The 144,179-nt window shown below is 46.9% G+C and overlaps 1 protein-coding gene and 1 pseudogene across 1 annotated transcript; both read left to right on the forward strand.

The window, feature by feature from the left end:
* Window positions 1-20,053: 20,053 nt before the first annotated feature.
* On the forward strand, window positions 20,054-21,286 carry LOC144930006 (up-regulator of cell proliferation-like). Its single transcript, XM_078851043.1, is given in 3 exon segments — window positions 20,054-20,105; window positions 20,108-20,406; window positions 20,408-21,286. Coding segments are annotated over 3 exon segments (1,230 nt in total).
* A 999-nt stretch (window positions 21,287-22,285) lies between these two features.
* Window positions 22,286-84,881, forward strand: LOC140904513 (interferon-induced very large GTPase 1-like; annotated as a pseudogene).
* The last annotated feature ends 59,298 nt before the right edge of the window (window positions 84,882-144,179 follow it).

The following is a 144,179-nucleotide window of genomic DNA, read 5'->3' on the forward strand; positions in this document are numbered from 1 at the left end:
CAGGTTTGTTGTAAAAAAGGACTTTTATACAAGCAAACTCTTTCTGGTGGATACGAGGAAAACTGGCATCCTCAGAGACAGTTGGTAGTTCCAACTAAGTACCGGGTAATGCTATTAAGCTTAGCCCATGATCATCCTAGAGGCCATGCTGGGGTGAACAGAACCAAAAACCATTTGGGAAAGTCGTTCCACTGGGAGGGAATGGGCAAGAATGTTTCTACCTATGTCCGGTCTTGTGAGGTGTGCCACAGAGTGGGAAAACCCCAAGACCAGGTCAAAGCCCCTCTCCAGCCACTCCCCATCATTGAGGTTCCATTTCAGCAAGTAGCTGTAAATATTCTGGCTCCTTTTCCAAAAAAGACAGCCAGAGGAAAGCAGTACATACTGACTTTCATGGATTTTGCCACCCGATGGCCAGAAGCAGTAGCTGTAAGCAACACCAGGGCTAAAAGTGTGTGCCAGGCACTAGCAGACATTTTTGCCAGGGTAAGTTGGCCCTCCGACATCCTTACAGATGCAGGAACTAATTTCTTGGCAGGAACTATGGAATGCCTTTGGGAAGCTCATGGGGTGAACCACTTGGTTGCCACTCCTTACCACCATCAAACAAATGGCCTGGTGGAGAAGTTTAATGAAACTTTGGGGGCCATAATATGTAAATTTGTAAATAAGCACTCCAATAATTGGGACCTAGTGTTGCAGCAGTTGCTTTTTGACTACAAAGCTGTACCACATCCCAGTTTAGGGTTTTCACTATTTGAACTTGTATATGGCCACAAGGTTAAGGGGCCATTACAGTTGGTAAAGCAGCAATGGGAGGGGTTTACACCTTCTCCAGGAACTAACATTCTGAACTTTGTAACTAACCTGCAAAACACCTGCCAAACCTCTTTAGCCCTTGCCAAAGAAAATCTACAGGATGCTCAAAAAGAGCCAAAAGCCTGGTATGATAAACATGCCAGAAAGCATTCCTTCAGTGTAGGGGACCAGGTCATGGTCTTGAAGGCACTCTAGGCCCACAGAATAAAAGTGTTGTGGGAAGGGCCATTAATGGTCCAAGAGCTCCTGGGAGCTGTTAATTTTCTCATAGCATTCCCCGCCTCCAACTGAAAGCCTAAGGTGTACCATATTAATTCTCTAAAGCCCTTTTATTCCAAAGAATTAAAGATTTGTCAGTTTACAGCCCAGGGAGGAGATAACGCTGAGTGGCCTAAAGGTGTCTACTACAAAGGAAAAAGTGCTGGTGGTGTGGAAAAGGTAAACCTCTCCATGACCCTTGGGCATATGCAGCGACAGCAAATCAAGGAGCTGTGCACTAGCTACACGCCGACATTCTCAGCCACCCAGGACTGACTGAACGGGCATACCACTCCATTGACACAGGTAATGCTCACCCAATTAGAGCCCGACCTTACCGGGTGTCTCCTCAAGCTAAAACTGCTATAGAATGGAAGATCCAGGATATGCTACAAATGGGTGTAATCTGCCCCTCTGGCAGTGCATGGGCATCTCCAGTGGTTCTAGTTCCCAACCCAAATGGGGAAATACGTTTTTGCATGGACTACCATAAGCTGAATGCTGTAACGCTCCCAAACAACTATCCAATGCCACGAACAAATAAACTAGTGAAGAAACTGGGACGGGCCCAGTTCATCCCTATCTTGGACTTAACCCAGGGGTACTGGCAGGTACCGCTAAATAAATCCGCCAAGAAAAGGTCCGCCTTCATCACACATGTCGGGCTGTATGAATTTAATGTGCTCTCTTTCAGGCTGCAGAATGCACCCGCCACCTTCCAAAAACTTGTAGATGGTCTCCTAGCGGAATTGGAAAAATGTGCAGTCACAGACCTTGATGATGTGGCCATATTTTTGGAATCCTGGGCAAAACACCTGGAACACCTACAAAAAGTCTTCAAGCGCATAAGGGAGGCAAAACTAACTGTTAAGACTAAAAAGTGTCAAATAGGCCTAAACAGAGTAGCTGACCTTGAACATCAGGAGGGTCAACAACTATCAACCCCCTACAGGCCAAAGTGAATGCTATCCAAAAGTGGCCTGTCCCAAAGTAAAAAAAAAAAAAAAAAAACTGGTCCAATCCTTCTTAGGCTTGGCCAGATATTACAGGCCATTTGTTGCGCAATACAGCCAAATCGCCAATTTCAAGTTACACCTAAAACTTACAAAGTAAAATTTCAAACCCTTAAAAAAGGCCTGAACTAATGTGGCTTATGTAAACCAAATAACAAATCTGTTTCATAAATGGCTCAACAAACGGGCTGTTACTAACTTTGAAGGAAATGTATATTCCTGTTTTTGTGTCTTTTTGTAACTTAAGGTTTTGCCTCAAGAAATTCTCTGTTTTAAATCTAATTACCCTGTAAGGTATTTACCATCCTAACTTTATATAGGTGATTCTTTTCTCTTTTCTTTAATTAAAATTCGTCTTTTAAACACCTAATTAATTTTTCATTGTTCTTAAAATCCAAGGCTTTGGGTCTGTGTTCACCTTTACCAATTGGTAAAAATTATTATGAAGCCTTCCCCAGGAAAGGGGGTGTAGGGCTGGGGGAAATATTTTGGGGGAAAACGTCTCCAAGTGGTCTCTTTCCCTGTTCTTTGTTTAAAATGCTTCGTGGTGGCAGCAGACTGTTCAAGGACAAGGCAAAGTTTATACCTTGGGAAAGTTTTTTTAACCTAAGCTGGTAAAAATAAGCTTAGGGGTCTTTCATGCAGGTCCCTACCTCTGTACCGTAAAGTTCAGAGTAGGGAAGAAACCTTGACAGGGTGTTACTAGTCCCCCGCTGCCCCTGTCCTCCCCCGTGTCCCGTGGGTCTCCCCTCACCTGCACAGAGGGAGCCTTCAGCCTCAGGGCTCTCAGACCCCACGGAGGGGCTGCTGGCCCCTCGGGAGAAGGAGGAGCTGCTGGTCCCCGTGCCAGAGTCGCCCAGCTCCTGCTCTGGGCTGGCTGGGGGCTCCTCGGTGGCCAGGCTGGTGGATGGCTCCGGTTGGGCACTGGGGTGCGGCTCCTGGCTCCTCCGCTTCCTGTGAAGGAAGCTGCAGAGCCACCTTCCTAGGCTCCCACCCTCTCCTGGGTCCCTCCTACATAGCATCACCCTGGGCCACCTCCATTTGGGACCAGAAGGGGCCTCAGGGCATGCTAAGGGAGCTGGTGTCTTCCTCCTCCTCCAGAAAGCCAGGGAGCTCCTCCTCCTCGCCTGGCCACTGGCCTCTTCCCCGCCCGCGGGGACAGAGGGGCCGCTCTCCTCCTGGGAAAGCCGGCCGCTGCTCCCTACCGGCTCCGGAGCCACCAGCCCGGCCTTCCTCCTCAGCATCCGCCTCAGCCGCTGCATCCTGGGAATGAGTGGGGAGCAGCCATGAGTCTGGGTTCAAGGCAGCCTCTCATTAATGTGCCTGCCTGTTCCTCCATCCACCTCCCCTCCGCTGAGGCAATTTCTCCTCACCACACACCCCACCCCAGAGCATGGGGGCTGCCGTCCACACCCACTGGCAGCAGCTCACAGCACAGGCTGCTCCCAACGTTCCCCCTCACCCCTGGGGCCCTGTGACACCAGGGGAGTCTCGTCCTTTCAGAGCAGTGGGGCTCTCTGTTAGTTTGGACAAGCAGCTCCCTCCACCCCAGAAGATCCCGCTCCCTCCCAGGCCAGGGAAAGAGCAGCACCCGGACAGTCCCCAGCGAAAGTTCACAAGGTGCCAATGCTGGGAGGGAGGAGTCGCCCTCAGTTCCCACTGATTTCACTGATTGCGGTTGTGGGTGTTCAGCACCTGGCAGGTTCTGCCCTCCCCAAAGACTGTCGACATGGGGAACAATCCCCTGCAAGGGAAGGGCTGGGAGCCCTCTTGCTGGCCCATTCCCACCACACTGGGGATGGCTCTGGAGAACTCCACTCACTTGCTCTAGATGGGAAAGCGCTGGGTGGCAGATACTCACGGAGGCCTAGTCTCTTGCCCTCCTCCTTGATCTCCTGCACCCAGGTGGGCTGGAAAGGGTGCTGCCCAATGCCCTGCCAGCAGAGCAGGGAGTAGAAGCCTGCAGATCGAAAGTGGCTGTGAAAACAAGATGACGTTTTATTGTCAGAGGATGGATAAACTCAGCCTAGCAACCGGGGGTTTACAACATTGACCTATGGCCAGCAGCACACCTCCCATCTCCAGGTCTCCTCGTACCTCAAGCACATTCCTGAAGCGTGATGACCCAAGGGCTGTAGGGGAGTGTCCCCAGCCCCAGTGAGGGAAACAGAGGCCTGGGCAGGAGAAGCCACTGCCTCAGGGTCGTTGAGGGAGTCAGGGATAGAGCCGGGGATGGAGCCTTTGTCCAGGCTCCCGCACTAACCACTAGAGGAACAGTCCCTTCCAGAGCTGGGAAGTGCCAGCGGGACTCGATTCCCAGTCTCCCTGGCTCTGAGTGTGACTTGTTGTTGTGACTGAGGCAGGGGGGTGGGAATCTGGACTCCTGGCTTTCACTGGTGATTTTCTTCTATTCCCAGTCTCCCTGGCCCTGAGTGTGACCTATGGAGGTGGTGGAATCTTCATCTTTACAGATTTGTAAGGCCCAGCTTGACCAAAAAAATCATCTATTTTAAATTAAGGGAAAAATTTATGAAAATCTCTTCAATAATTTAAAGAGAAGAGGAAAAAATAACATGAAATCGAACATGTTCACTGCCAAGTTTTTGAGAGAGTCACACCACTGACATGATAGCTAAAGCCCTGGAAGCAAAGTTAGCTGAAATGCTAAGCCAGCTTTGGACAGCAATAGCTTCCTTGGAAGGTGCAGAAACTATTGTCTTCTTTTCAGTTTATTCAAAGAGTTCAGTTCAATGACTCGTTCGTTGAAATTCAAGAAAGCCATTGAGAGTTCACAAAACAGGCAACTTCTTTTCCTCCCTCAATCTATGGATAAAAACTAGATGTGAGGGGATGGATATACTAGTTCATAAATCTAGAAACACGTGAAAACCAGAACGTATCATTTTAGTTCACTAACCACACTTCAAATTTCCTTTGTTTAAGAAATCAGTTTTAAATGCAAAACATTTTCATACAACGTTTTTCTTATGCTTCTCTTTCTAGCTCCAGCATGACCATGGTTTGTGACCAAAGAGAGGTCACTTCTTTTCTCTTTCCCTCTCTATCATGGAGATGGAGAAAATTCTCTAAGTCCTAGCAGGCAAGAGATTTGAGCACATCAGGCGTGTGAGAGCCCTTGTGCTCTAAAGGACAATGGGTGATTGTTGTTTGGGGCAAGAACCCCAACAGATTTGATACTTGTCCCCCATCCAAAGCCAATAACACATCTCTGTATTTTCAATCATGAGTTAGACATTCTCAGCACTCCTCTATCTCCCGCAGCCCTCAGGTGTTCCTTGGATTATGGAGGCTTGGTTGCAAAGAGGACTGGAATTTTTTTACTGGCTTCCTGGGTGTCCCTAGCCAATGAGGGTCTCAGTCTGGCCTCCGAGGCCCACACCCCCCAGACACTGAAGATCAGGATGGATAGATTTCAATTCACATTTTTTGTCTTTGTATTTTTGAATTATTTTCCTAATGAAAGATTGATTCTCATGAAATTCACAGAGCTGGCAGATGACAGAACAAGGAGCAATGATCTCAAGTTGCAGTGTGGAAGGCTTGGATATTAGGAAAAACTTTTTCACTGGGAGGGTGGGGATGCCTTTGAATCTGCTAGGATAGGGTCCCCCATCTTCTACTTAGAGCCTATATTTTTTCTTACCTTCTACACAGATGACGATTTCTTTCCACACAATCAAGACAGTCATAAAAATAATCCCGAGAATCTCCTCCACACCAACCGTCTCTTGGTCCCCACTGAGAGACCGCGAGATGGAGGCTTGCTGCAGCAAGGCTACAGGGGTCTCCGAGGTTCCCCCTGCCCCGCACCCCTGTCCTGCCGGGCTGTTGTCAAGGGAGCTCTGTGGGGTCACACCCGCCTCATCATCTTTGCCCAATAGGCTGAGTTCCTGCCAAAGGCCTTTGTGAAGTCACTGCCACACTCACCTTTCCCTTGCAGGCCTGATGTCTGCCCCTGGCCAGCCCGGCTGGATGTTTGAGCTGCACCCTGGATCACCCCACTTGCTCATTATTGATTCTGGGGAGCGAGCAGGCCACCCAGTAAAACAGCAGAGTCTATGCCTCACCCCACACTGAGTTTTTCATAGAGGCATCGGTTGTGAAACTATTTGATCTCCTAATCCGGCCTCTATTTCACTGGCTATGACATTTCACACGCTTACCACCATATTAAGCCCAATTGCTTGTCATTCACAAAAAGGTGCCATGGCACCTTCCAGAATGATAACCAGTTGTGATGGGAGGATACCAGGAAACAGAGAATCCACCTCTTCCCCAGGCCCTACGCTACCAGCACTCCCAGCTATCTTCGAGACACCACCGACATCCTGGGGAAACTACAATCCATCGGTGATCTTCAAGAAAAGGCCATCCTGGCCACCATGGATGTAGAAGCCCTCTACACCAACATTCCACACAAAGATGGACTACAAGCCATCAGGAACAGTATCACCGATAATGTCATGGCAAACCTGGTGGCTGAACTTTGTGACTTTGTCCTCACCTATAACTATTTCACATTTGGGACAATGTATACCTTCAAATCAGCGGCACTGCCATGGGTATCCGCATGGCCTGACAGTATGCCAACATTTTTATGGCTGACTTAGAACAATGCTTCCTCAGCTCTCGTCCCCTAATGCCCCTACTCTACTTGCGCTACATTGATGACATCTTCAACATCTGGACCCATGGAAAAGAAGCCCTTGAGGAATTCCACCATGATTTCAACAATTTCCATCCCACCATCAACCTCAGCCTGGACCAGTCCGCACAATGGATCTACTTCCTGGACACTACGGTGCTAAGAAGGGATGGTCACATAAACACCACCCTATACCGGAAACCTACTGACCGCTATTCCTACCTACATGCCTCCAGCTTTCATCCAGACCACACCACACAATCCATTGTCTACAGCCAAGCTCTACGATATAACTGCATTTGCTCCAACCCCTCACAGAGAGACAAACACCTACAATATCTCTATCAAGCATTCTTACAACTACAATACCAACCTGCTGAAGTGAAGAAACAGATTGACAGAGCCAGAAGAGTACCCAGAAGTTACCTACTACAGGACAGGCCCAACAAAGAAAATAATAATAATAATAATCTCCCCAATGTATTTTCCACTGCATGCATCTGATGAAGTGAGCTGTAGTTCACAAATGCTTATGCTCAAATAAATGTGTTAGTCTCTAAGGTGCCACAAGTCCTCCTTTTCTGTTTGTTTCAGTGGTTAGTCTCCCTCACTGTCAAAAATGTGTGCCTTACTTCTCATCTGAATTTCTCTGGCTTCAACTGACAGCTGTTGGTTCTTGTTTTGCCTTTCTTGGCAAGATCGAATTAGCCCTGCCCCATGAAATCCGATCTCCCTGTCCTGCTGGGATCCCTCCAGCCAGGAGAACCCAGTAGGGGCCTCCTAGCTGTTTGTCTGCTGGGCTGGGGATATCAGATGCACCAGAGGCATGCAGAAGTGAGTGCACTGCATCAGCCCGGCATTGGGCTCAGGGGTTTGGCCTTGGCAACTTCTGCTCCAGCCACGTCTCTGGGTGTCTGGGCTAGGGGCTTCTGACCCCCGTGGCTGCAGCCAAGGCTGGGGTGCTGAGCTCAGGACTTTCATGCCCCTCCCCACTGCTCTCAGCACTCTGGGTGTCTGCCCGGCATCTGCAGCTGGGGCTCAGGGCATCCCTTGCAGTTCCTTCTGGGGCTCAGGGGTCCATTTTTAAGGATGTCCCCAAATTGGTCCTTGCATTAATTTGCCAGGGGACTAGTAGGTAGGAGCCCCCAGCTGAGGTGCTCTCAGCAGCAGGGACCCATCCGCACATCTTAGAACCTCCTCTCACTTCAGAAACATTCTTGGCTGCTGCCCTCAGAGCCCAGGTCTGAAGGCAGCACGGAAGTGAGCGTGGCAATGCTGTAACCCCCCTACAACAACCTCTGAACTCCCCCACGATCCCATTTTGGTTGGGACTCCCAGCAAACGAAATATCATTGAGATGGACATGTTCCAACGAGACAATTCAATTAAGAGTAGGATACCAGAGGAGGAAAAATCACTTTTGTCGTGGCAATGAGGGTGGCCCATTTCAAACAGTTGACCAGAAGGTGTCAGTAAGAATAGGGGGAAATTAGTATGGGGGAAGTTAGGACTTTTGGCTGCAGAATTTTATTTCAGTTTTTATGAGATTGTGTCTTTTAGGTTTTCTGGCACACAAGTAGAGAAGTTAGAGAAAAACATAAATGATTCTTGCTGGAAGTTTGCAATGTCTCACTAATTTGTTTCTTAAGACCAGATCAAAAACACATAAGAACCCCAAAATCAGAAGGAGAGAATGTAAGCTTCTGCCTATAACAGAGAGGCACAATTTACTGGGTACCTGCTGACTGACTGCTGCTACACCCCCACTGAGCTGCTTAGCATGCAAGTAGGTCCAGGAACTGTGCCCAAAATTTAAAGTCTCAGTATTCAATTTTAACACAACCACAAATACACCAGAGCATCCAAATTTTCTGTTTTACAAGGTCTCTCCTTGTTTTGGAACACTGGTTTCTAAACATGCCATCGGGACTTTGAATCAAATTTCAGCTACTAATGAGCATGTGTGTGGAACAATCACTAATGTGCATTCGGTGTTATGTTGTAGGTTTCTTTAGGAAATCTGGGGAAACGGGAGCACTGGGAAAGCCTATTTCCCCCCACACACACACACAGTGCACATTTGCTGCCCACTGGTGCTGCCTGAGCAGTAGCATTGTGACATCAGAGATAATCCACCACTCAGCGCTCCCTGCCTCCAGCTCCTTGTCACACCTGGGGAGAATGACTAGCCCCTGGCTGCCATGGCAACAGCTACCTGTGACAACTGCTTGCCCCCTTCTTACCAGAACATCATCACAGAAAGGAAGTTTGTAATGAAACAGGACCAGATTTGGATAAGCAGGACAGTCTCCTGCTGGGCTCATTTGGGTTTGTACTGTGGTACTGTACAGTGTTTCTTTTCAAAGAGCAATTGTTTGCTACTTTCCTTTGTAAAGGCTCAGTGAAAATAAGAGGCAAAATTCCTGCTCTTTTACTTGGATATTGTTTATCTGCTTCTTACAAATTGAGGATTAGAGCTTAGAACTTTCACTGATACTGAAGTTGCAGAAAATGAGTTTTATTTTAATACAGTTTAATTTCATTACTTTCTATACTCTGATCAACACAGCACTGAGTGGTGAAAAGGGACTTTCACAAAGATAAGAATGGCAATAAAATATATACTGAAAACAACAGATGAGTAAGAGCTTTATTGCTTAAACCGCACATATATAACAGATGTTATTTCTATTCAAAAACAAAGGAAATTAAGAAACCAAAAACCCTTTATTTAACACTTCTTAGGTTAGCTTTCATCAATAAATTAAACCATCAAATAATTAGGAAATACAAAGTCAAGGTTTTAAAAAGGATTAAAAGGTTACAAAGTTTAGCATTTTTAGGTTAGCAAATGTCCAAATAAGTGTTGCCGTGGTACCCTTAATTCAGTCCTTTTGTGCCTTTGCCCCATGATGGAGACGTTAATTACATGATCCCATGTTATTTTTTTCCCTCGCGACTCCTGCCTTATTCAGTGCACAGAATTCTCTGCTCTGGGGCTGTGTATTGAAGGAGTCTGTTGTCTGCAGGATCCCTGCCTCATTTATTGCAGAGTTAATGTTTCATGGGCAATACTCATTCTGGTATTTCCTAACTTGAGAGTACTTGACTTCGTAGCCTTTGTTCTAATTTTTATGGCTTACTTTACTGAGGAGACCAACCTTTATGACAAAGGTGGGTTTTCTTTTGTTTTTTGTTTGTTTTTTGGTGATGTATCCGTTATTTATCTCTTCAGTACCAATCGTGTGTGCTTAACAAAATAGAAAAAGTAAGGACACTCCCTAAAACTGTTACGAATTATACCTGATAGGACACGCACACAACTGCTGCGAATTATACCTGGTAGGACACGCACACAAATGCTACGAATTACACCTGGTACGACACGCACACAAATGCTGTTATGAATTATACCTGATAGGTCACACACAGTTCGAATCTAGGCTGAGGCACATAAACAAAGTCCACAACTGCAGAGTTCCCACAAAACACCAAGTTTATTGCGCTCGAGCGTGGTGCCTCCCTGCTAGCCAGGAGGGGACCCCGAATACAGATTATACAAAGATTATATACTTTTTAGAAAAGCATATTGCCCTCCTGCATTGGAAACCTTAGCCAATAAACAAACCCTTTTCTTATCTACCACCTATCCCTGCTTGGTGCATTCCTCGTGCTAAACCAGTATGTTAATTACACAGCATGGTCCGAAAGCCATGCATCAGGAACTTTTATCATCAGGATGGGAGGCCTCACATCACAGGCCAGGAGATAGGGAGTTAGAGACTGACAAAAACCAGATACTGGGAGTCAAGGCAGGCTGGAGACAAGGAGGAGGATTTTCACAGGGATGCAGTGTCTAAGGAACACTTCTCCTGGTGCATGATGTGCTTGCTTTTAGACAATGATGGGCCCCAAACCAAAATGGAGTCACATGTGCTAACTTTTCCTTAACAATACAAAGACTTTATGATCTAAAGAAGATGGACACATACAAAGAAAGCAGGATATGTAAGGACTACTAATTTCTTTCTTTCTTTCTTTCGATGAATAGTTGTCACAAATATAAAGGGAAGGGTAAACCCCTTTAAAATCCCTCCTGGCCAGAGGAATAATCCTCTCACCTGTAAAGGGTGAAGAAGCTAAAGGTAACCTTGCTGGCACCTGACCAAAATGACCAATGAGGAGACAAGATACTTTCAAAAGCTGGGAGGAGGGAGAACAACAAAGGGTCTGTGTCTGTCTGTATGATGCTTTTGCCGGGGACAGAACAGGAATGGAGTCTTAGAACTTAGTAAGTAATCTAGCTAGGGATGTGTTAGATTATGATTTCTTGAAATGGCTGAGAAAAGAGCTGTGCTGAATAGAATGACTATTCCTGTCTGTGTGTCTTTTTTGTAACTTAAGGTTTTGCCTGGAGGGATTTTTCTCTATGTTTTGAATCTAATTACCCTGCAAGGTTTCTATCATCCTGATTTTACAGAGGTGATTCCTTTACTTCTATTAAAAGTCTTCTTGTAAGGAAAATGAATGCTTTTTTATTCTTCTAAGATCCAAGGGTTTGGGTCTGCGGTCACCTATGCACATGGGTGAGGATTTTTACCAAACCTTCCCCAGGAAGTGGGGTGCAAGGGTTGGCAGGATTTTGGGGGGAAAGACGTGTCCAAACTCCATTTTTTCAGAAACCCAGATAAAGTTTGGTGGTGGCAGTGGAAATCCAAGGGTAAAATAATTTTGTACCTTGGGGAAGTTTTAACCTAAGCTGGTAAAAGTAAGCTTAGGAGGTTTTCATGCAGGTCCCCACATCTGTACCCTAGAGTTCAGAGTGGGAAAGGAACCTTGACAAGTGGAAATCCAAGGGTAAAATAATTTTGTACATTGGGGAAGTTTTAACCTAAGCTGGTAAAAGTAAGCTTCAGAAATTTTCAATTTCAGTAATTTCAGATTTACTGCACACTGGAAAGGCCATGACCACATTATAGAGGAAGAATAACGTATTTAAAATAGGGTTCAGAGTAGCAACCGTGTTAGTCTGTATTCGCAAAAAGAAAAGGAGTCCTTCTGGCACCTTGGAGACTAACCAATTTATTTGAGCATATAAATAAATTTGTTAGTCTCTAAGGTGCCACAAGTATTTAAAATACTTAATTTTAGAACAATGTTTAATTTTTAATGCTGAACTCATCAATTTCATTTAAGGTCAGGTAGGATGGGTATCTGAGGTGGACACACATTGAGTATATATCCCAAACAATTCAGAAAAGCCAATTTTGGGAAAAAGCAATCCAAAATATTTCTGTGTCCAGTGTATCCATAAGCATTTTTTTCAAGAAATAATGTATTGAGGTTGAGCTGCTAAAAGCACGTTCTCTACCTGTTGATTTGAACCCATCACTTTTCTCTTTGAATCCCTCTGCTCACTCCTAATCTGATATTCAATCAGACTTAAATTATTGGTCACCTTTTCAAGGAAACTCTGTCTCCTACCTAGATGAGCTTTACCCTTGTAAAGAATTCCATTTCATTGTGGCAGACAAGAGTAAATGTTGACCACAGTCTTTGTCCTGTAGCGTTAGTTGATTTTTTAGATACACTAGGCCAAGGCCATTGAACACCTTGAAGATAAAGACCAAGATTTTGAACTTGAATGCTACTGCATTTCAACCTTGGAGGGTTCACCTGGTGCATAGGGAATGGGATTTTTTTAATCATGAGGCATTTGTGTTTCATCAAAGAAGAAAATCTTCTACAAAGGACCAGCTGTTGTGAAATCAGGTTTTCTCCAAATATTACTCCTGGAGGAATTCTGTACTACTGTAGGCATGCATAATTAATGAGCCATGCAGATCTTTAATTTTTTGTGTAGAAAAAAAAGCTTCTGCCAAAATGTTGCTGCATTCCACCTTTTGCCCACCAGAGGGCACTGTGTCACAAGAACAGCAGCAGATACCCGCAGAAAATAATAATTACCAGTGGGCAGGGGAGGGGGGAGCACGGGAAAAAACTTTTTGTAGTGATAAGCAAGGTGGGCCATTTCCAGCAGTTATCAAGAAAGGTTTTCTCCCCCCCCCCCTCCGCCCTGACTCTCCTGCTGGTAATAGCTCATCTTAAGTGAGTGTGTATGATAACACCCATTTTTTCATGTTCTGTGTGTACATAAATCTCCTCACTGTATTTTCCACTGAATGCATCCAATGAAGTGAGCTGTAGCTCACGAAAGCTTACGCTCAAATAAATTGGTTAGTCTCTAAGGTGCCAGAAGGACTCCTTTTCTTTTTGCAAATACAGACTAACACGGCTGCTACTCTGAAACCTGTCAATATTCCTAGAGATTATTCTCAGATTTCTGACAAGCATAGGGTTGTCTGCAGTGTAGTTGTAGCTGGGTAGATCCCAGGATATTAGAAAGCCAATGTGGGTGAGGAAATATCTTTTCTTAGACCAACTTCTGTTGGTGAGAGTGACAAGCTTTTGAGCCACAAAGAGCTCTTCTTCGGGTCTGGGAACATTACTCCCAATGTCAGAGCAAAATGCAAGATGGAACAGATTGTTTAGCATAAGTAGTTAGCACATATTGTAAGGGACCATTCAAAGTAGAGTGGGCCATTAGCACCTCTGCAAACATAGGAAAAAAAGAGGGCGTTAGTGGATTACAGATTGTTTTAATAAACCATAAATCTAGTGTCTCTGTTCAATCCATGATGTCCATGATCCACGATTTGGTGTCCAGCAGAGTAATGAATGTAAGCTCCCTGGTTCTTCTTTTGACAATGCTGGGCAAGTTTCCTTTGAGGATTGGGACTGATAGGTCAGATATAGAGTGATTACTTTAAGAAAAGTGTTCACCCACAGGTGATAGGGTGTTTTTGTCTTTTATCATTTTCCTGTGTATATTCATTTGAGTTTATACTGCTTATCTGTTTCATCCATATAATCATTATTCGGGCATTTAGTGCACTGGATGAAGTGTGCTTCATGTGATAGGCATGTATAAGATCCTGGAATCTTGAAAGGTGTTTTGTGTGGAGTGTTGATCATGATAATAATGGAGATATGTCTGCAAGTTTTGCATCTATTGTTCTGGCAGAGTCTGGTGCTGCTTTGAGTGGGTGTGTCCTGGTCTGTGGGGAGCTTCCTCTTGATGAGGAGTGTTACCTGGGGTTTTCAGAACCCACAACAGGGGCAACTTAACTATTTCACTCCATGCAGTGTCAGGAATCAATCAATAGGAACACAGCAGTTCTGTCTGATCAAGGATTAAATGCAACTAAGTATGCTCTTATCTAACACTGCAGTTTATTAGATTTAAGCATACAGAGACATAAGCAATAGGTTTAGAACATCCCAGATATTTTTCCTAACATCTGGAATGGTATTGAGTAATTAACATCAGGTTTGTAGTGGCCAGTTGCTCACCCACCAGGGAGAAAGGGTGTCAGAAAAAAGTGTCTCAAGATGGCTTCAGAGGACTGCTCCACAATATACTCTATTAGCTAATCTTTTATAACTAACTTCTACAAAACACATAGGTCATAATGACCCCAACTGGATCATCTCTTTTCTAACTTTCAGTCAACTTTTCATATCAGAGGTGCCTAGATTCAAAGTTTTCCAACCACCAAGGTTTTCAGTCTCAGTTGTTTACTTGTCTGTCCCCTCCTCCCATTCTGATTAGCAAAAACTATCAGCTAGATATGACCTCGCTTCTAAAAGCCTGTCTCCAAATTAACCCTTAACTATGTGGTGTTCTATTTCATAAATTCCTATTGGCAGAATGCACATAATATGGTTGCAATTAGTTTGATCACATAATGGGGTATACACATCCCTCAAACCAGGGCAACAATGAGTTTGAAGAGATTGTTCGAAGACCAAAAGAGGTGATTCTTGAAATATTTCTTTCATGATGGGGTACCCGTCGAGTATGGGGTGTAGTTGTTTACACCCATTGGTGGTTACACTAGCTTTAGTGTATGGGTTCCAGTGTGGGGTGGTAGGTGACAAATAGGGGTATGCAGTCAGAAGGGGGTGTATTTCTGTATTGAAGCAGGTTCTCCTGGGGTATTTGGGTGGCCTGTTGCATGAAAAAAATCAAGTTGCAGTGGGGAAGGTTTAGATTGGATATTAGGAAAAACTTTTTCACTAAGAGGGTGGTGAAACACTGGAATGCGTTACCTAGGGCGGTGGTAGAATCTCCTTCCTTAGAGGTTTTTAAGGTCAGGCCTGACAAAGCCCTGGCTGGGATGATTTAACTGGGAATTGGTCCTGCTTCGAGCAGGGGGTTGGACTAGATGACCTTCTGGGGTCCCTTCCAACCCTGATATTCTATGATTCTATGATGCAATCTACTTCTCTGATGGAGTGTCCTTGTTTGGTGAAGGTGGTTTTAAGTGAACATAAGAACGGCCATACTGGGTCAGACCAAAGTCCATCTAGCTCAGTATTCTGTCTTCTGACAGAGGCCAATGCCGGGTGCTTCGGAGGGAATGAATCAAAAAGGTAATCATCAAGTGATCCATCCCCTGTCACCCATTCCCAACTTCTGGCAAAGAGAGGCTAGGGACACCATCCCTGCCCATCCTGGCTAATAGCCATTGATGGACCTATCTTCCATCAATTTATCTAGGTCTTTTTTGACCACTGTTATAGTCTTGGCCTTCACAATATCGACAACAAGTGTGTTAAGCCAGGGATAGTCAATAGGCGGACCATGGGCCAAATCCGGACTGCGAGATGCTTTTGAATGGACCCCACAATGTTTTTATTTGTTTATTATCATTATGGGTTTCTCAATTTTTTTTTCTTGGAGTCTGGACCTTGACTATACCTTGACCAAGAAATTTGGACCTTGACAAAAAATAGGCTATCCCTTCATTAAGGTATATATCACTTACTTTCTCCTCAGAGCACATTCTGTGGTATCTGAGTGGCTTTCAATAACATATTTCTTGGTATGGTTGGGGTGGTTACTAGATCTATGAAGGTAGGTGTGGTGATCCATGGGTTTCTTGTATATGGTTGTCTGTAGGGTTCCATTGTTGAAGCTGATTGTGGTGTCCAGAAGTTGATGCTAGTGTGGGAAAGCTCCAGAGAGAGTTTAATGGATGGGTGGTGGTTGTTGAAGTTGTGGTGGAAGTCTGAGGGAGTTTAAGCTGTCTTCCCATAGGATGAAAATTTCTCAGGTATATCACTGGTTTCATGATGCACTTCTCCAGAAATTCTTCTTCAGGATGACCCATGAAGAGGTTAGCATATTGGGGAGCCATCCTAGTACCCCTGGCTGTTCTCATGCTTTGGACAAAATGTTTATTGTTGAAGGTAAATCTATGACAGGCGAGGATGAACTGGATGAGTTTGGCTATGTGTTTGGGATGGATAATTGATGGTTGTCCACTGTCTTTTAAATATTTGGGGCAGGCAGCTATCCTGTCATTGTGAGGGATATTGGTGTATAGGAAAGTGACATTCATCGTGGCAAGGATGGTATTCTGAGGAAGGTTGTTAATACTGTGGAGTAGAGTAGGGCTCAAATGTACTTGAGCCATCCAGCTACTGTGAGAGTGGACTGTCTGGAAAGACTCTTGCCTAGGCTCACAGCACATGCACGTTTCAATCTCTTTGGCTCATGAGTGTTTGCATGCAGTCTTCTAGAAAGCCAAAGGTTTCCTTTAATAGATGTTTTCAGTATTGCTTCCTCAAACGGGCAGTGAGTGCCACACACTGGCTGAAATAAATGCTGAGTGACTGAGATCAAGTAGGGGATGTTGAGCTCTGTGGTGCACAATCCCCTCCATTATAAGACTGCTGATTTTGCAAAATGCTGTGTTTTTGACGAGCTGTGTCTGGGGAACTTCTTGCTCAAATGACCCCAAAATTTGGGTCACTAACCCTATCCTGTTCCCCCAGGAGACAACAAATTTCAAGTCAGTCCAAGTAAGCATGGAGATCTTACAGCACTTAGAAGAATTAACATTTAAGTAGAAAGGGCTTCTCAACCTAAACTAAAGCAGAGCTGGTGCTTCATTACAGAATCATAGGACTGGAAGGGACCTCGAGAGGTCATCAAGTCCAGTCCCCTGCACTCATGGCAGGACCAAGCACCATCTAGACCACCCCAGACAGGTGTTTGTCTAACCTGCTCTTAAAAATCTCCAATGATGGAGATTCCACAACCTCCCTAGGCAATTTATTCCAGTGCTTAACCACCCTGACAGTTCGGACATTAGGAAAAATTTCCTCTCAAAACTTCCCTTGCTGCAATTTAAGCCAATTGCTTCTTGTCCAATCATCAGAGGATAGGAAAATAATTTTTCTTCCTCCTCCTTATAACAACCTTTTAGGTACTTGAAAACTGTTATCATGTCCCTTCTCAGTCTTTTTTTTTTCCAGACTAAACAAACCCAATTTTTTCAATCTTCCCTCATAGGTCATGTTTTCTAGATCTTTAATTATTTTTGTTGCTCTTCTCTGGACTTTTTCCAATTTGTCCACATCTTTACTGAAATGTGGCACCCAGAACTGGACACAATACTCCAGCTGAGGCATAATCAACGTGGACTGGAGCATAAGAATTACTTTTCATGTCTTGCTTACAACACTGCTGCTAATATATCCCAGAATGATGTTTGCTTTTTTTGCAACAGTCTTACACGGTTCACTCATATTTAGCTTGTGGTCCACTCTGACCTCTAGATCCCTTTTTGCGGTAATCCTTCCCAGGCAGTCATTTTCCATTTTGTACATGTCCAACTGATTGTTCCTTCCTAAGTGGAATATTTTGCATTTGTTCTTATTGAATTTCATCCTAGTTACCTCAGACCATTTCTCCAGTTTGTCCAGATCATTTTCAATTATAATCCTATCCTCCAAAGCACTTGCAACTCCTCCCACCTTGGTATTGTCTGCAAATTGTATAAGTGTACTCTCTATGCCATTATCTAAATCATTGATGAATATATTGAACAGAACTAGACCCAGAACTGATCCTTGCAGAACACCACTCGTTATGCCCTTCCAGCATGACTGTGAGCCATTGATAACTACTCTGGGAATGGTTATCCAACCAGTTATGCACCAACCTTATAATAGCTCCATCTCAGTTGTATTTCCCTAGCTTTTTAATGAGAAGGTCATTTGAGACTATATCAGATGCCTTACTAAAGTCTCGATATACCACATCTACCGCTTCCCCCTATCCACAAGGCCATCACCCTGTCAAAGAAAACTATCGTGTCGGTTTCATATGATTTGTTCTTGACAAATCCATGCTGACTATTACATATTGCCTTATTATCTTCTAGATGTTTGCAAATTGATTCCTTCATTATTTGCTCCATTATCTTTCCGGGTACAGAAGTTAAGCTGACTGGTCTGTAATTCCCTGGGTTGTTCTTATTTCCCTTTTTATAGATAGGCACTATATGTGCCCTTTTCCAGTCTTCTGGAATATCACCCATCTTCCATGACTTTTCAAAGATAAGAGCTAATGGCTCAGATATCTCCTCAGTCAACTCCTTGTGTATTCTAGGATGCACTTCATTGGGCTCTATTGACTTGAAGACATCTCACTTGTCTAAGTAATTTTCAACTTGCTCTTTCCCTATTTTGAACCTACCCCATTTTCACTGGTGTTCACTATGTTAGGCATCCAATTGCCACCAACCTTCTTGGTGAAAACCAAAACAAAGCAGTCATTAAGCACGTCTGCCATTTCCACATTTTCTGTTATTGCTTTTTTGTCTTCATTGAGTAATGGGCCTACTCTGTCCTTGGTCTTCCTCTTGCTTCTAATGTATTTGTGGAATGTTTTCTTGTTACCCTTTATGTCTCTAGCTTGTTTGATTTCCTTTTGTGCCTTGGCCTTTCTAATTTTGCCCCTACATACTTGTGTTGTTTGTTTGTATTCATCCTTTGTAATCTGACCTAGTTTCCACTTTTTGTAGGACTCTTTTTTTTATTTTTAGATCATGGAACATCTCCTGGTTAAGCCAGGATGGTCTCTTGCCACTCTTCCTATCTTTCCTGTGCAGTGGAATAGTTTGCTCTTGTGACCTTAATAATGTCTCTATAACACATAATAAATGGGTTAATTTTTTATCAGGTCCAAATACCCTAACACTGCACTGGAGACATTACCATACCAGGACTGGCCTGGAGGTGTCTTCGCATTAGCTCCCCATGTTGCAATGTGGGTAAATTTGCTTTGTAAGTAATGACAGTACTCACAGCTCCCCAAAAGGACAGAGGAAGTAGCGTGAGTGAAGGGACTGATTTGGTCGCTGGGAAGTAAGCAAAGCCACAGTGCTGTTAGCTACACCTGTGAAAGACATGTCCCAGCAAAGAGATGGAGGAAGATATGAAGAAAATCAAAAATAAGTCTTCCCAGAAGGTGTAATCTGCACTGACTGCTGAAAGGGAAATAAAGGGTCAGATCCTCCGGATGAGCCATTGATGCCCAGCACAGCTCAGGGTGAGGGGTGAAGGCTACCATCACAGCCGCCTGATTCTCAGACTGCCAGGCACCAGTCTGATCCTGAGCAGCAGCTTAGAGCAGCCAAGGGATCATTCCAGCTTCTGGGATCACCACAGAGACAGGGTCCTGAGTCTATGCCCCCTCCTCCAGTAGCTGTGAGCTGGGATGTCATAGAGCTGGTTATACTGGAAGATTTTCGAGGAAATTTTCAGTTGGCCACTTAAGCCATTTTAAAGTGGACTTTGCACTGCACTGAGGATAAGGATTGGGATCAAAAAATGCAAACCAACCTCGCATTAGCGGAGTTCAAAGTGGGCCAGAACTATGTTTTATTTGTATAGAAGTAATCCCATTGGCTTCATTTTTGTTATATCAATATAAGTAAGAGAAGAATTGAACCCAGGATGTATAAGTCATCTGTTACTTACTGGGTACTGCTTTTCTTTAAATTACAAACATCAGGCTGTCTATGGAATGAGTAAACTGTATATAAAGTCACCATATTCTACTCTGAAATTTTGGTTTGTTTTACCTTCCTTCTGCAGAAAGAAGTAAAGCATTTCAAGATGTTCTGTCCAGATTAAACCTGGAGAAGCACAGAAGCATCAAGATCAGGCTGAGGGATGTCCTGGAGATCTGCCCAGAAAGCATCAAGAACAAGATTCCAGAGGCATTAGGTGATTTACCTTGGCATTTCCTGAGGAAGGTCATGGCTCTGAATGGGACGGCCAGAAATACAAGCATTGGGCACAAGGCTCCTGCAGAAGAAATGGTGATTATGAGGAGAAGCTGCATATTGATGGCACTTTCTGTTTTAGTGACACTGAGATGAAAATTTCTCTGCAACCTCTTGATGTTCTCTGTGCTGTTCTGCTTTGCTCAGTTTCCTACAGCAGGAGATCCTGTCCAAAATGTCCATGTGCCAGTTTGCCCTTCCTCTGCTGCTACTCACCCTTGACACCCCCAAGTGCACCCTAATACTGTGGGCCATGAGGGACATTGTGCGGAAGTGGAGGCCGCACTCCCTGGCAGAGAGCAGAGGGTTCAGAGAGGAGAGCTTGATGCTCACGTCAATGCCAACCATTTCTTTTGTGTGGATGGGGAGCTACAGCTTATCCAAGTCCCAACTCCTCAATGAGGTTCTCAGCCCCTACCAGCAGCATCACGATTTCTTTATCAGTGCGGGACATGGAGTCTGGGAACATCCTTCAGAAAATCGCAGATGGGCTGGTTGAGATTTCCTGGTATTTCCCTGGGGGGACGGAAAATTCTGATCTTTTCCCAGAACCCATTGCAGTTACAAATCTGCGTGGAGACATTGAGTCCCACTGGCTACAGTTTAGCTTTTCAACAGAGGTCTCCTTCGCAGTGTTCATAGTTACCGAGAGCATCGGTGAGAGAGAATAGGCACTGATATCATCTCGGAAAGAATCCAGCTCTAAATATTACTTCATCCTCAACTGCAAGAATAAGAAACCCAAAGAAACTCTGGGATTCCTTAATAAGCTGTCCTCAGTGTTGAAGCTGAGCAAATCACAGCTACTGGTGAAAGATCATACCATGAATAATGCAGGATTTGTGAAAAAGGTGCAGTCCACCATAGGAACCATAGTGAATTCATCTCCGAAGACAGTGAGTTTGGAAGCCATGGCTGTGACAGCACATGACCTAGGAATCCTGTTGGATGAGGACTGTCAGGCGTGTCAATGTGCGAGCAAATATACTGAAGAAATCACTTCAGAAATAAGAGATGGGGCAAAATTCAAAAGGGAAATGCTGAGCCTGCAAGGAGACCCATGGAAAAACTTGGCTCAATTGGAAAAAGAGATGTGCCAAATGAAAAGGCAAGGGGACATGGCCACTGAAGACTATAAATCTGCGCTGAAACAGAAATGGTTAGAGATACGTAGACAGCGGAATCAGTGTGACCGTACTAATGGTTTGACTAAGTTTATCAATGGAATAGTACCGTTAAATCCAGTGGAGAAACCTTACTTTCTGAAATGGATGAAATTTAGCCTGGATAATATCAACATGACAATGAGCTGGCCACCCTGGTGATTAGACTGAGTGACATCACCATCGTTAACACGGCCATGGAGAATGCCACAGAAATGAAGGATGTTCTGCAAATTGTGGTCCATGCATTTCTCAGAATGGAGGAAATAGGAAAACAGCCAAACTGCCAGTTTGTGCACCAGAATGTCAGTGATGTGTCTGCTCATGATCAAAACATGAGGGACAGGAAACACCTCCTGGAGCAGCTGAATGAAATGACCAAAGCTGCAGCAAGGATGGAAAAGCAAAGCAGGGAAATGGCATTTTCTGATATTATGGAGTATGACCCAGAAAAACACAATTGGTACATGCCTGGCTTGTGGCATGGAGTCCCTCCCATGGCTCCCGTAAACACTGGATACAGTGAGAGTGTGTGTGAGCTAAAGAAATACCTGTTTGAATTCATAGAGAACTGTTCACGGAAAAGAGCTGGAAAGGATATTCCTGATTTTATTGTATGGTTGAAGAGCCTGTGGAAGTCAGTGAAACATAAGAACTTCATCTTTAGGCTTCAGCTACAAGGCTGTTTCTAAAGCTATCACCAGCTGTCTGTGAAGTATTCTGAATGGGAATGGGGTTTCCGCAAGGAGATGTATCTCTGGATATCTGAAAAAGAAACTTTTATCCAGAATCAGCTGCCAGATACAGTAGAGGGTGATCTCTTTCACACTTTAAAAATGGAACCACAAGGGAAGCTACAGCAGGGAGAACAGAAGCTCTTGAATAACTTAGAACAGTATTTTAAAAGTGAAGCTCCAAATTTGAACCTGATAGAAAAGTACAGAGAAAATTTCAAAAGGAGCGCAAATAGCCTCAAAAGAGAACTTGAAAACCAGTAACTGTAAGGAAGCAATTCGAATACGAAGAGGACAGCACAAGATAGACAATATCCAATCTGAGTACAAGCAGAAAATTGAAGGGGAAGTTGACAAACTCTTGTCTGAATACCGAAACAGAGAAGATAAATTAGAGCATGAGAAACTGAAAAAAGAATTTGAAACGATGTGGCGAGAAACCTTGTCAGAGTTAACGCTCTGTACTTTACAGAAACGTCAAGTTGTTCAAGATATGGATCTCCAGCTGAGAAAGGATCTGAAGCACAGAGGGGGTGCTGTCAGACAGATACTGCAACATGCAAAAAGCCTGCTGGATTATAGAATGAAGTCTTTCCCAATGAAGAAGGAATACTTAAACCTAAAATGGACCAGAGCAGTTGTAGAATACTTCTCACAGGAATGTTACTGTAAAACTGAAGAGCTTGCTCTATCTTTAATGACTGAATGCAAGAAATACATTGAAGAAAAAGTTAAATCCAAAACAGACTATGATGAAACCTATTGCAGAGAACTGCTGCATATGGTTAATGAGAGGTTAAAAGAGGAGGATATTGAGCAACTTCACACTTCTCCTTTGTTTGAAGTTGACCTGAAGCGTCACGTTTTGGTGGAAGCGGCTTGGGCATTTCAGAAGATGCATGAAGATTTTATCAAAGAAAACGATCCTCAGCAACGTCTGGAGAAGCTGAAACCTCATTATTTCTCCATATTTACTGATCTCTATTTGGAAAAGAAGGAAAGCCAAACGAGGGCGAGGAATTTCTGTGATCAGTGTCTCAAACCTGCCCTGGTGGGTTACGTCAACAAAAGGCTCGGACTAGAAATAGTTGACAATATTCTCAGCAGTGAACAGGCCCTTGAATACGCCAGCCAAAGCTTCTTTCAGTTCTTTTTGCTAAAGAAGCTGCTGGAAGAGATGAACTTTGACAACTATGTGAAATACATAAGTAACTATGAAGAGTTTGTCAAATCCTGGATACAGAGATGTCTGATAGACCACTATGGAGGGAAGGCAAGTTTGAGAGATTTGGAGAAAGGGATTCTATCCAGAATAATAAATAAAATCAAGGGAGTTCTGAAAAACTCCATAAATAAAAACAATAACACAGTTTCTGCCATTTTAGACAGCTTTTGCAAATTGCTGCAGCAGGACCTGGCCATTTCCAGCAATAGCTTAGTTGGAGTACAGTTTAAAACCACAGCAAAAATTGAGCAGCTTTCTGGTAACATTGAAATCTTCCTTCTGGAGCTGGAACAACAAATCTTAACCCAGTTTAATCATTTGGAACTTGAGACCAAACTCTCCAGCCTGTCAGTGAAACCCCAGGATGAGATCTTCAAGCGAGTGTTTGGCTGTGGGAAGCAGTGTCCGTTCTGTGAAGCCCCCTGTGAAGCAGGAGGCACTGACCATAAAGAGCATTTTGTATCAGTCCATCGACCCAAAGTGTTAGGGAACTTCAGGGATTGTGATTCACAAAAGCTTGAGCATTCCATATGCTCCTCTGATGTGGTTTCCAATCGTGAATTCCGAACTGCAGCCGCAGATGGGAAATTTCATCCCTACAAAGATTACCGCCATTACTACCCAGACTGGCACATTCAGCCTGATCCCAGTATTGATGCTTCTGATTTCTGGAAATTTGTTTTCAAATCATTCAATGACCAGTTAGCTAGAGCGTATGGTGCTAAAGCAGCAGAACTTCCAGGAGACTGGAAAAATATAACTAAAGAGCAGGCACTGAAGAGCCTAAAGGAAGCGTTTTACATGAAATAATAGACATGCCAAGAGTGTCTTTAAATAGGATACACTTCAACAAAACAAAACCCTTAATTTTAAAAAACGGAATATGAACAAATCTGACAGCCTGTACCGTTTTTTAAAATTGAAAACTAAAAAAAAATCAATTGCAGGTCACATCTTCCAGTTAGTGCAAGGCTGCTGCACAGGAACAGCCATACCAAAGCAAACTGATAGTCCGTGTATCCCTGTGTCCTTGCTGAACCAGAATAACAGCCCATCTAGCCTGGTAACCCCACCTCTCTGCAGTACTGGATCAGACCAATCACCCATATAGCCTAGTATCCCACATCCTTGCTGTATTGGATCAGACCTAAAGGCCATCTAGCTCTGTATCTCATCTCCCTGCTGTACTGGATCAAACCAGTGATCCATCCTGTCTCTGACAGTGGCTATTACAAGATGTCTCAGTGGGAGGTGCAAGAAACCATCTCATGGAAATTGTAGAGAAACATGTTTAGAGGAGAAGCTTCTTCCTAACATAACTATGTAAACAGGGTCCGAATGAGTTCTCCCATGACAGCTAGCTGGGAGCGGGAGAGACTTTAGGAGCAAATTGTATTTACATGAACTCACCTACTCTGCCTAGATATCCATCAGATATAGAGGTGTTGCTCAAAGTGATCAATATTGACTTGTGTTGGGTTACAGATCACTTTAGTACTGAATGAAGGGGTAGTGAAATGTTGTTGTCAGTGTTGTTGCATTTATTGTATAAGTAAAGGGGAGCAGAATTGTGCTTAACCTGTCTCAAATGAGGGGTCACCCTCAGGTGAAAGGACTCATTAAGCCAGGTGCTCGAATGCCTGACTCCTGTGAAAGTAAGAGGGGTGAGGAGAGGTATCTCTGCCAGGAGGAGTGAACTCTCCCTAAGGGTCCCTGGTCTGGTTTAACCTGTTTCTCCCCACTGTTCAAAAGATAGGGCCTTTTGTTATTTTAAGTGCTCAAAAGAGCTGACAATTACTTGTGGCAGGACAGCATTTCTGCCCAGCCTAATAGCTGAAAATCACTAAGGACTTGGCTACACTTGTGAGTTACAGTGCATTAAAGCAGCCCCGGGCACCCTAACTCACGACCCATCCACACTGGCAAGGCACATAGAGCGCCCGGACTCTGCAGCGGGAGTGCCCCTGCTAATCCACCTCCACCAGAAGCATAACGCTTGGTGCGTCTCGGCTGAAACGCCCCAGCGTCAGTGTGAACGAGGTGTTGCATTACTGCGCTCTGATCGGCCACCGGAAACGTCCCCTAATCCACTTAAGTCAAGTGGCCACTCTTGTCATTGTTTGGAATCGGCTGTAGGAATGCGGATATGTCCTTTCCAAGCTCCGTTTCTGACAGCTGGCATGCTTATCTGCTCTGGGACAAAGCAAACCATTACTGTGGAATGCTGCTTGAGAGGCAGGAGGAGGGGAGTCTGCTGCTGTCTGAACTTACAAGACAGCATGCTGACATGCTCTCAGCCCCCCCAAAACCCACTCTCTCTCCGCCCACATACACACAACACACTCCCTGTCACACTGCACCCAACCCCACCCCATTTGAAAAGCATGTTGCAGCCACTTGCATGCTGGGATAGCTACCACAATACACTGCTCTCTGTGGCCATTGCAAGAGTTGCCGTTGTGCTGGCATTGTGAACACACAGCAGCGCTTTCCCTGCAGCGCTCTCTGAGGGGCACTGCAGCTCCTGGCGCTGTACATCTGACAGTGTAGACATAGCCTAAGTTACATCAGTGAAACTTTCTTTATTCAACACAAGGGCAGATTCAGGACCTGAGTATTACATAGTAGGAAGTAATTACTTTAGAATAGGCTGTAAACACAGATAAATGATTGGCATGTATGTTGAGTGTTTAAACTGAGTCTCTCCCCCCAAATAAGAATCCGTTGAAGACAATTAAACTGCTATATTTAGAGCATGACTATCATTTACTCTCCCTATTGTGCAATAAGATATAGTATTCTTGTTTTAATGTAATCACGCATAAGAAGCAACAGAAAACCATTTACAGTTAAACAAAATAAACTTGGGAACGGACTTTTTTGTGGTGGCTTATTTATTTTGAAATGTTGCCTTGAAACTTTTTGTTTTATTTAGCCCTGAGAGGTAGGATAGTGGGTGAGGTCAGCAAACATTTCAGGAGATGTGATGCTTCCAAAGTACAAACCCAAGATCCCAAGCGATACAGGACCCCTTAACATTTAAATGAGCCCTTCTGAGAGGCCTGATGCTGATAAGAATGACTGACCTCATGAAAAATGGGCTTTGTTTTCTCACTTAAACAGTGAGAAAATTTCATGGAGCCCTGAGCTCTCACTGGGGGGGGTGGGGGGTGGAGACCCAATGGGGCACAAGTTAGTAACCGCTGTGGTGGGATAGGCAGGGCCACCTGTGGAGTCAATGGAGCAACCCCCAGGTGAAGCAGTTCAACCCCAACCCAAAGACTGGATTTTCCACAGTTACAAGGGAAATTAGATAACTATACACACACACACACACAAACAGACTGAAATATGTAGGGTTAGAAATCCCCAGTAACAACACTGATGGCCCAAACTCTCTGCAGTGACCCCAAATCATGACACTCCCTCTCTGTGTCCCTTCTCGACAGTGGGGCTGTGAGTGTAGCTGGATTGGGCAGTGGCTCCCTCTACTGTCCCACGGGGGAATCTCTTCTCTTCATTGCCACATGCCACGCAGTTGCCGTACTCTATCTGTCAGCCCAGCTGCTCAGTGGATTTGCCCATGTCACCCGGTTTCAATTGTTCCTTTCCACATAGAATCATAGGACTGGAAGGGACCTTGAGAGATCATCAAATCCAGGGGTTCTCAACCTTTTTCCTGCTGAGGCCCCTATAAAAACATCCTATAAAAACAACAGGGGCCGGCAGGGGGGAAGTGTGGGTTCCAGGCCAGGGGGACACACTTGGGCATAGGCATAGTTTTACTTCTATTTTTTGTTTTGGTGGCGGGGGGGTAAGGAAGGCCTGGCATGGCTCATCCCAGCTCCACACAGCAGGGTCCAGGGAGGATGTGCCATCTCCACCCCATGACTCACTCAGGAGGGCACCCAGCTTGTCTGGGCTCTGGGGGGATGCAACCAAAAATATAACTGAAAGGGGGGACTCAGTTCAAAAAGTTTGAAAACTGCTCAGGTGCGGGCAGGAGGTTAGTTAGGGGCTGTGTGAAATGAGGGGAGTAGCTCAGGGTACAGGGAGGGGATAGCTAAGGACTGTGTATGGGCAGGGGGTAGCTCAGGGTGCAGGCAGGGGGTATCTATGGGCTGTATGCAGGCAGGGGGGCTTCCAGTGCAATGCCCAGCTTCAGGGGCAAGGCACTGGGACTCCCAGCTTCAGCCTGCCTGCTGCTCCTGGCTTGTGGGGGAGGGGAGGTTTGCCGGCTCGAGCACCGCGTTGCTCCTGGCTTGGAGGGGATGTGGGGACCCTGCCAGCTTCAGCCCCACCTAGCTTCTGGCTGTGCCACTCCCGGCTTGGGGGGGATGGGGAGGGCACCGCGGGCTTCAGCCCCGCGCTGCTCCTAACTAGGGCAGGGGGCCCACTAGCTTCAGACCTGCACTGCTCCTGGCTTAGGAGGAAGGGGGGGCCCCCAGGCTTCAGCACTGGGGCTCCAGGTTTCAGCCGTGGGGCTCCACGGCCCCCCGGAAAGGGCTCACTGACCCCCCCCGCTGAGAACCACTGATCTAATCCAGTCCCCTGCACTCATGGCATGACTAAGCATTATCTAGATCATCCCGGATAGGTGTTTTTCTAACCTTCTCTTAAAAATCTCCACTGATGGAGATTCCAGAACCCCTCAGGCAATTTATTTCAGTGCTTAACCACCCTGACAGGAAGTTAGCCATTGATAGCTACTCTCTGGAAATGATTTTCCACCAGTTTTGCACGCATCTTATAGTAGCTCCATCTAAGTTGTCTTTCCCTAGTTTGTTTATGAGAAGGTCAGGTGAGACTGCATCAAAAGCCTTACTACCGTCAACATATACCACATCTACTGCTTCTCCCCATCCACAAGGTGCGTTACCCTGTCAAAGAAAGCTATCAGGTTGGTTTGACACGATTTGTTCTTGACAAATCTATGCTGACTATTACTTATCACCTTATTATCTTCCAGATGTTTGCAAATTTAGAGCTTAATTATTTGCTCCATTATCTTTCCAGGTACAGAAGTTAAGCTGACTGGTCTGTATTTCCCCAGGTTGTCCTTATTTCCCTTTTTTTAGATGCCCTTTTCCAGTCTTCTGGAATCTCTCCCGTTTTCCATGACTTTTCAAAGATAATCACTAATGGCTCAGATATCTCCTCAGTCAGCTTCTTGAGTATTCTAGGATGCATTTCATCAGGCCCTGGTGACCTGAAGACATCTAATTGGTCTAAATAATTGTTTACTTGTTCTTTTCCTATTTTATCCTCGGATCTCACCTCATTTTCACTGGCATTCAGTATGCTAGATGTCCAATTACCACTAACCCTCTTCTTGAACACTGAAACAAAGAAGTCATTAAGCACCTCTGCCATTTCCACATTTTCGGTTATTGTTTTTTCCCTCTTCATTGAGTAATGGGCCTACCCTGTCCTTGATCTTCCTCTTGCTTCTAACGTATTTGTAGAATGTTTTCTTGTCACCCTTTATGTCTCTAGCTATGATCTGTTTTTTTTCCTTGGCCTTTCTCGTTTTGTCCCTACAGACTTGTGTTATTTATGTTCATCCTTTGTCGTAATTTGACCTAGTTTCCACTTTACGTACAACAATTTTTTGATTTTTAGATCATTGAGGATCTCCTGGTTAAGCCAGCATGGTCTCTGGCTATACTTCCTATCTTTCCTATGCAGTGGAATAGTTTTCTTTTAGGCCTTGTGGTGGGGCAACTGCCCCACTCCAGTAAAACAGGGGTTAAAAGCATCCCTGGAGAGGGCTGTAGCTGGGCTAGGCTGATTCGGGAAGCAGCCACAGCTGTGGCCAGCTCAATCAGGGTCCAGCTGGCCCTTATAAGAGGGCTTGGGGCCAGAAGTGAGAGGAGTGTCACTCTAGCCCTGGAGGGAGAAGGGCTAGCTGCCTGGGAGCAATGTATCTGAAGTGGAGCAGTGCTGGGGAAGGGCAAAGGGAGCTGGGGACCAGCAGCCTGGTTAAATCCCCAGGCTGAGGCCTTGTTGAAGGCCTAAGAAAGGTACTGGGGAGGCAGAGGGGCAGCCTGGGGATAGGCAAAGGCAGCAGGTCCTACCCCCTTGCCAATGATGAGTGGCCATTACAGACTGCAGTCTGCTCCAGTGAGCAGGGGCTAGATGATGACTGGCAGTAGCCACTGAGGCAAGGTGGGTTTAGAGGGTAGGGGGTTCCCCTGGGAGGGGAGACCCAGAGTGTGGGGGTACAGCTAGGGGGCAGTACCCCAAGGTAAAAGGGCACTGAGGTCCAGGAGGGATATGGGGGCCCTAAGGCAGGCAAGACACCAGCCTGCAGAGGGGTTTCCCAGTGCTGAAGAGCTAACTTCCAAGATGACCAGCAGGAGGCGCTATGCCAGTGAGCCTTTGCCTTGCTACAGGCAAGTAATAATGTCTCTGGAAAACAGCCAACTCTTGAACTGTTTTTCCCTTTAGACTTGCTACCCAGGGATCTTACCTACCAACTCCCTGAATTTTCTTAAGTCAGCCTTCTTGAAAGGCAGCACCTTGCACAGACACATTGAATGTTGCCTGACATTATCAAGCTCTTTTTGAAATTCCTCACAATCCACCCAAACAAAAGAATTCGGTGGCCCGAGCAAGTTTTCCTATCTCAAGTTTTTAGTCCATTATTCCAGGTCAATAATAAACACACAGAACACGACCAATCCTAGTGTTGCCACTCAGGGCCTCCCACTCTCCAGGTGATCATTAATTCCCACCTCTCCCCATCCAATTCTTACACCTCACATATGGGCTCTGTCTCTCCGCTGCTCCCAGCACTGGGCTCTTCTCCCTTTCTGCTGCTGCACTGAGGCTCTCCGGCCTCCCTCCTTTGGGTGGCTCAGGTCTCCCTCCCCACAGCTCGGCCTGGGGGTGATGGGGCAACAGGTCTCCTGGGGCAGGGACGCTGCAGGGGCTAGGGTGACCAGATGTCCCGATATTCAGGGCTTTTTCTTGTATAGGTGCCTATTACTCCCACACACTCTGTCCTGATTTTTCAAAGGTGCTATCTGGGCACCCTAGCAGGGGCTGGGGCTGCAGTGCAAGCAGCCCCATCCTGCGAGTTCCCCACCCCAGGGCAGAGGGGCCCAGTTGGGCTGATTTGGGGTGGGGGGACAGGGGGAAGCAGCAGTAGTTCCTGTAATCTGACCTTTCCCACACCCTCCCCCCACAAATCTCCCCATGGGTCTTCTACTAACCCCTCCAAATCCTCTCTGCTCCCCTGAATCTGCCTCTTGACACCCTGCCTCGCCCTGCACCTCCTGCCCTTCAGTCAGCCCCAAAAAGCCTTTTCCCCCTCCTGCCCCTCATGCCCCCTGAACTGCCACCTGCCGCCTCCTGCTTCCATCTCCTTCGCTTGCCCTTTGAACGGCACCCGCCCCATTCTGCTCCCTGCCCTGAAGCAAACAACCCCCCACCCTTTGGCTTGATAACACCCCTCCCCTGCTCCAACCTCTGTGCCCCCAGCCCCAAACCGCATGGGGCTGGGAGGAGGAGAAAGTCCTTGCCTGCTAATAAAGCCAGTTTGTGCCCCACAGCCCTGCCTTGGGGAGGGAGGGGATCAGCCTGAACTTCTCCCCCCCCCAACCTCCCCCCAACACTGACCCCTGTAAACTGCCCCCGAACTTCCCCCTCCTCAACAATCCCCTCAACTCTGCCCCCCAAATCTACCCCGTGCCTGGACTCTGCCCCTCCCCCATCCTGGCCCCCTCCTCAGTCCCCCTAATGAGCCCTGTATGAACCCCCAACCCCCTCTGCTCCCCTGAACCCACCCCCTGACCCCTGCAGCCCCTCCTGCACCTCAGCCCCCCTGAACTGCCCCCTCCCTTCCCTAGTGACCCCCAGCTCCACAGGGTGACTCTGCTGTGTCGGTTTAACTGTCACCCCAGGACATGCCAAGCTCCCCTCCCCCCTTACAGCCACCTGGGCCCTCATTCGCCTCGGGGGTGGGAGCTAATTTGCACAGAGGATAATGGAGCAGCCAATCAGGGGCTGGCCTGGGTGCCGGGGGGGCTATAAAGGGCTCCTCAGGGCTTGCAGACCCCTGGGCAGGGCTGTGGCTGTGCTGGGAGCCCGGGCTGCAGGGTCAGGGAGGGGTCTGGGCCCAGCCCCAGAGCCGGCAGGGGAAGCGGGAGGCTCTGGTGCTGCGCAGGGTGGGGCAAGAGCTGGGTACAAGAGGCCCCAGTCACTGCAGCTCCCCCTCTGTGGGGCTCCAGGGGAGAGGTCTGGAGCATTTGTCACACGCTTGGGATCCCCCCTGTAAGGGAGGACAAACTGGGCTTCATTCATACCCCAGTCTCAGTCATAATGCTGGGGTAACAGCGGGGGCCCCTTTCATAAATCACCTCATTATTTTTAGCTCTTTGTTTCATGGGTTGCAAGCCTCCCACATTCTCATCCAGTGAAAGAGAGTCATCCCCTCCTGCTGCCATTGACCCCCGTCTCTCTGACTGCTACCGACACGGCCTGGCCTGGGAATGTGAAGGAACCTCTCCGAACTGAGAGGAGACACGCACAGAAACATACAGTCCTCTGTATTGGAGAGCGAGAGGCTGGAGAGACACAGGCACACCCTCAGTTCACTGAGCTCTCATGTTAATAACAGTTTGAAGAACATCCATCCAGTCTAGAAGAAAGGTTTGCACTCTCCGAGCAGCTCAGCACAGGGGATGGGGGCGCTGGGGCAGTAAAAAGGCTCCAGGGAGCCCTGAACCTCGGTGGCTCCTGCTGGGGTGCCCAGGCACAACGGGGCACAGCTCGGTAACTGCTGGGGTGGGAGAGGCTGTAACAGCACTGAGGGAAGCTGAATGCAGGGGGATTTCTAGTTAAAAGGGAAGTTAGAGTTATTACAGTAAATGTGTAGGGAGAAAGAAAAGGAGGACTTGTGGCACCTTAGAGACTAACCAATTTATTTGAGCATCAGCTTTCGTGAGCTACAGCTCACTTCATCGGATGCATACCGTGGAAACTGCAGCAGACTTTATATACACACAGAGATCATGAAACAATACCTCCTCCCACCCCACTGTCCTGCTGGAAATAGCTTATCTAAAGTGATCATCAAGTTGGGCCATTTCCAGCACAAATCCAGGTTTTCTCACCCTCCACCCCCCCACACAAACTCACTCTCCTGCTGGTAATAGCCCATCCAAAGTGACAACTCTCTTCACAATGTGCATGATAATCAAGGTGGGCCATTTTCTGCACAAATCCAGGTTCTCTCATCCCCTCACCCCCCTCCAAAAACCACACACACAAACTCACTCTCCTGCTGGCAATAGCTCATCCAAACTGACCGCTCTCCAAGTTTAAATCCAAGTTTAACCAGAACGTCGGGGGGGGGGGTAGGAAAAAACAAGGGGAAATAGGCTACCTTCCATAATGACTTAGCCACTCCCAGTCTCTATTTATTCTTGTGACACCCGCCCCCCTCCAACAGGGCCACAGACCCCCCAGTTGAGAACCACTGTGGTAGAATAGATCCCTGTCAGCTGAAAGAGCTGAGGCTTTGTCTTCACTGCAGAGTTCACCTGAGTTTTCTACACTCAGTTACTGGGCTTGAGTCAGCCTCTCTCACATGAGAAGAGCCGCACTGTGAATAAACAAAGGTCCTGCTGTGTCCAGACTGGCACTGCACTCACTCAGGTGGGGCACTGAGACTTTTAGGAGCTCATCCCAAGGCTCTTTGCCCAGCAGTGAGCTGAGCCACTCTATGGATTCTTTCCCAGTGGATGGTGGGAGAACTTGTCTGTCCTTTCTTGGGACACAGGGGGAAGAGTGGGAAGGCATTGGAGAATTAGAAGCACTCAAGTGCAGCTAGCTTGCATCCATACTACAGAAAGATCATGTTAGCTGGTGAGTTGTGCTAACTTAGGCTTTAGCCTGTGCCCCGAGGGGCCAGCTCACTTGAGTTATTAGCAGCACATCTTAAGGGTTTTTCTGTGTGGACAGGAGTCGAGTTAGGGCAATGCATAAGGTGTAGCTCGAGTTAACTCGGCATCTCCTTTTGAATCTGAGCAATATTATCTGCAGAATACAATGAAAATACTTCACTCTCACAAGCCCCATTCACACCTGGCAGTGCCAATCTCTTCTAACCATGTTCACTGCCACTACAGAACAAAGGGCGATAAGAGGACATTGTCTTGGGGAAGGTCTGTCTCCTCCGGCTCTCTGGTTTGTTGAAAGTCTAATTCCAACTCGGGATTTATGCCACCTTTCTCCCACAGCTTTGGGGCTCACAGAGTCTGTGATTCCTGATTTAATACCTCCATCAAGATAAACAGAAGAGAAATAAGTAATTTAATGACTAATTCTCTTCAATCACATCCTGTTTTGTATGTGTTTGTTTTATTCAATACACTGCACCTGCCGCCAGGGCCGGCCCACAACATTTTGGCACCTCAGACATTAGGGTGACCAGATGTCCCAACTTTATAGGGCCAGTGCCGACTTTTGGGTCTTTTTCTTATATGGGTTCCGATTACCCCCCACCCCCTGTCCTGATTTTTCACATTTGCTGTCTGGTCACCCTATCAGGCGGGGAGCTCAAATGACACCCCATGCTCCCTTGCTTGGGCCAAAACTTTGAAAGGTCTCAATTCTGCCTTCTTTCTGTTCTACTCCGCCCATGGTACTGCTCTGCTACCTACCCCAATAAAGGAGAACTAACAACTTTAAATGCCTTGTTCAAAAATTGTCAGTACACTTTATTATGCAGACAAGAAAAGTTACATTTGCTGTTCAGGCATTTGAAAGTTAACACTGGCATTTTGATGTTTGAATAATCAAAGTGGTGCTTCCGTGCCTTCTTAGTTGCAGAGATTTGAACTGCTTCTGCTTCCTGAAGGTCACAGTCTGGGCCAACTCAAACTCTGTTGAGATGGTTGCAAGGCCGACTAGCCTCTCCTGGGTCATTGTGGAGCGTAGATGTGTTTTTACTAATTTCAACTTGGAGAAGCTGTGTTCTCCACTGGCAGCTGTTACAGGAAGTGTTAGAAGTATGCACAGAGCAACAAAATAATTTGGAAAGATGGTGGTCATCTTATTTGTGCACCTATATTCCAGAACAGCCTTTGGAGTTGATCCTGTTGAATGTATCTGAAAAGGGCTTTCAGTTCATCACCTATATCACTTGCATCAATATCGCACATGTCGTCATGTGTCAACACGGTCTCTAGTGCCCTGCATTGCTGGTTTAGGTCTTCTTCAGGTACAGTGAGGAGTTTGGGAACATCCTACAACATCCCAAATATGCTGCTGTGATCCTTGAGCTGCATGAAACGTTCTGCAACTGATTGTATCGCACAGTCTAGCACCCGGTTAAAGAATTCAGCTTTGAATTGTTGTTTGGGGTCTCTTATGAGATTCTCCCGTGCCTCATATGCAAAATGTCGTCTTCTTCGGTGACTCTTGTATTCTTGAATGGGTGGGGAAATAGCTTCAGTGGGAAGCTGCTCTACCCATTTCTGCGCACTCTTCAGAACATTTTGAAATCCCTCATCTGGCCAGAAGGAGTGTAGGTGGCTGCAGCGGCAGAGGAGCCAGCCACCAGAGCTGGAGACAGGGGAGGTTGAGGGGGAGTTCTGCTGGAGGAGAAGGACTGAGGTGAGAAGGCAAAGACAGACACAGGGGCAGCAGTGGTGGTGACCCAAGCGGTGGAGGACACAATGAAAAACTCATGTTTTCTTCCACACTATGGATAGAGACCTCTTTAATGTTTTTAATGAAGTAAATACTCATGGGAACTGTGCGCTCATGGGAGACTTTAACTTCCCACATATAGACTGGAGGACAAGTGCTAGTAATAATAATAGGGCTCAGATTTTAATAGATGCGATGGCTGATTAATTCCTTCATCAAGTAGTTGCTGAACCAACAACTGGGGATGTCATTTTAGATTTGGTTTTGGTAAGTTATGAGAACCTCCTAGAAGAAATGGTTGTAGGGGACACCCTTGGTTCCAGTGATCATGAGCTAATTCACCTTAACCTGAAGGGAAGGATAACAAAAAATAGATCTGTGAGTAGGGTTTTTGATTTCAAAAGGGCTAACTTTAAGAAAAAATTAAGGACATTAGTTAGGGAAGTGGATTGGACTGAAGAACTTATGGATCGAAAGGCAGAGGAGGCCTGGGATTCCTGCAAGTCAAAGTTGCAGAAGCTGTCAGAAGCCTGCATCCCAAGAAAGGGGAAAAAATTCATAGGCAGGACTTGTAGACCAAGCTGGATGAGCAAGCATCTCAGAGAGGTGATTAAGACAAAGCAGAAAGTATACAGGGAGTGGAAGATGGGAGGGATCAGCAAGGAAAGCTACCTTATTGAGGTTAGAACATGTCGGGATAAAGTGAGAAAGGCTAAAAGCCATGTAGAGTTGGACCTTGCAAAGGGAATTAAAACAAATAGTAAAAGGTTCTATAGCCATATAAATAAGAAGAAAACAAAGAAAGAAGAAGTGGGACAGTTAAACACTGAGGGCTGAGTGGAAGTTAAGGATAATCATAGAATCATAGGATATCTAGGCATGGCCCAATATCTAAACAAGTACTTTGCCTTTGTCTTTAATGAGGCTAATGAGGATCTTAGGGTAATGGTAGCATGACAAATGGGAATGAGGCTATGGAGGTAGAGATTACCATATCCGAGGTAGAAGCCAAACTTGAACAGCTGAATGGGACTAAATGGGGGGCCCAGATAATCTTCATCCAAGAATATTAAAGGAATTGGCACATGAAATTGAAAGTCCATTAGCAAGAATTTTTAATGAATTTGTAAACGCAGGGGTTGTACCACATGACTGGAGAATTGCTAACATAGTTCCTATTTTTAAGAAAGGAAAACAAGTGATCTGGGTAACTACAGGCCTGTTAGTTTGACATCTGTAGTATAGAAAAAAATTTGAAGGAGAAAGTAGTTAAGGACATTGAGGTCAATGGTAAATGGGACAAAATACAACATGGTTTTACAAAAGGTAGATCGTGCCAGACCAACCTGATCTCCTTCCTTGAGACAGTAACAGATTTTTTAGACAAAGGAAACACAGTGGATCTAATTTAGCTAGATTTCAGTAAGGCGTTTGTTACGGTGCTACATGGGGAATTATTAGTTCAAGAATACTAATTATTACAGAGGGTCCTACTGAAAGGTGAACTGTCAGGCTGGAGGGAGGTTACCAGTGGAGTTCCTCAGGGATCAGTTTTGGGACCAATCTTATTTAATCTTTTTATTACTGACCTCGGCACAAAAAGTGAGTGTACACTAATAATGTTTGTGTGTGACACAAAGCTGGAAGGTATTGCCAATTCAGAGAAGGACCGGGATATCATACAGGAAGACCTGAGTGACCTTGTATACTGGAGTAATAGTCATAGGATGAAAATTAATAGTGAGAAATGTAAGGTCATGCATTTAGGGATTAATAACAAGAATTTTAGTTATAAGCTGGAGATGCATCAATTGGAAGTAACAGAGGAGGAGAAGGCCCTTGGAGGATTGGTTGACCGCAGGATGACTATGGGCCACCAATGTGATATGGCCGTGAAGAAAGCTAATGCGGTTTTGGCATGCATCAGGTGAGGTATTTCCAGTAGAGATAAGGAGGTGTTAGTACCGTTCTACAAGGCACTGGTGAGACCTCATCTGGAAGACTGTGTGCAGTTCTGGTCTCCCATGTTTAAGAAGGATACAGGAACAGGTACAGAGAAGAGCTACTAGGATGATCCAAGAAATGGAAAACCTGTCTTATGAAAGGAGACTCAAGGAGCTTGGCTGCTTTAGCCTAACCAAAAGAAGGCTGAGGGAACATGTGATTGCTCTCTATAAATACATCAGAGGGATAAATACCATGGAGGGAGAGGAATTCTTTAAGCTCAGTACCAATGTGGACACAAGAACAAATGGATACTGTGGAAGAAGACAAGTTCTTACTTTTAGTTTGCATGCAACAAGTTAGAGACAGTTTTATTTTTAGGCAATTGCAAGAAGGAAGACGTCCGTTTGGACAGAGTGTCCTTACGCAAATTTTTAAAGTATAAAAAATGCAAAGCAAGTATTTATAGCTTTTTATTATTTATGTAATAATAAAGCTTTGTTTTGTTTATACTTGTTTATATTTTATTTGTAGCAAAAAATGTTAAACAATTAGATTTTATTGTTATTGTAAGGCAAGGTTAAAACCAGCTTTGCTTTGCAATTTTTATACGCTTACCAGTTTTGCCTTTACAAGTTTTGCATTAGAGTTAGCCTGACTTTTGCTTTCTTTTCAACAGAACTAAGATGGCTGCACTTAAATTCCTTTTTGTAACTTCCACAGGAAGTTTAGACTTGAAATTAGACGAAGGTTTCTAGACATCAGAGGAGTGAAGTTCTGGAACAGCCTTCCAAGGGAAGCAGTGGGGGCAAAAGACCTAGCTGGTTTCAAGATTAAGCTTGATAAATTTGTGCAGGAGATAGTATGATGGGTTAACATGATTTTGGCAATTAATTGATCTTTGACTATTTGTGGTAGATGGGGCCTAGTGGCCTGGGATGGGATGTTGGATGGAATGGGATGTGAGTTACCCAGAAAAGAATTCTCTGTAGTATCTGGCTGGTGAATCTTGCCCACATGCTCATGGTTCAGCTGATTGCCAGATTTGGGGTCAGGAAGGAATTTTCTCCCAAGGCAGACTAGCAGAAGCTCTGGGATTCTTTTGCCTTCCTCTGCAGCATAGGGCACGGGTCACTTGCTGGAGGATTCTCTGCACCTTGAAGTCTTTAAACCATGATTTGAGGACTTCAATAGCTCAGACGCAGGTGAGAGGTTTATTGTAGGAGTGGGTGGGTGAGATTCTGTGGCCTGCACACAACACTCGCCATTAAAGGCGTGTGTTCCTTATGGCTGATGTCAGGTGTGCAGTCCAGAATAACAGGGTAATATCTTGCTGACTTAAGATCTCCCACAATCATCCATTTGACTTTTGTTGCCAGTAACTGAATGATCTCATTTTGAATGGTTTTCCAAGGTAGTAGTGTGTGTACATTTCTTGGGTGATGACACTTCTTAGAAGCTCCTGGAGTACAGCACCAAACTCAGCCATCAGCTCCACAATTTTAAGGAAGTTTCCATTGTTTGGCACATACAGCTGATCTGAAATGCCACGCAGTGCTAGGTTTTGGGTAGCAAGCATTCTCACAATGGCAAGGAGCCTTTTCCAAACATTTTGCCAGGAAAGAGACTCTGATGCAATCTTCTCTTGGTGCTGATCATCTATGGAGGCCTTTAACCTTAGTCTCATCTCAAGCTCTTTCCACCTATGGAATGCTCTCTGGTGATTTGCTGCCTTCTCATGGCATGCCAGATTTCTAGCCAGATTTCTCCAGTCCTTTGTTTCTGTAGAGCCCAAAGAGGCTGGAACATTAGAATGCAGTATTCTCGATTTTTGAATACATAAGCCGTGGCCTCTCCACTTTCTCACCATTGGGAATTTCATGCCAGTAATGTGTTGAATGGGAACTACTATTTTCATTGTCTTTGGGGAACATGAAGTTTTTCACTTGCTGTGGCCCATGCAGTACAAGGAAGTCCCTCAGGCTACTGCTCAAGTGGGTCCACAGTCCTGGATCATCTAGACTCAAGGAATTCAACTCAGCAGCAGCAGTTTCTTGCGCCTCCACCACACTCTTCTCTGATCTACACTTTTCTTCAGGAACGTGCATGGTTACATCCATTGGAGATGCAGATATGGATGCTGCAGTAGCTGCCAGGTCACCTGCACTCTGACTAACTGGAAGATCAGGTATCTCCTCACCACTCACACCCTTACTGGGGCCGGAAGGCTCACTGTGAACATTTGTGTCTACGTATCTCAGGAGAGCTCCTTCCTGCTTCGATAAAGAAAGCAAAAGAAGCTTTTCTCTTTTTCTGAATGCTGCCTCAGAGGGACGTTTTCTTCTTTCACTCATGACTGCTGTTCTGTGCCAGCTATAGTGGCTCTCAACACTCAGTTGAAGGGGACAAACAAGCAGGCTGGTAGCAGGGCCTGAATGAGGGAAGATATCAGCGTCTTAAGGGCCTAACTGGCTCCTACTACCTCAGCTGACTTCCTGTTCTCCTCAGGTGGGTTCAGGGAAGCAGCAGGAAACAGGAAGCTCCCTGAGAAGCTGGGGTTAATCAGTCCAGGCTCCTGGGGATGCTAGAGAGGTACATAAGAGGCTCCTCCTCCTCTCTCTCCCTGCAGCTCCTGCTGCTTTCTGTGATTTTCTCTCACCTTTTCTCCTGCCTGCCTGTTATGTCTCTTGTGCCCTCCTTCCTCCAGCACAGCACTCCACCCTCTCTGTGCATCTCGAGCAGAGAGAATCCACATGCACCAGCAGCAGACACAGTTTTCTACACTCTGGGTCCTAGTGGTGCCCCCCACAGTCTGGCACCTGAGGCGGCCACCTCAGTTCACCTCCTAGTAAGGCCAGCCGTGTCCTGTGGGCACAGAGCACCTAACTCCCACTGAGGTCAGCCTGGAGGGTGTATGTGCACATTACAGGCAGTAGACTGTCAGAGCAGCATAATCTACTGAAAAACCGTGTATTGCTCATTGCAACCCAAGCTCTCACTGTGTGGCTCTTTGTCCTGCCTCTGTTGTGTAGAGCAAGAGCAGAGGTTTATGAGATGGCGGCTGCTGCTGTGGCCAGCCATCTCCGTACCTTTCCCATTGTCTCTCTTCTGGCTGTGGATGCTGGACTGCAGCAGCTCTGCGGAGGTCCCAGCCTTGCTCTTTAATGTCCACTCTCCACTTGCTTGGATGGCGCTTCATGGACTATTTAGTAGCCTCCTGAACATCCCAGTTGTGGACACAGGCACCAGCAACCGATTCCCCAAGCCAAACTCCCCTTCGCAATCCAGAGAAACAGCCTGGAGCACAGGGTTTGGCCCATGCTGACTGCAGACACCACAGCTGCTGCACGGTGACTCCTGTGACCCCTCTAGCCCATCAGCACTCGGCTCTCCTGCATTCTGCTGAGCGGCTGAGATCTGGGGGAACAGAAACCCTTCGTTAGAGATGGAAAATCTCTTCACAGGGTCACTCTGTTAATGGCTACCAGACGCCTTCCCTGTGAAATCCCAAATGTGCAGCCCCTTGGATTCCCACAGGGGAGATCTCTGCTCATTCACTGGCCACCCATGGCTGCAGTCTCTGACGGGGGGAATGTAGAGGGGTCTCTGCAGATGGTCCCCTCTACAGCACCCATCATGGGAGGAGGTTTGGCCTTATGATGTGAGGCGTGGATCTGAGACTTAAGGCTCCTGGATTCTGTGACTCTGGAAGGGGGGCGAGGTCTAGTGGGTGGAGCTGGATTGGTTGACAATGAGTGAGCAGAGCTTGTGCTGAAGGACCCTGGTTCAATCCCCCCAATTCCTGTGGTGTCTACATGTGGCCAGTGATGAGCTGCCAAAATCTTAACAACCGGTTCCCTATAAAAAGTTCTGATTTAAGGGATGTGCCCCAGTATGTATTTTTTGTACCAGCAGGGTTACCAAATGTCTGTATTTTCCCGGGACTAATTTTTAAAATTTAAAAATTCCTCCTAGACGGCTATTTAAGAACCAAAAAGCCTGACCTGTCTGGGAAAATACAGACGTATATTAACTGTGCGTAAAGTTCTTTTTTAAAAAGATGGGCTTGTACTAGAAATGAGCTCCGTTTCACATGTGTGGGTCCCCACCAGTCCCTGGGGGTGTGCTCGGGTGATCAGATGTCCCTATTTTATAGGGACAGTCCCGATTTTGGGGTCTTTTTCTTATATAGGCTCCTATTACCCCCCACCCCGTGTGCTGATTTTTCACACTTGCTGTCTGGTCACCCTAGGGTGTGCACATGTGTGGGTCCCAGCTGCTTCCTGCCCCCCTCATTGAAGCAGGTGTGCAGGGTTACTGCCCTGGGAACAGCAGGGCACCAGTGGATGTGGGGTGGGATCAGCAGGAGGTGGCTGGAGGCAGGGGCTGGCTGCGGGCAGGGAGTGTGGCAGGGGGTGGCTGCAGGCAGGTGATGTGGCAGGGGGTGGCTGCAGGCATGGGGTGCGGCAGGGCCTGGCTGCGGGCAGGGTGGTGGGTGCTCACGGGGAGAGCAGCAGGACGCAGCCCAGGCCCAGCAGAGCAGCCAGGGACCCAGCAGGCAGTAGTGGGAGCCCCAGGGCCAGGGGAGCAGCAGCAGCCCCAGGGCTCATGCCCAGGACCAGGCGGCAGCCCACATGGCTCCCACAGCGCAGCGCCCCCGGCGGCCGGAGGAGGAATTACATCACTTCCCGGCCGGAGCCCATCAAAGCCTCAGCGCCCCCTGCAGGGAAGCGGGTTAACAACTGGTTCTAAAATGGCTTCAAAATGTAACAACCGGTTCGTGCGAACCGGCTCCAGCTCACCACTGCATGTGGCCATGACTTTACTTACCTGTCAGTGTAGGTTGTTCAGACTATTCCTGGACACATGGTACATCTGCTGCTGGCCATCCCTGAGATGTAGGTCCTTCATCCACACAAGGACATGGCATATCCAGGTCAATCCAGCAGCTCCCATCTGGTCTTCACCTCTGCAATGGACGGCTAGTCCGACCCTGACCAGAGAAAGACAGGGTGGTGTTCTTCAGGGGAATCTGCTGGAGCTCCCGTATCCCCCGCTCCAGGTCTCTCCCCCACACGCGAAGGAATTTCCGAAGATACCACTGTTGGGGACACTGGGGCATGGCCACTAGGTAACTCGAGGGGATGGAAGACCACGACTGTCGATGAAGCCCCCTCGCACTAGGCCCAGGTGTCCTTGGCCCCCCCTCCTGCCTGGAGGCACTCGCAGCAGCTCTGCGTACTAGGCCCACGTGTCCTTGCCCCCCCCCCATCTGGAGGCACACACAGCAGTTATGCTAAGAATCTGCAACAATATGTTGCAGAGTCAGACTGCCTGCAACTAAGCAAGGCCAAACAGGGGAAAGATGGAAGAACAATGCTAAATAAAGCAGCTTTATGTATAGTTTAACAAATGATTCAGGGAACTAGCTGGAAACTGGATTGGCTGGCTATATGGATACTTGGGGCAGCTTGCTATTGGATAAGTATGCTGGAAAAAAGAATGTATAAAAGCCTGTGTAACTTCCTGCTCTGTGTGCAGGATTTGAGATTTTATTCTCCCTGTACCTTTTTGCAGCTGCAAATAAACTTTTCTGTTTCTCCACCCCGTTGTGATTATTGGGTGCAGCACACCGGGTAACGAACCACTCAAGCTGTTGTTCAGCCTCTCGGCGCTGGGTGCCGGCAACACCACTAATCATGGATAAACAAAGCAGCCAAGATGAGGTCAGTGTGGGTTGATTTACTGAGCAGACTGGTTCTAAGGGAAGAACAGATTTCTCCCCTGCTCTAGGGAGATTCCCATCGGAAAAGTATCTGATGGTGGGGGTGGGGGCAATGCAAGCCCCCAGCCCCTTGAATGGCAGGAAATCAGGACTCGGGGAGTTAAGGGGTGTCTCTGTCCTGCTGCAGGGAGCAGGCCTGGAGAGCAGAAAGGGCACTAGTGGCATTGTAGGAAAGAAAGTGACTTCTACCAGTGAAGGTGGCTGAAGCTTCTTGCAGACATTAGTCGAAGATCCTCACACCTCCTTTGGGGATCCTTTTTCCCTAGGAATAAAATAAGGAGAATGACGTGTGAAGCCCAGGTCTGGGATCCAGGGAAAAGGCAGAATCTCAGCCAGGCTACGCGCCAGGAACCTGATCTTTATCCCAAGAACCACAATTACCCAGATGCGGTTTTCTCCCCCATTTGCTTCCAGGTTATTTACTCACAGGATACATTCGCTTGCTTTCTTGTGTTTCCACTCTCTGCATCTGTTCATTGGTTTAAGTAACATTCTTTCAGTTTTTGCTTCTGTTTCCTCTTATTACAGGGTAGCATCTGCTTCGCACCTTCAAAAAATAAATTAAAAACAAAATCCTGATTCTATATTGAAGAGGAAAGTTTCTGAGAATTAGGCTGCAGAACTTTAGTGTCTGCATATGTCATTCACTAGTATTTATTGTGGTGCAGGTCTGATGCAATCTGCCCACCCAAGAATACCCACATGAAGCATGGGGTGCCCTTAGAATACCAGTTAAAAGAGAGAAAGAGAGTGGATTAATAGCGGGGGGGCGGGAATCCAAAAGAAATCCAGTGCATCAGCACTTCTCTTCATCACTGCAGCACCAGTCCCGGGAGCAATACAGGTTAAAAATCTCCATGGTTCTTTCCCCCTAGAACCACATCCGAGCAGAAAAAGGCCTTCAGCCAATTATTTCCTTACACTCTGAATGGGTGAAATTCAGCCCTGTGCAGACAGTCAGTGCATTACAGCGGGTTTAAGTGGCACTTCACTGCCCAGGTGCTGTGAGACTTCGGTGGCATAGTTTTCATCCTGGATTGGAACAGCCAGTGGGAATCCTGTGAGGTACTGAGCAGAGAGAGGTTGGGGCCACAACGTTCACCTCAGAGGCTGAGCTTCTACAGACTTTTGGGATGTTCCCATCTGAGGAGGATGATTTTGGCCAGCCCTAGTTCAGAGCTTTCAGCACCTCAACCGGTGAGTCTCTGGCACAATTGTTCTAATGTATCTGAACTTTTCAGGCCTTGCCCCCACCTCTGACACCCCTTGTACCTCACCATTGCCCTCTAACAGCCCCTGTCCCTTCTCTTGATCCCTGCCATGCCCAAATACAGAGAGTAGCTCATGCTCCTTCTCTCTTAGACCTTCTTCTTACACAATCCGTCCCTACCTTTCGATAAACTGATCACTGTGCCCTTCCCCAGCTCCTGGAGGAATTGCGGCTCCTCAGGACAACCTGGGAATGGGTGTCTCCTACCTCCGGGTGGGGTGTGTGGTTTTCCATCTAAGCATCCCTGAGAGCCAGTACTTCTCGATTTCACAGGATGAGGCCATGGCTCCCCAAGCCGGGCCAGCTGCAGGCTGCATTGCTGTTGGCGACATGGACAGATCCCAGAACCTGGAAGACAGAGCGGGGAGGAAACCCTTGCTCATTTCCCTTTCAGAGCCCCCTTCAAAGATGGGTCAAGAGGGAAGGAGAGGAGGAAGGGCAGAAAGTGAAGCTGCCCCTGTGGGGAGGGCACTCCTGTAGAACCCAGTCAGTTCCCAGCTCTCCCCCACGTTGCTCGGTGTGACCTTGGAGAGGTCACTTCCTCACCTTCATTCCCTGTCTGTAAAATGGGGGTACAAGTCCCCCCACACACACACACACAGGAAGGAGAAGGGAGGAGAGACCCATTTTCGGTGAGGTACTCAGACACTCTGGGCACAGATTGTGCCAGAGTGAGGGAACGGACCCAGAATTTGCTCCCTAGACCCAGGGGAGGAAGATGTTATCAGAAGGTCAGCAAAGGGGATGGGCCAGGAACTGCTGCCATGGACAGAGCTTAGGGATTTGGTCAGTGCCAGGGACTTTGTACCTCCCTTCAGCAAATGGTTTCCCTCTTGTCATCAGCAGTCCATACAGTATCTGAACTCCTTCCAAGTGTCCTGAAGGGGCTCCCTTCATTCTTCTTGCAGGTGATGGATTCGTTGACCCAGGTCGATAGCTGGGAATTTCGGAGAGGTCATTTGTAGCATGACATGAAATCAGTGGGAAATCTACATTTAGCAAAATAAAGGTTTCATTGGCCTTTGCAAATTTGGAACTGATCTGTCCTATCAATCGACGGTACATGTTCAGAAGAGGATGAAGCACGCCATCGTGGTCAGGTGATCTATGAGAGTCAGTTCCATCATGTGGCCATGTGATTCGGTAAAATTCCTGGCAATGGCTGCCCATGGCCAGGGCAGGGTCTCCAGAGGCCTGAAATGCCAAGGAGTTTGGTGCGTGGTGCCTTGCTGAAAGCGCAGAAGTCACATCAGTCAAGCTAAGTCTGAATTTCAGCCCACATCTGGCACCAGCTAATGAAGCAGACCCTGGTGGTCACAGTAGATGCGTCTACTTCCAGGATGAGAACTGAGCCTCCAAATAGGTGCAGTAGTGAAGGCAGTTGTGAGCTGTTTGTGGGCTTTTTGGAACTTGGGTGACCAAACAAACGTGGCCATTATGTGGAGGAGAGCACTCGTGGGGGTTATTGGCTCTGAGAACCCTGGGCCGAAGCAGCAGTAAAGCGGGTGAAGTCTAGGAAGCGCTGGTCTTCTTGAGGACTTCAAACTTCGTCCCATCTATGAATGGCTTCCACCTTATTTGGATCAATCGTAACATTTTCCGGGGAGAGGATGTAGCCCAAAAACTCTGTGGAGAGTTGGCCGGAGGTACGCTTTTCGAATTCTGTGCTGAGACCATGCTGCCGAAACCTCTCCAGGTTCAGGTGTGGTGGGCATGCTGCTCTTGGTTCTCCAAAAAAAAGAAGTCTGTCACCTGAATAGATGACACTGTGCAGATCCACAATGGCCCCAAATACATCACTGATGAAGTGTTGCAAGGACAGGGGACCGTTAGTTAGCTCAAATGGCATGTCTGACAGTTAAAATGTCCATAGTGTGCTTTGAAATCTGCCTTCCATTTGTCCCCTGCCCAAATGAGTGTTAGATTGGAAATCCTCACAGATGAAGTTTGATGAACAACTTTGCAGATTTCCTGCGAGCCAAGAATTGTGGGATTCCCAACAGGGGTTATGGTTCCAAACGATCCTTTTTTTCAGGGGCTGATTGTCTAAAGAGAGACATAGTAGAGTCCCACATTTCTTCTTCCCCAAAAGGGCCTGGGCACCCATGGGAAATGCTCATTTGCTCATAAACTCTTAGGACCGGTTTTCAAGCCTGTACGCAGGGAGAGCCACTAATTCTGGTTCCACCAATGTGTAAATACTGGTGAAGGCAACTTTCAACCAAGGTTGCAGGTCAAGAGGGCAGTCATAGTCCTGGTGCAGAGGCAACGAGTCCCCATTTCTTTCAAAGGTATCCATGTAATCCGGGTATTGATCAGGAATGCCGGGTGTCCGAGTCAAGAAGGTGGAGTAGGTCCAGAGGCAGAGGCTGGTTCAAGGAACCCCGACATTTTCAGTCCTTTCCATTGTGCAGCTCCAGCAGGGACATCATCGGGCCAGGCTCATGTAGTGAGGCCCTGGTTCACACCTGGTGTGGTGTGTCCCTGTTGCATACAGGCCACTGACTTGTGGAGATCCTGCTTTTCTCCAAAAAGTTGCACCACCTAATGTCACGTACTGCATCTGATCATGATGCCCAGGGCTGGGAGCACAGGTCGCAGCAAGGTGCAGGATTGTGCCGAGGCTAAGAGTGGTCCTAGAATCAAGGTCCAGGGACACAGCAGGGTCAAAACCGAGATCAGAGTCCATCGACAAAGCAGAAGCAGAACCAGGGCCAGAGTCTAAATCCATGCCAAAGGTCATAGCCCGGTAGTCAGAGAGCAAAGATCAGCCAAGTCAATGTCAAGCCAGAGTCCAGATACAGGCCGAGGGTCAAAGCCGGGTAGTCAACGTCCGAGTGGTTGGGGAAGATCTGGAGGAGAAGGCAATGCTGGAGCGGGTCAGTGGAGGGCCTGGAGCGGGGCTAAAGAAGGGCAAGGAGATATGGAATCAAGGTGGGCAGGCAACATCTGGAGCCAAGAAGGGTCACGCCAAAGTCATAATCAGAGACCGGAGCCAAGGGTCAAAGCAGAGTCAACAATGAAGAACCGGAGGGCAGGGCAGGACAGGGTGGTGCATGCAGGCGGAAACCAGGATGACTTACAGGTTCTCCTAGGCACTGCCCAGCTGGATCCCTAGAGACCCCTAATCGGGGGACTCCCTTCCTAGGAATAAAAGAAGGAGAGCAAGATGACAAAGATGTCTCTGACCCTGGGGTCCAAGCCAAGGGGAGCTCCCACCCAAGCATTGTGCCAGGACCCCATCACCCTCCTGATTCATTTCACACTCAGAGACCCGCCCTCCCAGCAGGAGGGGAAAATAAAGGGCAGAAAGTGAAGTTCCCTCTTGGGGAAAGGGACTAGCCTGGGATCCACTCCAGTTCCCAGATCTACCCCCAGGAGTATGTGACCAGGATCGCAACCCTTCTTCTGTGTCTCAGTCCCCACCTGCCAGATGGGGAGGATCCTTCCTTGCCCCAAGGTGTTAGGGGGGAGTTTCATTCCTGTCTGGGAAGGGTTCAGATACTATGTGTGTGGCTTGGGCCCCAGGTGGGGGATGGTCAGACATTCACTGCGACAGGGCAACATGGGCCATGGGGAGGTCTGAGCAGTGACAACAGGGGAGGGCTCCACATCGGGCCACCCCTCCCAGACTGCAATGGTTACTGAGGATAAACCCTGGCTCTCGATGCTCCCATTTCTGGGCCAGTCCCATGGCCCTGAAAGCCTGATGCTTCTGAAACTGGCCTCTGGGCATGGGGGCAGGGACCGTATCTGGCCTGGCCCCAGCTCCAGGGGTCAGGGTGGGGCAGGGTGGTGAGAGCGAGATGCTCGGCCTGGGTTTCTCTCAGTGCTGTGGGGTTTATGGCCCCGCCCCCTAGCCCTTCTCCCCCAGGCCCAGCAGGAAAGAGCATTACCTGCGGCAGGGAGTGGGAGCTTCTGGGCATGGGAAGGGGGGGCCCTTCAAGGCTGTCCCACGGAGCACAGCCCCTGCAGCGCTTTGGGCACCTGGCGCAAGCACCGGATGTAGAACAGGTGCGCCATGATCGCTGCTGTCACGTCCTCCTGCTGCAAGGGAACAAGGATCGGTCAGAGCCTCCGACACCCATGGCAATGAAGGGCATGAACGGCACTGGGAGCCAGCAAAATTTCCACCCCAACCCTCCCCACATCCAAGGGACAGATTCCCGCACCCAACCCTCCGAGACGAAATCTTGTCTCCTCTCGAGTGACCTCCACCCCCGCTCCCACCACTGTGGAATGAACTCCTGTCCCCTTCCTCTCAGTCCCCCTGTGAGAGCTATTCTACCTCCCAACCCAGCCAGGGATTAAGCTCCACTCCCCAGAATCCCCTTATCCACCCTCTCCCCCTCCAGCTGAGGGGCTGGAAGGCTCTGGGCAGCAGTGCTGTGGGGTGAGAGGAGGTGGAAACCTTTCCCAAGGGACCCCCCCCAGTTATTAAGATGATGCCATGGACAGTAGCTCTGGGGAATGGGGCACTTCAGCAGCCTCTGCTGACTGACTCCTCCAGTTCTCCCAGAGCAGGTGGTGGCTGGGATAACATGATACTAGGGCCCTAGGAACCAGCCTGAGGCCTGGAGGGGTATGAAACTCTCACAGGGGGAGTTGGCAGCCCCTAGCATGAGCAATAGCAGCATGTCATGTTGATGTGACACCTGTTAGGAAATAGCCAAGCTGGGTCTGCTCTGCTTTGAGCTGCTCAGGGGAGAAGCTGACACCTACCAATGGCACCTGCCCGCGTTCATCCTCTCCTTGCTCCCAGGTCAGTGCAAGGGGATGGGATGGGAGTGACTGTCAATGGCCTGGAGGTGAAAGGCTCTGGGTGTCACTCCCCAATTGATCCTTCTTTGGTTACCTCATTCCCGATCAGCTGGCCGGCTTCCCCCAGGATAGAATATGTCAGCACAAGCCCAGCCTGGCTGACACGGAGCTGGGGGTCATGTATGGCCAGAAGCGCTGCCTGGAGGAAAGATCTTTTCTGGCCTTCCGTGAAGATCTCTCCAAAGACCTAAAACCAACAGCACCAGAGCCCTTGTCAATTGTCCAGAACCAGGCTCCAAATCCCTCTAGTATCTCACAAGGTGGACAAGAGTCCTCCTTGTGCAGCCAACTTTTGGGGTCCCATGGACCAAGGAACCCCCTTCAGGAAGAGGTTGCAGGCACTGAGGAATAGCTCTTTCTGGAGCGGGAGTCACCACAGGTGCCATGACATGCTGGGAACGTGTCTGCGCGCTCTGGAACCCAGCTCACAAAGACAACAAAGGACCCGCTACTGCTCCCAGCAGCGCTATTTCCTGCAGCTCACCCGCTAGAGGTTAGGGGCCTTTTCGATCTGCTTCTGTTCCTGCTCCCCATCCCACCGACAATCCCACGAGTGTCACATATGCTGCAGTGACTCAGCCCAGGAAAGGAGCTCAGTGTCCCTCACACAAGGCCCAGGGCAGGGGCAGGTTCTGCTTCCTGACTCACCCTGGTGCTCGGCAAACCCCACACCCTGCCTGTGCTTCCAGAGGTGCAGGGAATCCAACAAGGATCTGGTCCAGCAATTGCTGGTGTGAGCTTCCAAACTCACTGAACCAGGGGCTCACCTCTCAGACACCAGGGAGACAGTGAGCAGAGCCAGATGCCTGGAGATACAATCCTTCATTAACTCAACCCCCCAGAGGATCCCTTTTATGCCATGTAACCATGGATCCATGCAACACACACAAGCCTGGACCGTTAGCAAGGGTCCAGCCCAGGCTCCTCGGCCTCTTGCAGCCAAACACTGTCTGCTGGAAATAAGTATCATAGAATATCAGGTTTGGATGGGACCTCAGGAGTTCATCTAGTCCAACCCCCTGCTCAAAGCAGGACCAATCCCCAACTAAATCATCCAACAGATTTTTGTCCCAGGTCCCTAAATGGCCCCCTCAAGGATTGAACTCATAACCCTAGGTTTAGCAGGCCAATGCTCAAACCACTGAGCTATCCCTCCCCCTACAGAACACACTCACTGCAGGGGGAGACAGCTCCATACCTGAGCTACTGCAATGCCCTGGCGGAGAGTCCTTACCTCCCCCACCCTGGCCATGTTTCTGTACGCCAGGCGCTCGGTGTCTTGGAGCCCATCCCGACACCACAGATCACTCTCCTCTCTGATGTTCAGCCCTGGGGGAGAAAGACACACCCATTGGGGAGGTTTGGCATCTGGCTTTAATGCCTGTTTCCTTCTCTTCCCTTTGCTGGGTGAACACTGGCTGGGGTTCTCACGGCATCCACGGCCCAATGGACTGGCAGGGTCCCCACCAGGTGCTTTAGTACCTGAAGGGGGATTTGTCTCATTCATCACAGTAATCAGGTGACCCTTACGGTCATTGTGCTCTGGGCATGGGTGCCTGTTAATGGTGGCTGCTAATGCTGAAAACGCCCCACAGCCACTGACTTCAGGATCTGGCCCTAGCTACCCAACTGGTGACATTCTACAAGCTTTGTGTCCATCCCCTGTGGTCCCTGCCCCTGCCTTCATGATGGGCTCTTTCCCTCCATGTGTCTCAATAGGTCCGTTCCTGTCCCCTCACCAGCTGGCAGCCCCCTGGGGGGGCTGATTTCTCTGGACTGGGGGACAGAGCCAGGCTATGAGGTAAAGCAGCCAATTTCCCTGGCATCTTTGTCCCCTTCCTCTCTCCCTGAATTAGGGAGATGAGTGTGAGTCATCATCTAAGCTGGGGTCAGTCTCAGAGGAGGGAGCTTCTTTCTGTAGGGTCCCTTGGCCAGTAAGTGGGGGGCCCAAAACAGGGGCCTTCTTTCCATTGGGGTCCCTCTGCCCTCCTGCAGTTGGTCTAAGAGCAGAGGCCTTAGTTCTATTGGTGTCCCAATGGCCAGCTGGAGCTAGTCTCCAAGGGACTCATTTCTATGGGGTCCCATTGCTCAGCTGAGTTTCTTACCCCTCCTCTGCAGCAGGAGCCTCTGCAGCCAATAGATCCCAGCCCTGGCTTGCCGGCTGATGTCATCGGCTGGGTCAGAGAGGTAGAGACCCAGCCGCAGCACAAAGTTGCCCGCCTTGGGGAAATCGGAGGAGGTCTGATGGAGGAGGAGAAGGGGGGAATCCATCAACATTCTGCCTTCAGCTCCCCAGCTCCCCGGGGCTAGAGCTCTGCTCCCATCCATCTGTAGGAGGCACTGAGGGAGAGGAACTAGAGCCCTCTTTCTCTCCGCCCCCAAGGGAGCTTGGAGCAAAGGGACCCATGGCCTGGGCCCTCTATGAGCACTAGCTGCCAGGCATCTGCAGAGTAACAAGGGCACTGAGGCCAGGCACGACCCTGCCAGCCAGTGGCCTATGGAATGGCGCAGTCCCTTACGGAGCCAGGGGGGACCACTTAACCAGGGGATGAGGAATTTGACTCAAGCCCTGGCTCTGCAGGATGCTGGGGTCAAAGGTCACTTACGTCAAATCCGGAGAGGGAGGTGGCAAATCGGAGCAGGGCAGCGCTGCTCCGTATGGCCCTAGCTCTCTCCTGGGTGTTTCTGGAGTCGAGCCAGAAATGGAGGTGCTGCGGGAGAAGAAGGCAGGGGAGGGTCAGCCGGCAGGCTTACATGCTCTACAAATGAGCCTCTCCCACTCCACATGGGGCAGAGAACTTGTGCTCAGGGTGGAATATCTTACTCCTCATGTGGGGGTTCATGACACTGCCCACATCTTGCTGGGCACAAGCTGTCACTGTCTCTCCAGCCTGGGACAAAGCTCAGCCTTGGGGCTGGTCTATTTGCTCTGAACCCCTGATCCATCAACAGCCCATCAGGATCGAGGCACATGCCCTGGGCCCCCAGACCCCAGCTCCAGAGGCCTTGGTAGGATGGATGGAGGGGCCGTGGGGACAATCACTCCAGGAACTGCCGTGTCCCTAGGACAGAAGAGCTGATTCCCTCAGTCTTCTCCTGTATCTCAGGGTCTCCCTAGAAAGGAGCCAGTAACTTTTCTCAGAGGCCTGTGTCCCAGGTCGCACAGGGGTTTCAGTCTGTCAGTCCCCAACCAGGCCTGGTCCTCACTGTTAGTGCTCAATGGAACCATGCAGAGCTCTGGCTGACAGTCCCAGCTCCTTCCCTCTGCCCCCGCCCCTTCCCCGCCACCGCTACCCCGGATGGCGGAAGGGTCCCAGCATTCAACTGCACTGATGGCTCTGGGAAAGCGTGGCCATCTGGGTCCAAGCTGGGAGGACACAATGGAAACATGGTTCTTCTAGTCTCTCCTTTGCAGCCCTCCCACGGGGTTCATGGTAAATTCCCCCCCAGACCCTGCCATTCTGCTCACCTCCAAGAGGTGCTGCAGCTTGTCTGTGGTGGGGGTCTCTGCCAGCAGGCCCCCGAGCATGGTGTCCAGGCTCTCTAAGTAGGTGTTGTGCAGAGCCTGTGTCATAAATATAAAGGCAAGGGTAAACCCCTTTAAAATCCCTCCTGGCCAGAGGAAAAATCCTCTCACCTGTAAAGGGTTCAGAAGCTAAAGGTAACCTCTCTGGCACCTGACCAAAATGACCAATGAGGAGACAAGATACTTTCAAAAGCTGGGAAGAGGGAGAAAAACAAAGGGTCTGTGTCTGTCTGTGTGATGCTTTTGCCGGAGACAGAACAGGAATGGAGTCTTAGAACCTAGTAAGTAATCTAGCTAGGTGGGTGTTAGATAATGATTTCTTGAAATGGCTGAGAAAAGAGCTTTGCTGAATAGAATGAATATTCCTGTCTGTGTGTCTTTTTTGTAACTTAAGGTTTTACCTAGAGGGATTCTCTATGTTTTGAATCTAATTACCCTGTAAGGTATTTACCATCCTGATTTTACAGAGGTAATTCTTTTCTTTTTACTTCTATTAAAAGTCTTCTTGTAAGGAAACTGAATGCTTTTTCATTCTTCTAAGATCCAAGGGCTTGGGTCTGTGGTCACCTATGCACATTGGTGAGGATTTTTACCAAACCTTCCCCAGGAAGTGGTGTGCAAGGGTTGGGAGGATTTTGGGTGGAAAGGCGTGTCCAAACTTTGTTTTCCCAGTAAACCCAGATAAAGTTTGGTGGTGGTAGTGGAAATCCAAGGGCAAAGGGTAAAATACTTTGTACCTTGGGGAAGTTTTAACCTAAGCTGGTAAAAGTAAGCTTAGGAGGTTTTCATGCAGGTCCCCACAACTGTACCCTAGAGTTCAGAGTGGGGAAGGAACCTTGACAGCCTGCAAGAAGAGGGAGCACCCGTCAGTCATGGGACATGGGGCTACCCCTCTCAGGGGACCAGGAGGGTTCTCTGGGGAGCCCTGGCCAGACCCAAAAGGTACATCCTGGCCTCTGCCATTCACATCACTGCAGGGACACTTAGCAAGAGTTCACGGCTGGATGCCTGCTGGCTCTTCAATCCTTGCCCTTAGCAGTTCTCTGCGCAGGGCCTGGTACACAGCAGAATATGGAAAAGCCAAACCGCAATGGGTGGGAGGTAGGATCCCTGGGAAAGTCCAGGCAGCAGAGCACACAATGAGGAGAAGAGGGAAGGCTGGGATCAGCCACAGAGGGGTAACGCAATCCTCACTGGCGGGAAGGGGCCCTCCCTTGCAGTTTGTGTCATCCCCCCCACCCCACACGCCCTGCCCGGGCTTGCCCCCCGCTCTGCTCACCCCTCCCCTATTCTCAGCAGCTCCATCAAACCGAGGGGGCAGGGACCAGAGGCCGCTCCTGCTCCTGGGACAGAGAAGTAGGATCATGACCTACCCGGAAGTGGGTGGTGTCCTGCCCCGTGCCCATGGTGAAAATGGTGTATTGTAGAGCCCGCAGGAGGCGTGACTCCAGCTCCAGGGCAAGTGGTGGCTTCAGTTTGCTGGAGGGAAAGAGGAGCCCGTGTTATGCTTGGCAGCACCGGAGTGGCGCTGGCAGTGTCATGCACATGACCCTCCTCCCCTGCAATGATCCCTCCCTATGCCCACTGTAACATTACGGGAGTGAAATCACCCCCAGCCAGGAAAGAGGGGATGTTCCCACCTCCTCTGCTGGGGGATGCAAACAGCCACGGCTGGGGTTAATCTAGGCCCGAGAGGATCTGCACCAGGGTTAGAGCAGCTGGATGGGAGGGTCCTGGTACCTGAGGCTGCAAACCGCGGCCATGGAGCTGGAGACGATGGAACTCGGCTCAGACACCATGGGCAGATCTTCAATCAGCTCCTGAGAGACCCCAAGGAGATAAAATTGCATGTGAGATTCAGGCCCTGTAGACCCACAGGCGCTTCCCAGGGAGGAGGCCAAAGTGCTCTGCAGAAACAGTCAGTGTCACCCCCACCCCCAACCAGCTGGCCTCCCCATTCCTCCCATCCATCAAACTTACTCTTTCCTTACCCCTCTCCCACCCAATTCTTCCCTCCCCTCAGCCTCAGCTGCCCCTCCGGCCTTACAGTTTCCCCACTGCCAGTTCCCCATCAGTGTCAGAATTTCCTCTTTCCCTGCTCCCCAGTCCTCATCCCCAGGAAGCCCTGTCCTCTGCTTCCCCCTCCAGCCCCACTAACTCTTCCTCCCATGTTGGGCTCCCTCACCCCAGGAGCCGGGCACGGGGTCCCACTCACCGCAATGCTCTCCACAAGGGCCGCTTTGGAGAAGTGCGGCTCCAGAGTGTCCCACCCCTGCTGCTGTGCCGACAAGCACAGACGTGGGACAGCGTGGAGGAAGCGGAGCTGTTTGGCCCTGTCCTCCACCCACTAAGAGTGGGGTTGGGGGGTAGAGAGAGAGAGAGAGAGAGAGATGGTCAGGTAGGGACCTCCCCACCCCACCTACAAAAGCTCCGGGTCTCAGGACCTCCCTGGAGTTGGACAGGGAAAGCCGCCCCTCTTCCCAAAATCAGTGTCACCCTGCACAGACTAGGGTTGTAACTGGGGCAGTGTCTGCGGAGAGCGGACACCTTGGCCTGCATGAGATGAACACCCCCACTTTGGGGTGCCAGGTAACAGGGGAGAAGTGCCCCCCATTGCGGGTGATGGATTCTCTGGGACAAGACCCCGAATGTGGGTGGGGATGGAACAAGGGGCAGGACAGACTCGGGGGCAGTGCAGCTGGAAGATTTTTGTACCTCAACTCTGCCCTGGAGGTGCTGCTGGATGACCCTGATGGTGTCTTGTTCAGGGGACACATCCTCCTCCTCCTCCTCCTCCTCCAGCTGGGCACTGAGGGTCTCTGCACCAGGGAGAGAAGGAGAAAAGCATCATTTATGCTACTGCGGTGAGAATGCAGGGTAGAGAAATGGCTCAATGTCCCCCATCCTCAACAAGGAACCCCATGGCATCAAGGTCCCCACCCTGCCCTTCCCAGAGATGACCTCAGCCCCATCAGCCTCAGGGCCCCGTGGCCATCAGCCCCCACCCAACATTATCAGGGGAGGCTGGAGTTCCCCCAACTCTGCCCAGCATCTCCTGCCATGGAGTGTGGCTGGGCCACTCCCACTGGTGTCAGTGGGGCTCCCGTGGCTCCGTCCTGGCGCCTTGGTGAGCCAATGGGCACGGGGTGTGTCATAAAGATCAAGGGAAGGGTAACCACCTTTGTGTATACAGTGCTATAAAATCCCTCCTGGCCAGAGGCAAAACCCTTTCACCTCTAAAGGGTTAAGAAGTTAAGATAACCTCGCTAGCACCTGACCCAAAATGACCAATGAGGGAACAAAATACTTTCAAATCTGGAGGGGGGCGGGGGACTAATCAAGGGTTTTGTCTGTCTGTGTAATGCTTTTGCTGGGGACAAATCAGAAATGCAAGCCTTCCAACTCCTGTTAAATTAGTAAGTAATCTAACTAGCAAATGTGTTAGATTTTCTTTTGTTTAATGGCTGGTAAAATAAGCTGTTTTAGAGGGAATGTATATTCCTGTTTTTGTGTCTTTTTGTATCTTAAGGTTTTGCCTAGAGGGATTCTCTGTGTTATAAATCTGATGACCCTGTAAGGTATTTACCATCCTGATTTTACAGAGATAATTCTTTTACCTTTACTTTTATTAAAATTCTTCTTTAAAAAAACTAACTAATTTTTCATTGTTCTTAAGAACCAAGGGCTTGGGTCTCGGTTCACCTGTACCAATTGGTGAGGATTATTATTAAGCCTTTGCAGGAAAGGGGGTGTAGAGCCTTGGGGGATATTTTGAGGGAAGATGTCTCCAAGTGGTCTCTTTCCCTGTTCTTTGTTTAAAATGCTTGGTGGTGGCAGCATACTGTTCAAGGACAAGGCAAAGTTTGTACCTTGGGGAAGTTTCTAACCTAAACGGGTAAAAACAAGCTTAGGGGGTCTTTCATGCAGGTCCCCACATCTGTACCCTAAAGTTGAGAATGGGGAAGGAACCTTGACATGGTGGCAGTGGTGGGATCATTTTGGACCAGAAGCACAGCAGGATTTTAAAAGGTTTTGTAAAAAGTGATTGCAGCTGTAGATTTTGTCTCTCTGTCTGGGGGACAGAGCAGCAGGCATAACAAAAGGAGTTTTCTGTAGGCTGAGAACAGCTATCAAAGAAAAAAGGTATCGGGTTACAGCACAGCAAAATTTTACAAGTCAGGGTTTTTGGGTTTTTTGCTTTATTTCTAACTCTTGGGTGTAAAGTGAGTTAAAAACAGAGAGGTTAGGTGGACAGAATGCCATGTTCAACAGAAGCTGCAATTAGCCAGATTTGAGGCTGAGGAAAAACAAAAGGAACATAAAAGATGGGTCGAACTCAGGCAGAGAAAATGAAGGCAAAAAAAGAAATGGAGGCAAAGGAAAAAGAAATGGAGGAGAGGAAAAAAGAAAAGAAGCATGCAGAGGAGAAGAAGGAAAAAGAGAGGAAGCATACAGTGGAGATGGAGAAGGCAAGGGCTCGGCAGAATATACTAAATAACCCTAACAATCCTTCCCCAACAATCCACAAATCCTTCCCCAACAATCCATTACACTATGTCCACAGTATAATGAATCCAGTGATATTGCTGAATATTTTCTCACCTTTGAGAGACTTTGCACACTCCATCAAATCCCTGAAGCTCACAAGATGACCAGATCGGCCGCAAGATTGCCTGGAAGAGCTCTGGACATATTCAATAAGATGGTGATTGAGGAGGCTTCGAACTATAATAAATCCAAGGGTTTGGTTTTAAAACAATTTCAAGTTACACCTGAAACTTACAGAGTAAAAGTGAAAGCCCTTAAGAGAGGACCTGGACTAAGTAATGTGGCTTATGTAAACCAGAGAACAGATCTGTTTGAGAAATGGCTCAATGGACAGGATGTAACTAGCTTTGGAGGAATACGGGATTTGATAATACAGGAGCAATTCCTGAATATGTCCAAGGATGATAGAAAGCAGTGTTTATGGGATAAAAAAATGGACTCAGCAGGAAGTCTTGCATTTTATGCTGATCTATACAAGCAGTCCCAGACTGCCAGAGAGGCGGGGCAAACCGGAACAAAACGGGTGGAGGGAGGAGAGAGGAACAACCCTGGTCACAGTTGGAGCGGATACCAGAAGGGACACCCTCAGACCACATCCTACTACCCGGGGCAGCCCAAGGCCCCAACTACACCCCAAGGAACACTCCAGACACCTTGTTGTCCCACCACACCGTTCTCCAGCAACCCACCTCGCCCCAGTGACCAGTCAGCTGGGCAAAGTTTTAAATGTAACAAGCCGGGACATGTCAAGCCCAACTGCCCCAAGAACCCCTGGAAATTATAGTTCATTGCACCAAAATCACACCAGAGGTCCTCAGGCCCAGATGCCTCCCAGACACCCTCAGAGTGGAGGGAAACTGTGTGTGTGGGCAGGAAGAAGGTCACAAAATGGAGGGACACTGGAGTATTGGCTATCCAGGCTTCCTTAGTGGACCCCAATTTAATTGACCCAGAGGTCCAAGTGACAATTCAACCCTTCAAGGCCAACAGTTTTGACTTGCCTACAGACAAGTTGTCTGTTCGCTACAAGGGCTTGTCAGGAACGTGGACTTTTGCAGTCTATGATAATTATCCCATCCCCATGCTGTTGAGGGAAGACTTGGCCAATCATGTGAAGCTAGCCAAGAAGTTGGGAATGGTCACCCGCAGACAGGCTAAGCAAGCTGTCACACCTAGCTCTATTTCGGAGACTTCTACCAGGACCCACTCAAAGATATTGGAACCAGACCCCATACAAACGTCTGCAACAGCAGTAGTGAATCCAGTCACAGAGACCCAGACAGAGCCAGTCCCAGAACTGGAACCGGCAAAAAAAACAGCACCAGACCCATTGCCAGCACTGAATCCAGTACTTGCAACCCCAACACCAGAGGGCCCCACCCAACCTGCACTGGCAGCAGCAGATAACCCTACACAAGAGGCTCAGCCAGAGCCTAAACCCCAACATAGTGCACCAGCCAAGAGCGGTTCACAGTCAACTAAAACAGCCCCATCACCTGCATCGCTTCCAGAGGGACCAAGCCCAGGTCCACAATCCAATGAGGAATTGATGTCTCCAGCATCAAGGGAACAGTTCCAGACCGAACAGAAAGCAGATCAAAGCCTCCAGAGAGCTTGGACGGCGGCACGGAACAACCCACCGCCTCTCAGCTCTTCAAATCAATCCAGGTTTGTTGTAAAAAAAGGACTTTTATACAAGCAAACTCTTTCTGGTGGATACGAGGAAAACTGGCATCCTCAGAGACAGTTGGTAGTTCCAACTAAGTACCGGGTAATGCTATTAAGCTTAGCCCATGATCATCCTAGTGGCCATGCTGGGGTGAACAGAACCAAAAACCATTTGGGAAAGTCGTTCCACTGGGAGGGAATGGGCAAGAATGTTTCTACCTATGTCCGGTCTTGTGAGGTGTGCCACAGAGTGGGAAAACCCCAAGACCAGGGCAAAGCCCCTCTCCAGCCACTCCCCATCATTGAGGTACCATTTCAGCAAGTAGCTGTAAATATTCTGGCTCCTTTTCCAAAAAAGACAGCCAGAAGAAAGCAGTACATACTGACTTTCATGGATTTTGCCACCCGATGGCCAGAAGCAGTAGCTGTAAGCAACACCAGGGCTAAAAGTGTGTGCCAGGCACTAGCAGACATTTTTGCCAGGGTAAGTTGGCCCTCCGACATCCTTACAGATGCAGGAACTAATTTCCTGGCAGGAACTATGGAATGCCTTTGGGAAGCTCATGGGGTGAACCACTTGGTTGCCACTCCTTACCACCATCAAACAAATGGCCTGGTGGAGAAGTTTAATGAAACTTTGGGGGCCATAATATGTAAATTTGTAAATAAGCACTCCAATAATTGGGACCTAGTGTTGCAGCAGTTGCTTTTTGACTACAAAGCTGTACCACATCCCAGTTTAGGGTTTTCACCATTTGAACTTGTATATGGCCACAAGGTTAAGGGGCCATTACATTTGGTAAAGCAGCAATGGGAGGGGTTTACACCTTCTCCAGGAACTAACATTCTGAACTTTGTAACTAACCTGCAAAACACCTGCCAAACCTCTTTAGCCCTTGCCAAAGAAAACCTACAGGATGCTCAAAAAGAGCCAAAAGCCTGGTATGATAAACATGCCAGAAAGCATTCCTTCAGTGTAGGGGACCAGGTCATGGTCTTGAAGGCACTCTAGGCCCACAGAATAAAAGCGTTGTGGGAAGGGCCATTAATGGTCCAAGAGCTCCTGGGAGCTGTTAATTTTCTCATAGCATTCCCCACCTCCAACCGAAAGCCTAAGGTGTACCATATTAATTCTCTAAAGCCCTTTTATTCCAAAGAATTAAAGATTTGTCAGTTTACAGCCCAGGGAGGAGATAACGCTGAGTGGCCTAAAGGTGTCTACTACAAAGGAAAAAGTGATGGTGGTGTGGAAAAGGTAAACCTCTCCATGACCCTTGGGCATATGCAGCGACAGCAAATCAAGGAGCTGTGCACTAGCTACACGCCGACGTTCTCAGCCACCCAGGACTGACTGAACGGGCATACCACTCCATTGACACAGGTAATGCTCACCCAATTAGAGCCCGACCTTACCGGGTGTCTCCTCCAGCTAAAACTGCTATAGAATGGAAGATCCAGGATATGCTACAAAAGGGTGTAATCTGCCCCTCTGGCAGTGCATGGGCATCTCCAGTGGTTCTAGTTCCCAACCGAAATGGGGAAATACGTTTTTCCATGGACTACCATAAGCTGAATGCTGTAACGCTCCCAAACAACTATCCAATGCCACGAACAAATAAACTAGTGAAGAAACTGGGACGGGCCCAGTTCATCCCTATCTTGGACTTAACCCAGGGGTACTGGCAGGTACCGCTAAATAAAACCGCCAAGAAAATGTCCGCCTTCATCACACATGTCGGGCTGTATGAATTTAATGTGCTCTCTTTCAGGCTGCAGAATGCACCCGCCACCTTCCAAAAACTTGTAGATGGTCTCCTAGCGGAATTGGAAAAATGTGCAGTCACAGACCTTGATGATGTGGCCATATTTTTGGAATCCTGGGCAAAACACCTGGAACACCTACAAAAAGTCTTCAAGCGCATAAGGGAGGCAAAACTAACTGTTAAGACTAAAAAGTGTCAAATAGGCCTAAACAGAGTAGCTTACCTTGAACATCAGGTGGGTCAAGAAACTATCAACCCCCTACAGGCCAAAGTGAATGCTATCCAAAAGTGGCCTGTCCCAAAGTAAAAAAAAAAAAAAAAAACTGGTCCAATCCTTCTTAGGCTTGGCCAGATATTACAGGCCATTTGTTGTGCGATACAGCCAAATCGCCAATTTCAAGTTACACCTAAAACTTACAAAGTAAAATTTCAAACCCTTAAAAAAGGCCTGAACTAATGTGGCTTATGTAAACCAAATAACAAATCTGTTTCATAAATGGCTCAACAAATGGGCTGTTACTAACTGTGAAGGAAATGTATATTCCTGTTTTTGTGTCTTTTTGTAACTTAAGGTTTTGCCTCAAGAAATTCTCTGTTTTAAATCTAATTACCCTGTAAGGTATTTACCATCCTAACTTTATATAGGTGATTCTTTTCTCTTTTCTTTAATTAAAATTCGTCTTTTAAACACCTAATTAATTTTTCATTGTTCTTAAAATCCAAGACTTTGGGTCTGTGTTCACCTTTACCAATTGGTAAAAATTATTATGAAGCCTTCCCCAGGAAAGGGGGTGTAGGGCTGGGGGAAATATTTTGGGGGAAAACGTCTCCAAGTGGTCTCTTTCCCTGTTCTTTGTTTAAAATGCTTCGTGGTGGCAGCAGACTGTTCAAGGACAAGGCAAAGTTTATACCTTGGGAAAGTTTTTTTAACCTAAGCTGGTAAAAATAAGCTTAGGGGTCTTTCATGCAGGTCCCTACCTCTGTACCGTAAAGTTCAGAGTAGGGAAGAAACCTTGACACGATGTTACTAGTCCCCCGCTGCCCCTGTCCTCCCCCCTGTCGCGTGGGTCTCCCCTCACCTGCACAGAGGGAGCCTTCAGCCTCAGGGCTCTCAGACCCCACGGAGGGGCTGCTGGCCCCTCGGGAGAAGGAGGAGCTGCTGGTCCCCGTGCCAGAGTCGCCCAGCTCCTGCTCTGGGCTGGCTGGGGGCTCCTCGGTGGCCAGGCTGGTGGATGGCTCCGGTTGGGCACTGGGGTGCGGCTCCTGGCTCCTCCGCTTCCTGTGAAGGAAGCTGCAGAGCCACCTTCCCAGGCTCACACCCTCTCTTGGGTCCCTCCTACATAGCATCACCCTGGGCCACCTCCATTTGGGACCAGAAGGGGCCTCAGGGCATGCTAAGGGAGCTGGTGTCTTCCTCCTCCTCCAGAAAGCCAGGGAGCTCCTCCTTCTCGCCTGGCCACTGGCCTCTTCCCCTCCCGCGGGGACAGAGGGGCCGCTCTCCTCCTGGGAAAGCCGGCCGCTGCTCCCTACCGGCTCCGGAGCCACCAGCCCGGCCTTCCTCCTCAGCATCCGCCTCAGCCGCTGCATCCTGGGAATGAGTGGGGAGCAGCCATGAGTCTGGGTTCAAGGCAGCCTCTCATTAATGTGCCTGCCTGTTCCTCCATCCACCTCCCCTCCGCTGAGGCAATTTCTCCTCACCACACACCCCACCCCAGAGCATGGGGGCTGCCATCCACACCCACTGGCAGCAGCTCACAGCACAGGCTGCTCCCAACGTCCCCCCTCACCCCTGGGGCCCTGTGACACCAGGGGAGTCTCGTCCTTTCAGAGCAGTGGGGCTCTCTGTTAGTCTGGACAAGCAGCTCCCTCCACCCCAGAAGGTCCCGCTCCCTCCCAGGCCAGGGAAAGAGCAGCACCCGGACAGTCCCCAGCGAAAGTTCACAAGGTACCAATGCTGGGAGGGAGAAGTCGCCCTCAGTTCCCACTGATTTCACTGATTGCGGTTGTGGGTGTTCAGCACCTGGCAGGTTCTGCCCTCCCCAAAGACTCTCAACGTGGGGAACAATCTCCTGCAAGGGAAGGGCTGGGAGCCCTCTTGCTGGCCCATTCCCACCACACTGGGGATGGCTCTGGAGAACTCCACTCACTTGCTCTAGATGGGAAAGCGCTGGGTGGCAGATACTCACCGAGGCCTAGTCTCTTGCCCTCCTCCTTGATCTCCTGCACCAAGGTGGGCTGGAAAGGGTGCTGCCCAATGCTCTGCCAGCAGAGCAGGGAGTAGAAGCCTGCAGATCGAAAGTGGCTGTGAAAACAAGATGACGTTTTATTGTCAGGGGATGGATAAACTCAGCCTAGCAACCAGGGGTTTACAACACTGACCTATGGCCAGCAGCACACCTCCCATCTCCAGGTCTCCTCGTATCTCAAGCACATTCCTGAAGCGTGATGACCCAAGGGCTGTAGGGGAGTGTCCCCAGCCCCAGTGAGGGAAACAGAGGCCTGGGCAGGAGAAGCCACTGCCTCACGGTTGCCGAGGGAGTCAGGGATAGAGCCGGGGATGGAGCCTTTGTCCAGGCTCCCGCACTAAACACTAGAGGAACAGTCCCTTCCAGAGCTGGGAAGTGCCAGCGGGACTCGATTCCGAGTCTCCATGCCTCTGAGTGTGACTTGTTGTTGTGACTGAGGCAGGGGGATGGGAATCTGGACTCCTGGCTTTCACTGGTGATTTTCTTCTATTCCCAGTCTCCCTGGCCCTGAGTGTGACCTATGGAGGTAGTGGAATCTTCATCCTTAGAGATTTGTAAGGCCCAGCTTGACCAAAAAAATCATCTATTTTAAATTAATGACAAAATTTATGAAAATCTCTTCAATAATTTAAATAGAAGAGGAAAAAATAACATGAAATCGAACATGTTCACTGCCAAGTTTTTGAGAGCGTCACACCACTGAATTGATAGCTAAAGCCCTGGAAGCAAAGTTAGCTGAAATGCTAAGCCAGCTTTGGACAGCAATAGCTTCCTTGGAAGGTGCAGAAACTATTGTCTTCTTTTCAGTTTATTCAAAGAGTTCAGTTCAACGACTCATTCGTTGAAATTCAAGAAAGCCATTGAGAGTTCACAAAACAGGCAAACTTCTTTTCCTCCCTCAATCTATGGATAAAAACTAGGTGTGAGGGGATGGATATACTAGTTCATAAATCTAGAAACACGTGAAAACCAGAACGTATCATTTTAGTTCACTAACCACACTTCAAATTTCCTTTGTTTAAGAAATCAGTTTTAAATGCAAAACATTTTCATACAACGTTTTTCTTATGCTTCTCTTTCTAGCTCCAGCATGACCGTGGTTTGTGACCAAAGAGAGGTCACTTCTTTTCTCTTTCCCTCTCTATCATGGAGATGGAGAAAATTCTCTAAGTCCTAGCAGGCAAGAGATTTGAGCACGTCAGGCGTGTTAGTGCCCTTGTACTCTAAAGGACAATGGGTGATTGTTGTTTGGGGCAAGAACCCCAACGGATTTGATACTTGTCCCCCATCCAAAGCCAATAATATATCTCTGTATTTTCAATCATGAGTTAGGCATTCTCAGCACTCCTCTATCTCCCGCAGCCCTCAGGTGTTCCTTGGATTATGGAGGCTTGGTTGCAAAGAGGACTGGAATTTTTTTACTGGCTTCCTGGGTGTCCCTAGCCAATGAGGGTCTCAGTGTGGCCTCTGAGGCCCACACCCCCCAGGCACTAAAGATCAGGATGGGTTGATTTCACTTCACATTTTTTGTCTTTGTATTTTTGAATTATTTTCCTAATGAAAGATTGATTGTCATGAAATTCACAGAGCTGGCAGATGACAGAACAAGGAGCAATGATCTCAAGTTGCAGTGTGGAAGGCTTGGATATTAGGAAAAACTTTTTCACTGGGAGGGTGGGGATGCCTTTGAATCTGCTAGGATAGGGTCCCCCATCTTCTACTTAGAGCCTATATTTTTTCTTACCTTCAACACAGATGACGATTTCTTTCCACACAATCAATACAGTCATAAAAATAATCCCGAGAATCTCCTCCACACCAACCGTCTCTTGGTCCCCACTGAGAGACCGCGAGATGGAGGCTTGCTGCAGCAAGGCTACAGGGGTCTCCGAGGTTCCCCCTGCCCCGCATCCCTGTCCTGCCGGGCTGTTGTCAAGGGAGCTCTGTGGGGTCACACCCGCCTCATCATCTTTGCCCAATAGGCTGAGTTCCTGCCAAAGGCCTTTGTGAAGTCACTGCCACACTCACCTTTCCCTTGCAGGCCTGATGTCTGCCCCTGGCCAGCCCGGCTGGATGTTTGAGCTGCACCCTGGATCACCCCACTTGCTCATTATTGATTCTGGGGAGCAAGCAGGCCACCCAGTAAAACAGCAGAGTCTATGCCTCACCCCACACTGGGTTTTCCACACAGACATAGATTGTGAAACTATTTGATCTCCTAATCCGGCCTCTATTTCACTGGCTATGACATTTCACACGCTTACCACCATATTAAGCATAATTGCTTGTCATTCACAAAAAGGTGCCATGGCACCTTCCAGAATGATAACCAGTTGTGATGGGAGGATACCAGGAAACAGAGAATCCACCTCTTCCCCAGGCCCTACGCTACCAGCACTCCCAGCTATCTTCGAGACACCACCGACATCCTGGGGAAACTACAATCCATCGGTGATCTTCCAGAAAAGGCCATCAAGGCCACCATGGATGTAGAAGCCCTCTACACCAACATTCCACACAAAGATGGACTACAAGCCATCAGGAACAGTATCACAGATAATGTCATGGCAAACCTGTTGGCTGAACTTTGTGACTTTGTCCTCACCTATAACTATTTCACATTTGGGACAATGTATACCTTCAAATCAGCGGCACTGCCATGGGTATCCGCATGGCCTGACAGTATGCCAACATTTTTATGGCTGACTTAGAACAATGCTTCCTCAGCTCTCGTCCCCTAATGCCCCTACTCTACTTGCGCTACATTGATGACATCTTCAACATCTGGACCCATGGAAAAGAAGCCCTTGAGGAATTCCACCATGATTTCAACAATTTCCATCCCACCATCAACCTCAGCCTGGACCAGTCCGCACAATGGATCTACTTCCTGGACACTACGGTGCTAAGAAGGGATGGTCACATAAACACCACCCTATACCGGAAACCTACTGACCGCCATGCTTACCTACATGCCTCCAGCTTTCATCCAGACCACACCACACAATCCATTGTCTACAGCCAAGCTCTACGATACAACTGCATTTGCTCCAACCCCTCACACAGAGACAAACACCTTCAAGATCTCTATCAAGCATTCTTACAACTACAATACCAACCTGCTGAAGTGAAGAAGCAGATTGACAGAGCCAGAAGAGTACCCAGAATTCACCTACTACAGGACAGGCCCAACAAAGAAAATAACAGAACGCCACTAGCCATCACCTTCAGTGATGGGGCCGGACGAGTTGCATCCGAGAGTGCTGAAGGAATTGGCGGCTGTGATTGCAGAGCCACTGGCCATTATCTTTGAAAACTCGTGGCGAACCGGGGAAGTCCCGGATGACTGGGAAAAGGCTAATGTAGTGCCAATCTTTAAAAAAGGGAAGAAGGAAGATCCTGGGAACTACAGGCCAGTCAGCCTCACCTCAGTCCCTGGAAAAATCATGGAGCAGGTCCTCAAAGAATCAATCCTGAAGCACTTGCATGAGAGGAAAGTGATCAGGAACAGCCAGCATGGATTCACCAAGGGAAGGTCATGCCTGACTAATCTAATCGCCTTTTATGATGAGATTACTGGTTCTGTGGATGAAGGGAAAGCAGTGGATGTATTGTTTCTTGACTTTAGCAAAGCTTTTGACACGGTCTCCCATAGTATTCTTGTCAGCAAGTTAAGGAAGTATGGGCTGGATGAATGCACTATAAGGTGGGTAGAAAGCTGGCTAAATTGTCGGGCTCAACGGGTAGTGATCAATGGCTCCATGTCTAGTTGGCAGCCGGTATCAAGTGGAGTGCCCCAGGGGTCGGTCCTGGGGCCGGTTTTATTCAATATCTTCATAAATGATCTGGAGGATGGTGTGGATTGCACTCTCAGCAAATTTGCGGATGATACTAAACTGGGAGGAGTGGTAGATACGCTGGAGGGGAGGGATAGGATACAGAAGGACCTAGACCAATTGGAAGATTGGGCCAAAAGGAATCTGATGAGGTTCAATAAGGATAAGTGCAGGGTCCTGCACTTAGGACGGAAGAACCCAATGCACAGCTACAGACTAGGGACCGAATGGCTAGGCAGCAGTTCTGCAGAAAAGGACCTAGGGGTGACAGTGGACGAGAAGCTGGATATGAGTCAGCAGTGTGCCCTTGTTGCCAAGAAGGCCAATGGCATTTTGGGATGTATAAGTAGGGGCATAGCGAGCAGATCGAGGGACGTGATCGTTCCCCTCTATTCGACATTGGTGAGGCCTCATCTGGAGTACTGTGTCCAGTTTTGGGCCCCACACTTCAAGAAGGATGTGGATAAATTGGAGAGAGTCCAGCGAAGGGCAACAAAAATTATTAGGGGACTGGAACACATGAGTTATGAGGAGAGGCTGAGGGAGCTGGGATTGTTTAGCCTGCAGAAGAGAAGAATGAGGGGGGATTTGATAGCTGCTTTCAACTACCTGAAAGGGGGTTCCAAAGAGGATGGCTCTAGACTGTTCTCAATGGTAGCAGATGACAGAACGAGGAGTAATGGTCTCAAGTTGCAGTGGGGGAGGTTTAGATTGGATATTAGGAAAAACTTTTTCACTAAGAGGGTGGTGAAACACTGGAATGCGTTACCTAGGGAGGTGGTAGAATCTCCTTCCTTAGAGGTTTTTAAGGTCAGGCTTGACAAAGCCCTGGCTGGGATGATTTAACTGGGAATTGGTCCTGCTTTGAGCAGGGGGTTGGACTAGATGACCTTCTGGGGTCCCTTCCAACCCTGATATTCTATGATTCAGCCCCCAACTAAAACCTCTCCAACGCATCATCAAGGATCTACAACCTATCTTTAAGAATGACCCATCACTCTCACAGATCTTGGGAGACAGGCCAGTCCTTGCTTACAGACAGGCCCACAACCTGAAGCAAATACTCACCAGCAACTACACACCACACCACAGAACCACTAACCCAGGAACCTATCCTTGCAACAAAGCCCCTTGCCAACTGTGTCCACATATCTATCCAGGGGACACCATCATAGGGCCTAATCACATCAGCCACACTATCAGAGGCTCGTTCACCTGCACATCTACCAACGTGATATATGCCATCATGTGCCAGCAATGCCCCTCTGCCATGTACATTGGCCAAACTGGACAGTCTCTATGTAAAAGAATAAATGGACACAAATCAGATGTCAAGAATTATAACATTCAAAAACTGGGTTGGAGAACACTTCAATCTCTTTGGTCACTCGATTACAGACCTAAAAGTGGCAAGTCTTCAACAAAAAAAAACTTCAAAAACAGACTCCAGTGAGAGACTGCTGAATTGGAATTAATTTGCAAACTGGATACAATTAATTTAGGCTTGAATATAGCCTGGGAGTGGATGGGTCATTACAGAAAATAAAACTATTTCCCCATGTTTATCCCCCCGCCAGCACCCGCTGTTCCTCAGACGGTCTTGTCAACTGCTGGAAATGGCCCACCTTGATTATCACAACAAAAGATTTTTTATTTTTTGTTTTTTTCCCTCTCTCCTGCTGGTAATAGCTCACCTTACCTGATCACTCTCATTACAGTGTGTATAGTAACACCCATTGTTTCATGTTCTCTGTGTATATGAAATCTCCCCACTGTATTTTCCACTGCATGCATCTGATGAAGTGAGCTGTAGTTCACGAATGCTTATGCTCAAATAAATGTGTTAGTCTCTAAGGTGCCACAAGTCCTCCTTTTCTGTTTGTTCCAGTGGTTAGTCTCCCTCACTGTCAAAAATGTGTGCCTTACTTCTCATCTGAATTTCTCTGGCTTCAACTGACAGCTGTTGGTTCTTGTTGTGCCTTTCTTGACAAGATTGAATTAGCCCTGCCCCATGAAATCCGATCTCCCTGTCCTGCTGGGATCCCTCCAGCCAGGAGAACCCAGTAGGGGCCTCCTAGCTGTTTGTCTGCTGGGCTGGGGATATCAGATGCACCAGAGGCATGCAGAAGTGAGTGCACTGCATCAGCCCAGCGTTGGGCTCAGGCGTTTGACCTTGGCAACTTCTGCTCCAGCCACGTCTCTGGGTGTCTGGGCTAGGGGCTTCTGACCCCCGTGGCTGCAGCCAAGGCTGGGGTGCTGAGCTCAGGACTTTCATGCCCCTCCCCACTGCTCTCGGCACTCTGGGTGTCTTCCCGGCATCCGCAGCTGGGGCTCAGGGCTTCCCTTGCAGTTCCTTCTGGGGCTCAGGGGTCCATTTTTCTGGATGCCTCCAAATTGGTCCTTGCGTTAATTTGCCAGGGGACTAGTAGGTAGGAGCCCCCAGCTGAGGTGCTCTCAGCAGCAGGGACCCATCCGCACATCTTAGAACCTCCTCTCACTTCAGAAAGTTTCTTGGCTGCTGCCCTCAGAGCCCAGGTCTGAAGGCAGCATGGAAGTGAGCGTGGCAATGCTGTAACGCCCCTACAACAACCTCTGAACTCCCCCACTATCCCATTTTGGTTGGGACTCCCAGCAAACGAAATATCATGGAGATGGACATGTTCCAACGAGACAATTCAATTAAGAGTAGGATACCAGAGGAGGAAAAATCACTTTTGTCGTGGCAATGAGGGTGGCCCATTTCAAACAGTTGACCAGAAGATGTCAGTAAGAGTAGGGGGAAATTAGTATGGGGGAAGTTAGGACTTTTGGCTGCAGAATTTTATTTCAGTTTTTATGAGATTGTGTCTTTTAGGTTTTCCGGCACACAAGCAGAGAAGTTAGAGAAAAACATAAATGATTCTTGCTGGAAGTTTGCAATGTCTCACAAATTTGTTTCTTAAGACCAGAACAAAAACACATAGGAACCCCAAAATCAGAAGGAGAGAATGTAAGCTTCTGCCTACAACAGAGAGGCACAATTCACTGGGTACCTGCTGACTGACTGCTGCTACACCCCCAATGAGCTGCTTAGCATGCAAGTAGGTCCAGGAACCTTGCCCAAAATTTAAAGTCGCAGTATTCAATATTTAACACAACCACAAATACACCAGAGCATCCAAATTTTCTGTTTTACAAGGTCTCTCCTTGTTTTGGAACACTGGTTTCTAAACATGCCATCGGGACTTTGAATCAAATTTCAGCTACTAATTAGCATGTGTGTGGAACAATCACTAATGTGCATTCGGTGTTATGTTGTAGGTTTCTTTAGGAAATCTGGGGAAACGGGAGCACTGGGAAAGCCTATTTCCCCCCCACACACAGTGCACATTTGCTGCCCACTGGTGCTGCCTGAGCAGTAGCATTGTGACATCAGAGATAATCCACCACTCAGCGCTCCCTGCCTCCAGCTCCTTGTCACACCTGGGGAGAATGACTAGCCCCTGGCTGCCACGGCAACAGCTACCTTTGACAACTGATTGCCCCCTTCTTATCAGAACATCATCACAGATAGGAAGTTTGTAATGAAACAGGACCAGATTTGGATAAGCAGGACAGTCTCCTGCTGGGCTCATTTGGGTTTGTACTGTGGTACTGTACAGTGTTTCTTTTCAAAGAGCAATTGTTTGCTACTTTCCTTTGTAAAGGCTCAGTGAAAATAAGAGGCAAAATTCCTGCTCTTTTACTTGGATATTGTTTATCTGCTTCTTACAAATTGAGGATTAGAGCTTAGAACTTTCACTGATACTGAAGTTGCAGAAAATGAGTTTTATTTTAATACAGTTTAATTTCATTACTTTCTATACTCTAATCAACACAGCACTGAGTGGTGAAAAGGGACCTTCACAAAGATAAGAATGGCAATAAAATATATACTGAAAACAACAGATGAGTAAGAGCTTTATTGCTTAAACCGCACATATATAACAGATGTTCTTTCTATTCAAAAACAAAGGAAATTAAGAAACCAAAAACCCTTTATTTAACACTTCTTAGGTTAGCTTTCATCAATAAATTAAACCATCAAATAATTAGGAAATACAAAGTCAAGGTTTTAAAAAGGATTAAAAGGTTACAAAGTTCAGCATTTTTAGGTTAGCAAATGTCCAATTAAGTGTTGCCGTGGTACCCTTAATTCAGTCCTTTTGTGCCTTTGCCCGATGATGCAGACGTTAATTACATGATCCCATGTTATTTTTTTCCCTCGCGACTCCTGCCTTATTCAGTGCACAGAATTCTCTGCTCTGGGGCTGTGTATTGAAGGAGTCTGTTGTCTGCAGGATCCCTGCCTCATTTATTGCAGAGTTAATGTTTCATGGGCAATACTCATTCTGGTATTTCCTAACTTGAGAGTACTTGACTTCGTAGCCTTTGTCCTATTTTTTATGGCTTACTTTACTGAGGAGACCAACCTTTATGACAAAGGTGCGTTTTGTTTTGTTTTTTGTTTGTTTTTTCGTGATGTATCCGTTATTTATCTCTTCAGTACCAATCGTGTGTGCTTTACAAAACAGAAAAAGTAAGGACACTCCCTAAAACTGTTACGAATTATACCTGATAGGACACGCACAAAACTGCTGCGAATTATACCTGGTAGGACATGCACACAAATGCTGCGAATTATACCTGGTAGGACACGCACACAAATGCTGTTATGAATTATACCTGATAGGTCACGCACAGTTCGAATCTAGGCTGAGGCACATAAACAAAGTCCAAAACTGCAGAGTTCCCACAAAACACCAAGTTTATTGCGCTCGAGCGTGGTGCCCCCCTGCTAGCCAGGAGGGGACCTCGAATACAGATTATACAAAGGTTATATACTTTTTAGAAAAGCATATTGCCCTCCTGCATTGGAAACCTTAGCCAATAAACAAACCCTTTTCTTATCTACCACCTATCCCTGCTTGGTGCATTCCTCGTGCTAAACCAGTATGTTAATTACACAGCATGGTCCAAAAGCCATGCATCAGGAACTTTTATTATCAGGATGGGAGGCCTCACATCACAGGCCAGGAGATAGGGAGTTAGAGACTGACAAAAAAACAGATACTGGGAGTCAAGACAGGCTGGAGACAAGGAGGAGGATTTTCACAGGGATGCAGTGTCTAAGGAACACTTCTCCTGGTGCATGATGTGCTTGCTTTTAGACAATGATGGGCCCCAAACCAAAATGGAGTCACATGTGCTAACTTTTCCTTAACAATACAAAGACTTTATGATCTAAGGAAGATGGACACATAGAAAGAAAGCAGGATATGTAAGGACTACTAATTTCTTTCTTTCTTTCGATGAATAGTTGTCACAAATATAAAGGGAAGGGTAAACCCCTTTAAAATCCCTCCTGGCCAGAGGAATAATCCTCTCACCTGTAAAGGGTGAAGAAGCTAAAGGTAACCTCGCTGGCACCTGACCAAAATGACCAATGAGGAGACAAGATACTTTCAAAAGCTGGGAGGAGGGAGAACAACAAAGGGTCTGTGTCTGTCTGTATGATGCTTTTGCCGGGGACAGAACAGGAATGGAGTCTTAGAACTTTTAGTAAGTAATCTAGCTAGGTATGTGTTAGATTATGATTTCTTGAAATGGCTGAGAAAAGAGCTGTGCTGAATAGAATGACTATTCCTGTCTGTGTGTCTTTTTTGTAACTTAAGGTTTTGCCTGGAGGGATTTTTCTCTATGTTTTGAATCTAATTACCCTGCAAGGTTTCTATCATCCTGATTTTACAGAGGTGATTCCTTTACTTCTATTAAAAGTCTTCTTGTAAGGAAAATGAATGCTTTTTCATTCTTCTAAGATCCAAGGGTTTGGGTCTGCGGTCACCTATGCAAATTGGTGAGGATTTTTACCAAACCTTCCCCAGGAAGTGGGGTGCAAGGGTTGGGAGGATTTTTGGGGGAAAGACGTGTCCAAACTCCATTTTTTCAGAAACCCAGATAAAGTTTGGTGGTGGCAGTGGAAATCCAAGGGTAAAATAATTTTGTACCTTGGGGAAGTTTTAACCTAAGCTGGTAAAAGTAAGCTTAGGAGGTTTTCATGCAGGTCCCCACATCTGTACCCTAGAGTTCAGAGTGGGAAAGGAACCTTGACAAGTGGAAATCCAAGGGTAAAATAATTTTGTACATTGGGGAAGTTTTAACCTAAGCTGGTAAAAGTAAGCTTCAGAAATTTTCAATTTCAGTAATTTCAGATTTACTGCACACTGGAAAGGCCATGACCACATTATAGAGGAAGAATAACGTATTTAAAATAGGGTTCAGAGTAGCCACTGTGTTAGTCTGTATTCGCAAAAAGAAAAGGAGGACTTGTGGCACCTTGGAGACTAACCAATTTATTTGAGCATATAAATAAATTTGTTAGTCTCTAAGGTGCCACAAGTATTTAAAATACTTAATTTTAGAACAATGTTTAATTTTTAATGCTGAACTCATCAATTTCATTTAAGGTCAGGTAGGATGGGTATCTGAGGTGGACACACATTGAGTATATATCCCAAACAATTCAGAAAAGCCATTTTTGGGAAAAAGCAATCCAAAATATTTCTGTGTCCAGTGTATCCATAAGCATTTTTTTAAAGAAATAATGTATTGAGGTTGAGCTGCTAAAAGCACGTTCTCTACCTGTTGATTTGAACCCATCACTTTTCTCTTTGTATCCCTCTGCTCACTCCTAATCTGATATTCAATCAGATTTAAATTATTGGTCACCTTTTCAAGGAAACTCTGTCTCCTACCTAGATGAGCTTTACCCTTGTAAAGAATTCCATTTCATTGTGGCAGACAAGAGTAAATGTTGACCACAGTCTTTGTCCTGTAGCGTTAGTTGATTTTTTAGATACACTAGGCCAAGGCCATTGAACACCTTGAAGATAAAGACCAAGATTTTGAACTTGAATGCTACTGCATTTCAACCTTGGAGGGTTCACCTGGTGCATAGGGAATGGGATTTTTTTAATCATGAGGCATTTGTGTTTCATCAGAGAAGAAAATCTTCTACAAAGGACCAGCTGTTGTGAAATCAGGTTTTCTCCAAATATTACTCCTGGAGGAATTCTGTACTACTGTAGCCATGCATAATTAATGAGCCATGCAGATCTTTAATTTTTTGTGTAGAAAAAAAAGCTTCTGCCAAAATGTTGTTGCATTCCACCTTTTGCCCACCAGAGGGCACTGTGTCACAAGAACAGCAGCAGATACCCGCAGAAAATAATAATTACCAGTGGGCGGGGGGGGGAGCACGGGAGAAAACCTTTTGTAGTGATAATCAAGGTGGGCCATTTCCAGCAGTTATCAAGAAAGGTTTTCTCCCCCCCGCCCCCCCGCCTTGACTCTCCTGCTGGTAATAGCTCATCTTAAGTGAGTGTGTGTGATAACACCCATTTTTTCATGTTCTGTGTGTACATAAATCTCCTCACTGTATTTTCCACTGAATGCATCCAATGAAGTGAGCTGTAGCTCACGAAAGCTTACGCTCAAATAAATTGGTTAGTCTCTAAGGTGCCAGAAGGACTCCTTTTCTTTTTGCAAATACAGACTAACACGGCTGCTACTCTGAAACCTGTCAATATTCCTAGAGATTGTTCTCAGAGTTCTGACAAGCATAGGGTTGTCTGCAGCGTAGTTGTAGCTGGGTAGATCCCAGGATATTAGAAAGCCAATGTGGGTGAGGAAATATCTTTTCTTAGACCAACTTCTGTTGGTGAGAGTGACAAGCTTTTGAGCCACAAAGAGCTCTTCTTCGGGTCTGGGAACATTACTCCCAATGTCCGAGCAAAATGCAAGATGGAACAGATTGTTTAGCATAAGTAGTTAGCACATATTGTAAGGGACCATTCAAAGTAGAGTGGGCCATTAGCACCTCTGCAAACATAGGAAAAAAAGAGGGCGTTAGTGGATTACAGATTGTTTTAATAAACCATAAATCTAGTGTCTCTGTTCAATCCATGATGTCCATGATCCACGATTTGGTGTCCAGCAGAGTAATGAATGTAAGCTCCCTGGTTCTTCTTTTGACAATGCTGGGCAAGTTTCCTTTGAGGATTGGGACTGATAGGTCAGATATAGAGTGATTACTTTAAGAAAAGTGTTCACCCACAGGTGATAGGGTGTTTTTGTCTTTTATCATTTTCCTGTGTATATTCATTTGAGTGTATAGTGGTTATCTGTTTCATCCATATAATCATTATTCGGGCATTTAGTGCACTGGATGAAGTGTGCTACATGTGATAGGCATGTATAAGATCCTGGAATCTTGAAAGGTGTTTTGTGTGGAGTGTTGATCATGATAGTAATGGAGATATGTCTGCAAGTTTTGCATCTATTGTTCTGGCAGAGTCTGGTGCTGCTTTGAGTGGGTGTGTCCTGGTCTGTGGGGAGCTTCCTCTTGATGACGAGTGTTACCTGGGGTTTTCAGAACCCACAACAGGGGCAACTTAACTATTTCACTCCATGCAGTGTCAGGAATCAATCAATAGGAACACAGCAGTTCTGTCTAATCAAGGATTAAATACAAGTAAGTATGCTCTTATCTAACACTGCAGTTTATTAGATTTAAGCATACAGAGACATAAGCAATAGGTTTAGAACATCCCAGATATTTTTCCTAACATCTGGAATGGTATTGAGTAATTAACAGCAGGTTTGCAGTGGCCAGTTGCTTACCCACCGGGGAGAAAGGGTGTCAGAATAAAGTGTCTCAAGATGGCTTCAGAGGACTGCTCCACAATATACTCTGTTAGCTAATCTTTTATAACTAACTTCTACAAAACACATAGGTCATAATGACCCCAACTGGATCATTTCTTTTCTAACTTTCAGTAAACTTTTCATATCAGAGGTGCCTAGATTCAAAGTTTTCCAACCACCAAGGTTTTCAGTCTCAGTTGTTTACTTGTCTGTCCCCTCCTCCCATTCTGATTAGCAAAAACTATCAGCTAGATATGACTTCGCTTCTAAAAGCCTCTCTCCAACTTAACCCTTAACTATGTGGTGTTCTATTTCATTAATTCCTATTGGCAGAATGCACATAATATGGTTGCAATTAGTTTGATCACATAATGGGGTATACACATCCCTCAAACCAGGGCAACAATGAGTTTGAAGAGATTGTTCGAAGACCGGAAGAGATGGTTCTTGAAATATTTCTTTCATGATGGGGTACCCATCGAGTATGGGGTGTAGTTGTTTACACCCATTGGTGGTTACACTAGCTTTACTGTATGGGTTCCAGTGTGGGGTGGTAGGTGACAAATAGAGGTATGCAGTCAGAAGGGGGTTTATTTCTGTACTGAAGCAGGTTCTCCTGGGGTATTTGGGTGGCCTGTTGCATGATGCAATCTACTTCTCTGATGGAGTGTCCTTGTTTGGTGAAAGTGGTTTTAAGTGAACATAAGAACGGCCATACTGGGTCAGACCAAAGTCCATCTAGCTCACTATTCTGTCTTCTGAGAGAGGCCAATGCCAGGTGCTTCAGAGGGAATGAATAAAAAAGGTAATCATCAAGTGATCCATCCCCTGTCACCCATTCCCAACTCCTGGCAAAGAGAGGCTAGGGACACCATCCTTGCCCATCCTGGCTAATAGCCATTGATTGACCTATCTTCCATCAATTTACCTAGCTCTTTTTTGACCACTGTTATAGTCTTGGACTTCACAATATCGACAACAAGTGTGTTAAGCCAGGGATAGTCAATAGGCGGACCATGGGCCAAATCCAGATTGTGAGATGCTTTTGAATGGACCCCACAATGTTTTTATTTCTTTATTATCATTATGGGTTTCTCAATTTTTTTTCTTGGAGTCTGGACCTTAACTATACCTTGACCAAGAAATTTGGACCTTGACAAAAAATAGGCTATCCTTTCATTAAGGTATATATCACTTACTTTCTCCTCAGAGCTCATTCTGTGGTATCTGAGTGCCTGGCTGTCAATAACATATTTCTTGGTATGGTTGGGGTGGTTACTAGATCTATGAAGGTAGGTGTGGTGATCCATGGCTTTCTTGTATATGGTTGTCTGTAGGCTTCCATTGTTGAAGCTGATTGTGGTGTCCAGAAGTTGATGCTAGTGTGGGAAAGCTCCAGAGAGAGTTTAATGGATGGGTGGTGGTTGTTGAAGTTGTGGTGGAAGTCTGAGGGAGTTTAAGCTGTCTTCCCATAGGATATGGGTATATCACTGGTTTCATGATGCACTTCTCCAGAAATTCTTCTTCAGGATGACCCATGAAGAGGTTAGCATATTGGGGAGTCATCCTCGTACCCCTGGCTGTTCTCATGCTTTGGACAAAATGTTTATTGTTGAAGGTAAATCTATGACAGGCGAGGATGAACTGGATGAGTTTGGCTATGTGTTTGGGATGGATAATTGATGGTTGTCCATTGTCTTTTAAATATTTGGGGCAGGCAGCTATCCTGTCATTGTGAGGGATATTGGTGTATAGGAAAGTGACATCCATGGTGGCAAGGATGGTATTCTGAGGAAGGTTGGTAATACTGTGGAGTAGAGTAGGGCTCAAATGTACTTGAGCCATCCAGCTACTGTGAGAGTGGACTGTCTGGAAAGACTCTTGCCTAGGCTCACAGCACATGCACGTTTCAATCTCTTTGGCTCATGAGTGTTTGCACACAGTGTTCTAGAAAGCCAAAGGTTTCCTTTAATAGATGTTTTCAGTATTGCTTCCTCAAACGGGCAGTGAGTGCCACACACTGGCTGAAATAAATGATGAGTGACTGAGATCAAGTAGGGGATGTTGAGCTCTGTGGTGCACAATCCCCTCCATTATAAGATTGCTGATTTTGCAAAATGGTGTGTTTTTGATGAGCTGTGTCTAGGGAACTCCTTGCTCAAATGACCCCAAAATTTGGGTCACTAACCCTATCCTGTTCCCCCACGAGACAACAAATTTCAAGTCAGTCCAAGTAAGCATGCAGATCTTACAGCACTTAGAAGAATTAACATTTAAGTAGAAAGGGCTTCTCAACCTAAACTAAAGCAGAGCTGGTGCTTCATTACAGAATCATAGGACTGGAAGGGACCTCGAGAGGTCATCAAGTCCAGTCCCCTGCACTCATGGCAGGACCAAGCACCATCTAGACCACCCCAGACAGGTGTTTGTCTAACCTGCTCCTAAAAATCTCCAATGATGGAGATTCCACAACCTCCCTAGGCAATTTATTCCAGTGCTTAACCACCCTGACAGTTCGGACATTAGGAAAAATTTCCTATCTAAACTTCCCTTGCTGCAATTTAAGCCAATTGCTTCTTGTCCAATCATCAGAGGATAGGAAAATAATTTTTCTTCCTCCTCCTTAAAACAACCTTTTAGGTACTTGAAAACTGTTATCATGTCCCTTCTCAGTCTCCTCTTTTCCAGACTAAACAAACCCAATGTTTTCAATCTTCCCTCATAGGTCATGTTTTCTAGATCTTTAATCATTTTTGTTGCTCTTCTCTGGACTTTTTCCAATTTGTCCACATCTTTCCTGAAATGTGGCACCCAGAACTGGACACAATACTCCAGTTGAGGCATAATCAACGTGGACTGGAGCAAAAGAATTACTTTGCATGTCTTGCTTACAACACTGCTGCTAATACATCCCAGAATGATGTTTGCTTTTTTTTGCAACAGTCTTACACTGTTAACTCATATTTAGCTTGTGGTCCACTCTGACCTCTAGATCCCTTTTTGCGGTAATCCTTCCCAGGCAGTCATTTTCCATTTTGTACATGTACAACTGATTGTTCCTTCCTAAGTGGAATATTTTGCATTTGTTCTTTTTGAATTTCATCCTAGTTACCTCAGACCATTTCTCCAGTTTGTCCAGCTCATTTTCAATTACAATCCTATCCTCCAAAGCACTTGCAACTCCTCCCACCTTGGTATTGTCTGCAAATTTTATAAGTGTACTCTCTATGCCATTATCTAAATCATTGATGACTATATTGAACAGAAATAGACCCAGAACTGATCCTTGCAGAAGCCCACTCGTTATGCCCTTCCAGCATGACTGTGAGCCATTGATAACTACTCTGGGAATGGTTATCCAATCACTTTTGCACCGACCTTATAATAGCTCCATCTAGGTTGTATTTCCCTATTTTTAATGAGAAGGTCATTTGAGACTATATCAGATGCCTTACTAAAGTCTCGATATACCACATCTACCGCTTCCCCCTATCCACAAGGCCATCACCCTGTCAAAGAAAACTATCGGGTCGGTTTGATATGATTTGTTCTTGACAAATCCATGCTGACTATTACATATCGCCTTATTATCTTCTAGATGTTTGCAAATTGATTCCTTCATTATTTGCTCCATTATCTTTCTGGGTACAGAAGTTAAGCTGACTGGTCTGTAATTCCCTGGGTTGTCCTTATTTCCCTTTTTATAGATAGGCACTATATGTTCCCTTTTCCAGTCTTCTGGAATATCACCTGTTTTCCATGACTTTTCAAAGATAATAGCTAATGGCTCAGATATCTCCTCAGTCAGCTCCTTGTGTATTCTAGGATGCACTTCATTGGGCTCTAGTGACTTGAAGACATCTCACTTGTCTAAGTAATTTTCAACTTGCTCTTTCCCTGTTTTGAACCTAGCCCATTTTCACTGGTGTTCACTATGTTAGGCGTCCAATCGCCACCAACCTTCTTGGTGAAAACCGAAACAAAGAAGTCATTAAACACATGTCATTTCCACATTTTCTGTTATTGCTTTTTTGTCTTCATTGAATAATGGGCCTACTCTGTCCTTGGTCTTCCTCTTGCTTCTAATGTATTTGTAGAATGTTTTCTTGTTACCCTTTATGTCTCTAGCTTGTTTGATTTCCTTTTGTGCCTTGGCTTTTCTAATTTTGCCCCTACATACTTGTGTTGTTGGTTTGTATTCATCCTTTGTAATCTGACCTAGTTTTTGTAGGATTCTTTTTTTTTATTTTTAGATCATGGAAGATCTCCTGGTTAAGCCAGGGTGGTCTCTTGCCACTCTTCCTATCTTTCCTGTGCAGTGGAATAGTTTGCTCTTGTGACCTTAATAATGTCTCTATAACACATAATAAATGGATTAATCATTTATCAGATACAAATACCCTAACACTGCACTGGAGACATTACCGTACCAGGACTGGCCTGGAGGTGTCTTAGCATTAGCTCCCCATGTTGCAATGTGGGTAAATTTGCTTTGTAAGTAATGACAGTACTCACAGCTCCCCAAAAGGAGAGAGAAAGTAGCGTGAGTGAAGGGACTGATTTCGTCGCTGGGAGGTAAGCAAAGCCACAGTGCTGTTAGCTACACCTGTAAAAGACATGTCCCAGCAAAGAGATGGAGGAAGATATGAAGAAAATCAAAAATAAGTCTTCCCAGAAGGCGTAATCTGCACTGACTGCTGAAAGGGAAATAAAGGGTCAAATCCTCCGGATGAGCCATTGATGCCCAGCAGAGCTCAGGGTGAGGGGTGTAGGCTACCATCACAGACACCTGATCCTCAGACTGCCAGGCACCAGTCTGATCCTGAGCAGCAGCTTAGAGCAGCCAAGGGATCATTCCAGCTTCTGGGATCAAAACAGAGACAGGGTCCTGAGTCTATGCCCCCTCCTCCAGTAGCTGTGAGCTGGGATGTCATAGATCTGGTTATACAGGAAGATTTTCTAGGAAATTTTCAGTTGGCCACTTAAGCCATTTTAAAGTGGACTTTGCACTGCACTGAGGATAAGGATTGGGATCAAAAAATGCAAACCAACCTCGCATTAGCGGAGTTCAAAGTGGGCCAGAACTATGTTTTATTTGTATAGAAGTAATCCCATTGGCTTCATTTTTGTTATATCAATATAAGTAAGAGAAGAATTGAACCCAGGATGTATAAGTCATCTGTTACTTACTGGGTACTGCTTTTCTTTAAATTACAAACATCAGGCTGTCTATGGAATGAGTAAACTGTATATAAAGTCACCATATTCTACTCTGAAATTTTGGTTTGTTTTACCTTCCTTCTGCAGAAAGAAGTAAAGCATTTCAAGATGTTCTGTCCAGATTAAACCTGGAGAAGCACAGAAGCATCAAGATCAGGCTGAGGGATGTCCTGGAGATCTGCCCAGAAAGCATCAAGAACAAGATTCCAGAGGCATTAGGTGATTTACCTTGGCATTTCCTGAGGAAGGTCATGGCTCTGAATGGGACGGCCAGAAATACAAGCATTGGGCACAAGGCTCCTGCAGAAGAAATGGTGATTATGAGGAGAAGCTGCATATTGATGGCACTTTCTGTTTTAGTGACACTGAGATGAAAATTTCTCTGCAACCTCTTGATGTTCTCTGTGCTGTTCTGCTTTGCTCAGTTTCCTACAGCAGGAGATCCTGTCCAAAATGTCCATGTGCCAGTTTGCCCTTCCTCTGCTGCTACTCACCCTTGACACCCCCAAGTGCACCCTAATACTGTGGGCCATGAGGGACATTGTGCGGAAGTGGAGGCCGCACTCCCTGGCAGAGAGCAGAGGGTTCAGAGAGGAGAGCTTGATGCTCACGTCAATGCCAACCATTTCTTTTGTGTGGATGGGGAGCTACAGCTTATCCAAGTCCCAACTCCTCAATGAGGTTCTCAGCCCCTACCAGCAGCATCACGATTTCTTTATCAGTGCGGGACATGGAGTCTGGGAACATCCTTCAGAAAATCGCAGATGGGCTGGTTGAGATTTCCTGGTATTTCCCTGGGGGGACGGAAAATTCTGATCTTTTCCCAGAACCCATTGCAGTTACAAATCTGCGTGGAGACATTGAGTCCCACTGGCTACAGTTTAGCTTTTCAACAGAGGTCTCCTTCGCAGTGTTCATAGTTACCGAGAGCATCGGTGAGAGAGAATAGGCACTGATATCATCTCGGAAAGAATCCAGCTCTAAATATTACTTCATCCTCAACTGCAAGAATAAGAAACCCAAAGAAACTCTGGGATTCCTTAATAAGCTGTCCTCAGTGTTGAAGCTGAGCAAATCACAGCTACTGGTGAAAGATCATACCATGAATAATGCAGGATTTGTGAAAAAGGTGCAGTCCACCATAGGAACCATAGTGAATTCATCTCCGAAGACAGTGAGTTTGGAAGCCATGGCTGTGACAGCACATGACCTAGGAATCCTGTTGGATGAGGACTGTCAGGCGTGTCAATGTGCGAGCAAATATACTGAAGAAATCACTTCAGAAATAAGAGATGGGGCAAAATACAAAAGGGGAATGCTGAGCCTGCAAGGAGACCTATGGAAAAACTTGGCTAAAGTGGAAGAAGAGATGTGCCGAATGAAAAGGCAAGGGGTCATGGCCACTGAAAACTATAAATCTGAGCTGAAACAGAAATGGTTAGAGATACGCAGACAGCGGAATCAGTGTGACCGTACTAATGGTTTGACTAAGTTCATCAAGGGAATAGAACAGTTGAAGCCAGTGGAGAAACATTACTTTCTGAAATGGATGAAATTTAGCCTGGATAATATTGCGAGGGCGAATCTTTCTAAAATGCGGGTGGACTATAAAGAGAAATGTGAAACTCCAGGAGTGGACCGAAAACAGCTGGAGGAATTAGATAAATTAATATCTGATAGTTCCTTGGGGGTGGAGCATTTCATGCGTGAGTTGGGGCAGTTCTATGAAGTTGAATGCTCAATGGTTAAAGAAGGGAAAATGGAAGAAAGCCAAAGACATTTCACCCGTCTCCCATGCATAGTAGCTGACCTGATGCTGGAAGGGTTTCCTGTGGAGCTGATCGATGGAGATGCGTCCAACGTCCCCATGTACTGGGTAGTAGATGTTCTAACTCATCTCCATATCAGACTAGGGGATAGATCCAGAATGGTGGTTGTAACAGTGCTGAGAGTGCAGAGCACTGGGAAATCCATCCTTCTCAACACCATGTTCGGCCTGCAGTTTGCGGTGAGTAGCGGTCGATGTGCGCGAGGAGCCTTCACGACGCTCATTAAAGTTACAGAAGCTGTTCAGGAGCCGCTTGGCTGTGATTTCATCCTGGTGATAGACACTGAAGGTCTGAAGGCCCCTGAACTAACAGCACTGGAAGACAGTTATCAACATGACAATGAGCTGGCCACCCTGGTGATTGGACTGAGTGACATCACCATCGTTAACATGGCCATGGAGAATGCCACAGAAAAGAAGGATGTTCTGCAAATTGTGGTCCATGCATTTCTCAGAACAGAGAACAGCCAAACTGCCAGTTTGTGCACCAGAACGTCAGCGATGTGTCTGCTCATGTTCAAAACATGAGGGACAGGAAACACCTCCTGGAGCAGCTGTATGAAATGACCAAAGCTGCAGCAAGGATGGAAAAGCAAAGCAGGGAAATGGCATTTTCTGATATTATGGAGTATGACCCAGAAAAACACAATTGGTACATGCCTGGCTTGCGGCATGGAGTCCCTCCCATGGCTCCCGTAAACACTGGACACAGTGAGAGGGTGTGAGAGCGAAAGAAATATCTGTTTGAATTCATAGAGAACCGTTCACGGAAAAGAGCTGGAAAGGATATTCCTGATTTTATCGTATGGTTGAAGAGCTTGTGGAAGCCAGTGAAACATGAGAACTTCATCTTTAGCTTTGGAAACAGCCTTGTAGCTGAAGCCTATAACCTGCTGTCTGTGAAGTATTCTGAATGGGAATGGGGTTTCCGCAAGGAGATGTATCTCTGGATATCTGAAAAAGAAACTTTTATCTAGAATCAGCTGCCAGAGACACTAGAGGGTGATCTCTTTCACAGCTTAAAAATGGAAGCACAAGGGAAACTACAGCAGGGAGAACAGAAGCTCTTGAATAACATAGAACAGTATTTGAAAGGTGAAGCTCCAAATTTGAACCTGATAGAAAAGTACAGAGAAGATTTCAAAAGGAGCGCAAATAGCCTCAAAAGAGAACTTGAAAACCAGTAACTGTGAGGAAGCAATTCGAATACGAAGAGAACAGCACAAGATAGACAATATCCAGTCTGGGTACAAGCAGAAAATTGAAGGGGAAGTTGCCAGACTCTTGGCTGAATGCCGAAACAGAGAAGATAAACTAGACCATGAGAAACTGAAAAAAGAATTTGAAACAATGTGGCGAGAAACCTTGTCAGAGTTAACGCTCTGTACTTTACAGAAATATCAAGTTGTTCAAGATATGGATCTCCACCTGAGAAAGGATCTGAAGCACAGAGGGGGTGCTGTCAGACAGATACTGCAACATGCAAAAAGCCTGCTGGATTATAGAATGAAGTCTTTCCCAATGAAGAAGGAATACTTAAACCTAAAATGGACCAGAGCAGTTGTAGAATACTTCTCACAGGAATGTTACTGTAAAACTGAAGAGCTTGCTCTATCTTTAATGATTGAATGCAAGAAATACATTGAAGAAAAAGTTAAATCCAAAACAGACTATGATGAAACCTATTGTGGAGAACTGCTGCATATGGTTAATGAAAGGTTAAAAGAGGAGGAGATTGAGAAACTTCACACTTCTCCTTTGTTTGAAGTTGACCTGAAGCGTCACGTTTTGGAGGAAGCAGCTTGGACATTTCAGAAGATGCATGAAGATTTTATCAAAGAAAACGATCCTCAGCAACGTCTGGAGAAGCTGAAACCTCATTATTTCTCTATATTTACTGATCTCTATTTGGAAAAGAAGGAAAGCCAAACAAGGGCGAGGAATTTCTGTGATCAGTGTCACAAACCTGCCCTGGTGGGTTATGTCAACAAAAGGCTCGGACTAGAAATAGTTGACAATTTTCTCAGCAGTGAACAGGCCCTTGAATACGCCAGCCGAAGCTTCTTTCAGTTCTTTTTCCTAAAGAAGCTGCTGGAAGAGATGAACTTTGACATCTATGTGAAATAGATAAGTAACTATGAAGAGTTTGTCAAATCCTGCATACAGAGATGTCTGATAGACCACTATGGAGGGAAGGCAAGTTTGAGAGATTTGGAGAAAGGGATTCTATCCAGAATAATAAATAAAATCAAGGGAGTTCTGAAAAACTCCATAAATAAAAACAATAACACAGTTTCTGTCTTTTTAGACAGCTTTTGCAAAGAGCTGCAGCAGGACCTGGCCATTTCCAGCAATAGCTTGGTTGGAGTACAGTTTAAAAACACAGCAAAAATTGAGCAGCTTTCTGGTAACATTGAAATCTTCCTTCTGGAGCTGGAACAACAAATCTTAACCCAGTTTAATCATTTGGAACTTGAGACCAAACTCTCCAGCCTGTCAGTGAAACCCCAGGATGAGATCTTCAAGCGAGTGTTTGGCTGTGGGAAGCAGTGTCCGTTCTGTGAAGCCCCCTGTGAAGCAGGAGGCACTGACCATAAAGAGCATTTTGTATCAGTCCATCGACCCGAAGTGTTAGGGAACTTCAGGGACTGTGATTCACAAAAGCTTGAGCATTCCATATGCTCCTCTGATGTGGTTTCCAATCGTGAATTCCGAACTGCAGCCGCAGATGGGAAATTTCATCCCTACAAAGATTACCGCCATTACTACCCAGACTGGCACATTCAGCCTGATCCCAGTATTGATGCTTCTGATTTCTGGAAATTTGTTTTCAAATCATTCAATGACCAGTTAGCTAGAGCGTATGGTGCTAAAGCAGCAGAACTTCCAGGAGACTGGAAAAATATAACTAAAGAGCAGGTTCTGAAGAGCCTAAAGGAAGCATTTTACATGAAATAATAGACATGCCAAGAGTCTCTTTAAATAGGATACACTTCAACAAAACAAAACCCTTAATTTTAAAAAACGGAATATGAACAAATCTGACAGCCTGTACCGTTTTTTAAAATTGAAAACTAAAAAAAAATCAATTGCAGGTCACATCTTCCTGTGCAGCAGCCTTGCACTAACTGGAACAGCCATACCAAAGCAAACTGATAGTCCGTGTATCCCTGTGTCCTTGCTGAACCAGAATAACAGCCCATCAAGCCTGGTAACCCCACCTCTCTGCAGTACTGGATCACACCAATCACCCATATAGCCTAGTATCCCACATTCTTGCTGTATTGGATCAGACCTAAAGGCCATCTAGCTCGGTATCTCATCTCCCTGCTGTACTGGATCAAACCAGTGATCCATCCTGTCTCTGACAGTGGCCATTACAAAATGTCTCAGTGGGAGGTGCAAGAAACCATCTAATGGAAATTGTATAGAAACATGTGTAGAGGAGAAGCTTCTTCCTAACATAACTATGTAAACAGGGTCCGAATGAGTTCTCCCATGACAGCTAGCTGGGATCGGGAGAGACTTTAGGAGCAAATTGTATTTACATGAACTCACCTACTCTGCCTAGATATCCATCAGATATAGAGGTGTTGCTCAAAGTGATCAGTATTGATTTGTGTTACAAATCACTTTAGTACTGAATGAAGGGGTAGTGAAATGTTGTTGTCAGTGTTGTTGCATTTATTGTATAAGTAAAGGGGAGCAGAACTGTGCTTAACCTGTCTCAAATGAGGGGTCAACCTCAGTTGAAAGGACTCATTAAGCCAGGTGCTCAAATGCCTGACTCCTGTGAAAGTAAGAGGGGTGGGGAGAGGGATCTCTGCCAGGAGGAGTGAACTCTCCCTAAGGGTCCCTGGTCTGGTTTAACCTGTTCCTCCCCACTGTTCAGAAGATAGGGACTTTTGTTATTTTAAGTGCTCAAAAGAGCTGACAATTACTTATGGCAGGACAGCATTTGTGCCCAGCCTAATAGCTGAAAATCACTAAGGACTTGGCTACACTTGTGAGTTACAGTGCATTAAAGCAGCCCCAGGCACCCTAACTCACAACCCATCCACACTGGCAAGGCACGTAGAGCACCTGGACTCTGCAGCGGGAGTGCCCCTGGTAATCCACCTCCACCAGAAGCATAACGCTTGGTGCATCTATGCTGAAATGCCCCAGCATCAGTGTGAACCAGGTGTTGCATTACTGCACTCTGATCGGCCTCCGGAAACGTCCCCTAATCCCCTTAAGTCAAGTGGCCACTCTTGTCATTGTTTGGAATCGGCTGTAGGAATGCGGATATGTCCTTTCAAAGCTCCGTTTCTGACAGCTGGCATGATTATCTGCTCTGGTACAAAGCAAACCATTACTGTGGTTTGCTGCTTGAGCAGCAGTGGGAGGGGAGTCTGCTGCTGTCTGAACTTACAAGACAGTATGCTGACATGCCCTCAGCCCCCACAAAACCCACTCTCTCTCCCCCCACATACACACAACACACTCCCTGTCACACTCCACCCAACACCACCCCATTTGAAAAGCATGTTGCAGCCACTTGCATGCTGGGAGAGCTACCACAATGCACTGCTCTTTGTGGCCATTGCAAGAGCTGCCGTTGTGCTGGCATTGTGAACACACAGCAGCGCTTTCCCTGCAGCGCTCTCTGAGGGGCACTGCAGCTCCTGGAGCTGTACATCTGACAGTGTAGACATAGCCTAAGTTACATCAGTGAAACTTTCTTTATTCAACACAAGGGCAGATTCAGGGCCTGAGTATTACATAGTAGGAAGTAATAAACACAATAATAAACACAATAATAAACACAATATTATTAATAATAATAAACAATAATAAACACAATAATAAACACACAGAACACGACCAATCCTAGCGTTGCCACTCAGGGCCTCCCACTCTCCAGGTGATCATTAATTCCCACCTCTCCCCATCCAATTCTTACACCTCACATATGGGCTCTGTCTCTCCGCTGCTCCCAGCACTGGGCTCTTCTCCTCTCCTGCTGCTGCACTGAGGCTCTCCGGCCTCCCTCCTTTGGGTGGCTCAGGTCTCCCTTCCCACAGCTCGGCCTGGGGACGATGGGGCAACAGGTCTCCTGGGGCAGAGACGCTGCAGGGGCTTGGGTGACCAGATGTCCCGATATTCAGGGCTTTTTCTTGTATAGGTGCCTATTACCCCCACACACACACTCTGTCCCGATTTTTCAAACTTGCTATCTGGGCACCCTAGCAGGGGTGCAAGCAGCCCCATCCTGCGAGTTTCCCACCCCAGGGCAGAGGGGCCCAGCTGGGCTGATTTGGGGGAGGGGGGGCAGGGGGAAGCAGCAACAGTTCCTGTAATCTGACCTTTCCCACACCCTCCCCCCACAAATCTCCCCATGGGTCTTCTACTAACCCCTCCAAATCCTCTCTGCTCCCCTGAATCCGCCTCCTGACACCCTGCCTCGCCCTGCCCTTCAGTCACCCCGAAAAAGCTTTTTCCCCCTCCTACTCCTCATGCCCCCTGAACTGCCACCTGCCGCCTCCTGCTTCCATCTCCTTCGCTTGCCCTTTGAACGGCACCCGCCCCATTCTGCTCCCTGCCCTGAAGCAAACAACCCCCCGCCCTTTGGCTTGATAACACCCCTCCCCTGCTCCAACCTCTGTGCCCCCAGCCCCAAACCGCATGGGGCTGGGAGGAGGAGAAAGTCCTTGCTGGCTAATACAGCCAGTTTGTGCCCCACAGCCCTGCCTTGGGGAGGGAGGGGATCAGCCTGAACTTCTCCCCCCCCCCACCTCTCCCCAACACTGACCCCTGTAAACTGCCCCCGAACTTCCCCCTCCTCAACAATCCCCTCAACTCTGCCCCCCAAATCTACCCCATGCCTGGACTCTGCCCCTCCCCCATCCTGGCCCCCTCCTCAGTCCCCCTAATGAGCCCTGTATGAACCCCCAACCCCCTCTGCTCCCCTGAACCCATCTCCTGACCCCTGCAGCCCCTCCTGCACCTCAGCCCCCCTGAATTGTCCCCTCCCTTCCCTAGTGACCCCCAGCTCCACAGGGTGACTCTGCTGTGTCGGTTTAACTGTCACCCCAGGACATGCCAAGCTCCCCTCCCCCCTTACAGCCACCTGGGCCCTCATTAGCCTCGGGGGTGGGAGCTAATTTGCACAGAGGATAATGGAGCAGCCAGTCAGGGGCTGGCCTGGGTGCCGGGGGGGCTATAAAGGGCTCCTCAGGGCTTGCAGACCCCTGGGCAGGGCTGTGGCTGTGCTGGGAGCCCGGGCTGCAGGGTCAGGGAGGGGTCTGGGCCCAGCCCCAGAGCCGGCAGGGGAAGCGGGAGGCTCTGGTGCTGCGCAGGGTGGGGCAAGAGCTGGGTACAAGAGGCCCCAGTCACTGCAGCTCCCCCTCTGTGGGGCTCCAGGGGAGAGGTCTGGAGCATTTGTCACACGCTTGGGATCCCCCCTTTAAGGGAGGAAAAACTGGGCTTCATTCATACCCCGGTCTCAGTCATAATGCTGGGGTAACAGCGGGGGCCCCTTTCATAAATCACCTCATTATTTTTAGCTCTTTGTTTCATGGGTTGCAAGCCTCCCACATTCTCATTCAGTGAAAGAGAGCCGTCCCCTCCTGCTGCCATTGACCCCCGTCCCTCTGACTGCCACCGACACGGCCTGGCCTGGGAATGTGAAGGAACGTCTCCGAACTGAGAGGAGACACGCACAGAAACATACAGTCCTCAGTTTTGGAGAGCGAGAGGCTGGAGAGACACAGACATACCCTCAGTTTACTGATCTTTCATGTTAATAACAGTTTGAAGAACATCCATCCAGTCTAGAAGAAAGGTTTGCACTCTCCAAGCAGCTCAGCACAGGGGATGGGGGCGCTGGGGCAGTAAAAAGGCTCCAGGGAGCCCTGAACCTCGGTGGCTCCTGCTGGGGTGCCCAGGCACAACGGGGCACAGCTCGGTAACTGCTGGGGTGGGAGAGGCTGTAACAGCACTGAGGGAAGCTGAATGCAGGGGGATTTCTAGTTAAAAGGGAAGTTAGAGTTATTACAGTAAATGTGTAGGGAGAAAGAAAAGGAGGACTTGTGGCACCTTAGAGACTAACCAATTTATTTGAGCATCAGCTTTCGTGAGCTACAGCTCACTTCATCGGATGCATACCGTGGAAACTGCAGCAGACTTTATATACACACAGAGATCATGAAACAATACCTCCTCCCACCCCACTGTCCTGCTGGAAATAGCTTATCTAAAGTGATCATCAAGTTGGGCCATTTCCAGCACAAATCCAGGTTTTCTCACCCTCCACCCCCCCACACAAACTCACTCTCCTGCTGGTAATAGCCCATCCAAAGTGACAACTCTCTTCACAATGTGCATGATAATCAAGGTGGGCCATTTTCTGCACAAATCCAGGTTCTCTCATCCCCTCACCCCCCTCCAAAAACCACACACACAAACTCACTCTCCTGCTGGCAATAGCTCATCCAAACTGACCGCTCTCCAAGTTTAAATCCAAGTTTAACCAGAACGTCGGGGGGCGGGTGGGTAGGAAAAAACAAGGGGAAATAGGCTACCTTCCATAATGACTTAGCCACTCCCAGTCTCTATTTATTCTTGTGACACCCCCCCCTCCAACAGGGCCACAGACCCCCCAGTTGAGAACCACTGTGGTAGAATAGATCCCTGTCAGCTGAAAGAGCTGAGGCTTTGTCTTCACTGCAGAGTTAACCTGAGTTTTCTACACTCAGGTACTGGGCTTGAGTCAGCCTCTCTCACATGAGAAGAGCCGCACTGTGAATAAACAAAGGTCCTGCTGTGTCCAGACTGGCACTGCACTCACTCAGGTGGGGCACTCAGACTTTTAGGAGCTCATCCCAAGGCTCTTTGCCCAGCAGTGAGCTGAGCCACTCTATGGATTCTTTCCCAGTGGATGGTGGGAGAACTTGTCTGTCCTTTCTTGGGACACAGGGGGAAGAGTGGGAAGGCATTGGAGAATTAGAAGCACTCAAGTGCAGCTAGATTGCATCCATACTACAGAAAGATCATGTCAGCTGGTGAGTTGTGCTAACTTAGGCTTTAGCCTGTGCCCCGAGGGGCCAGCTCACTTGAGTTATTAGCAGCACATCTTAAGGGTTTTTCTGTGTGGACAGGAGTCGAGTTAGGGCAATGCATAAGGTGTAGCTCGAGTTAACTCGGCATCTCCTTTTGAATCTGAGCAATATTATCTGCAGAATACAATGAAAATACTTCACTCTCACAAGCCCCATTCACACCTGGCAGTGCCAATCTCTTCTAACCATGTTCACTGCCACTACAGAACAAAGGGAGATAAGAGGACATTGTCTTGGGGAAGGTCTGTCTCCTCCGGCTCTCTGGTTTGTTGAAAGTCTAATTCCAACTCGGGATTTATGCCACCTTTCTCCCACAGCTTTGGGGCTCGCAGAGTCTGTGATTCCTGATTTAATACCTCCATCAAGATAAACAGAAGAGAAATAAGTTATTTAATGACTAATTCTCTTCAATCACATCCTGTTTTGTATGTGTTTGTTTTATTCAATACACTGCACCTGCCGGCAGGGCCGGCCCACAACATTTTGGCACCTCAGGCATTAGGGTGACCAGATGTCCCAACTTTATAGGGCCAGTGCCGACTTTTGGGTCTTTTGCTTATATGGGTTCCTATTACCCCCCCACCCCCTCTCCTGATTTTTCACATTTGCTGTCTGGTCACCCTATCAGGCGGGGAGCTCAAATGACACCCCCATGCCCCCTTGCTTGGGCCAAAACTTTGAAAGGTCTCAATTCTGCCTTCTTTCTGTTCTACTCCGCCCATGGTACTGCTCTGCTACCTACCCCAATAAAGGAGAACTAACAACTTTAAATGGCTTGTTCAAAAATTGTCAGTACACTTTACTATGCAGACAAGAAAAGTTACATTTGCTGTTCAGGCATTTGAAAGTTAACACTGGCATTTTGATGTTTGAATAATCAAAGTGGTGCTTCCGTGCCTTCTTAGTTGCAGAGATTTGAACTGCTTCTGCTTCCTGAAGGTCCACAGTCTGGGCCAATTCATACTCTATTGAGATGGTTGCAAGGCCGACTAGCCTCTCCTGGGTCATTGTGGAGCGTAGATGTGATTTTACTAATTTCAGCTTGGAGAAGCTGTGTTCTCCACTGGCAGCTGTTACAGGAAGTGTTAGAAGTATGCACAGAGCCACAAAATAATTTGGAAAGATGGTGGTCATCTTATTTGTGCACGTATATTCCAGAACAGCCTTTGGAGTTGATCCTGTTGAATGTATCTGAAAAGGGCTTTCAGTTCATCACCTATATCACTTGCATCAATATCGCACATGTTGTCATGTGTCAACACGGTCTCTAGTGCCCTGCATTGCTGGTTTAGGTCTTCTTCAGGTACAGTGAGGAGTTTGGGAACATCCTACAACATCCCAAATATGCTGCTGTGATCCTTGAGCTGCATGAAACGTTCTGCAACGGATTGTATCGCACAGTCTAGCACCCGGTTAAAGAATTCAGCTTTGAATTGTTGTTTGGGGTCTCTTATGAGATTCTCCCGTGCCTCATATACAAAATGTCGTCTTGTTTGGTGACTCTTGTATTCTTGAATGGGTGGGGAAATAGCTTCAGTGTGAAGCTGCTCTACCCATTTCTGCGCACTCTTCAGAACGTTTTGAAATCCCTCATCTGGCCGGAAGGAGTGTAGGTGGCTGCAGCGGCAGAGGAGCCAGCCACCAGAGCTGGAGACAGGGGAGGTTGAGGGGGAGTTCTGCTGGAGGAGAAGGACTGAGGTGAGAAGGGAAAGACAGACACAGGGGCAGCAGTGGTGGTGACCCAAGCGGTGGAGGACACAATGAAAAACTCATGTTTTCTTCCACACTATGGATAGAGACCTCTTTAATGTTTTTAATGAAGTAAATACTCATGGGAACTGTGCGCTCATGGGAGACTTTAACTTCCCAGATATAGACTGGAGGACAAGTGCTAGTAATAATAATAGGGCTCAGATTTTAATAGATGCGATAGCTGATGAATTCCTTCATCAAGTAGTTGCTGAACCAACAACTGGGGATGTCATTTTAGATTTGGTTTTGGTAAGTTGTGAGAACCTCCTAGAAGAAATGGTTGTAGGGGACACCCTTGGTTCCAGTGATCATGAGCCAATTCACCTTAACCTGAAGGGAAGGATAACAAAAAATAGATCTGTGAGTAGGGTTTTTGATTTCAAAAGGGCTAACTTTAAAAAAATGAAGGACATTAGTTAGGGAAGTGGATTGGACTGAAGAACTTATGGATCTAAAGGCAGAGGAGGCCTGGGATTCCTGCAAGTCAAAGTTGCAGAAGCTGTCAGAAGCCTGCATCCCAAGAAAGGGTAAAAAATTCATAGGCAGCACTTGTAGACCAAGCTGGATGAGCAAGCATCTCAGAGAGGTGATTAAGACAAAGCAGAAAGTATACAGGGTGTGGAAGATGGGAGGGATCAGCAAGGAAAGCTACCTTATTGAGGTTAGAACATGTCGGGATAAAGTGAGAAAGGCTAAAAGCCATATAGAGTTGGACCTTGCAAAGGGAATTAAAACAAATAGTAAAAGGTTCTATAGCCATATAAATAAGAAGAAAACAAAGGAAGAAGAAGTGGGACAGTTAAACACTGAGGACTGAGTGGAAGTTAAGGATAATCATAGAATCATAGGATATCTAGGCATGGCCCAATATCTAAACAAGTACTTTGCCTTTGTCTTTAATGAGGCTAATGAGGATCTTAGGGTAATGGTAGCATGACAAATGGGAATGAGGCTATGGAGGTAGAGATAACCATATCCGAGGTAGAAGCCAAACTTGTACAGCTGAATGGGACTAAATGGGGGGCCCAGATAATCTTCATCCAAGAATATTAAAGGAATTGGCACATGAAATTGCAAGTCCATTAGCAAGAATTTTTAATGAATTTGTAAACGCAGGGGTTGTACCACATGACTGGAGAATTGCTAACATAGTTCCTATTTTTAAGAAAGGAAAACAAGTGATCCGGGTAACTACAGGCCTGTTAGTTTGACATCTGTAGTATAGAAAAAAAATTGAAGGAGAAAGTAGTTAAGGACATTGAGGTCAATGGTAAATGGGACAAAATACAACATGGTTTTACAAAAGGTAGATCGTGCCAGACCAACCTGATCTCCTTCCTTGAGACAGTAACAGATTTTTTAGACAAAGGAAACACAGTGGATCTAATTTAGCTAGATTTCAGTAAGGCGTTTGTTATGGTGCTACATGGGGAATTATTAGTTCAAGAATACTAATTATTACAGAGGGTCCTACTGAAAGGTGAACTGTCAGGCTGGAGGGAGGTTACCAGTGGAGTTCCTCAGGGATCGGTTTTGGGACCAATCTTATTTAATCTTTTTATGACTGACCTTGGCACAAAAAGTGAGTGTACACTAATAATGTTTGTGTGTGACACAAAGCTGGAAGGTATTGCCAATTCAGAGAAGGACCGGGATATCATACAGGAAGACCTGAATGACCTTGTAAACTGGAGTAATAGTCATAGGATGAAAATTAATAGTGAGAAGTGTAAGGTCATGCATTTAGGGATTAATAACAAGAATTTTAGTTATAAGCTGGAGATGCATCAATTGGAAGTAACAGAGGAGGAGAAGGCCCTTGGAGGATTGGTTGACCGCAGGATGACTATGGGCCACCAATGTGATATGGCCGTGAAGAAAGCTAATGCGGTTTTGGCATGCATCAGGTGAGGTATTTCCAGTAGAGATAAGGAGGTGTTAGTACCGTTCTACAAGGCACTGGTGAGACCTCATCTGGAAGACTGTGTGCAGTTCTGATCTCCCATGTTTAAGAAGGATACAGGAACAGGTACAGAGAAGAGCTACTAGGATGATCCGAGAAATGGAAAACCTGTCTTATGAAAGGAGACTCAAGGAGCTTGGCTGCTTTAGCCTAACCAAAAGAAGGCTGAGGGAACATGTGATTGCTCTCTGTAAATACATCGGAGGGATAAATACCATGGAGGGAGGGGAATTCTTTAAGCTCAGTACCAATGTGGACACAAGAACAAATGGATACTGTGGAAGAAGACAAGTTCTTACTTTTAGTTTGCATGCAACAAGTTAGAGACAGTTTTATTTTTAGGCAATTGCAAGAAGGAAGACAGCCGTTTGGACAGGGTGTCTGTTTTTATGCAAATTTTTAAAGTATAAACAATGTAAAGCAAGTATTTATACCTTTTTATTACATAAAGCTCTGCTTTGTCTATACATTTTTTATATTGTATTTGTTTTTAACATGTTTTTGCTACAATTACATTTTATTGTTCTTTTAAGGCAAGGTTTTTGCTTTGCAATTTTTGTACGCTTACACCAGTTTTGACTTTAGAAGTTTTGAATTCTTAGGGGTTAGAGTTACCCTGACTTTTGCTTTTTTTTTTTTTTTTAACAGAACTAAGATGGCTGCACTTAAATGCCCTTTTTTACTTTCACACTCCCCTCTTCAGTGCTTTTAGCCCAACCATCATTTTTAAACTTTTATTTTTATTAGACCTTGTATTTTTGATATTAGATTAAAAGGATCGGCTCCATAACTTTTGGTTGGATGTAACGATAATGCATAATTAGTATGAACATGAAAAGTATTTTTGTTATTCTGTTTTTTATAACAACAATAACATATTTTTTAATTAAACAAAAACAATACAAACATTAATGTGTTTAGTGTAATAATATGCTGGAGTTATTTTGTAGCCTTAGTTGCATAGCACAATATATTATAATTAGTCCATAAGATAAATGCTTTATAGAGGGTATGAAAGGCATGTTTTTTAATTTGATATATATTTTGAAGCACATAGATTTGGCCTTGTAATTTAGAGATTTTTTGAACCTTTGGTAGCAGTGAGTGTAGGTTTTGGAATTGGTCGGGTATTAAGGTGGTTTAATGAAAGGGTATTTGAAGCCTAAGATTTAATTATAGGATTTTATTTGCAGGCCAATAGATAAGGATTTTTTGCAGCAATGGTGAAATTAAAATGTATGTTTTGCAAATGGTGACCTTAACGTTTACACAGCTGTAACTAGCTTGGAAGAGCAGGTGTTTTGTTAGGGTCGGTTTTTGTTTTCTACTTTTTTAACAAACGCTGTTAGAAACAGTGACAAATTTTTTTTTTTGGCTTTAGCTTTTGTACGCACTGAGGCTGTGGGGGCTTTAAAGGCCAAAAATGTTTATTGGCTTTTTATTTTTATGTAAACATTGGGTGTTATTTTAGGAGCACTGACAACAAATTGGCTCGGCATACCAGGGGAATTATTTTTTTTAATATTACCGTGAATTGTTTCATGTTCTATGCATTGTTTTTACGGACCCGGCAGGATTTGGTATGTGGGAGCCCACACCCCTTTCACCGGCCCGTAGGCTTGGCAGGAGCACTGCGAGTGCCTGCAACTTTACCCTTAAAACGTTTAAGTTTGTTTTTACGGCCACAGATCAGATGGCACTTTTGAAGCACGAGTAAGGGCAGTGGGCCAGGCCTGGTGCTTAAAGTCACTGTGAATGGCCGTTAGCTGGTTATTTAGGAAATTTTGAACATGCCAGATTTTATTGCAATTTTTTTTGCCTTAGTGATATTTAATACCATTGTTATTAACAGCTTTTGGGTTATTAACCTAAGGGCGGAGATAACATGTAATTTACCCATTTCAGCTTGCACTTTGGTTAACTGTGCTTCAGTCATAAGACTAGTGGCCTTTTTTAGCTGCCCTGATTTTTTATTATGTTGTTGGCTTCTATAAATGTTTTCAATTGCTGCTGCACTATTGGCCCCACTTGACAGGTGTTTGACCCAATATTTTTTTAGAGGAGACACGGGCGCTTTGCTCTGCTCACCAAATGGCAGCTTTTTTGGAGCAGTTGGGATAGATATATGTGACCTGAAAGCTAAATAGGGCAAGGGTAAATTTTATAGTTTTTAATATAGCATTAATTACTATTACTTTAACACATTTATTTTAGTAAAGTACCATACCACATTTGTTGTTTATATAATTTAAAATACTTTTAAGAAGCATTGACATGAATAGCATAGGAGGGGTATTTTGCAACATGGTACAGATTAGGTTATTAATTACTGGGACTATTTTAGTACAGGTAAATTTTTGGTGGCAGAACACACCCTTTTTAAATATGAATTTGGTTCTTTACTAATTGGGCAACCAAAAACAATAAGGACCTTTTTTATGACATATTATAGACCCCTAAGATGGCTTTTATATTAACCCCGCTATAAAATCCACGAATTTTAATTTTAGATTTTTGAGGCTTATTTGTAGTGATATTGTATACTTTTCTTTTTATGGACTAGTTTGTTTTTTATTTAATTGTTTTCTTAGATAGGATATTTTGAACCTTTAACCTAATTTTTTAAACAATATTTAATTACATTATTAAAATGTGAAGGCCTTGGCCATTGGGTTTTATTAGAATATCTGATGTTGTTTGTATTTGGATGTGTTACGGGGGTAGAAGTATCACGGAGGGAATGGCAGGGGCAGTGGCAACAAGGCACCTTTGGTATTTGTTATTTGAAAGCGAATTAGGGAGGGCAATACATGCTGAAGGTACTTATTGAAAAACACAGGGCGCAGCCTTGGAATAAACCCCCAAACCCCATTATTACCACACTATTAAGCATGGATTTTACAAGGGTTTTTTTTTTTTTGCCAGTGTATAACGCTTCGCCTTGTTTACCAGGGCCAGTTTTTAATGTTCTTTGTAGTTAGGAATTTTTGGACTTTGGCGGTTTTAGCAGAGTGAGCGGCTTTGTTTGTTTGTTTTGTTTGTTTGTTTGTTTTGGAGCAATTGTGGTTTAGTACTGTGGAAGAAAATACATATATATATATATATATATATATATATATATATATTAGTTTGAATGCAACAAGCCAAAAAGAGTTTATTTTTAAGCAATTGCAAGGGAAGAAATGCAATGGATGAAGAATACCTTTGCCTTAGTAGTTTTTTAAAGTATAAACAATATAAAGCGGTATTTATACCCTTTGATTATATAAGATGGTGTCTTTGTTTATACTTTTTTGATATTTTATTTGTTTTAAAAATTTTTTGCTAACAATTACATTTTATTTTTATTTTAAGGCAAGGTTAAACAGCTTTGTTTGCAGTTTTTTATACGCTTAAGCAGGTCTGCCTTTACATATTTTGCGTTATTATGGTTCTGCATTAGCCTGACTGTTGCTTTGTTTTTAAATCAACTGAGAGGCCGACATTTAATGTTTTTTAATTTTGTTTTTACACTCTCCCCCCGCCTTTTGTGCATTTTTTAGCACAACTACCATTTTATATTTTTTATTTTTATTAGATTTTGTATTTTTGATTTTAGATTAAATGGTTAGCCTTATCAACTGTGACTGGATATAACAACAAAGCATACTGTTTGAACATGAAAGGTATTTTTGTTATTACATTTTTTACAACAACATATTTTTAAACTACATGAAAACAGTATAAACATTACTGTTTTTATTGTAACAATCTGCTGGGGTTGATTTATAGCCTTAGTTACATAACACACTACATTATGATAGACACTTTCAAAACTGTGGAATGCATGGTTTTTAATTGAATATATAATTCGAAGTATAATATAATATACTTTGAAGTACATAAATATATATGTACATCAATGAAGTACATAAATACAATATAACTTGAAGTGCATAAATTTGACCTTGTAATTTAGAATTTTTTTGAACCTTTGGTAGGAGTGAGTGTAGGTTTTGGAATTGGTTTGGTATGAAGGTAGTTTAATTCAAAGGTATTTGAAACCTAAGATTTAATTGTAGGACTTTATTTGCAGGCCAATAATGGAATTGTTGGCAGCAGTGATGAGATTAAAATGTATATTTTACAAAGTGGTGGCCTCAACATTTACACAGCTGTTACTAACTGGGAAATTCGGTGTTTTGTTCGGGTCGTTTTCTGTTTGCTACCTTTTTAACAACCATTGTTATAAACAGTGATGACTTTTTTTGGCTTTAGCTTTTGTACGCACTGAAGCTGTGGGGGCTTTAAAGGCCAAAGTGTTTATTAATTTTTTATTTAAACATAAGGTGTTATTTTAGGAGCACTGACAACAAATTGGCTAGGCATACAAGGTGGTTTAATTTTTTAAATATTACGGTGAATTATTTAACTTTACCTGCATTTTTTTTATGGACCTGGCAGGATTTGGTATGTGGGAGCCCACACCCCTTTAACCGGCCCATAGGCTTGGAAGGAGCACTGAGAGTGCCTGAAACTTTACCCTGAAAACATTTGAGTTTGTTTTTACGGCCACAGATCAGATGGCACTTTTGAAGCACTAGTAAGGGCAATGGACCAAGCCTGATGCTTAAGGTCACTTTGAATGGCCGTTAGCTGGTTATCTGGGAAATTCTGCATGTTTGAACATGCCAGATTTTACTGCATTTTTTTTTGCCTTAGTGATATTTAATACCATTTTTGTTAACCGCTTTTGGGTCCTTGAACTAAGGGTGGAGATAACATGTAATTTACCAACTTTAGCCTGTACCTGGGTTGACTGTCCTTTAGTAATAAGACCAGTGGCCTTTTTTAGCTGTTTTAATTTTTTATTATGCTGTTGGCCTTGAAATGTTTTAAATTGCTGCTGCACTCCTGGCACCATTTTACAGGTGTTTTACCAGATTTCCTTTTTCTAGAGGAGACCCAGGGCCTTTGTTGTGCCAACAGAACAGCAGCCCCCTTGGAGCAGTTTGGATATATAAAATTGACCTGAAATGAGATAGGGCCAAACACATTTTACAATTTTTAATGGAACATAAATTACTGTAAATTAGTATTTTAAAACTTTTTTTTCAATAAATACGGTACCACATTTGTTTAAATTGTTTTATGTACCTTTAAGAAGCATTGACATGAATAGCATAGGAAGGGGTATATTGCAATATGGTACAGATTAGGTTATTAATTACTGGGACTATTTTAGTACAGGTAATTTTTTGGTGGCAGAACACACCTTTTTTAAATATGAATTTAATTATTTTCTAATTGGGTCACCAAAATCAATAAGGACCCATTTTTTATATATATACTACAGACCCCTGGAATGGCCATTATATTAACCCCATTATAAAACCCACTAATTTACATTTTAAATTTTTTAGGCTTATTTGTAGTCATGTGATATACCTTTACTTTTACTGACCGGTTTGTATTACTTAATTGTTTGCTTATATGGGATATTTTGAACGTTAAAAATATTTTTAAACAATATTTAAATAAATTACTAAAGTGGGAAGGCCTTGGCTATTGGGTGTTATTAGACTCTATGGTATTGTCTGTACTTGGATGTGTTACGGGGGATAGTATAGTGGACAAAATGGCGGGGGCAGTGTCAACAAGGCGTTTCTGGTATTTGTTATTTAACAGCCAATCAGAAAGGACAATACATGCTGAAGATACTTATTTAAAAACATAGGGCGCAGCCTGTTGAATAAAGCCCCACATTTAATTAATACCACTTTGTTAAGCATGGGTTTTACAAGGCTTTTTTGGCCAGTGTATAATTTTTTGGTTTTTTACCAGGGTTAGTTTTTAATATTTTTTGTAGTTAGGAATTTTTGGACGTTGGCAGTTTTAGCAGAGAGAGCGGGTTTTTTTTGTTTGAAGCAGTTGTGGTTTAGTACCATGCAGGGGAGAATGACCAGCACGTTACCCTGCAGTGGTCTGGGTTTTTTTGGCAAATGCTGGCTGTGTGGTAATTTCATTACTGGACAAGTGAGCGGTTACAAGCACTTCAGTTTGTTGGTTTGTTTGTTAGTTTTGCTGTCCAGAAGGAGGAAAAGCAATACCAGAAGGAGGGACAGGCTGATTAGTAGTTGAAGTGGAGTTATTTTGAGGCCGAGCGACTTTTTTGCAGAAAGAAGCATGGGTTCAGGCAGTGAGCTCTTGGCACTTTACAGCAGTGTTGGTAGTTAGCAGGACTTGCTAAGGGCCTTTTTAGCGTGGGGCCAGAGCAGTTTTGTGTTGATGGACCTGTACGTAGACCCAGTTACCTGTTTTTTAACCAATGGCAGGCTGGGTGAAGTTTCTTGGAGCAGGACTTGTCTTACCTGTGAATACAGAGACCTAACACATTTTATTAATGCCTGGCATTGTTCTGCAGATTTTACGGCTGCTTGAACCCATTTTAAGCCCCCGTTTTTTTCCTGGGGCAGTTAGGTTTTAATAAAACCCCTTATGTATTTTTAGCTCATTTGACTAAAATGTTTATGGCCAAATGATTTTAATTAAATCATTTTTTTTTTGGCCTGGATTTATTTGCAGACCTTTTTTTGAAAAGGGCCCTTTTTTTTTCTTTCAACTGGCTGCAAAGAAACCAAGAATTTCTTTTTTCTTCCCAGCATTTTGTAAAATTTAACTACTTAATTTTTTTAGCAATTATAGAGTTAACTTTATTTTTTTAAAATTACTTATTTTTTAAAATGACACTTAAAATAGTAAAATCTAAGTTAATTAATTGTTCTAGGGATTTAAATTTTTGATGCTTGTTATTAGCTATGCTTTTAAAGTTTTTAACTTTAAAAAAAAAAAATTGTGTTGCTTGCTTGGGCCCGATTTTGCTTTTTTTGCAGAACCGTTCCTTTTTATGGGTACAAGCCTTGTTTTTTTACCACTTTAGCAAGGAGGGTGGGCTTTTGAATTAGCCCCCACCCCTTTGGGTTATTTTTTTGGAAACATTTTTATTTCCAAGGGCTACCCGGGTGGTGGCGTGTGAGGCTGGCCACCTGGGCAGAATGCATGGCCAATTGGCATTCTCACTGTTTCATGTTTTTTTACGGCAACAACACGGCCATTGCGGCATATGCTGAGCACACATGCTTACATTTTCACATGTTCCTGAAGGGCTGGTACTTGCTTAGCCAGGGCTTCAGGCATGTGCGTTCCGCTTTTTTTGCCTGGAGGTTTTGTTTTAAGGCTTGCAACTTGTTTTGGGCGGAGGTTTGAGTTGCTGCTTGGATAGTGATTTATGCTTTTAGTTGCTTCATTTTTTTGAGCTGTTGGGTACACATATTTTTTAAATTTTTTTTTATTGCTTAGTTTTGCTATGACTTGGGGTAGACCCACCTGCACCCTTTGTTTGCAGCCAGGGGTGGAGAGCGGAATGCTAAACCGTTTTTTTGGTTTTTAGGCATACTACAATGGAGAGTGGGGCTTATTTTTAATTATGCAATTTTTAACCTATAATACCAACAGTGCCAAACAAAGCAAGCGTAAAATAACAAGGATAAAACAGATAGATGGTGTGCACTGTTCAGGGCTTTTTCCCTTTGCAATTTTTTCTTAAACTGTCTCAGATTTTTTGTTACCAATTTGCCTGTGCCTTAGTTAATTAGGCTAAGACCACAGGATCGCAGGGGCGGAGATGAAGAGCACCCACCATGTGACTGAATTTTAAATCTTTATTAATAAACTAACACAGTGGTGAGTGTAGGAACTGCTTTTACGTCACTTAAAGGAAGAAAAATTGTTAATACTTAAACCTTGACCCACTTTTATACATGTACACACGCTGCCCGGGCTAGCCAGCCCTGGGGGTAGGAGAGAGAGATAGAGAGAGAGAGGTGGATGGTAGGTTGTTTTGTGTATAGATTGTTTTGAGGTACGCTGCAAAATTTTGTAACTTGCTTTTCCTTTTCGGAGCGATTTTTATGCCCTGGGTTTTTGGGGGCGTTCCTTTTAGGGATCTTTGCTTGGTATTTTAGTTTACGCCGGCTGTTTGTGGCCTTTTTAGCGTTTTCAAACCATTCTGGCTTTAGGGTTGCAAAGGCAGACTGTTGGGTTTTACCAGGCAGACAATCTTTGCAAATGTAATTTTAGTTTTGCAACTTATTTGCTTTTTGTTTTATGTGTGTTTATATTTTTTTTACAGCCAGCTGGGTGTGAAAGCAGTTTTTTTCTACTTGGCTTGGTCTCTGTTTTTTGATTTTTGAATGCAGGGCAGCTTTTTTTATTTTTAGGCCAAACTGACTTTTAAATTAACCCTCCCCCCCCCCCCTTATTGTTTTTTTCATTTAGCTTTAACTAATTGGGGATATGAAAGAGCTGAGAGGGTTAACAATATAGTTTGGGTAGGGAGGCATTTGGTTGCATTACATTTAGTTTTTACATTTTGTACTTGAGTTTTTAATTTGGGGAGGGAGTTTTTTGGCTTTTGCACTTGAGACTTATGGAGGTTTTTGTAGCTTTTTTTTTGACATGTATGATTTTATTTATTTATTTTGTTTGCTGTGTTAGCTGCTTAAAAGCTAAAAAGATTTTTATATACTTTAGGGAAAGGATTTGCGGGGTAGCAGTTTATAAGTAGGAAGGGCTTTTACTTTTTTGCACTGTTTGCTGGGTCATGTGGTTTGGCTGACCCCTCCCCCCTTATGTTTAGAACTTTTTTACTTAGAGAGTGAGGGCCCTGGTGTGCCTGAAGTTAGCTTAAGTCCCAGACCTCGATAACAGCACTTACTTTTTACACATTTATTATTTACTTTTATTTTATTTACTTTTATATTTAGATGCATTTTTTTAATCTATAACCTTAATGTTTTATGTTTGGACGTAATACACCCTTATTGAGGCAGCAAAATTTTTTAGCTTTGATTAGGTTTGACCTCAACCTCATATTGGGGGTGCGGAAAAAAGTTTTTCAGCACCACTGTGCATTTGGCCTTGTTGCATAATAAATAAGTTTGCATGGCGTGAGCCCAAAGGGACAGACAGTCCCATGGTTAGGATATTTTTTTTGATACCCCAGTATCGATTTTTATAGGTTTTTTTTACCTTTTGTTTGGTGCTTTGGACTTTGAAGGGGAAAGGTTTGTAGTAGTTGCTGCTGTTTCAGCCGGGAATCGTTATCTGAGTCACGGCACCAAATTGTGGAAGAAAACAAGTTCTTACTTTTAGTTTGCATGCAACAAGTTAGAGACAGTTTTATTTTTAGGCAATTGCAAGAAGGAAGACGTCCGTTTGGACAGAGTGTCCTTACGCAAATTTTTAAAGTATAACAAATGTAAAGCAAGTATTTATAGCGTTTTATTATTTATGTAATAATAAAGCTTTGTTTTGTTTATACTTGTTTATATTTTATTTGTAGCAAAAAATGTTAAACAATTACATTTTATTGTTATTGTAAGGCAAGGTTAAAACCAACTTTGCTTTGCAATTTTTATACGCTTACCAGTTTTGCCTTTACAAGTTTTGCATTAGAGTTAGCCTGACTTTTGCTTTCTTTTCAACAGAACTAAGATGGCTGAACTTAAATCCCTTTTTGTTACTTCCACAGGAAGTTTAGACTTGAAATTAGAGGAGAGTACCATCAGAGGAGTGAAGTTCTGGAACAGCCTTCCAAGGGAAGCAGTGGGGGCAAAAGACCTAGCTGGTTTCAAGATTAAGCTTGATAAATTTGTGGAGGAGATAGTATGATGGGTTAACATGATTTTGGCAATTAATTGATCTTTGACTATTTGTGGTAGATGGGGCCTAGTGGCCTGGGACGGGATGTTGGATGGAATGGGATGTGAGTTACCCAGAAAAGAATTCTCTGTAGTATCTGGCTGGTGAATCTTGCCCACATGCTCAGGGTTCAGCTGATTGCCATATTTGGGGTCAGGAAGGAATTTTCCCCCAGGGCAGACTGGCAGAAGCCCTGGGGTTCTTTTGCCTTCCTCTGCAGCATAGGGCACGGGTCACTTGCTGGAAGATTCTCTGCACCTTGAAGTCTTTAAACCATGATTTGAGGACTTCAATAGCTCAGACGCAGGTGAGAGGTTTATTGTAGGAGTGGGTGGGTGAGATTCTGTGGCCTGCACACAACACTCGCCATGAAAGGCGTGTGTTCCGTATGGCTGATGTCAGGTGTGCAGTCCAGAATAACAGGGTAATATCTTGCTGACTTAAGATCTCCCACAATCATCCATTTGACTTTTGTTGCCAGTAACTGAATGATCTCATTTTAAATGGTTTTCCAAGGTAGTAGTGTGTGTACATTTCTTGGGTGATGACACTTCTTAGAAGCTCCTGGAGTACAGCACCAAACTCAGCCATCAGCTCCACAATTTTAAGGAAGTTTCCATTGTTTGGCACATACAGCTGATCTGACATGCCACGCAGTGCTAGGTTTTTGGGTAGCAAGCATTCTCACAATGGCAAGGAGCCTTTTCCGAACATTTTGCCAGGAAAGAGACTCTGATGCAATCTTCTCTTGATGCTGATCATCTATGGAGGCCTTTAACCTTAGTCTCATCTCAAGATTTTTCACCTATAAAATGCTCTCTGGTGATTTGCTGCCTTCTCATGGCATGCCAGATTTCTAGCCAGATTTTTCCAGTCCTTTGTTTCTGTAGAGCCCAAAGAGGCTGGAACATTAGAATTCAGTATTTTCGATTTTTGAATACATAAGCCGTGGCCTCTCCACTTTCTCACCATTGGGGATTTCATGCCAGTAATGTGTTGGATGGGAACTACTATTTTCATTGTCTTTGGGGAACATGAAGTTTTTCACTTGCTGTGGCCCGTGCAGTACAAGGAAGTCCCTCAGGCTACTGCTCAAGTGGGTCCACAGTCCTGGATCATCTAGACTCAAGGAATTCAACTCAGCAGCAGCAGTTTCTTGCGCCTCCACCACACTCTTCTCTGATCTACACTTTTCTTCAGGAACATGCATGGTTACATCCATTGGAGATGCAGATATGGATGCTGCAGTAGCTGCCAGGTCACCTGCACTCTGACTAACTGGAAGATGAGGTATCTCCTCACCACTCACATCCTCACTGGGGCCGGAAGGCTCACCGTGAACATTTGTGTCTACGTATCACAGGAGAGCTCCTTCCTGCTTAGATAAAGAAAGCAAAAGAAGCATTTCTCTTTTTCTGAATGCTGCCTCAGAGGGACGTTTTCTTCTTTCACTCATGACTGCTGTTCTGTGCCAGCTATAGTGGCTCTCAACGCTCAGTTGAAGGGGACAAATAAGCAGGCTGGTAGCAGGGCCTGAGTGAGGGAAGAAATCAGCGTCTTAAGGGCCTAACTGGCTCCTACTACCTCAGCTGACTTCCTGTTCTCCTCACGTGGGTTCAGGGAAGCAGCAGGAAACAGGAAGCTCCCTGAGAAGCTGGGGTTAATCAGTCCAGGCTCCTGGGGATGCTAGAGAGGTACATAAGAGGCTCCTCCTCCTCTCTCTCCCTGCAGCTCCTGCTGCTTTCTGTGATTCTCTCTCACCTTTTCTCCTGCCTGCCTGTTATGTCTCTTGTGCCCTCCTTCCTCCAGTACAGCACTCCACCCTCTCTGTGCATCTCGAGCAGAGAGAATCCACATGTACCAGCAGCAGACACAGTTTTCTACACTCTGGGTCCTACTGGTGCCCCCCACAGTCTGGCACCTGAGTCGACCACCTCAGTTCACCTCCTAGTAAGGCCAGCCGTGTCCTGTGGGCACAGAGCACCTAACTCCCACTGAGGTCAGCCTGGGAGGCTGGATGTGCACATTACAGGCAGTAGACTGTCAGGGCAGCATAATCTACTGAAAAACCGTGTATTGCTCATTGCAACCCAAGCTCTCACTGTGTGGCTCTTTGTCCTGCCTCTGTTGTGTAGAGCAAGAGCAGAGGTTTATGAGTTGGCGGCTGCTGCTGTGGCCAGCCATCTCCGTACCTTTCCCATTGTCTCTCTTCTGGCTGTGGATGCTGGACTGCAGCAGCTCCGTGGAGGTCCCAGCCTCGCTCTTTAATGTCCACTCTCCACTTGCTTGGATGGCGCTTCATGGACCATTGAGTAGTCTCCTGAAAACATCCCAGTTGTGGACACAGGCACCAGCAACCGATTCCCCAAGCCAAACTCCCCTTCGCAATCCAGAGAAACAGCCTGGAGCACAGGGTTTGGCCCATGCTGACTGTAGACACCACAGCTGCTGCACGGTGACTCCTGTGACCCCTCTAGCCCATCAGCACTCGGCTCTCCTGCATTCTGCTGAGCGGCTGAGGTCTGGGGGAACAGAAACCCTTCGTTAGAGATGGAAAATCTCTTCACAGGGTCAGTCTGTTAATGGCTGCCAGACGCCTTCCCTGTGAAACCCCAAATGTGCAGCCCCTCTGATTCCCACAGGGGAGATCTCTGCTCATTCACTGGTCACCCGTGGCTGCAGTCTCTGATGGGGGGAATGTAGAGGGGTCTGTGCAGATGGTCCCTTCTACAGCACCCATAAAGGGAGGATATTTGGCCTTGTGATGTGAGGCATGGATCTGAGACTTAGGGCTCCTGGATTCTGTGACTGTGAAAGGGGGTGAGATCTAGTGGGTGGAGCTGGATTGGTTGACAATGAGTGAGCGGAGCTTGTGCTGAAGGACCCTGGTTCAATCCCCCCAATTCCTGTGGTGTCTACATGTGGCCAGTGATGAGCTGCCAAAATCTTAACAACCGGTTCCCTATAAAAAGTTCTGATTTAAGGGATGTGCCCCAGTATGTATTTTTTGTACAAACAGAGTTAGCATAAGTCTGTATTTTCCCGGGAGGAATTTTTAAAATTTAAAAATTCCTCCTGGACGGCGATTTAAGAACCAAAAAGCCTGACCTGCCTGGGAAAATATGGATGTATATTAATCCTGCCTAAAGTTCTTTTTTAAAAAGATGGGCCTATACTAAAAAGGAGCTCACATGTGTAGGTCCCCGCCACACCCTGGGGGTGTGCTAGGGTGACCAGATGTCCTGATTTTATAGGGACAGTCCTGATTTTGGGGTCTTTTTCTTATATAGGCTCCTATTACCCCCCGGCTCCTATTACCCCCCACCCCGTATCCTGATTTTTCACACTTGCTGTCTGGTCACCCTAGGGTGTGCACATGTGTAGGTCCCAGCTGCTCCCTCTCCCCATCATTGAAGCAGGTGTGCAGGGTTACTGCCCTGGGAACAGCAGGGCACCAGTGGATGTGGGGGTGGGAGCAGCAGGGGGTGGCTGGAGACAGGGGCTGGCTGCGGGCAGGGGGTGCGGCAGGGGGTGGCTGCAGGCAGGGGGAGCGGAAGAGGGTGGCTGGAGACAGGGGCTGGCTGTGGGCAGGGTGGTGGGAGCTCACGGGAAGAGCAGCAGGACGTAGCCCAGGCCCAGCAGAGCAGCCAGGGACCCAGCAGGCAGTAGTGGGAGCCCCAGGGCCAGGGGAGCAGCAGCAGCACCAGGGGCTGGCTGCAGGCAGGGGGAGCGGCAGTGGCTGGAGACAGGGGCTGGCTGTGGGCAGGGGCTGGCTGCGGGCTGGGGGTGCGGCAGGGGCTGGCTGCGGGCAGGGGGTGGGGGGTGGCTGGAGACGGGGGCTGGCTGCGGGCAGGGTGGTGGGTGCTCACGGGGAGAGCAGCAGGATGCAGCCCAGGCCCAGCAGAGCAGCCGGGGACCCAGCAGGCAGTAGTGGGAGCCCCAGGGCCAGGGGAGCAGCAGCAGCCCCAGGGCTCATGCCCAGGGCCAGGCGGCAGCCCACGTGGCTTCCACAGCACAGCGCCCCCGGCGGCCAGAGGAGGAATTACATCACTTCCCGGCCGGAGCCCATCAAAGCCTCAGCGCCCCCTGCAGGGAAGCGGGTTAACAACTGGTTCTAAAATGGCTTCAAAATGTAACAACCGGTTCGCGCGAACCGGCTCCAGCTCACCACTGCATGTGGCCATGACTTTACTTACCTGTCAGTGTAGGTTGTTCAGACCATTCCTGGATACATGGTACATCTGCTGCTGGCCATCCCTGAGATGTAGGTCCTTCATCCACACAAGGACATGGCATATCAAGGTCAATCCAGCAGCTCCCATCTGGTCTTCACCTCTGCAATGGACGGCTAGTCCGACCCTGACCAGAGAAAGACAGGGTGGTGGTCTTCAGGGGAATCTGCTGGAGCTCCCGTATCCCCCACTCCAGCTCGCTCCCCCAAACGCGAAGGAATTTCCAAAGATACCACTGTTGGGGACACTGGGGCATGGCCACTAGGTAACTCGAGGGGATGGAAGACCACGAGTGTCGATAAAGCCCCCTCGCACTAGGCCCAGGTGTTCTTGGCCCCCCATCCTGCCTGGAGGCACTCGCAGCAGCTCTGCGTACTAGGCCCACGTGTCTTTGCCCCCCCCTCCGCCCCAGCCTGGAGGCACACACAGCAGTTATGCTAAGAATCTGCAACAATATGTTGCAGAGTCAGACTGCCTGCAACTAAGCAAGGCCAAACAGGGGAAAGATGGAAGAACAATGCTAAATAAAGCAGCTTTATGTATAGTTTAACAAATGATACAGAAAATCAGGGAACTAGCTGGGAACTGGATTGGCTGGCTATATGGATTCTTAGGGCAGCTTGCTATTGGATAAGTATGCTGGAAAAAAGAATGCATAAAAGCCTGTGTAACTTCCTGCTCTGTGTGCAGGATTTGAGATTTTATTCTCCCTGTACCTTTTTGCAGCTGCAAATAAACTTTTCTGTTTCTCCACCCCGTTGTGATTATTGGGTGCAGCACACCGGGTAACGAACCAACTCAAGCTGTTGTTCAGCCTCTTGGCGCTGGGTGCCGGCAACACCACTAATCATGGATAAACAAAGCAGCCAAGATGAGGTCAGTGTGGGTTGATTTACTGAGCAGACTGGTTCTAAAGGAAGAACAGATTTCTCCCCTGCTCTAGGGAGATTCCCATCGGAAAAGTATCTGATGGTGGGGGTGGGGGCAATGCAAGCCCCCAGCCCCTTGAATGGCAGGAAATCAGGACTCGGGGAGTTAAGGGGTGTCTCTGTCCTGCTGCAGGGAGCAGGCCTGGAGAGCAGAAAGGGCACTAGTGGCGTTGTAGGAAAGAAAGTGACTTCTACCAGTGAAGGTGGCTGAAGCTTCTTGCAGACATTAGTCGAAGATCCTCACACCTCCTTTGGGGATCCTTTTTCCCTAGAATAAAATAAGGAGAATGACGTGTGAAGCCCAGGTCTGGGATCCAGGGAAAAGGCAGAATCTCAGCCAGGCTACACACCAGGAACCTGATCTTTATCCCAAGAACCACAATTACCCAGATGAGGTTTTCTCCCCCATTTGCTTCCAGGTTATTTACTCACAGGATACATTCGCTTGCTTTGCTGTGTTTCCACTCTCTGCATCTGTTCATTGGTTTAAGTAACATTCTTTCAGTTTTTGCTTCTGTTTCCTCTTATTACAGGGTAGCATCTGCTTAGCACCTTCAAAAAATAAATTAAAAACAAAATCCTGATTCTACATTGAAGAGGAAAGTTTCTGAGAATTAGGCTGCAGAACTTTAGTGTCTGCATATGTCATTCACTAGTATTTATTGTGGTGCAGGTCTGATGCAATCTGCCCACCCAAGAATACCCACATGAAGCATGGGGTGCCCTTAGAATACCAGTTAAAAGAGAGGAAGAGAGTGGATTAATAGCGGGAGGGGGGGGAATCCAAAAAAATCCAGTGCATCAGCACTTCTCTGCATCACTGCAGCACCAGTCCCGGGAGCAATACAGGTTAAAAATCTCCATGGTTCTTTCCCCCTAGAACCACATCCGAGCAGAAAAAGGCCTTCAGCCAATTATTTCCTTACACTCTGAATGGGTGAAATTCAGCCCTGTGCAGACAGCCAGGGCAAGGTCTGTGCATCACAGTGGGTTTAAGTGGCCACTTCACTGCCCAGGTGCTGTGAGACTTCGGTGGCATAGTTTTCATCCTGGATTGGAACAGCCAGCGGGAATCCTGTGAGGTACAGAGCAGAGAGGTTGGGGCCACAACGTTCACCTCAGAGGCTGAGCTTCTACAGACTTTTGGGATGTTCCCATCTCAGGAGGATGATTTTGGCCAACCCTAGTTCAGAGCTTTCAGCACCTCAACCGGTGAGTCTCTGGCACAATTGTTCTAATGTATCTGAACTTTTCAGGCCTTGCCCCCACCTCTGACACCCCTTGTACCTCACCATTGCCCTCTAACAGCCCCTGTCCCTTCTCTTGATCCCTGCCACGCCCAAATACAGAGAGTAGCTCATGCTCCTTCTCTCTTAGACCTTCTTCTTACACGATCCTTCCCTACCTTTTGATAAACTGATCACTGTGCCCTTCCCCAGCTCCTGGAGGAATTGCGGCTCCTCAGGACAACCTGGGAATGGGTGGCTCCTACCTCCGGGTGGGGTGTGTGGTTTTCCATCTAAGCATCCCTGAGAGCCAGTACTTCTCGATTTCACAGGATGAGGCCATGGCTCCCCAAGCCGGGCCAGCTGCAGGCTGCATTGCTGTTGGCGACATGGACAGATCCCAGAACCTGGAAGACAGAGCGGGGAGGAAACCCTTGCTCATTTCCCTTTCAGAGCCCCCTTCAAAGACGGGTCAAGAGGGAAGGAGAGGAGGAAGGGCAGAAAGTGAAGCTGCCCCTGTGGGGAGGGCACTCCTGTAGAACCCAGTCAGTTCCCAGCTCTCCCCGACATTGCTCGGTGTGACCTTGGAGACGTCACTTCCTCACCTTCATTCCCTGTCTGTAAAATGGGGGTACAAGTCTCCCCCACCCCACAGGGAGGAGAAGGGAGGAGAGACCCATTTTCGGTGAGGGACTCAGACACTCTGGGCACAGATTGTGCCAGAGTGAGGGAAGGGACCCAGAGTTTGCTCCCTAGACCCAGGGGAGGAAGATGTTATCAGAAGGTCAGCAAAGGGGATGGGCCAGGAACTGCTGCCATGGACAGAGCTTAGGGATTTGGTCAGTGCCAGGGACTTTGTACCTCCCTTCAGCAAATGGCTTCCCTCTTGTCATCAGCAGTCCATACAGTATCTGAACTCCTTCCAAGTGTCCTGAAGGGGCTCCCTTCATTCTTCTTGCAGGTGATGGATTCGTTCACCCAGGTCGATAGCTGGGAATTTTGGAGAGGTCATTTGTAGCATGACATGAAATCAGTGGGAAATCTACATTTAGCAAAATAAAGGTTTCATTGGCCTTTGCAAATTTGGAACTGATCTGTCCTATCAATCGACGGTACATGTTCAGAAGAGGATGAAGCATGCCATCGTGGTCAGGTGATCTATGAGAGTCAGTCCCATCATGTGGCCATTTGATTCGGTAAAATTCCTGGCAATGGCTGCCCATGGCCAGGGCAGGGTCTCCAGAGGCCTGAAATGCCAAGGAGTTTGGTGCGTGGTGCCTTGCTGAAAGCGCAGAAGTCACATCAGTCAAGCTAAGTCTGAATTTCAGCCCACATCTGGCACCAGCTAATGAAGCAGGCCCTGGTGGTCATAGTAGATGAATCTACTTCCAGGATGAGCACTGAGTCTCCAAATAGGTGCAGTAGTGAAGGCAGTTGTCAGCTGTTTGTGGGCTTTTTGGAACTTGGGTGACCAAACAAACGTGGCCATTATGTGGAGGAGAGCTCTCGTGGGTGTTATTGGCTCTGAGAACCCTGGGCCGAAGCAGCAGTAAAGTGGGTGAAGTCTAGGAAGCGCTGGTCTTCTTGAGGACTTCAAACTTCGTCCCATCTATGAATGGCTTCCACCTTATTTGGATCAATCGTAACATTTTCCGGGGAGAGGATGTAGCCCAAAAACTCTGTGGAGAGCTGGCCGGAGGTACGCTTTTCGAATTCTGTGCTGAGACCATGCTGCCGAAACCTCTCCAGGTTCAGGTGTGGTGGGCATGCTGCTCTTGGTTCTCCAAAAAAAAGAAGTCTGTCACCTGAATAGATGACACTGTGCAGATCCACAATGGCCCCAAATACATCACTGATGAAGTGTTGCAAGGGCAGGGGACCGTTAGTTAGCTCAAATGGCATGTCTGACAGTTAAAATGTCCATAGTGTGCTTTGAAATCTGCCTTCCATTTGTCCCCTGCCCAAATGAGTGTTAGATTGGAAATCCTCACAGATGAAGTTTGATGAACAACTTTGCAGATTTCCTGCGAGCCAACAATTGTGGGATTCCCAACAGGGGGTTATGGTTCCAAACGATCCTTTTTTTCAGGGGCTGATTGTCTAAAGAGAGACATAGTAGAGTCCCACATTTCTTCTTCCCCAAAAGGGCCTGGGCACCCATGGGAAATGCTAATTTGCTCATAAACTCTTAGAACTGGTTTTCAAGCCTGTACGCAGGGAGAGCCACTAATTCTGGTTCCACCAATGTGTAAATACTGATGAAGGCAACTTTCAACCAAGGTTGCAGGTCAAGGGGGCAGTCATAGTCCTGGTGCAGAGGCAACGAGTCCCCATTTCTTTCAAAGGTATCCATGTAATCCGGGTATTGATCAGGAATGCCGGGTGTCCGAGTCAAGAAGGTGGAGTAGGTCCAGAGGCAGAGGCTGGTTCAAGGAACCCCGACATTTTCAATCATTTCCATTGTGCAGCTCCAGCAGGGACATCATCGGGCCAGGCTCATGTAGTGAGGCCCTGGTTCACACCTGGTGTGGTGTGTCCCTGTTGCATACAGGCCACTGACTTGCGGAGATCCTGCTTTTCTCCAAAAAGTTGCACCACCTAATGTCACGTACTGCATCTGATCATGATGCCCGGGGGTGGGAGCACAGGTCGCAGCAAGGTGCAGGATTGTGCCGAGGCTAAGAGTGGTACTAGAATCAAGGTCCAGGGACACAGCAGGGTCAAAACCGAGATCAGAGTCCATCGACAAAGCAGAAGCAGAACCAGGGCCAGAGTCTAAATCCATGCCAAAGGTCATAGCCCGGTAGTCAGAGAGCAAAGATCAGCCAAGTCAATGTCAAGCCAGAGTCCAGATACAGGCCGAGGGTCAAAGCCGGGTAGTCAACGTCCGAGTGGTTGGGGAAGATCTGGAGGAGAAGGCAATGCTGGAGCGGGTCAGTGGAGGGCCTGGAGCGGGGCTAAAGAAGGGCAAGGAGATATGGAATCAAGGTGGGCAGGCAACATCTGGAGCCAAGAAGGGTCACGCCAAAGTCATAATCAGAGACCGGAGCCAAGGGTCAAAGCAGAGTCAACAATGAAGAACCGGAGGGCAGGGCAGGACAGGGTGGGGCATGCAGGCGGGAACCAGGATGACTTACAGGTTCTCCTAGGCACTGCCCAGCTGGATCCCTAGAGACCCCTAATCGGGGGACTCCCTTCCTAGGAATAAAAGAAGGAGAGCAAGATGACAAAGATGTCTCTGACCCTGGGGTCCAAGCCAAGGGGAGCTCCCACCCAAGCATTGTGCCAGGACCCCATCCCCCTCCTGGTTCATTTCACACTCAGAGACCCGCCTCCGCAGCAGGAGGGGAGAATAAAGGGCAGAAAGTGAAGTTGCCTCTCGGGGAAAGGGACTAGCCTGGGATCCACTCCAGTTCCCAGATCTACCCCCAGGAGTGTGTGACCAGGATTGCAGCCCTTCTTCTGTGTCTCAGTCCCCACCTGCCAGATGGGGAGGATCCTTCTTTGCCCCAAGGTGTTAGGGGGGAGTTTCATTCCTGTCTGGGAAGGGTTCAGATACCATGTGTGTGGCTTGGGCTCCAGGTGGGGGATGGTCAGACATTCACTGCGACGGAGTAACATGGGCAATGGGGAGGTCTGAGCAGTGACGACAGGGGAGGGCTCCACATCGGGCCACCCCTCCCAGAATGCAATGATTACTGAGGATAAACCCTGGCTCTGCGGATGCTCCCATTTCTGGGCCAGTCCCATGGCCCTGAAAGCCTGATGCTTCTGAAACTGGCCTCTGGGCATGGGGGCAGGGACCGTATGTGGCCTGGCCCCAGCTCCAGGAGTCAGGGTGGGGCAGGGTGGTGAGAGCGAGGTGCTCGGTCTGGGTTTCTCTCAGTGCTGTGGTGTTTATGGCCCCTCCCCCTAGCCCTTCTCCCCCAGGCCCAGCAAGAAAGAGCAGTACCTGCAGCAGGGAGTGGGAGCTTCTGGGCATGGGAAGGGGAGGCCCTTCAAGGCTGTCCCACGGAGCACAGCCCCTGCAGCGCTTTGGGCACCTGGCGCAAGCACCGGATGTAGAACAGGTGCGCCATGATCGCCGCTGTCACGTCCTCCTGCTGCAAGGGAACAAGGATCGGTCAGAGCCTCCGACACCCATGGCAATGAAGGGCATGAACGGCACTGGGAGCCAGCAAAATTTCCACCCCAACCCTCCCCACATCCAAGGGACAGATTCCCGCACCCAACCCTCCGAGACGAAATCTTGTCTCCTCTCGAGTGACCTCCAACCCCACTCCCACCACTGTGGAATGAACTCCTGTCCCCTTCCTCTCAGTCCCCCTGTGAGAGCTATTCTACCTCCTAACCCAGCCGGGGATTAAGCTCCACTCCCCACAATCCCCTTATCCAACCTCTCCCCCTCCAGCTGAGGGGCTGGAAGGCTCTGGGCAGCAGTGCTGTGGGGTGAGAGGAGGTGGAAAACTTTCCCAAGGGACCCCCTCCGCCCCCCGTTATTAAGATGATGCCATGGACAGTAGCTCTGGGGAATGGGGCACTTCAGCAGCCTCTGCTGACTGACTCCTCCAGTTCTCCCAGAGCAGGTGGTGGCTGGGATAACATGATACTAGGGCCCTAGGAACCAGCCTGAGGCCGGGAGGGGTATGAAACTCTCACAGAGGGAGTTGGCAGCCCCTAGCATGAGCAATAGCAGCGTGTCATGTTGATGTGACACATGTTCGTAAATAGCCGAGCTGGGTCTGCTCTGCTTTGAGCTGCTCAGGGGAGAAGCTGACACCTACCAATGGCACCTGCCCGGGTTCATCCTCTCCTTGCTCCCAGGTCAGTGCAAGGGGATGGGATGGGAGTGACTGTCAATGGCCTGGAGGTGAAAGGCCCTGGGTGTCCCTCCCCAATTGATCCTTCTTTGGTTACCTCATTCCCGATCAGCTGGCCGGCTTCCCCCAGGATAGAATATGTCAGCACAAGCCCAGCCTGGCTGACACGGAGCTGGGGGTCATGTATGGCCAGAAGCGCTGCCTGGAGGAAAGATCTTTTCTGGCCTTCCGTGAAGATCTCTCCAAAGACCTAAAACCAACAGCACCAGAGCCCTTGTCAATTGTCCAGAACCAGGCTCCAAATCCCTCTAGTATCTCACAAGGTGGACAAGAGTCCTCCTTGTGCAGCCAACTTTTGGGGTCCCATGGACCAAGGAACCCCCTTCAGGAAGAGGTTGCAGGCACTGAGGAATAGCTCTTTCTGGAGCGGGAGTCACCACAGGTGCCATGACATGCTGGGAACGTGTCTGCGCGCTCTGGAACCCAGCTCACAAAGACAACAAAGGACCCGCTACTGCTCCCAGCAGCGCTATTTCCTGCAGCTCACCCGCTAGAGGTTAGGGGCCTTTTCGATCTGCTTCCGTTCCTGCTCCCCATCCCACCGACAATCCCACGAGCGTCACATATGCTGCAGTGACTCAGCCCAGGAAAGGAGCTCAGTGTCCCTCACACAAGGCCCAGGGCAGGGGCAGGTTCTGCATCCTGACTCGCCCTGGTGCTCGGCAAACCCCACACCCTGCCTGTGCTTCCAGAGGTGCAGGGAATCCAACAAGGATCTGGTCCAGCAATTGCTGGTGTGAGCTTCCCAACTCACTGACCCAGGGGCTCACCTCTCAGACACCAGGGTGTCAGCCAGGGAGACAGTGAGCAGAGCCAGATTCCTGGAGATACAATCCTTCATTAACTCAACCCACCAGAGGATCCCTTTTATGCCATGTAACCGTGGATCCATGCAACACACACAAGCCTGGACCGTTAGCAAGGGTCCAGCCCAGGCTCCTCGGCCTCTTGCAGCCAAACACTGTCTGCTGGAAATAAGTATCATAGAATATCAGGTTTGGATGGGACCTCAGGAGTTCATCTAGTCCAACCCCCTGCTCAAAGCAGGACCAATCCCCAACTAAATCATCCAACAGATTTTTGTCCCAGGTCCCTAAATGGCCCCCTCAAGGATTGAACTCATAACTCTAGGTTTAGCAGGCCAATGCTCAAACCACTGAGCTATCCCTCCCCCTACAGAACACACTCACTGCAGGGGGAGACAGCTCCACACCTGAGCTACTGCAATACCCTGGCGGAGAGTCCTTACCTCCCCCACCCTGGCCATGTTTCTGTACGCCAGGCGCTCGGTGTCTTGGAGCCCGTCCTGACACCACAGATCACTCTCCTCTCTGATGTTCAGCCCTGGGGGAGAAAGACACACCCATTGGGGAGGTTTGGCATCTGGCTTTAATGCCTGTTTCCTTCTCTTCCCTTTGCTGGGTGAACACTGGCTGGGGTTCTCATGGCATCCACGGCCCAATGGACTGGCAGGGTCCCCACCAGGTGCTTTAGTACCTGAAGGGGGATTTGTCTCATTCATCACAGTAATCAGGTGACCCTTACGGTCATTGTGCTCTGGGCATGGGTGCCTGTTAATGGTGGCTGCTAATGCTGAAAACGCCCCACAGCCACTGACTTCAGGATCTGGCCCTAGCTACCCAACTGATGACATTCTACAAGCTTTGTGTCCATCCCCTGTGGTCCCTGCCCCTGCCTTCATGATGGGCTCTTTCCCTCCATGTGTCTCAATTGGTCCGTTCCTGTCCCCTCACCAGCTGGCAGCCCCCTGGGGGGGCTGATTTCTCTGGACTGGGGGACAGAGCCAGGCTATGAGGTAAAGCAGCCAATTTCCCTGGCATCTTCGTCCCCTTCCTCACTCCCTGAATTAGGGAGATGAGTGTGAGTCATCATCTAAGCTGGGGTCAGTCTCAGAGGAGGGAGCTTCTTTCTGTAGGGTCCCTTGGCCAGTAAGTGGGGGGCCCAAAACAGGGGCCTTCTTTCCATTGGGGTCCCTCTGCCCTGCTGCAGTTGGTCTAAGAGCAGAGGCCTTAGTTCTATTGGTGTCCCAATGGCCAGCTGGAGCTAGTCTCCAAGGGACTCATTTCTATGGGGTCCCATTGCCCAGCTGAGTTTCTTACCCCTCCTCTGCAGCAGGAGCCTCTGCAGCCAATAGATCCCAGCCCTGGCTTGCCGGCTGATGTCATCGGCTGGGTCAGAGAGGTAGAGACCCAGCCGCAGCACAAAGTTGCCCGCCTTGGGGAAATCGGAGGAGGTCTGGTGGAGGAGGAGAAGGGGGGAATCCATCAACATTCTGCCTTCAGCTCCCCAGCTCCCCGGGGCTAGAGCTCTGCTCCCATCCATCTGTAGGAGGCACTGAGGGAGAGGAACTAGAGCCCTCTTTCTCTCTGCCCCCAAGGGAGCTTGGAGCAAAGGGACCCACGGCCTGGGCCCTCTATGAGCACTAGCTGCCAGGCTTCTCCAGAGTAACAAGGGCACTGAGGCCAGGCACGACCCTGCCAGCCAGTGGCCTATGGAATGTCGCAGTCCCTTACGGAGCCAGGGGGGACCACTTAACCAGGGGATGAGGAATTTGACTCAAGCCCTGGCTCTGCAGGATGCTGGGGTCAAAGGTCACTTACGTCAAATCCGGAGAGGGAGGTGGCAAATCGGAGCAGGGCAGCGCTGCTCCGTATGGCCCTAGCTCTCTCCTGGGTGTTTCTGGAGTCGAGCCAGAAATGGAGGTGCTGCGGGAGAAGAAGGCAGGGGAGGGTCAGCCGGCAGGCTTACATGCTCTACAAACGAGCCTCTCCCACTCCACATGGGGCAGAGAACTTGTGCTCAGGGTGGAATATCTGACTCCTCATGTGGGGGTTCATGACACTGCCCACATCTTGCTGGGCACAAGCTGTCACTGTCTCTCCAGCCTGGGACAAAGCTCAGCCTTGGGGCTTGTCTATTTGCTCTGAACCCCTGATCCATCAACAGCCCATCAGGATCGAGGCACATGCCCTGTGCCCCCAGACCCCAGCTCCAGAGGCCTTAGTAGGATGGATGGAGGGGCCGTGGGGACAATCACTCCAGGAACTGCCGTGTCCCTAGGACAGAAGAGCTGATTCCCTCAGTCTTCTCCTGTATCTCAGGGTCTCCCTAGAAAGGAGCCAGTAACTTTTCTCAGAGGCCTGTGTCCCAGGTCGCACAGGGGTTTCAGTCTGTCAGTCCCCAGCCAGGCCTGGTGCTCACTGTTAGTGCTCAATGGAACCATGCAGAGCTCTGGCTGACAGTCCCAGCTCCTTCCCTCTGCCCCCGCCCCTTCCCCGCCACCGCTACCCCGGATGGCGGAAGGGTCCCAACATTCAACTGCACTGATGGCTCTGGGAAAGCGTGGCCATCTGGGTCCAAGCTGGGAGGACACAATGGAAACATGGTTCTTCTAGTCTCTCCTTTGCAGCCCTCCCACGGGGTTCATGGTAAATTCCCCCCCAGACCCTCCCATTCTCCTCACCTCCAAGAGGTGCTGCAGCTTGTCCGTGGTGGGGGTCTCTGCCAGCAGGCCCCCGAGCATGGTGTCCAGGCTCTCTAAGTAGGTGTTGTGCAGAGCCTGTGTCATAAATATAAAGGCAAGGGTAAACCCCTTTAAAATCCCTCCTGGCCAGAGGAAAAATCCTCTCACCTGTAAAGGGTTCAGAAGCTAAAGGTAACCTCTCTGGCACCTGACCAAAATGACCAATGAGGAGACAAGATACTTTCAAAAGCTGGGAAGAGGGAGAAAAACAAAGGGTCTGTGTCTGTCTGTGTGATGCTTTTGCCGGAGACAGAACAGGAATGGAGTCTTAGAACTTAGTAAGTAATCTAGCTAGGTGGGTGTTAGATTATGATTTCTTGAAATGGCTGAGAAAAGAGCTTTGCTGAATAGAATGAATATTCCTGTCTCTGTGTCTTTTTTGTAACTTAAGGTTTTACCTAGAGGGATTCTCTATGTTTTGAATCTAATTACCCTGTAAGGTATTTACCATCCTGATTTTACAGAGGTAATTCTTTTCTTTTTACTTCTATTAAAAGTCTTCTTGTAAGGAAACTGAATACTTTTTCATTCTTCTAAGATCCAAGGGCTTGGGTCTGTGGTCACCTATGCACATTGGTGAGGATTTTTACCAAACCTTCCCCAGGAAGTGGTGTGCAAGGGTTGGGAGGATTTTGGGTGGAAAAGCGTGTCCAAACTTTGTTTTCCCAGTAAACCCAGATAAAGTTTGGTGGTGGTAGTGGAAATCCAAGGGCAAAGGGTAAAATAGTTTGTACCTTGGGGAAGTTTTAACCTAAGCTGGTAAAAGTAAGCTTAGGAGGTTTTCATGCAGGTCCCCACAACTGTACCCTAGAGTTCAGAGTGGGGAAGGAACCTTGACAGCCTGCAAGAAGAGGGAGCACCCGTCAGTCATGGGACATGGGGCTACCCCTCTCAGGGGACCCGGAGGGTTCTCTGGGGAGCCCTGGCCAGACCCAAAAGGTACATCCTGGCCTCTGCCATTCACATCACTGCAGGGACACTTAGCAAGAGTTCATGGCTGGATGCCTGCTGGCTCTTCAATCCTTGCCCTTAGCAGTTCTCTGCGCAGGGCCTGGTACCCAGCAGAATATGGAAAAGCCAAACCGCAATGGGTGGGAGGTAGGATCCCTGGGAAAGTCCAGGCAGCAGAGCACAGAATGAGGAGAAGAGGGAAGGCTGGGATCAGCCTACAGAGGGGTAACGCAATCCTCACTGGCGGGAAGGGGCCCTCCCTTGCAGTTTGAGTCATCCCCCCCCACCCCACACGCCCTGCCCGGGCTTGCCCCCCGCTCTGCTCACCCCTCCCCTATTCTCAGCAGCTCCATCAAACCGAGGGGGCAGGGACCAGAGGCCGCTCCTGCTCCTGGGACAGAGAAGTAGGATCATGACCTACCCGGAAGTGGGTGGTGTCCTGCCCCGTGCCCATGGTGAAAATGGTGTATTGTAGAGCCCGCAGGAGGCGTGACTCCAGCTCCAGGGCAAGTGATGGCTTCAGTTTGCTGGAGGGAAAGAGGAGCCCGTGTTATGCTTGGCAGCACCGGAGTGGCGCTGGCAGTGTCATGCACATGACCCTCCTCCCCTGCAATGATCCCTCCCTATGGCCACTGTAACGTTACGGGAGTGAAATCACCCCCAGCCAGGAAAGAGGGGATGTTCCCACCTCCTCTGCTGGGGGATGCAAACAGACACGGCTGGGGTTAATCTAGGCCCGAGAGGATCTCCACCGGGGTTAGAGCAGCTGGATGGGAGGGTCCTGGTACCTGAGGCTGCAAACCGCGGCCATGGAGCTGGAGACGATGGAACTCGGCTCAGACACCATGGGCAGATCTTCAATCAGCTCCTGAGAGACCCCAAGGAGATAAAATTGCATGTGAGATTCAGGCCCTGTAGACCCACAGGCGCTTCCCAGGGAGGAGGCCAAAGTGCTCTGCAGAAACAGTCAGTGTCACCCCCACCCCCAACCAGCTGGCCTCCCCATTCCTCCCATCCATCAAACTTACTCTTTCCTTCCTCCTCTCCCACCCAATTCTTCCCTCCCCTCAGCCTCAGCTGCCCCTCCGGCCTTACAGTTTCCCCACTGCCAGTTCCCCATCAGTGTCAGAATTTCCTCTTTCCCTGCTCTTTCCCAGCCCTCATCCCCAGGAAGCCCTGTCCTCTGCTTCCCCCTCCAGCCCCACTAACTCTTCCTCCCATGTTGGGCTCCCTCACCCCAGGAGCCGGGCACGGGGTCCCACTCACCGCAATGCTCTCCACAAGGGCCGCTTTGGAGAAGTGCGGCTCCAGAGTGTCCCACCCCTGCTGCTGTGCCGACAAGCACAGACGTGGGACAGCGTGGAGGAAGCGGAGCTGTTTGGCCCTGTCCTCCACCCACTAAGAGTGGGGTTGGGGGAGAGAGAGAGAGAGAGATGGTCAGGTAGGGACCTCCCCACCCCACCTACAAAAGCTCCAGGTCTCAGGACCTCCCTGGAGTTGGACAGGGAAAGCCGCCCTGCTTCCCAAAACCAGTATCACCCTGCACAGACTAGGGTTGTAACTGGGGCAGTGTCTGCGGGGAGCGGACACCTTGGCCTGCATGAGATGAACACCCCCACTTTGGGGTGCCAGGTAACAGGGGAGAAGTGCCCCCCATTGCGGGTGATGGATTCTCTGGGACAAGACCCCGAATGTGGGTGGGGATGGAACAAGGGGCAGGACAGACTTGGGGGCAGTGCAGCTGGAAGATTTTTGTACCTCAACTCTGCCCTGGAGGTGCTGCTGGATGACCCTGATGGTGTCTTGTTCAGGGGACACATCCTCCTCCTCCTCCTCCTCCAGCTGGGCACTGAGGGTCTCTGCACCAGGGAGAGAAGGAGAAAAGCATCATTTATGCTACTGCTGTGAGAATGCAGGGTAGAGAAATGGCTCAATGTCCCCCATCCTCAACAAGGAACCCCATGGCATCAAGGTCCCCACCCTGCCCTTCCCAGAGATGACCTCAGCCCCATCAGCCTCAGGGCCCCGTGGCCATCAGCCCCCACCCAACATTATCAGGGGAGGCTGGAGTTCCCCCAACTCTGCCCAGCATCTCCTGCCATGGAGTGTGGCTGGGCCACTCCCACTGGTGTCAGTGGGGCTCCCGTGGCTCCGTCCTGGCGCCTTGGTGAGCCAATGGGCACAGGGTGTGTCATAAAGATCAAGGGAAGGGTAACCACCTTTGTGTATACAGTGCTATAAAATCCCTCCTGGCCAGAGGCAAAACCCTTTCACCTCTAAAGGGTTAAGAAGCTAAGATAACCTCGCTAGCACCTGACCCAAAATGACCAATGAGGGAACAAAATACTTTCAAATCTGGAGGGGGGCGGGGGACTAATCAAGGGTTTTGTCCGTCTGTGTAATGCTTTTGCTGGGGACAAATCAGAAATGCAAGCCTTCCAACTCCTGTTAAGTTAGTAAGTAATCTAACTAGCAAATGTGTTAGATTTTCTTTTGTTTAATGGCTGGTAAAATAAGCTGTGTTGGAGGGAATGTCTATTCCTGTTTTTGTGTCTTTTTGTATCTTAAGGTTTTGCCTAGAGGGATTCTCTGTGTTATAAATCTGATGATCCTGTAAGGTATTTACCATCCTGATTTTACAGAGATAATTCTTTTACCTTTACTTTTATTAAAATTCTTCTTTTAAAAAACTAACTAATTTTTCATTGTTCTTAAGAACCAAGGGCTTGGGTCTCAGTTCACCTGTACCAATTGGTGAGGATTATTATTAAGCCTTTGCAGGAAAGGGGGTGTAGAGCCTTGGGGGATATTTTGAGGGAAGATGTCTCCAAGTGGTCTCTTTCCCTGTTCTTTGTTTAAAATGCTTGGTGGTGGCAGCATACTGTTCAAGGACAAGGCAAAGTTTGTACCTTGGGGAAGTTTCTAACCTAAACTGGTAAAAACAAGCTTAGGGGGTCTTTCATGCAGGTCCCCACATCTGTACCCTAAAGTTCAGAGTGGGGAAGGAACCTTGACATGGTGGCAGTGGTGGGATCATTTTGGACCAGAAGCACAGCAGGATTTTAAAAGGTTTTGTAAAAGGTGATTGCAGCTGTAGATTTTGTCTCTCTGTCTGGGGGACAGAGCAGCAGGCATAACAAAAGGAGTTTTCTGTCGGCTGAGAACAGCTATCAAAGAAAAAAGGTATCGGGTTACAGCACAGCAAAATTTTACAAGTCAGGGTTTTGGGGTTTTTTGCTTTATTTGTAACTCTTGGGTGTAAAGTGAGTTAAAAACAGAGAGGTGAAGAGGACAGAATGCCATGTTCAACAGAAGCTGCAATTAGCCAGATTTGAGGCTGAGGGAAAACAAAAGGAACATAAAAGATGGGTCGAACTCAGGCAGAGAAAATGAAGGCAAAAAAAGAAATGGAGGCAAAGGAAAAAGAAATGGAGGAGAGGAAAAAAGAAAAGAAGCATGCAGAGGAGAAGAAGGAAAAAGAGAGGAAGCATACAGTGGAGATGGAGAAGGCAAAGGCTCGGCAGAATATACTAAATAACCCTAACAATCCTTCCCCAACAATCCACAAATCCTTCCCCAACAATCCATTACACTATGTCCACAGTATAATGAATCCAGTGATATTGCTGAATATTTTCTCACCTTTGAGAGACTTTGCACACTCCATCAAATCCCTGAAGCTCACAAGATGACCAGATCGGCCGCAAGATTGCCTGGAAGAGCTCTGGACATATTCAATAAGATGGTGATTGAGGAGGCTTCGAACTATAATAAATCCAAGGGTTTGGTTTTAAAACAATTTCAAGTTACACCTGAAACTTACAGAGTAAAAGTGAAAGCCCTTAAGAGAGGACCTGGACTAAGTAATGTTTACTTACTTAGTAAGTAAGTAAACTTAAGTAAACTTAAACATAAGTAAACTTACTTATGTAAACCAGAGAACAGATCTGTTTGAGAAATGGCTCAATGGACAGGATGTAACTAGCTTTGGAGGAATACGGGATTTGATAATACAGGAGCAATTCCTGAATATGTCCAAGGATGATAGTGTTTATGGGATAAAAAAATGGACTCAGCAGGAAGTCTTGCTTTTTATGCTGACCTATACAAGCAGTCCCAGACTGCCAGAGAGGCGGGGCAAACCGGAACAAAACGGGTAGAGGGAGGAGAGAGGAACAACCCTGGTCACAGTTGGAGCGGATACCAGAAGGGACACCCTCAGACCACATCCTACTACCCGGGGCAGCCCAAGGCCCCAACTACACTCCAAGGAACAGTCCAGACACCTTGTTGTCCCTCCACACCGTTCTCCAGCAACCCACCTCGCCCCAGTGACCAGTCAGCTGGGCAAAGTTTTCAATGTAACAAGCCGGGACATGTCAAGCCCAACTGCCCCAGGAACCCCTGGAAATTATAGTTCATTGCACCAAAATCACACCAGAGGTCCTCAGGCCCAGATGCCTCCCAGACACCCTCAGAGTGGAGGGAAACTGTGAGTGTGGGCAGGAAGAAGGTCACAAAATGGAGGGACACCGGAGTATTGGCTATCCAGGCTTCCTTAGTGGACCCCAATTTAATTGACCCAGAGGTCCAAGTGACAATTCAACCTTTCAAGGCCAACTGTTTTGACTTGCCTACAGACAAGTTGTCTGTTCGCTACAAGGGCTTGTCAGGAACGTGGACTTTTGCAGTCTATGATAATTATCCCATCCCCATGCTGTTGAGGGAAGACTTGGCCAATCATGTGAAGCTAGCCAAGAAGTTGGGAATGGTCACCCGCAGACAGGCTAAGCAAGCTGTCACACCTAGCTCTATTTCGGAGACTTCTACCAGGACGCACTCAAAGATATTGGAACCAGACCCCATACAAACGTCTGCAACAGCAGTAGTGAATCCAGTCACAGAGACCCAGACAGAGCCAGTCCCAGAACTGGAACCGGCAAAAAAAACAGCACCAGACCCATTGCCAGCACTGAATCCAGTACTTGCAACCCCAACACCAGAGGGCCCCACCCAACCTGCACTGGCAGCAGCAGATAACCCTACACAAGAGGCTCAGCCAGAGCCTAAACCCCAACATAGTGCACCAGCCAAGAGCGGTTCACAGTCAACTAAAACAGCCCCATCACCTGCATCGCTTCCAGAGGGACCAAGCCCAGGTCCACAATCCAATCAGGAATTGATGTCTCCAGCATCAAGGGAACAGTTCCAGACCGAACAGAAAGCAGATCAAAGCCTCCAGAGAGCTTGGACGGCGGCACGGAACAACCCACCGCCTCTCAACTCTTCGAATCAATCCAGGTTTGTTGTAAAAAAGGACTTTTATACAAGCAAACTCTTTCTGGTGGATACGAGGAAAACTGGCATCCTCAGAGACAGTTGGTAGTTCCAACTAAGTACCGGGTAATGCTATTAAGCTTAGCCCATGATCATCCTAGAGGCCATGCTGGGGTGAACAGAACCAAAAACCATTTGGGAAAGTCGTTCCACTGGGAGGGAATGGGCAAGAATGTTTCTACCTATGTCCGGTCTTGTGAGGTGTGCCACAGAGTGGGAAAACCCCAAGACCAGGTCAAAGCCCCTCTCCAGCCACTCCCCATCATTGAGGTTCCATTTCAGCAAGTAGCTGTAAATATTCTGGCTCCTTTTCCAGAAAAGACAGCCAGAGGAAAGCAGTACATACTGACTTTCATGGATTTTGCCACCCGATGGCCAGAAGCAGTAGCTGTAAGCAACACCAGGGCTAAAAGTGTGTGCCAGGCACTAGCAGACATTTTTGCCAGGGTAAGTTGGCCCTCCGACATCCTTACAGATGCAGGAACTAATTTCTTGGCAGGAACTATGGAATGCCTTTGGGAAGCTCATGGGGTGAACCACTTGGTTGCCACTCCTTACCACCATCAAACAAATGGCCTGGTGGAGAAGTTTAATGAAACTTTGGGGGCCATAATATGTAAATTTGTAAATAAGCACTCCAATAATTGGGACCTAGTGTTGCAGCAGTTGCTTTTTGACTACAAAGCTGTACCACATCCCAGTTTAGGGTTTTCACCATTTGAACTTGTATATGGCCACAAGGTTAAGGGGCCATTACAGTTGGTAAAGCAGCAATGGGAGGGGTTTACACCTTCTCCAGGAACTAACATTCTGAACTTTGTAACTAACCTGCAAAACACCTGCCAAACCTCTTTAGCCCTTGCCAAAGAAAACCTACAGGATGCTCAAAAAGAGCCAAAAGCCTGGTATGATAAACATGCCAGAAAGCATTCCTTCAGTGTAGGGGACCAGGTCATGGTCTTGAAGGCACTCTAGGCCCACAGAATAAAAGTGTTGTGGGAAGGGCCATTAATGGTCCAAGAGCTCCTGGGAGCTGTTAATTTTCTCATAGCATTCCCCGCCTCCAACCGAAAGCCTAAGGTGTACCATATTAATTCTCTAAAGCCCTTTTATTCCAAAGAATTAAAGATTTGTCAGTTTACAGCCCAGGGAGGAGATAACGCTGAGTGGCCTAAAGGTGTCTACTACAAAGGAAAAAGTGCTGGTGGTGTGGAAAAGGTAAACCTCTCCATGACCCTTGGGCATATGCAGCGACAGCAAATCAAGGAGCTGTGCACTAGCTACACGCCGACATTCTCAGCCACCCAGGACTGACTGAACGGGCATACCACTCCATTGACACAGGTAATGCTCACCCAATTAGAGCCCGACCTTACCGGGTGTCTCCTCAAGCTAAAACTGCTATAGAATGGAAGATCCAGGATATGCTACAAATGGGTGTAATCTGCCCCTCTGGCAGTCCATGGGCATCTCCAGTGGTTCTAGTTCCCAACCCAAATGGGGAAATACGTTTTTGCATGGACTACCATAAGCTGAATGCTGTAACGCTCCCAAACAACTATCCAATGCCACGAACAAATAAACTAGTGAAGAAACTGGGACGGGCCCAGTTCATCCCTATCTTGGACTTAACCCAGGGGTACTGGCAGGTACCGCTAAATAAATCCGCCAAGAAAAGGTCCGCCTTCATCACACATGTCGGGCTGTATGAATTTAATGTGCTCTCTTTCAGGCTGCAGAATGCACCCGCCACCTTCCAAAAACTTGTAGATGGTCTCCTAGCGGAATTGGAAAAATGTGCAGTCACAGACCTTGATGATGTGGCCATATTTTTGGAATCCTGGGCAAAACACCTGGAACACCTACAAAAAGTCTTCAAGCGCATAAGGGAGGCAAAACTAACTGTTAAGACTAAAAAGTGTCAAATAGGCCTAAACAGAGTAGCTTACCTTGAACATCAGGAGGGTCAACAACTATCAACCCCCTACAGGCCAAAGTGAATGCTATCCAAAAGTGGCCTTTCCCAAAGTAAAAAAAAAAAAAAAAACTGGTCCAATCCTTCTTAGGCTTGGCCAGATATTACAGGCCATTTGTTGCGCAATACAGCCAAATCGCCAATTTCAAGTTACACCTAAAACTTACAAAGTAAAATTTCAAACCCTTAAAAAAGGCCTGAACTAATGTGGCTTATGTAAACCAAATAACAAATCTGTTTCATAAATGGCTCAACAAACGGGCTGTTACTAACTTTGAAGGAAATGTATATTCCTGTTTTTGTGTCTTTTTGTAACTTAAGGTTTTGCCTCAAGAAATTCTCTGTTTTAAATCTAATTACCCTGTAAGGTATTTACCATCCTAACTTTATATAGTTGATTCTTTTCTCTTTTCTTTAATTAAAATTCGTCTTTTAAACACCTAATTAATTTTTCATTGTTCTTAAAATCCAAGGCTTTGGGTCTGTGTTCACCTTTACCAATTGGTAAAAATTATTATGAAGCCTTCCCCAGGAAAGGGGGTGTAGGGCTGGGGGAAATATTTTGGGGGAAAACGTCTCCAAGTGGTCTCTTTCCCTGTTCTTTGTTTAAAATGCTTCGTGGTGGCAGCAAACTGTTCAAGGACAAGGCAAAGTTTATACCTTGGGAAAGTTTTTTTAACCTAAGCTGGTAAAAATAAGCTTAGGGGTCTTTCATGCAGGTCCCTACCTCTGTACCGTAAAGTTCAGAGTAGGGAAGAAACCTTGACAGGGTGTTACTAGTCCCCCGCTGCCCCTGTCCTCCCCCGTGTCCCGTGGGTCTCCCCTCACCTGCACAGAGGGAGCCTTCAGCCTCAGGGCTCTCAGACCCCACGGAGGGGCTGCTGGCCCCTCGGGAGAAGGAGGAGCTGCTGGTCCCCGTGCCAGAGTTGCCCAGCTCCTGCTCTGGGCTGGCTGGGGGCTCCTCGGTGGCCAGGCTGGTGGATGGCTCCGGTTGGGCACTGGGGTGCGGCTCCTGGCTCCTCCGCTTCCTGTGAAGGAAGCTGCAGAGCCACCTTCCTAGGCTCCCACCCTCTCCTGGGTCCCTCCTACATAGCATCACCCTGGGCCACCTCCATTTGGGACCAGAAGGGGCCTCAGGGCATGCTAAGGGAGCTGGTGTCTTCCTCCTCCTCCAGAAAGCCAGGGAGCTCCTCCTCCTCGCCTGGCCACTGGCCTCTTCCCCGCCCGCGGGGACAGAGGGGCCGCTCTCCTCCTGGGAAAGCCGGCCGCTGCTCCCTACCGGCTCCGGAGCCACCAGCCCAGCCTTCCTCCTCAGCATCCGCCTCAGCCGCTGCATCCTGGGAATGAGTGGGGAGCAGCCATGAGTCTGGGTTCAAGGCAGCCTCTCATTAATGTGCCTGCCTGTTCCTCCATCCACCTCCCCTCCGCTGAGGCAATTTCTCCTCACCACACACCCCACCCCAGAGCATGGGGGCTGCCGTCCACACCCACTGGCAGCAGCTCACAGCACAGGCTGCTCCCAACGTTCCCCCTCACCCCTGGGGCCCTGTGACACCAGGGGAGTCTCGTCCTTTCAGAGCAGTGGGGCTCTCTGTTAGTGTGGACAAGCAGCTCCCTCCACCCCAGAAGATCCCGCTCCCTCCCAGGCCAGGGAAAGAGCAGCACCCGGACAGTCCCCAGCGAAAGTTCACAAGGTGCCAATGCTGGGAGGGAGGAGTCGCCCTCAGTTCCCACTGATTTCACTGATTGCGGTTGTGGGTGTTCAGCACCTGGCAGGTTCTGCCCTCCCCAAAGACTGTCGACATGGGGAACAATCCCCTGCAAGGGAAGGGCTGGGAGCCCTCTTGCTGGCCCATTCCCACCACACTGGGGATGGCTCTGGAGAACTCCACTCACTTGCTCTAGATGGGAAAGCGCTGGGTGGCAGATACTCACGGAGGCCTAGTCTCTTGCCCTCCTCCTTGATCTCCTGCACCCAGGTGGGCTGGAAAGGGTGCTGCCCAATGCCCTGCCAGCAGAGCAGGGAGTAGAAGCCTGCAGATCGAAAGTGGCTGTGAAAACAAGATGACTTTTTTTTGTCAGAGGATGGATAAACTCAGCCTAGCAACCGGGGGTTTACAACATTGACCTATGGCCAGCACCACACCTCCCATCTCCAGGTCTCCTCGTACCTCAAGCACATTCCTGAAGTGTGATGACCCAAGGGCTGTAGGGGAGTGTCCCCAGCCCCAGTGAGGGAAACAGAGGCCTGGGCAGGAGAAGCCACTGCCTCAGGGTCGTTGAGGGAGTCAGGGATAGAGCCGGGGATGGAGCCTTTGTCCAGGCTCCCGCACTAACCACGAGAGGAACAGTCCCTTCCAGAGCTGGGAAGTGCCAGCGGGACTCGATTCCCAGTCTCCCTGGCTCTGAGTGTGACTTGTTGTTGTGACTGAGGCAGGGGGGTGGGAATCTGGACTCCTGGCTTTCACTGGTGATTTTCTTCTATTCCCAGCCTCCCTGGCCCTGAGTGTGACCTATGGAGGTGGTGGAATCTTCATCTTTAGAGATTTGTAAGGCCCAGCTTGACCAAAAAAATCATCTATTTTAAATTAAGGGAAAAATTTATGAAAATCTCTTCAATAATTTAAAGAGAAGAGGAAAAAATAACATGAAATCGAACATGTTCACTGCCAAGTTTTTGAGAGAGTCACACCACTGACATGATAGCTAAAGCCCTGGAAGCAAAGTTAGCTGAAATGCTAAGCCAGCTTTGGACAGCAATAGCTTCCTTGGAAGGTGCAGAAACTATTGTCTTCTTTTCAGTTTATTCAAAGAGTTCAGTTCAATGACTCGTTCGTTGAAATTCAAGAAAGCCATTGAGAGTTCACAAAACAGGCAACTTCTTTTCCTCCCTCAATCTATGGATAAAAACTAGACGTGAGGGGATGGATATACTAGTTCATAAATCTAGAAACACGTGAAAACCAGAACGTATCATTTTAGTTCACTAACCACACTTCAAATTTCCTTTGTTTAAGAAATCAGTTTTAAATGCAAAACATTTTCATACAACGTTTTTCTTATGCTTCTCTTTCTAGCTCCAGCATGACCATGGTTTGTGACCAAAGAGAGGTCACTTCTTTTCTCTTTCCCTCTCTATCATGGAGATGGAGAAAATTCTCTAAGTCCTAGCAGGCAAGAGATTTGAGCACATCAGGCGTGTGAGAGCCCTTGTGCTCTAAAGGACAATGGGTGATTGTTGTTTGGGGCAAGAACCCCAACAGATTTGATACTTGTCCCCCATCCAAAGCCAATAACACATCTCTGTATTTTCAATCATGAGTTAGACATTCTCAGCACTCCTCTATCTCCCGCAGCCCTCAGGTGTTCCTTGGATTATGGAGGCTTGGTTGCAAAGAGGACTGGAATTTTTTTACTGGCTTCCTGGGTGTCCCTAGCCAATGAGGGTCTCAGTCTGGCCTCCGAGGCCCACACCCCCCAGACACTGAAGATCAGGATGGATAGATTTCAATTCACATTTTTTGTCTTTGTATTTTTGAATTATTTTCCTAATGAAAGATTGATTCTCATGAAATTCACAGAGCTGGCAGATGACAGAACAAGGAGCAATGATCTCAAGTTGCAGTGTGGAAGACTTGGATATTAGGAAAAACTTTTTCACTGGGAGGGTGGGGATGCCTTTGAATCTGCTAGGATAGGGTCCCCCATCTTCTACTTAGAGCCTATATTTTTTCTTACCTTCTACACAGATGACGATTTCTTTCCACACAATCAAGACAGTCATAAAAATAATCCCGAGAATCTCCTCCACACCAACCGTCTCTTGGTCCCCACTGAGAGACCGCGAGATGGAGGCTTGCTGCAGCAAGGCTACAGGGGTCTCCGAGGTTCCCCCTGCCCCGCACCCCTGTCCTGCCGGGCTGTTGTCAAGGGAGCTCTGTGGGGTCACACCCGCCTCATCATCTTTGCCCAATAGGCTGAGTTCCTGCCAAAGGCCTTTGTGAAGTCACTGCCACACTCACCTTTCCTTGCAGGCCTGATGTCTGCCCCTGGCCAGCCCGGCTGGATGTTTGAGCTGCACCCTGGATCACCCCACTTGCTCATTATTGATTCTGGGGAGCGAGCAGGCCACCCAGTAAAACAGCAGAGTCTATGCCTCACCCCACACTGAGTTTTTCATAGAGGCATCGGTTGTGAAACTATTTGATCTCCTAATCCGGCCTCTATTTCACTGGCTATGACATTTCACACGCTTACCACCATATTAAGCCCAATTGCTTGTCATTCACAAAAAGGTGCCATGGCACCTTCCAGAATGATAACCAGTTGTGATGGGAGGATACCAGGAAACAGAGAATCCACCTCTTCCCCAGGCCCTACGCTACCAGCACTCCCAGCTATCTTCGAGACACCACCGACATCCTGGGGAAACTACAATCCATCGGTGATCTTCAAGAAAAGGCCATCCTGGCCACCATGGATGTAGAAGCCCTCTACACCAACATTCCACACAAAGATGGACTACAAGCCATCAGGAACAGTATCACCGATAATGTCATGGCAAACCTGGTGGCTGAACTTTGTGACTTTGTCCTCACCTATAACTATTTCACATTTGGGACAATGTATACCTTCAAATCAGCGGCACTGCCATGGGTATCCGCATGGCCTGACAGTATGCCAACATTTTTATGGCTGACTTAGAACAATGCTTCCTCAGCTCTCGTCCCCTAATGCCCCTACTCTACTTGCGCTACATTGATGACATCTTCAACATCTGGACCCATGGAAAAGAAGCCCTTGAGGAATTCCACCATGATTTCAACAATTTCCATCCCACCATCAACCTCAGCCTGGACCAGTCCGCACAATGGATCTACTTCCTGGACACTACGGTGCTAAGAAGGGATGGTCACATAAACACCACCCTATACCGGAAACCTACTGACCGCTATTCCTACCTACATGCCTCCAGCTTTCATCCAGACCACACCACACAATCCATTGTCTACAGCCAAGCTCTACGATATAACTGCATTTGCTCCAACCCCTCACAGAGAGACAAACACCTACAATATCTCTATCAAGCATTCTTACAACTACAATACCAACCTGCTGAAGTGAAGAAACAGATTGACAGAGCCAGAAGAGTACCCAGAAGTTACCTACTACAGGACAGGCCCAACAAAGAAAATAATAATAATAATAATCTCCCCAATGTATTTTCCACTGCATGCATCTGATGAAGTGAGCTGTAGTTCACAAATGCTTATGCTCAAATAAATGTGTTAGTCTCTAAGGTGCCACAAGTCCTCCTTTTCTGTTTGTTTCAGTGGTTAGTCTCCCTCACTGTCAAAAATGTGTGCCTTACTTCTCATCTGAATTTCTCTGGCTTCAACTGACAGCTGTTGGTTCTTGTTTTGCCTTTCTTGGCAAGATCGAATTAGCCCTGCCCCATGAAATCCGATCTCCCTGTCCTGCTGGGATCCCTCCAGCCAGGAGAACCCAGTAGGGGCCTCCTAGCTGTTTGTCTGCTGGGCTGGGGATATCAGATGCACCAGAGGCATGCAGAAGTGAGTGCACTGCATCAGCCCGGCATTGGGCTCAGGGGTTTGGCCTTGGCAACTTCTGCTCCAGCCACGTCTCTGGGTGTCTGGGCTAGGGGCTTCTGACCCCCGTGGCTGCAGCCAAGGCTGGGGTGCTGAGCTCAGGACTTTCATGCCCCTCCCCACTGCTCTCAGCACTCTGGGTGTCTGCCCGGCATCTGCAGCTGGGGCTCAGGGCATCCCTTGCAGTTCCTTCTGGGGCTCAGGGGTCCATTTTTAAGGATGTCCCCAAATTGGTCCTTGCATTAATTTGCCAGGGGACTAGTAGGTAGGAGCCCCCAGCTGAGGTGCTCTCAGCAGCAGGGACCCATCCGCACATCTTAGAACCTCCTCTCACTTCAGAAACATTCTTGGCTGCTGCCCTCAGAGCCCAGGTCTGAAGGCAGCACGGAAGTGAGCGTGGCAATGCTGTAACCCCCCTACAACAACCTCTGAACTCCCCCATGATCCCATTTTGGTTGGGACTCCCAGCAAACGAAATATCATTGAGATGGACATGTTCCAACGAGACAATTCAATTAAGAGTAGGATACCAGAGGAGGAAAAATCACTTTTGTCGTGGCAATGAGGGTGGCCCATTTCAAACAGTTGACCAGAAGGTGTCAGTAAGAATAGGGGGAAATTAGTATGGGGGAAGTTAGGACTTTTGGCTGCAGAATTTTATTTCAGTTTTTATGAGATTGTGTCTTTTAGGTTTTCTGGCACACAAGTAGAGAAGTTAGAGAAAAACATAAATGATTCTTGCTGGAAGTTTGCAATGTCTCACTAATTTGTTTCTTAAGACCAGATCAAAAACACATAAGAACCCCAAAATCAGAAGGAGAGAATGTAAGCTTCTGCCTATAACAGAGAGGCACAATTTACTGGGTACCTGCTGACTGACTGCTGCTACACCCCCACTGAGCTGCTTAGCATGCAAGTAGGTCCAGGAACTGTGCCCAAAATTTAAAGTCTCAGTATTCAATTTTAACACAACCACAAATACACCAGAGCATCCAAATTTTCTGTTTTACAAGGTCTCTCCTTGTTTTGGAACACTGGTTTCTAAACATGCCATGGGGAATTTGAATCAAATTTCAGCTACTAATTAGCATGTGTGTGGAACAATCACTAATGTGCATTCGGTGTTATGTTGTAGGTTTCTTTAGGAAATTTGGGGAAACGGGAGCACTGGGAAAGCCTATTTCCCCCCCACACACACACACACTGCACATTTGCTGCCCACTGGTGCTGCCTGAGCAGTAGCATTGTGACATCAGAGATAATCCACCACTCAGCGCTCCCTGCCTCCAGCTCCTTGTCACACCTGGGGAGAATGACTAGCCCCTGGCTGCCATGGCAACAGCTACCTTTGACAACTGATTGCCCCCTTCTTACCAGAACATCCTCACAGAAAGGAAGTTTGTAATGAAACAGGACCAGATTTGGATAAGCAGGACAGTCTCCTGCTGGGCTCATTTGGGTTTGTACTGTGGTACTGTACAGTGTTTCTTTTCAAAGAGCAATTGTTTGCTACTTTCCTTTGTAAAGGCTCAGTGAAAATAAGAGGCAAAATTCCTGCTCTTTTACTTGGATATTGTTTATCTGCTTCTTACAAATTGAGGATTAGAGCTTAGAACTTTCACTGATACTGAAGTTGCAGAAAATGAGTTTTATTTTAATACAGTTTAATTTCATTACTTTCTATACTCTGATCAACACAGCACTGAGTGGTGAAAAGGGACCTTCACAAAGATAAGAATGGCAATAAAATATATACTGAAAACAACAGATGAGTAAGAGCTTCATTGTTTAAACAGCACATATATAATAGATGCTCTTTCTATTCAAAAACGAAGGAAATTAAGAAACCAAAAACCCTTCATTTAACGCTTCTTAGGTTAGCTTTCATCAATAAATTAAACCATCAAATAATTAGGAAATACAAAGTCAAGGTTTTAAAAAGGATTAAAAGGTTAAGAAGTTTAGCATTCTCAGGTTAGCAAATGTCCAAATAAGTGTTGCCGTGGCACCCTTAATTCAGTCCTCTTGTGCCTTTGCCCAATGATGCAGACGTTAATTACATGATCCCATGTTATTTTTTCCCTCTCGACCCCTGCCTTATTCAGTGCACAGAATTCTTTGCTCTGTGGCTGTGTATTGAAGGAGTCTGTTGTCTGCAGGATCCCTGCCTCATTTATTGCAGAGTTAATGTTTCATGGGCAATACTCATTCTGGTATTTCCTAACTTGAGAGTACTTGACTTCGTAGCTTTGGTCCTAATTTTTATGGCTTACTTTACTGAGGAGACCAACCTTTATGACAAAGGTGGGTTTTGTTTTGTTTTTTGTTTGTTTTTTGGTGATGTATCCATTATTTATCTGTTCAGTACCAATCGTGTGTGCTTTACAAAACAGAAAGAGTAAGGACACTCCCTAAAACTGTTACGAATTATACCTGATAGGACACGCACACAACTGCTGCGAATTACACCTGGTAGGACATGCACACAAATGCTGCGAATTACACCTGGTAGGACACGCACACAAATGCTGTTACGAATTATACCTGATAGGTCACGCACTGTTCGAATCTAGGCTGAGGCACATAAACAAAGTCCACAACTGCAGAGTTCCCACAAAACACCAAGTTTATTTCGCTCGAGCGTGGTGACCCCCTGCTAGCCAGGAGGGGACCCCGAATACAGATTATACAAAGGTTATATACTTTTTAGCAAAGCATATTGCCCTCGTGCATCAGAAACCTTAGCCAATAAACAAACCCTTTTCTTATCTACCACCTATCCCTGCTTGGTGCATTCCTCGTGCTAAACTAGTATGTTAATTACACAGCATGGTCCTAAAGCCATGCATCAGTAACTTTTATTATCAGGATGGGAGGCCTCACATCAAAGGCCAGGAGATAGGGAGTTAGAGACAGACAAAGAACAGATACCGGGAGTCAAGGCAGGCTGGAGACAAGGAGGAGGATTTTCACAGGGATGCAGTGTCTAAGGAACACTCCTCCTGGTGCATGATGGGCTTGCTTTTAGACAATGGTGGGCCCCAAACCAAAATGGAGTCACATGTGCTAACTTTTCCTTAACAATACAAAGACCTTATGATCTAAGGAAGACGGACACATACAAAGAAAGCAGGATATGTAAGGACTACTAATTTCTTTCTTTCTTTCTTTCGATGAATAGTTGTCACAAATATAAAGGGAAGGGTAAACCCCTTTAAAATCTCTCCTGGCCAGAGGAATAATCCTCTCACCTGTAAAGGGTGAAGAAGCTAAAGGTAACCTCGCTGGCACCTGACCAAAATGACCAATGAGGAGACAAGATACTTTCAAAAGCTGGGAGAAGGGAGAAAAACAAAGGGTCTGTGTCTGTCTGTATGCTGCTTTTGCCGGGGACAGAACAGGAATGGAGTCTTAGAACTTTTAGTAAGTAATCTAGCTAGGGATGTGTTAGATTATGATTTCTTGAAATGGCTGAGAAAAGAGCTGTGCTGAATAGAATGACTATTCCTGTCTGTGTGTCTTTTTTGTAACTTAAGGTTTTGCCTAGAGGGATTCTCTATGTTTTGAATCTAATTACCCTGCAAGGTTTCTACCATCCTGAGTTTACAGAGGTGATTCCTTTACTTCTATTAAAAGTCTTCTTGTAAGGAAACTGAATGCTTTTTCATTGTTCTAAGATCTAAGGCTTTGGGTCTGTGGTCACCTATGCACATTGGTGAGGATTTTTACCAAACCTTCCCCAGGAAGTGGGGTGCAAGGGTTGGGAGGATTTTGGGGGGGAAAGTCGTGTCCAAACTACGTTTTCCCAGGAAACCCAGATAAAGTTTGGTGGTGGCAGTGGAAATCCAAGGGTAAAATAATTTTGTACCTTGGGGAAGTTTTAACCTAAGCTGGTAAAAGTAAGCTTAGGAGGTTTTCATGCAGGTCCCCACATCTGTACCCTAGAGTTCAGAGTGGGGAAGGAACCTTGACACCTCCCCAAATGTGATATAAACTAGCATATAAATAAAATATTAAAAGGTATTTTTAAGATATAGTTAAAGGACTATCATCAATTAATAAACCTCCTTTCATAGTACCCTTGTAATTGTTGCCCTACTCACTAGTGTTTTCCAGGAGTGGCTTTTGAGTTTCAAAAAAAAAAAAAAAGTTTGATTATATCCAAACTAAACTTTCCAGTTGGAACATTTCAGTCAAAAGTTTAGACCTGGTCTTTTGTAAAAGGTACGAATGGGGTAAGTCTATCATTGCCTGTCATGATCTTCATCCAGTATAATTCTGAGCTATCAGTAATTGTATATATGTTTGAGAAAGAAATGTGTCCATATTAGAAAGAAAATGTTTTTGGCTGAAAGCTAAAGTACTTACGGCACTATCTTGTCTTATATTTAGATTGTCAGCTGTTTGGGGCAGGGACTATCTTTCTGTTCTGCTTCCAACAATAGAGGTCTTAGATATTGTGTGTGGCGGGGAGAGGGAATCATGAGAATCTTTTATAGTGAGGCAATCTAAATATAGGGTTTGTAACTAGCTCCCTCTATAACTTGTCTCACAATTATCATCACTATGTGTACACACAGATTACATTAATGTAATATTAAGGTTACAATTTTTAATACAGTCGAGAAATGCTCAAGTTAAGATTCTCATATTAACCTTAACTTCTCATATTAACCTTAACTTCCACGGCACATTCTGTGTCCAAGTACTGGAGGGAGGGGTAGCCTTGATGGGGTCCAATTTTATCCCCTCACCTTAGTGCAGCCGTCCCTTAATTGGCTGTTTGTTCCAACCCTCCCTCCCAGTCTCTTCACCACAGTATCACGCCTGCCTCCTACCTGCCTCTCCCATACCCTGTGCCCTTTTCTTTACATTTAATAGATCCCCTCCTAAATACCCCCTCAAAAATATATCTTGGAACTAACATGTTTGCTGCCATTACATTGTTCACTCTGCTGGCATGTCCCGACTAGTTAAATTACAAGCTCTTCAGGGCAGGGACTGTCTGCTAGCACAATGGGGCTTCTTCCGGTTAGACGTTAGGCCAGGGATAGTCAATTATTTTTTTGTCACGGTCCAAATTTGTTGGTCAAGGTATAGTCAAGGTCCAGACTCCAGAGGAAATAATAATAAAAAAATTATAAGAAGAAGAAAATAAAAAGATTTGGGGTTCCATTCAAAAGCATCTGGCAGTCTGGATTTGGCCTGCGGTCTGCCTATTGATTACCCCTGCCTTAGGCCCTTCTTACTGATGTAATAAACATGATTAATAATATTAAATAGTAACATTGATCATATGGGTTTAGATTCCGTGCTGCCTTTTATTTGCAGTCCATGAAGAGGAGGACAAGATGGCTTTAAACCACCTTTACAAACTCCTGATTGTGGGCTACTCTGGGGCCAAAACATCTTCCAAAGCAGGGGCTTTCTAAGTAATAGCAGCCTGTCCCTGACTGCCTGTGAGCAGCAGGACTTCCCACAATCTCTGCAGAGCTACATTTTGTGGGTCCATCCCTGATATGTTTTGATTGCCTGCAGCTCCACCCCGGGTATGCCTCCTACCCTAGGGATTCAGACCGCACCCTTGGTCCTGCGGCTGTCATCAGTTCTTGTGTAGAGGGGATTCTATCCCAGCTGGAAACACTCCTCTGGACATTTTACATAGCACAAAGCCTGTGGTAAATGATAATCATCTCGTCTGAGGACATTTTGGTGTCAATCTCATTTAAAGTAATGGGAGACAGCAATCATTTCTAATATGGGAAATTTCAGGATTTTTAAGCCAGGAATAAGGAGATCCTATTGGACTTTTAAAAGACACCATGTAACTCTAAATTCACAGTGTGAGTTGGCAACATGGTATACTGGCCAAGTTCACTTACATCTCACTTATCATGCCTATTACAAGGGTAACCGCTGAATACTCTTTTAATCTGTTCTTCTTTATTAGCTAAGGAGACACTAGAGCCCAAAGAAAAATGGAAAAGGAAGAAGAAAAAAGGATGCTTTCCATGTTCCCCATTCCGTAGAAAAAGCAAAGGATCTATAGGTAAGCGGGACTCTTCCCACTTGGTTTGGGGCTCTACTCCTCACTCCCAGGAACTGTGACGGGTGCACTATCGGCAATGCTGGGAGCCTGAAGCAACTCATGGAAATCGGGGCCATCACAGGCAGCTTGTGGGTATAAGAGGATGAGGTTTTTTTCGGTGGGGTGGTAGAAAAGGGACGGATACCTGGGGCACCTACACCATTCTGCCTCTGATTCCCATTACACTGCGTTCTGCCACATTCCATTAATATCCTCCAGCTGCCCCAGTCCCTGTTCTGCTTCTGACCCCATCTACAGTGGAATCAGGCTTTCATCCTCACTGCCAGGGTGCCAGCAGGGGGAGCTTTGAGACCACAGCAGACACTCACCCTGCTAGCAGTTCAATGCCCGATGCCACAGTGGCCACCAGCAACTGCAAGGAGCAATTGCAGGGAAAGTTTTTTGTCAGCCTCAAGCCCTGGGCGAGAGCATACTCTGTGAGTTCTTTGCAGGCAGATCATGCTCAGTGAGGTTGGCACAGAGAATTTCAGGGATGGAGGGCATTCACTAAGGTTAACTTGGAGCTGTGTGGGGATGGATCATGCTCAGTGAGGATGGAATCTTAGATTTTGGCTGCCAGCTTCTAACAAGCCTCTACTGAGCATGTGCCAAGAGTTATTTTCAGAGGCGTATAAATTGGGTAGTTCTGGAAGAATTTTCTGAGAGACAGCAAAAGGCCCCCTTGCTCCAAATGTCAAGTCCCTGTTCTAAAGTATGGAGCTGTTAGACCTTCTCAAAGAAACAGTTGTAATTTTTTTTTAACAGTGGCAAAACATCACTTCCTGTATAGAGGGGATTCTCCCTCCGCTGGAACCATTCCTCTGGCCCTTTTACCCAGCATAAAGGGTCCAGAGCAGGAATGAAAATATCACCCAGTGCTTTTTTTTTCCCCAGGGAAAAAAGAAATAAAATAAACTCAAGCAAAAAACAAACAAAACGGTCTATCCTGATTTCACTATGTACTTGTACAGTTGCACAAAGTCAAAAGTGTATGAAGCTTGCAGAACGTCCCAGTAAAATAGCAATGTGTAACCTGTGTGACATTCAGTAGTCCTATAAATACGAAAGCACCTCTGAATTTAGAAGACATTTCATTCTACCGTATGACAAAAACATTTTTTTTTCTTTTGGTTAATAATAATAATAATTGTTATTATTTAACACCTCTTTTTTCTAAATTAACCTGGGTATTGGGCCTCAGTGAGGAATAGAAAAGCCTCCTAAGAAATTTTCACCTGCAACCTTCAGCTGCTTTTAAAATTATTTGAGTGAAACCAAAACAATAATAAAACCCCCACAAACAAACCCAACACTTAATATATTTTTGCAGAAGTAAAGGTTGCATTTTTGCATCTTCATCTATTTCAGATATGGCCCAGGATTTCATAGTAAAATTCCCTACAAATAGCTGAGGACTCCATCTTATACATTGCACTTCTCAGATTATTACAAGGAAATTAGCAGTGATCCTTCCACATTTTCAGTTTGTTTGTATTCACACAAACGGGGAAGAAAATACATGTGTTTGTGTCTAGTGAGAAAGTCAATTATTGATGAAGTACTGATAATTTATTTTCTTTAATTTCACTATCAGATGGTTTAAATCAGGAGCAAGATTCAGCGACACAGAGAGCTCCAAAGTCAAGGCAGAAAGATGTCTTAAAGCTGGAGCAAGAAGGGTTCATTGAGCCGGTCCTGGAGCTGGAGGAGACAGAAGGACTTTACGGTATTTCCTCTCATAATTTTTGCACTGTACCTAAATTCAGTGGGTGAAATTCTGGTGTCTTTGAAGTCAATAGAACATAGGACTTGAAGGAATCTCCTCGGTCATCGAATTCAGTCCCTGCTGTCATAGGCAACCCCATGACATCATTTCATTCATAAACTTTTCAAGCTCCATCTTCAAACTAGTTAGGTTGTTTCCCCCCACTTCTCCTATTGGGTGGCTGTTGAAGAACCTCTCTCCTCCAACAGGAATTTGTCACTGACTTCAGTGGAGCCAGAATTTCACCCAACATGCTTCACTTAAGTTTACAAAAATGATCCATTAGGACCTTCAAAAACCAAATACACATGAGATTGGCCTAAATATCACAAGAGTAAAACTATAATTATACTATACTTCACGGTTTGTAAATTTCTTGTCTGGTTTGTGAGCCTTTAGGGGAAAGCTGCCTCCTGATTTAGTCTGTGGAGTGCCTTAGGGTCAAATTCAACACTAAACAAATATGCAAACTGCAGACTTCCCCCCATCTGCTTGAAGATGACTCCCCTTATCTACTCCTAACCCCTGCAAGGGTGGAGCTGCCATTTTGTGCCTCTTCATCTCTCTCCCTTACCCCTATCCTATCCCCTTCCTCTCCCTGCCCCACTAAGTCCCCTCCTCCACTCCACACTCCTCCCATTGCCCCCCAGAGGCTTCTGTCCCCAGTGCCACCTTGCATTCACTTGCCCCCACATTTTCCCACCCTCTCCCCTGCCCTTACAGTATCTTACCCCTCACATTTTCCCTCTTTCACCCCTATTTCCCTGAGATCTCCTCAGTCCTCCCCCCCACCTCTCTGAATAGCCTCTTCTCCTCATGAGGATGTCTCCTGCTTCCCACGTTCCTCCCAGTTCCTCAGAGTTACTTGTCCAGCCATTAACCACAGAGTCCAGAAAGTGGCCATTGTCTCTGAGGGCACCCTGGCTTCAGTATAATGGAAAACTGTGGGAGATGGCAGCCATCTCTATTTGGGGCAGCCTTACTTTCACATGCAAAGCCTGTAGTGAATGATAGTCGTCTCATCCCAGGGCAGTTTGGCATCAATCTCATTTCAAGTAATGGGAGACAGCGATTATTTCTACTATGGGAAATTTCAGGATTTTAAAGCCAGGAATAAGGAGATCCTATTGGACTTTACAAAGACACCATGTAACTCTAAATTCACAATAAGAGTTGGTAACATGGCATACTGGCTAAGTTCACTTACATAGCACTTGTCATGGTTCTTACAAGGGCAACCACTGCGCCCCGTCATGCACACCTCTCTTTAAGAGGGAATCTGGTTGTGGTCTATCTTCTGGGTTTTTACTGCCCACTCGGGAAAAGAAGTCTGCCATTTGCATGGGCCTTACCGGGTCGGTGGCCAACTTGAAAATCGTAGGGCTGCAGTGAAAGTTACCACCTCATGACCCAGGCATTGATGTCCTTCATAATGTTAAGCAATCGAAGTTGCATGTGGTCAGTGACCAAATGGAAGGGGTTCCCCAGTAGATGATACCTAAGTGCATTGATTGCCTACTTCACCACCAACACCTCCTTTTCTATCGTTGAATACTTCTGCTCTCAGGGAAACAACTTCCTGCTCAAATAAAGAACTGGACGCTCCTCTCCCTCAGCTTCTTGAGAAAACACTGCTCCCAATCCCATTTCTGACACGTCAGTCTGTAATATGAAGGCTCTGTCAAAGTCTGGGTGGAATAGGATGGGATCCCTAGTTAGTCGATCCTTCAGTTCCAGGAAAGCTCTCTCACACTCTGCTGACTACTGTATCTTGTGAAGCTGGAAGCTCTTTTTTAGGTCGGGTAAGGGTGACATGAGCGTTGCAAGGTTTGGCACAAAGTAGCAATAGTATCCTGCTAGGCCCAAGACTTGGCTTACCGGCCTTTTTGTCATAGGGGCCGGGCAGTCCCCTAAGGCTTGTACTTTATCCAACTGGGGGTGTAGGGTACCTCGGCCCACACTGTACCCCAACTATGTTACCTCTCGCTGCCCAAGATGGCCCTTGATGAGGTTGATGGTGTGCCCAGCTTCCCCTATAGCTTGCAAGATGGTTGTGAGGTGTTGGAGATGTTCTTCCCACATGAGGCTGTCTACAACTATATTGTCTATGTAGGCTGCTGCATATAGGTGGTGAGATTGCAGCAGCCTGTCCGTAAGTCACTGAAATGTGGCTGCGGCTGCACAGAAACCAAAAGGCATGGTGACTAACTGGTACAGTCCAAACGAGGTGTGACCAGCAGTGCGAGGGGAACCCCTCACTGGAAATGCCAATGTCAGGGCAGGCTGCAAAGGGGAGAGCAGATACTCCCCAGACTGGTGGGTAACACTGAAGTTAAACTCCCCAACCAGTCACAAACTGTGCTTCCAATCCCCCACACTGGTTATCAAGAAGCAAAAATGAAATCACACAGCCCCTTAATTGCATTCCAGTCTCTGGCTCCCAATCAACACCTACGTCCAGTACAGTGAGAAGTTATCTAAAAACTCTGCTCACATATACAAAATGTTCTTCTGACCCCAAAGGGTCAGCCATGTCACCAGGCCAGTATAGGTTTGGATACTACCCAAAATACCACTCTGCCAGCCAGGTTTATTATAAAGAAAAAAGAAAGAACAAGAAGATAGATGTTAAATGGTAAAGCAGTTACATATATACAAAGATTTGAAAGTCCATATATCAGGCTCCTATCAGTATTTGTGAGTTTGCTGGCTTGAATGTCCCTCTGGAACACAACCCCAGCTAGGATGGGTCATTCAGTCCTTTGTTCAGAGCTTCATTTTGTAGCAAAGTTCACCCAGAGATAAGAAGCAGGACTGAAGACAAAATGGAGAAGATGCAGCTGCCTTTTATAGTCTTTTGCCATGCAGCCTGTGCTTCCTTTGTTCCAAACACAAGCTGCCCTACACATGGCTTGAAAGCCTTAGAGTTCTGTCCATAGGCATGCCCCTGCCAGGAAATGACCATGCTGGAAGATGGGGAGGCCAAGGGGCCATGACCCTCCGCCTTTTTGCCATGGGCCCAGCCCCCTGCTCCTCTTACTCTGGGAGAAAGAGACTTCTTTTAGTCTTTTTTCTTCACCCTTCTTGGCCTATACCAGATACCTTTGTAGGACCCTCTCGTAAAGTTTAGCCTTTTCAGAGTCTGATAAACTGGATCTTTCAAGAACGTCTTTCATCTCTGAATCCAATTGGTGAGGAGGTGTGGTTCTGATATTTTCTTCATCACTAGAGGCATGTTTCATCACTGGAGGCGTGTTTGTTCTAGCTGATGGCTAGGAACGAGGTACAATTTTTCAACCATTTTATTTAAAATGCCTGACAGCAAAACTCAACAAATGTTTGATAAAACCCCTGATCTGTTTTACAATCATCTTTTATTCTTTTGAGGAACAGGTTTTTGTAATCGCTCAGTGTTTTACTAATCCCCCATTTTCTTTTTAGCATGCTTACTTGTTAGGGTTTCTGGGGGACTTTTCCTTTTACAGAGTTGAGTGCTATTTCTGAGCTGGCCACTACCAGGTTGTCAGAGGCTGAGCACAGAATAACCTTCCTTTGATGCGGTCTGGCTTTGATGAGGAGTTTCAAAAGAGCTAGGTTTCTGTGTACATGGCTAGACATGCTTATCAGGGGGATGCTCTTTTTTTTTAAAATGGCTAAGGATTGTTAAAAAAATTACTACTTTTCTGTTTTTTTCAAGGTGTATACATAGGGCCAGTCTGGGGGAGAAATGCTTGTTCTTAACCTGTAGGCTTCGGGTGCTAAAACATTTAAATCCACCAGCAGAAACTTGTGGGCTTTTTGATAGCATCCTCAAAAGCCTCCCAAAAGAATTGTGTTTTCCCAGGGTACGTTTGCCATGCCTGGGTGGTAACTTGCAGTTTATCTCCATGGTTTTAAAGAGAACCATATACTTTGTATTTAAAATAATCATTTGTCTTTTTTCCCCTGGCAAAACACATTTTGCACAATGTACAAAATACTCAGCTTCCTGTGGTGTATGTACTTTGTAAAGGCTTTCTCAATTTCACTGCTTTCAGAAGAAGACTTCTTCAGGTCATCTCTAATAAATATGCCTTGTGAAAAGGAAAAAATACTTTTTTTTCCTTCAAAAATGGTCAACAGTGCCAAATGTGTATGTGTCAACATATGAAACTGGAGGATA

Source organism: Lepidochelys kempii, unplaced genomic scaffold (genome assembly GCF_965140285.1).
Source record: "Lepidochelys kempii isolate rLepKem1 unplaced genomic scaffold, rLepKem1.hap1 scaffold_170, whole genome shotgun sequence".
Taxonomy (NCBI): domain Eukaryota; kingdom Metazoa; phylum Chordata; order Testudines; family Cheloniidae; genus Lepidochelys; species Lepidochelys kempii.